Genomic DNA, 126768 nt, shown 5'->3' with positions numbered 1-126768 from the left:
TTCCAGATCCTAAACACTCACTGAACCTGCCTCCACCACACTCTCAGACAGTGCATTCCAGATCCTAAACGCTCACTGAACCTGCCTCCACCACTCTCTCAGACAGTGCATTCCAGATCCTAAACGCTCACTGAACCTGCCTCCACCACACTCTCAGACAGTGCATTCCAGATCCTAAACACCTACTGAACCTGCCTCCAGCAAACTCTCAGACAGTGCATTCCAGATCCTAAACACTCACTGAACCTGCCTCCACCACACTCTCAGACAGTGCATTCCAGATCCTAAACACTCACTGAACCTGCCTCCACCACACTCTCAGACAGTGCATTCCCGATCCTAAACACTCACTGAACCTCCCTCCACCACACTGTCAGACAGTGCATTCCAGATCCTAAACACTCACTGAACCTGCCTCCACCACATTCTCAGACAGTGCATTCCAGATCCTAAACACTCACTGAACCTGCCTCCACCACACTCTCAGGCAGTGCATTCCAGATCCTAAACACACACTGAACCTGCCTCCACCGCACTCTCAGACAGTGCATTCCAGATGCTAAACACTCACTGAACCTGCCTCCACCACACTCTCAGACAGTGCATTCCCGATCCTAAACACTCACTGAACCTCCCTCCACCACACTGTCAGACAGTGCATTCCAGATCCTAAACACTCACTGAACCTGCCTCCACCACATTCTCAGACAGTGCATTCCAGATCCTAAACACTCACTGAACCTGCCTCCACCACCCTCTCAGGCAGTGCATTCCAGATCCTAAACACTCACGGAACCTGCCTCCACCACACTCTCAGGCAGTGCATTCCAGATCTAATCACTCACTGAACCTGCCTCCACCACACACTCAGACAGTGCATTCCAGATCCTAAACGCTCACTGAACCTGCCTCCACCACACAGTCAGAAAGTGCATTCCAGATCCTAAACGCTCACTGAACCTGCCTCCACCACACAGTCAGACAGTGCATTCCAGATCCTAAACGCTCACTGAGCCTGCCTCCGCCACACTGTCAGACAGTGCATTCCAGATCCTAAACGCTCACTGAACCTGCCTCCACCACACACTCAGACAGTGCATTCCAGATCCTAAACGCTCACTGAACCTGCCTCCACCACACTCTCAGACAGTGCATTCCAGATCCTAAACACTCACTGAACCAGCCTCCACCACACACTCAGACAGTGCATTCCAGATCCTAAACACTCACTGAACCTGCCTCCACCACACTCTCAGACAGTGCATTCCAGATCCTAAACACTCACTGAACCTGCCTCCACCACACTCTCAGACAGTGCATTCCAGATCCTAAACGCTCACTGAACCTGCCTCCACCACACTCTCAGACAGTGCATTCCAGATCCTAAACACTCACTGAACCAGCCTCCACCACACACTCAGACGGTGCATTCCAGATCCTAAACACTCACTGAACCTGCCTCCACCACACTGTCAGACAGTGCATTCCAGATCCTAAACACTCACTGAACCTGCCTCCACCACACTCTCAGACAGTGCATTCCAGATCCTAAACGCTCACTGAACCTGCCTCCACCACTCTCTCAGACAGTGCATTCCAGATCCTAAACGCTCACTGAACCTGCCTCCACCACACTCTCAGACAGTGCATTCCAGATCCTAAACACCTACTGAACCTGCCTCCAGCAAACTCTCAGACAGTGCATTCCAGATCCTAAACACTCACTGAACCTGCCTCCACCACACTCTCAGACAGTGCATTCCAGATCCTAAACACTCACTGAACCTGCCTCCACCACACTCTCAGACAGTGCATTCCCGATCCTAAACACTCACTGAACCTCCCTCCACCACACTGTCAGACAGTGCATTCCAGATCCTAAACACTCACTGAACCTGCCTCCACCACATTCTCAGACAGTGCATTCCAGATCCTAAACACTCACTGAACCTGCCTCCACCACACTCTCAGGCAGTGCATTCCAGATCCTAAACACACACTGAACCTGCCTCCACCGCACTCTCAGACAGTGCATTCCAGATGCTAAACACTCACTGAACCTGCCTCCACCACACTCTCAGACAGTGCATTCTAGATCCTAAACACTCACTTAACCTGCCTCCACCACACTGTCAGACAGTGCATTCCAGATCCTAAACACTCACCGAACCTGCCTCCACCACACTGTCAGACAGTGCATTCCATTTCCTAAACACTCACTGAACCTGCCTCCATCACACTCTCAGACAGTGCATTCCTGATCCTAAACACTCACTGATCCTGCCTCCACCACACTCTCAGACAGTGCATTCCAGATCCTAAACACTCACTGAACCTGCCTCCACCACACTCTCAGACAGTGCATTCCAGATCCTAAACACCCACTGAACCTGCCTCCAGCAAACTCTCAGACAGTGCATTCCAGATCCTAAACACTCACTGAACCTGCCTCCACCACACTCTCAGACAGTGCATTCCAGATCCTAAACACTCACTGAACCTGCCTCCACCACACTCTCAGACAGTGCATTCCCGATCCTAAACACTCACTGAACCTCCCTCCACCACACTGTCAGACAGTGCATTCCAGATCCTAAACACTCACTGAACCTGCCTCCACCACATTCTCAGACAGTGCATTCCAGATCCTAAACACTCACTGAACCTGCCTCCACCACACTCTCAGGCAGTGCATTCCAGATCCTAAACACACACTGAACCTGCCTCCACCGCACTCTCAGACAGTGCATTCCAGATGCTAAACACTCACTGAACCTGCCTCCACCACACTCTCAGACAGTGCATTCTAGATCCTAAACACTCACTTAACCTGCCTCCACCACACTGTCAGACAGTGCATTCCAGATCCTAAACACTCACCGAACCTGCCTCCACCACACTGTCAGACAGTGCATTCCATTTCCTAAACACTCACTGAACCTGCCTCCATCACACTCTCAGACAGTGCATTCCTGATCCTAAACACTCACTGATCCTGCCTCCACCACACTCTCAGACAGTGCATTCCAGATCCTAAACACTCACTGAACCTGCCTCCACCACACTCTCAGACAGTGCATTCCAGATCCTAAACACCCACTGAACCTGCCTCCAGCAAACTCTCAGACAGTGCATTCCAGATCCTAAACACTCACTGAACCTGCCTCCACCACACTCTCAGACAGTGCATTCCAGATCCTAAACACTCACTGAACCTGCCTCCACCACACTCTCAGACAGTGCATTCCCGATCCTAAACACTCACTGAACCTCCCTCCACCACACTGTCAGACAGTGCATTCCAGATCCTAAACACTCACTGAACCTGCCTCCACCACACTGTCAGACAGTGCATTCCATTTCCTAAACACTCACTGAACCTGCCTCCACCACATTCTCAGACAGTGCATTCCAGATCCTAAACACTCACTGAACCTGCCTCCACCACACTCTCAGGCAGTGCATTCCAGATCCTAAACACACACTGAACCTGCCTCCATCACACTCTCAGACAGTGCATTCCAGATCCTAAACACTCACTGAACCTGCCTCCACCACACTCTCAGGCAGTGCATTCCAGATCCTAAACACACACTGAATCTGCCTCCACAACATTCTCAGACAGTGCATTCCAGATCCTAAACACTCACTGAACCTGCCTCCATCACACTCTCAGACAGTGCATTCCTGATCCTAAACACTCACTGATCCTGCCTCCACCACACTCTCAGACAGTGCATTCCAGATCCTAAACACTCACTGAACCTGCCTCCACCACACTCTCAGACAGTGCATTCCAGATCCTAAACACCCACTGAACCTGCCTCCAGCAAACTCTCAGACAGTGCATTCCAGATCCTAAACACTCACTGAACCTGCCTCCACCACACTCTCAGACAGTGCATTCCAGATCCTAAACACACACTGAACCTGCCTCCACCACACTCTCAGACAGTGCATTCCAGATCCTAAACACTCACTGAACCTGCCTCCACCACACTCTCAGACAGTGCATTCCAGATCCTAAACACTCACTGAACCTGCCTCCACCACACTCTCAGACAGTGCATTCCAGATCCTAAACACTCACTGAACCTGCCTCTACCACACTCTCAGACAGTGCATTCCAGATCCTAAACACTCACTGAACCTGCCTCCACCACACTCTCAGACAGTGCATTCCAGATCCTAAACACTCACTGAACCTGCCTCCACCACACTCTCAGACAGTGCATTCCCGATCCTAAACACTCACTGAACCTCCCTCCACCACACTGTCAGACAGTGCATTCCAGATCCTAAACACTCACTGAACCTGCCTCCACCACACTGTCAGACAGTGCATTCCATTTCCTAAACACTCACTGAACCTGCCTCCACCACATTCTCAGACAGTGCATTCCAGATCCTAAACACTCACTGAACCTGCCTCCACCACACTCTCAGGCAGTGCATTCCAGATCCTAAACACACACTGAACCTGCCTCCAGCAAACTCTCAGACAGTGCATTCCAGATCCTAAACACTCACTGAACCTGCCTCCACCACACTCTCAGACAGTGCATTCCAGATCCTAAACACTCACTGAACCTGCCTCCACCACACTCTCAGACAGTGCATTCCCGATCCTAAACACTCACTGAACCTCCCTCCACCACACTGTCAGACAGTGCATTCCAGATCCTAAACACTCACTGAACCTGCCTCCACCACATTCTCAGACAGTGCATTCCAGATCCTAAACACACACTGAACCTGCCTCCACCGCACTCTCAGACAGTGCATTCCAGATGCTAAACACTCACTGAACCTGCCTCCACCACACTCTCAGACAGTGCATTCTAGATCCTAAACACTCACTTAACCTGCCTCCACCACACTGTCAGACAGTGCATTCCAGATCCTAAACACTCACCGAACCTGCCTCCACCACACTGTCAGACAGTGCATTCCATTTCCTAAACACTCACTGAACCTGCCTCCATCACACTCTCAGACAGTGCATTCCTGATCCTAAACACTCACTGATCCTGCCTCCACCACACTCTCAGACAGTGCATTCCAGATCCTAAACACTCACTGAACCTGCCTCCACCACACTCTCAGACAGTGCATTCCAGATCCTAAACACCCACTGAACCTGCCTCCAGCAAACTCTCAGACAGTGCATTCCAGATCCTAAACACTCACTGAACCTGCCTCCACCACACTCTCAGACAGTGCATTCCAGATCCTAAACACTCACTGAACCTGCCTCCACCACACTCTCAGACAGTGCATTCCCGATCCTAAACACTCACTGAACCTCCCTCCACCACACTGTCAGACAGTGCATTCCAGATCCTAAACACTCACTGAACCTGCCTCCACCACATTCTCAGACAGTGCATTCCAGATCCTAAACACTCACTGAACCTGCCTCCACCACACTCTCAGGCAGTGCATTCCAGATCCTAAACACACACTGAACCTGCCTCCACCGCACTCTCAGACAGTGCATTCCAGATGCTAAACACTCACTGAACCTGCCTCCACCACACTCTCAGACAGTGCATTCTAGATCCTAAACACTCACTTAACCTGCCTCCACCACACTGTCAGACAGTGCATTCCAGATCCTAAACACTCACCGAACCTGCCTCCACCACACTGTCAGACAGTGCATTCCATTTCCTAAACACTCACTGAACCTGCCTCCATCACACTCTCAGACAGTGCATTCCTGATCCTAAACACTCACTGATCCTGCCTCCACCACACTCTCAGACAGTGCATTCCAGATCCTAAACACTCACTGAACCTGCCTCCACCACACTCTCAGACAGTGCATTCCAGATCCTAAACACCCACTGAACCTGCCTCCAGCAAACTCTCAGACAGTGCATTCCAGATCCTAAACACTCACTGAACCTGCCTCCACCACACTCTCAGACAGTGCATTCCAGATCCTAAACACTCACTGAACCTGCCTCCACCACACTCTCAGACAGTGCATTCCCGATCCTAAACACTCACTGAACCTCCCTCCACCACACTGTCAGACAGTGCATTCCAGATCCTAAACACTCACTGAACCTGCCTCCACCACACTGTCAGACAGTGCATTCCATTTCCTAAACACTCACTGAACCTGCCTCCACCACATTCTCAGACAGTGCATTCCAGATCCTAAACACTCACTGAACCTGCCTCCACCACACTCTCAGGCAGTGCATTCCAGATCCTAAACACACACTGAACCTGCCTCCATCACACTCTCAGACAGTGCATTCCAGATCCTAAACACTCACTGAACCTGCCTCCACCACACTCTCAGGCAGTGCATTCCAGATCCTAAACACACACTGAATCTGCCTCCACAACATTCTCAGACAGTGCATTCCAGATCCTAAACACTCACTGAACCTGCCTCCATCACACTCTCAGACAGTGCATTCCTGATCCTAAACACTCACTGATCCTGCCTCCACCACACTCTCAGACAGTGCATTCCAGATCCTAAACACTCACTGAACCTGCCTCCACCACACTCTCAGACAGTGCATTCCAGATCCTAAACACCCACTGAACCTGCCTCCAGCAAACTCTCAGACAGTGCATTCCAGATCCTAAACACTCACTGAACCTGCCTCCACCACACTCTCAGACAGTGCATTCCAGATCCTAAACACACACTGAACCTGCCTCCACCACACTCTCAGACAGTGCATTCCAGATCCTAAACACTCACTGAACCTGCCTCCACCACACTCTCAGACAGTGCATTCCAGATCCTAAACACTCACTGAACCTGCCTCCACCACACTCTCAGACAGTGCATTCCAGATCCTAAACACTCACTGAACCTGCCTCTACCACACTCTCAGACAGTGCATTCCAGATCCTAAACACTCACTGAACCTGCCTCCACCACACAGTCAGACAGTGCATTCCAGATCCTAAACACTCACTGAACCTGCCTCCACCACACTCTCAGACAGTGCATTCCCGATCCTAAACACTCACTGAACCTCCCTCCACCACACTGTCAGACAGTGCATTCCAGATCCTAAACACTCACTGAACCTGCCTCCACCACACTGTCAGACAGTGCATTCCATTTCCTAAACACTCACTGAACCTGCCTCCACCACATTCTCAGACAGTGCATTCCAGATCCTAAACACTCACTGAACCTGCCTCCACCACACTCTCAGGCAGTGCATTCCAGATCCTAAACACACACTGAACCTGCCTCCACCGCACTCTCAGACAGTGCATTCCAGATCCTAAACACTCACTGAACCTGCCTCCACCACACTCTCAGACAGTGCATTCTAGATCCTAAACACTCACTTAACCTGCCTCCACCACACTGTCAGACAGTGCATTCCAGATCCTAAACACTCACTGAAACTGCCTCCACCACCCTCTCAGGCAGTGCATTCCAGATCCTAAACACTCACTGAAACTGCCTCCACCACCCTCTCAGGCAGTGCATTCCAGATCCTAAACACTCACTGAACCTGCCTCCACCACACAGTCAGACAGTGCATTCCAGATCCTAAACACTCACTGAAACTGCCTCCACCACCCTCTCAGGCAGTGCATTCCAGATCCTAAACACTCACTGAACCTGCCTCCACCACACTCTCAGGCAGTGCATTCCAGATCTAATCACTCACTGAACCTGCCTCCACCACACACTCAGACAGTGCATTCCAGATCCTAAACGCTCACTGAACCTGCCTCCACCACACAGTCAGACAGTGCATTCCAGATCCTAAACGCTCACTGAACCTGCCTCCACCACACAGTCAGACAGTGCATTCCAGATCCTAAACGCTCACTGAGCCTGCCTCCGCCACACTGTCAGACAGTGCATTCCAGATCCTAAACGCTCACTGAACCTGCCTCCACCACACACTCAGACAGTGCATTCCAGATCCTAAACGCTCACTGAACCTGCCTCCACCACACTCTCAGACAGTGCATTCCAGATCCTAAACACTCACTGAACCAGCCTCCACCACACACTCAGACAGTGCATTCCAGATCCTAAACACTCACTGAACCTGCCTCCACCACACTCTCAGACAGTGCATTCCAGATCCTAAACACTCACTGAACCTGCCTCCACCACACTCTCAGACAGTGCATTCCAGATCCTAAACGCTCACTGAACCTGCGTCCACCACACTCTCAGACAGTGCTTTCCAGATCCTAAACACTCACTGAACCAGCCTCCACCACACACTCAGACAGTGCATTCCAGATCCTAAACACTCACTGAACCTGCCTCCACCACACTCTCAGACAGTGCATTCCAGATCCTAAACACTCACTGAACCTGCCTCCACCACACTGTCAGACAGTGCATTCCAGATCCTAAACACTCACCGAACTTGCCTCCACCACACTCTCAGACAGTGCATTCCAGATCCTAAACACTCACTGAACCTGCCTCCAGCACACTCTCAGGCAGTGCATTCCAGATTCTAAACACTCACTGAACCTGCCTCCACCACACTCTCAGACAGTGCATTCCAGATCCTAAACACTCACTGAACCTGCCTCCACCACACTCTCAGACAGTGCATTCCAGATCCTAAACGCTCACTGAACCTGCCTCCACCACTCTCTCAGACAGTGCATTCCAGATCCTAAACGCTCACTGAACCTGCCTCCACCACACTCTCAGACAGTGCATTCCAGATCCTAAACACCTACTGAACCTGCCTCCAGCAAACTCTCAGACAGTGCATTCCAGATCCTAAACACTCACTGAACCTGCCTCCACCACACTCTCAGACAGTGCATTCCAGATCCTAAACACTCACTGAACCTGCCTCCACCACACTCTCAGACAGTGCATTCCCGATCCTAAACACTCACTGAACCTCCCTCCACCACACTGTCAGACAGTGCATTCCAGATCCTAAACACTCACTGAACCTGCCTCCACCACACTGTCAGACAGTGCATTCCATTTCCTAAACACTCACTGAACCTGCCTCCACCACATTCTCAGACAGTGCATTCCAGATCCTAAACACTCACTGAACCTGCCTCCACCACACTCTCAGGCAGTGCATTCCAGATCCTAAACACACACTGAACCTGCCTCCACCGCACTCTCAGACAGTGCATTCCAGATCCTAAACACTCACTGAACCTGCCTCCACCACACTCTCAGACAGTGCATTCTAGATCCTAAACACTCACTTAACCTGCCTCCACCACACTGTCAGACAGTGCATTCCAGATCCTAAACACTCACTGAACCTGCCTCCACCACATTCTCAGACAGTGCATTCCAGATCCTAAACACTCACTGAACCTGCCTCCATCACACTCTCAGACAGTGCATTCCTGATCCTAAACACTCACTGATCCTGCCTCCACCACACTCTCAGACAGTGCATTCCAGATCCTAAACACTCACTGAACCTGCCTCCACCACACTCTCAGACAGTGCATTCCAGATCCTAAACACCCACTGAACCTGCCTCCAGCAAACTCTCAGACAGTGCATTCCAGATCCTAAACACTCACTGAACCTGCCTCCACCACACTCTCAGACAGTGCATTCCAGATCCTAAACACTCACTGAACCTGCCTCCACCACACTCTCAGACAGTGCATTCCCGATCCTAAACACTCACTGAACCTCCCTCCACCACACTGTCAGACAGTGCATTCCAGATCCTAAACACTCACTGAACCTGCCTCCACCACACTGTCAGACAGTGCATTCCATTTCCTAAACACTCACTGAACCTGCCTCCACCACATTCTCAGACAGTGCATTCCAGATCCTAAACACTCACTGAACCTGCCTCCACCACACTCTCAGGCAGTGCATTCCAGATCCTAAACACACACTGAACCTGCCTCCACCGCACTCTCAGACAGTGCATTCCAGATCCTAAACACTCACTGAACCTGCCTCCACCACACTCTCAGACAGTGCATTCTAGATCCTAAACACTCACTTAACCTGCCTCCACCACACTGTCAGACAGTGCATTCCAGATCCTAAACACTCACCGAACCTGCCTCCACCACACTGTCAGACAGTGCATTCCATTTCCTAAACACTCACTGAACCTGCCTCCACAACATTCTCAGACAGTGCATTCCAGATCCTAAACACTCACTGAACCTGCCTCCATCACACTCTCAGACAGTGCATTCCTGATCCTAAACACTCAATGATCCTGCCTCCACCACACTCTCAGACAGTGCATTCCAGATCCTAAACACTCACTGAACCTGCCTCCACCACACTCTCAGACAGTGCATTCCTGATCCTAAACACTCACTGATCCTGCCTCCACCACACTCTCAGACAGTGCATTCCTGATCCTAAACACTCACTGATCCTGCCTCCACCACACTCTCAGACAGTGCATTCCAGATCCTAAACACTCACTGAACCTGCCTCCACCACACTCTCAGACAGTGCATTCCAGATCCTAAACACTCACTGATCCTGCCTCCACCACACTCTCAGACAGTGCATTCCAGATCCTAAACACTCACTGAACCTGCCTCCACCAGAGTCTCCGACAGTGCATTCCTGATCCTAAACACTCACTGATCCTGCCTCCACCACACTCTCAGACAGTGCATTCCAGATCCTAAACACTCACTGAACCTGCCTCCACCACACTCTCAGGCAGTGCATTCCAGATCCTAAACACACACTGAACCTGCCTCCACCTCACTCTCAGACAGTGCATTCCAGACCCTAAACACTCACTGAACCTGCCTCCACCACACTCTCAGGCAGTGCATTCCAGATCCTAAACACTCACTGATCCTGCCTCCACCACACTCTCAGACAGTGCATTCCTGATCCTAGACACTCACTGATCCTGCCTCCACCACACTCTCAGGCAGTGCATTCCAGATCCTAAACACACACTGAACCTGCCTCCACCTCACTCTCAGACAGTGCATTCCAGATCCGAAACACACACTGAACCTGCCTCCACCGCACTCTCAGACAGTGCATTCCAGATCCTAAACACTCACTGAACCTGCCTCCACCACACTCTCAGACAGTGCATTCCAGATCCTAAACACTCACTTAACCTGCCTCCACCACACTCTCAGACAGTGCATTCCAGATCCTAAACACACACTGAACCTGCCTCCACCACACTCTCAAACAGTGCATTCCAGATCCTAAACACTCACTGAACCTGCCTCCACCACACTCTCAGACAGTGCATTCCAGATCCTAAACACTCACTGAACCTGCCTCCACCACACTCTCAGACAGTGCATTCCAGATCCTAAACACTCACTGAACCTGCCTCCACCACACTCTCAGACAGTGCATTCCAGATCCTAAACACTCACTGAACCTGCCTCCACCACACTCTCAGACAGTGCATTCCAGATCCTAAACACTCACTGAACCTGCCTCCACCACACTCTCAGACAGTGCATTCCAGATCCTAAACACTCACTGAACCTGCCTCGACCACACTCTCAGACAGTGCATTCCAGATCCTAAACACTCACTGAACCTGCCTCGACCACACTCTCAGACAGTGCATTCCAGATCCTAAACGCTCACTGAACCTGCCTCGACCACACTCTCAGACAGTGCATTCCAGATCGTAAACACTCACTGAACCTGCCTCCACCGCACTCTCAGACAGTGCATTCCAGATCCTAAATACTCACTTAACCTGCCTCCACCACCCTCTCAGGCAGTGCATTCCAGATCCTAAACACTCACTGAACCTGCCTCCACCACACTGTCAGACAGTGCATTCCATTTCCTAAACACTCACTGAATCTGCCTCCACCGCACTCTCAGACAGTGCATTCCATATCCTAAACACTCACTGAACCTGCCTCCACAACACTCTCAGACAGTGCATTCCAGATCCGAAACACACACTGAACCTGCCTCCACCGCACTCTCAGACAGTGCATTCCAGATCCTAAACACTCACTGAACCTGCCTCCACCACACTCTCAGACAGTGCATTCCAGATCCGAAACACTCACTTAACCTGCCTCCACCACACTCTCAGACAGTGCATTCCAGATCCTAAACACACACTGAACCTGCCTCCACCACACTCTCAGACAGTGTATTCCAGATCCTAAACACTCACTGAACCTGCCTCCACCACACTCTCAGACAGTGCATTCCAGATCCTAAACACACACTGAACCTGCCTCCACCACACTCTCAGACAGTGCATTCCAGATCCTAAAGGCTCACTGAAACTGCCTCCACCACCCTCTCAGGCAGTGCATTCCAGATCCTAAACACTCACTGAACCTCCCTCCATCACACTGTCAGACAGTGCATTCCAGATCCTAAACACTCACTGAACCTCCCTCCATCACACTCTCAGACAGTGCATTCCAGATCCTAAACTCTCACTGAACCTGCCTCCACCACACTCTCAGACAGTGCATTCCATTTCCTAAACACTCACTGAACCTGCCTCCACCACACTCTCAGACAGTGCATTCCAGATCCTAAACACTCACTGAACCTGCCTCCACCACACTGTCAGACAGTGCATTCCATTTCCTAAACACTCACTGAACCTGCCTCCACCACATTCTCCGACACTGCATTCCAGATCCTAAACACTCACTGAACCTGCCTCCACCACACTGTCAGACAGTGCATTCCAGATCCTAAACTCTCACTGAACCTGCCTCCACCACACTCTCCGACAGTGCATTCCAGATCCAAAACACTCACTGAACCTGCCTCCACCACACTCTCCGACAGTGCATTCCAGATCTAATCACTCACTGAATCTGCCTCCACCACACACTCAGACAGTGCATTCCAGATCCTAAGCACTCACTGAACCTGCCTCCACCACACTGTCAGACAGTGAATTCAAGATCCTAAACGCTCACTGAACCTGCCCCCACCACACAGTCAGACAGTGCATTCCAGATCCTAAACGCTCACTGAACCTGCCTCCACCACACTCTCAGACAGTGCATTCCAGATCCTAAACACTCACTGAACCAGCCTCCACCACACACTCAGACAGTGCATTCCAGATCCTAAACACTCACTGAACCTGCCTCCACCACACTGTCAGACAGTGCATTCCAGACCCTAAACACTCACTGAACTTGCCTCCACCACACTCTCAGGCAGTGCATTCCTGATTCGAAACACTCACTGAACCTGCCTCCACCACACTGTCAGACAGTGCATTCCAGACCCTAAACACTCACTGAACCTGCCTCCACCACATTCTCAGACAGTGCATTCCAGATCCTAAACACTCACTGAACCTGCCTCCACCACACTCTCAGGCAGTGCATTCCAGATCCTAAACACTCACTGAACCTGCCTCCACCACATTCTCAGACAGTACATTCCAGATCCGAAACACTCACTGAACCTGCCTCCACCACACTCTCAGACAGTGCATTCCAGATCCTAAACACTCACTGAACCTGCCTCCACCACACTCTCAGACAGTGCATTCCAGATCCTAAACACTCACTGAACCTGCCTCCACCACACTCTCAGACAGTGCATTCCAGATCCTAAACACTCACTGAACCTGCCTCCACCACACTCTCAGACAGTGCATTCCAGATCCTAAACACTCACTGAACCTGCCTCCACCACACTCTCAGACAGTGCATTCCAGATCCTAAACACTCACTGAACCTGCCTCCACCACACTCTCAGACAGTGCATTCCAGATCCTAAACACTCACTGAACCTGCCTCGACCACACTCTCAGACAGTGCATTCCAGATCCTAAACACTCACTGAACCTGCCTCGACCACACTCTCAGACAGTGCATTCCAGATCCTAAACGCTCACTGAACCTGCCTCGACCACACTCTCAGACAGTGCATTCCAGATCGTAAACACTCACTGAACCTGCCTCCACCGCACTCTCAGACAGTGCATTCCAGATCCTAAATACTCACTTAACCTGCCTCCACCACACTGTCAGACAGTGCATTCCAGATCCTAAACACTCACTGAACCTGCCTCCACCACACTGTCAGACAGTGCATTCCATTTCCTAAACACTCACTGAATCTGCCTCCACCGCACTCTCAGACAGTGCATTCCATATCCTAAACACTCACTGAACCTGCCTCCACAACACTCTCAGACAGTGCATTCCAGATCCGAAACACACACTGAACCTGCCTCCACCGCACTCTCAGACAGTGCATTCCAGATCCTAAACACTCACTGAACCTGCCTCCACCACACTCTCAGACAGTGCATTCCAGATCCGAAACACTCACTTAACCTGCCTCCACCACACTCTCAGACAGTGCATTCCAGATCCTAAACACACACTGAACCTGCCTCCACCACACTCTCAGACAGTGCATTCCAGATCCTAAACACTCACTGAACCTGCCTCCACCACACTCTCAGACAGTGCATTCCAGATCCTAAACACACACTGAACCTGCCTCCACCACACTCTCAGACAGTGCATTCCAGATCCTAAAGGCTCACTGAAACTGCCTCCACCACCCTCTCAGGCAGTGCATTCCAGATCCTAAACACTCACTGAACCTCCCTCCATCACACTGTCAGACAGTGCATTCCAGATCCTAAACACTCACTGAACCTCCCTCCATCACACTCTCAGACAGTGCATTCCATTTCCTAAACACTCACTGAACCTGCCTCCACCACACTCTCAGACAGTGCATTCCAGATCCTAAACACTCACTGAACCTGCCTCCACCACACTGTCAGACAGTGCATTCCATTTCCTAAACACTCACTGAACCTGCCTCCACCACATTCTCCGACAGTGCATTCCAGATCCTAAACACTCACTGAACCTGCCTCCACCACACTGTCAGACAGTGCATTCCAGATCCTAAACTCTCACTGAACCTGCCTCCACCACACTCTCCGACAGTGCATTCCAGATCCAAAACACTCACTGAACCTGCCTCCACCACACTCTCCGACAGTGCATTCCAGATCTAATCACTCACTGAATCTGCCTCCACCACACACTCAGACAGTGCATTCCAGATCCTAAGCACTCACTGAACCTGCCTCCACCACACTGTCAGACAGTGAATTCAAGATCCTAAACGCTCACTGAACCTGCCTCCACCACACAGTCAGACAGTGCATTCCAGATCCTAAACGCTCACTGAACCTGCCTCCACCACACTCTCAGACAGTGCATTCCAGATCCTAAACACTCACTGAACCAGCCTCCACCACACACTCAGACAGTGCATTCCAGATCCTAAACACTCACTGAACCTGCCTCCACCACACTGTCAGACAGTGCATTCCAGACCCTAAACACTCACTGAACTTGCCTCCACCACACTCTCAGGCAGTGCATTCCTGATTCGAAACACTCACTGAACCTGCCTCCACCACACTGTCAGACAGTGCATTCCAGACCCTAAACACTCACTGAACCTGCCTCCACCACATTCTCAGACAGTGCATTCCAGATCCTAAACACTCACTGAACCTGCCTCCACCACACTCTCAGGCAGTGCATTCCAGATCCTAAACACTCACTGAACCTGCCTCCACCACATTCTCAGACAGTACATTCCAGATCCGAAACACTCACTGAACCTGCCTCCACCACACTCTCAGACAGTGCATTCCAGATCCTAAACACTCACTGAACCTGCCTCCACCACACTCTCAGACAGTGCATTCCAGATCCTAAACACTCACTGAACCTGCCTCCACCACACTCTCAGACAGTGCATTCCAGATCCTAAACACTCACTGAACCTGCCTCCACCACACTCTCAGACAGTGCATTCCAGATCCTAAACACTCACTGAACCTGCCTCCACCACACTCTCAGACAGTGCATTCCAGATCCTAAACACTCATTGAACCTGCCTCGACCACACTCTCAGACAGTGCATTCCAGATCCTAAACTCTCACTGAACATGCCTCGACCACACTCTCAGACAGTGCATTCCAGATCGTAAACACTCACTGAACCTGCCTCCACCACACTCTCCGACAGTGCATTCCAGATCCAAAACACTCACTGAACCTGCCTCCACCACACTCTCCGACAGTGCATTCCAGATCTAATCACTCACTGAACCTGCCTCCACCACACACTCAGACAGTGCATTCCAGATCCTAAACTCTCACTGAACCTGCCTCCACCACACTGTCAGACAGTGCATTCAAGATCCTAAACGCTCACTGAACCTGCCTCCACCACACAGTCAGACAGTGCATTCCAGATCCTAAACGCTCACTGAACCTGCCTCCACCACACTCTCAGACAGTGCATTCCAGATCCTAAACACTCACTGAACCTGCCTCGACCACACTCTCAGACAGTGCATTCCAGATCCTAAACTCTCACTGAACATGCCTCGACCACACTCTCAGACAGTGCATTCCAGATCGTAAACACTCACTGAACCTGCCTCCACCACACTCTCCGACAGTGCATTCCAGATCCAAAACACTCACTGAACCTGCCTCCACCACACTCTCCGACAGTGCATTCCAGATCTAATCACTCACTGAACCTGCCTCCACCACACACTCAGACAGTGCATTCCAGATCCTAAACGCTCACTGAACCTGCCTCCACCACACTCTCAGACAGTGCATTCCAGATCCTAAACACTCACTGAACCAGCCTACACCACACACTCAGACAGTGCATTCCAGATCCTAAACACTCACTGAACCAGCCTACACCACACACTCAGACAGTGCATTCCAGATCCTAAACACTCACTGAACCTGCCTCCACCACACTCTCAGGCAGTGCATTCCAGATTCGAAACACTCACTGAACCTGCCTCCACCACACTCTCAGGCAGTGCATTCCAGATCCTAAACACTCACTGTACCTGCCTCCACCACATTCTCAGACAGTGCATTCCAGATCCGAAACACTCACTGAACCTGCCTCCACCACACTCTCAGACAGTGCATTCCAGATCCTAAACACTCACTTAACCTGCCTCCACCACACTGTCAGACAGTGCATTCCAGATCCTAAACACTCACTGAACCTGCCTCCACCACACTGTCAGACAGTGCATTCCATTTCCTAAACACTCACTGAACCTGCCTCCACAACATTCTCAGACAGTGCATTCCAGATCCTAAACACTCACTGAACCTGCCTCCACCACACTCTCAGGCAGTGCATTCCAGATCCGAAACACACACTGAACCTGCCACCACCGCACTCTCAGACAGTGCATTCCATATCCTAAACACTCACTGAACCTGCCTCCACCACACTCTCAGACAGTGCATTCCAGATCCGAAACACACACTGAACCTGCCTCCACCGCACTCTCAGACAGTGCATTCCAGATCCTAAACACTCACTGAACCTGCCTCCACCACACTCTCAGACAGTGCATTCCAGATCCTAAACACTCACTTAACCTGCCTCCACCACGCTCTCAGACAGTGCATTCCAGATCCTAAACACACACTGAACCTGCCTCCACCACACTCTCAGACAGTGCATTCCAGATCCTAAACACTCACTGAACCTGCCTCCACCACACTCTCAGACAGTGCATTCCAGATCCTAAACACTCACTGAACCTCCCTCCACCACACTCTCAGACAGTGCATTCCAGATCCTAAACACTCACTGAACCTGCCTCCACCACACTGTCAGACAGTGCATTCCATTTCCTAAACACTCACTGAACCTGCCTCCACCACACTGTCAGACAGTGCATTCCATTTCCTAAACACTCACTGAACCTGCCTCCACAACATTCTCAGACAGTGCATTCCATTTCCTAAACACTCACTGAACCTGCCTCCACAACATTCTCAGACAGTGCATTCCAGATCCTAAACACTCACTGAACCTGCCTCCACCACACTCTCAGACAGTGCATTCCAGATCCTAAACACTCACTGAACCTGCCTCCACCACACTCTCAGACAGTGCATTCCAGATCCTAAACACTGACTGAACCTGCCTCCACCACACTCTCAGGCAGTGCATTCCAGATCCGAAACACACACTGAACCTGCCACCACCGCACTCTCAGACAGTGCATTCCATATCCTAAACACTCACTGAACCTGCCTCCACCACACTCTCAGACAGTGCATTCCAGATCCGAAACACACACTGAACCTGCCTCCACCGCACTCTCAGACAGTGCATTCCAGATCCTAAACACTCACTGAACCTGCCTCCACCACACTCTCAGACAGTGCATTCCAGATCCTAAACACTCACTTAACCTGCCTCCACCACACTCTCAGACAGTGCATTCCAGATCCTAAACACACACTGAACCTGCCTCCACCACACTCTCAGACAGTGCATTCCAGATCCTAAACACTCACTGAACCTGCCTCCACCACACTCTCAGACAGTGCATTCCAGATCCTAAACACTCACTGAACCTCCCTCCACCACACTGTCAGACAGTGCATTCCAGATCCTAAACACTCACTGAACATGCCTCCACCACACTCTCAGACAGTGCATTCCAGATCCTAAACACTCACTGAACCTCCCTCCACCACACTGTCAGACAGTGCATTCCAGATCCTAAACACTCACTGAACCTGCCTCCACCACACTGTCAGACAGTGCATTCCAGATCCTAAACACTCACCGAACCTGCCTCCACCGCACTCTCAGACAGTGCATTCCAGATCCTAAACACTCACAGAACCTGCCTCCACCACACTCTCAGACAGTGCATTCCAGATCCTAAATACTCACTTAACCTGCCTCCACTACACTGTCAGACAGTGCATTCCAGATCCTAAACACTCACTGAACCTGCCTCCACCACACTGTCAGACAGTGCATTCCATTTCCTAAACACTCACTGAACCTGCCTCCACCACACTCTCAGACAGTGCATTCCAGATCCGAAACACTCACTTAACCTGCCTCCACCACACTCTCAGACAGTGCATTCCAGATCCTAAACACACACTGAACCTGCCTCCACCACACTCTCAGACAGTGCATTCCAGATCCTAAACACTCACTGAACCTGCCTCCACCACACTCTGAGACAGTGCATTTCAGATCCTAAACACTCACTGAACCTGCCTCCACCAGACTCTCCGACAGTGCATTCCAGATCCTAAACACTCACTGAACCTGCCTCCACCACACTCTCCGACAGTGCATTCCAGATCCTAAACACTCACTGAACCTGCCTCGACCACACTCTCAGACAGTGCATTCCAGATCCTTCACACTCACTGAACCTGCCTCGACCACACACTCAGATAGTGCATTCCAGATCCTAAACTCTCACTGAACCTGCCTCCACCACACTCTCAGACAGTGCATTCCAGATCCTAAACACTCACTGAACCTGCCTCCACCACACTCTCAGACAGTGCATTCCAGTTCCTAACACTCACTGAACCTGCCTCCACCACAGTCTCCGACAGTGTATTCCAGATCCTAAACACTCACTGAACGTGCCTCCACCACACTCTCAGACAGTGCATTTCAGATCCTAAACACTCACTGAACTTGCCTCCACCACACTCTCCGACAGTGCATTCCAGATCCTAAACACTCACTGAACCTGCCTCCACAACACTCTCCGACAGTGCATTCCAGATCCTAAACACTCACTGAACCTGCCTCCACCACACTCTCAGACAGTGCATTCCAGATCCTAAACATTCACTGAACCTGCCTCCACCACACTCTCAGACAGTGCATTCCAGATCCTAAACACTGACTGAACCTGCCTCCACCACACTCTCAGACAGTGCTTTCCAGATCCTAAACACACACTGAACCTGCCTCCACCACACTCTCAGACAGTGCATTCCAGATCCTAAACACACACTGAACCTGCCTCGACCACACTCTCAGACAGTGCATTCCAGATCCTGAACACTCACTGAACCTGCCTCCACCACATTCTCAGACAGTGCATTCCAGATCCTAAACACACTCTGAACCTGCCTCCACCACACTCTCAGACAGTGCATTCCAGATCCTAAACACTCACTGAACCTGCCTCCCCCACACTCTCAGACAGTGCATTCCAGATCCTAAACACTCACTGAACCTGCCTCCACCACATTCTCAGACAGTGCATTCCAGATCCTAAACACTCACTGAACCTGCCTCCACCACACTCTCAGACAGTGCATTCCAGATCCTAAACACTCACTGAACCTGCCTCCACCACACTCTCGGGCAGTGTATTCCAGATCCTAAACACTCACTGAACCTACCTCGACCACACTCTCAGGCAGTGCATTCCAGATCCTAAACACTCACTGAACGTGCCTCCACCACACTCTCAGACAGTGCATTCCAGATCCTAAACACTCACTGAACGTGCCTCCACCACACTCTCAGACAGTGCATTCCAGATCCTAAACACTCACTGAACGTGCCTCCACCACACTCTCAGGCAGTGCATTCCAGATCCTAAACACTCACTGAACCTGCCTCCACCACACTCTCAGGCAGTGCATTCCAGATCCTAAACACTCACTGAACCTGCCTCCACCACACTGTCAGACAGTGCATTCCAGATCCTAAACACTCACTGAACATGCCTCCACCACACTCGGACAGTGCATTCCAGATCCTAAACACTCACTGAACCTGCCTCCACCACACTCTCAGGCAGTGCATTCCAGATCCTAAACACTCACTGAACCTGCCTCCACCACACTCTCAGACAGTGCATTCCAGATCCTAAACACACACTGAACGTGCCTCCACCACACTCTCAGACAGTGCATTCCAGATCCTAAACACTCAATGAACCTGCCTCCACCACACTCTCGGGCAGTGCATTCCAGATCCTAAACACTCACTGAACCTGCCTCCACCACACTGTCAGACAGTGCATTCCAGATCCTAAACACTCACTGAACATGCCTCCACCACACTCGGACAGTGCATTCCAGATCCTAAACACTCACTGAACCTGCCTCCACCACACTCTCAGGCAGTGCATTCCAGATCCTAAACACTCACTGAACCTGCCTCCACCACACTCTCAGGCAGTGCATTCCAGATCCTAAACACTCACTGAACGTGCCTCCACCACACTCTCAGACAGTGCATTCCAGATCCTAAACACTCACTGAACCTGCCTCCACCACACTCTCGGGCAGTGCATTCCAGATCCTAAACACTCACTGAACCTGCCTCCACCACACTGTCAGACAGTGCATTCCAGATCCTAAACACTCACTGAACATGCCTCCACCACACTCGGACAGTGCATTCCAGATCCTAAACACTCACTGAACATGCCTCCACCACACTCGGACAGTGCATTCCAGATCCTAAACACTCACTGAACCTGCCTCCACCTCACTCTCAGACAGTGCATTCCAGATCCTAAACACTCACTGAACATGCCTCCACCACACTCGGACAGTGCATTCCAGATCCTAAACACTCACTGAACCTGCCTCCACCACACTCTCAGGCAGTGCATTCCAGATCCTAAACACTCACTGAACCTGCCTCCACCACACTCTCAGACAGTGCATTCCAGATCCTAAACACTCACTGAACCTGCCTCCACCACACTCTCAGGCAGTGCATTCCAGATCCTAACCACTCGCTGTGTAAAAACATTTTTCCTCATGTCGCTTTTGGTTCTTTTGCCAATCACCTTAAATAGTGTCGTTGACCCGTCCGCCAATGGGAACAGTTTCTCCCGATCTACTCTGTCTTGATCTCTGATGATTTTGAACACCTCTATCTAAATCTCTTCGCAACCTTCTTTTCTCTAAGGACAACAGCCCCAGCTTCTCCACTCTATCCTCGTAACTGAACTTCCTCATCCCTGGAACCATCCTTGTGAATCCTTTCTGCATTCTCTCTAAAGCTTCACATCCTTCTTCAAGTGTGGCACCCAGAACTCGCACAATACTCCAATTGAGGCTAAACCAGTGTTATATACAGGTTTATTATAACTTCCTTGCTTTTGTACTCCTATTTATAAAGTCCAGGATCCCTTATGCTTTATTAATCTGTCCTGCCTCCTTCAATGATTTATGCACTAACACCCCCAGGTTTCTCTGCTCCTGCACCCTCTTTAGAATTGTACCCTTTATTTTATTTTGCCTCTCCTCATTCTTCCTCCCAAAATGAATCACTTCACACTTCTCTGCATTAACCTGTATCTGCCACTTATCCGCCCATTCCACCAGCCTGTCTCTGTCCTCTTGAAGTTTATTACTAACCTCCTGACAGGTCACAATACTTCCAAGTTTTGTGTAATCCACAGGTTTTGAAATTCCCAAGCGTCGGTCATTAGGACATATCAAGAAAAGCAGGACCTAACAGCAACACTTGGGGAACCACATTACATACCTTCCTCCCGTCCGAAAAACAACCGTTCACAGCTACTCTCTGTTTCCTGTCACTCAGCCAACTGTGTATTCATGCTGCTACTGTCCCTTTTATTCCATGGGCTCTAACTTTGCCTGTTGTGTGACAAATTATCAAATGCCTTTTAAAAATGCAATTACACCACATGGACAGCAGCACACTCATCAACCCTCTCTGTTACCTCATCAAAAAACTCACGCAAGTTATTTAAACACAATTTTCCCTTAACAAATCCGTGCTGTCTTTCCTTAATTAATCCACATTTCTCCAAGTGACTATTAATTTTGTCTCAAATTATGGTTTCTAAAAGTTTCCCACCACTGAGGTTAAACTGACTGGCCTGTAGTTGCTGGGTTTATCCTTACACCCTTTTTTGAACAAGCATGTAACATTTGCAATACTCCAGTCCTTTGGCACTACGCTTGTATCTGAGGAGGATTGGAAGATTATGGCCAGTGCCTCTGCAGTTTCCACCCTTACTTCCTTCTTTATCCTTGGATGCAGCTCTTCCAGTCCTGGTGACTGATCAACATTAAGTGCAGCCTACCTATTTAATACCTCCTCTTCATCAATTTTTAACCCATCCAGTGTCTCAACTACATCCTCTTTCACTAAGACTTGGGCAGCATCTTCTTCCTTGGTAAAGACAGATGCAAAGTACTCATTTAGTACCGCAGCCATGTCACCTGCCTCCATGTGTCAATCCCCCTTTAGTTCCCTAATTGGCCCCACTCCTCCTTTTACCACCTTTTTATTCTTTATATGCCTATAGAAGACTTTTGGATTCCCTTTTATGTTAGATGCCAGTCTCTTCTCATATTTTCAATTTGCTTCTCTTATTTGTTTTTCCACTCCCCCTCTGAACCTTCTACATTCAGCCCGGTTCTCAACTGTCATTTGCACCCTTTTTCAGCTTCATCTTACTCTCTATCTCGTTCATCATCCCGGAAGCTCAGGGTTTTTTTTTTGCCCTAGGTCTCCCCATCATGGGAATGTACCTTGACTGTACCCAAACTATCTCCTCTTTAAAGGAAGCCCATGGTTCTATAACAGTTGGGCGGCACAGTGGCGCAGTGGTTAGCACCGCAGCCTCACAGCTCCAGCGACCCGGGTTCAGTTCTGGGTACTGCCTGTGTGGAGTTTGCAAGTTCTCTCTGTGTCTGCGTGGGTTTCCTCCGGGTGCTCCGGTTCCCTCCCACATGCCAAAGATTTGCAGGTTGATAGGTAAATTGGCCATTATAAATTGCCCCTAGTACAGGTAGGTGGTAGGGAAATATAGAGACAGGTGGGGATGTGGTAGGGATATAGAATTAGTGTAGGATTAGTATAAATGCGTGGTTGATGGTCGGCACAGACTCGGTGGGCCGAAGGGCCTGTTTCAGTGCTGTATCTCTAAAACTAAACCAAAGTTTTGCCTGCCAATTTTGATTCCAAGTTAAGCTGGGCTAGTTCCATTTTCACCCCATTGATGTTTGCTCTCCCCTATCAATTATTTCTACCCTGTGTTTCTCATTGTCCTTTTCCATAGCCAACCTAAACCTTATGATACTGTGATCACTGTCCCCTAAATGTTACTCTACTGACACTTGATCCGCTTGACCCACCTCATTCCCCAGCACCAGATCCAGCAATGCCTCCTTCCTCGTTGGACTAGAAACATACCGAAGTAGAAAATTCTCCTGAACACACTCGAGGAACTCTTTCCCTTCTCTGCCTTTGCATTATTACTATCCAGTCTATATTAGGATAATTAAAATCCCCCATTACAACTATTCGATAATTCTTGCATCTCTCTGTGATTTCCTTGCACATTTCTATACCTTTCCCACCAATTCATAGCCTATAGAATACACCCAGCAATGTAATGATATCTCTTTTGTTTGTTAGCTGAAACAAAATAGAGTCTGTCCTTCACCCTGCTAAGACATCCTCTCTCTCCAGCACGATGACGTTCTCCTTAATCAATACTGCCACCCCTCCTCCTTTCTTTCCTTCCCTATCTTTTCTGAACAACATATATCCAGCAATATTTAGTACCCAGTCCTGCCCTATTTTGAGCCAGGTCTCTGTTAACGTCTCAACATCATATTTGAAACCACTAACCTATTGAAAAAAATGCTCATTTCCCAACTTTTTAAACCCCTAACCGTATAAGATTATTGTGGATTGATTTGCTTACAATCAATCCTTTTACTCATTTAATCAGTATTTGTCTTCTTGTTTATGATAAGATGATGCCATACATGGATTTAGAAGTGCAACTAATTCGGAATAGGAATATGTCCAGACAAAATCTATTAAAAACCCACTGTTCAGAATGATTTTTTTTTTAGAGAAGTGCTGGTGATCCATGATTGATTTAAACTTTTGAACTGCATAAACTGCTCTATTGCCTATTATGAACTGTTAAGTTGAACTGATAACTGTTACCATAAGCAACTGTTAGACTAGATCGCTAAAACCGCGAGGTCAAAAGGGGCAGAAAAAACAGGATACCCAGGCAAGATGTGCACTAGGGACCACAAAGTGTGAAAAGTGTACGTGTTGAGAGACACAGCACAGCAGGAGAAAGAATGGTCGTGGCTATCAGTTCAGGTAGTCGTGAGACAGTAATGAAATAAGGAAGAGTGAATTTTTACGGAAAGGTGCGGAGATAGGAATCACGGATAGTCTGAACAAATGCTTAATGTTTCCCTTGCTGTTGAAACAAGGGTAGAAGAGCAACAAGCGTGAGAGAACAACGCGTGTGCTACTCCACCCTGTGCCCCTACGGGTAATATATATGATCTGTTTGGTCCTGTAAATAACTGCCTAAACACTGTAACTACTGTGTGACAGAGAATCGCTACAAATATTTGGTTGTCATGTCCGAATCCCTTGCAGGAAATTAATCTTACAACCGACTAAAAAGGTACATTTATCACATTTTTAAACCCTGAATCTATTTTAAAAAGTTCATTTAGCATATTTTTAAACCCCTAACCTATTGCAGTTCATCTAATCCATTGAAAAAAAAGTATTTTTTGTGAATGAAACATATCAAATGTCAAATCAGAATAAAATTTGCAATTGAGGCCTCCCCGCAGACAGGCAATCGAGGAAGCGAATTTGATTTTCCCACCATCCCATCAGTCGAGGAAGGGAGCTCCACAGAAAATGAATTGATTCCTTTTCTCACCTCCCAGCAAGCTCAGAAACCACATTGATGAATAGTAGTTTATCAACATGTTAAAGAACTCACACTTCCGTGGCGCCTCCCATGTCCCCAAAGACCATCCTCCCCACAATGCAGTGCGTCGAACACAACAGCCAATTCGCGAACAGCAAGATCCCACAAACAGAAAGTAGTGGGTCTCGCACGCTCTCCCATCTCTGAGTCGGAAGGCGGTACATTCAAGCCACCATTCCAGAGACCTGAGCCCATAATCCAGGCCGACACGCCCTCTGGCAGTACTGAGAGAGTGCTGCACTGTCAGAGGTGCCGTCTTTTGGATGAGGCGTTGAACAGAGATTGGGTAAAGGTTCCCGAGGCTACTGTTGGAAGACGATCAGGGGAGTTCTCCCCGATATCCTGGACTAATATTAGCATCTTAGAGTCATAGAGTTATACAGCACAGAAACAGGCCCTTCGGCCCATCGTGTCCGCGCCGGACATCAAGCACCTATCTACTCTAATCCCATTTTCCAGCACTTGGCCCGTAGCCTTGTATGCTATGGCGTTTTCAAGTGTTCATCTAAATACTTCTTAAATATTCATTCCAAAACAAACATCGCTAAAAAAATAACTGATCTGGTCATTATCGATTGCTGTTTGTGGGATCTTGCTGTGCGCAAATTGGCTGCCGCATTTCCTACATGACAACAGTGACTGCACTTCAAAAAGTTTTTCATTGGCTGTAAAATGCTTTGCGACGTCCTAAGGTCGTGAAAAGCGTTGCAGAAATGGAAATCTTTCTTTGTCCTCCCTCTTGCTATGAGCAAACATCTCCCTCGTTGGCAGTCAGGTAATGAGCGAGCCGGGTAACTGGTAACCACCCTCCCCACAGCCTTCTTCCACCAAATAGCCTATCCTCCTCTGATGCACCTCCTGAACCTCCGACTCGCTGTGCTATTGAGAATAATCCTGTTGACAGTCTGCTGCAGCCCTTTAAATGCTGCTGTCTGGCTGTATTTTCGCAAACCTTTACAAGTGTGCGTCAGGCACATTAGGTTCTCTGGGCAAGTGTTTCCTGCAACTATAACCTATACAAAATGGAGGGGGGGAGGGGCTGGCTTAGATAGCCCACTGCCTGGAAATGAGACCACCACAAGCTACTTCTTGCACGAATCATAAAATAGGGGCTAACGTAAAAGTTGTCTGTTTTTTCACTCTTTAGGGTACAAGAGATAGAGAATCAACTTACTGTTTCAAAAGAGTGCCGTGATGGAGATCGTCCCTTACTAGGTACCGCACAGAATTACTCGGACTGGCATCACCTCCCGGGACTCGTTTCAATTGCCTAAGTGTGGGAGCGGCAGAGGGCGATAGTTGGGGTCGGAGGTCAGGGGGCAGGTTGTGTGAATTGGATGGAGAAGTATCTCTCGGATTTTTGTCCCAGAATTTCCCTAGGATTTCTAATCAGTTTGTTTTTCAACCTCTTCCAGGAGATCATATGGTTTTGGGTGATACGGGGGTAGTTCATATATCGTGATACACTAGACATCACAATTCTGTGGGATCGGTTGCATAGACAGGAGGGTCTTCTCCTATTCGCCATTGTCCATTAGCTCGTAGACTGAAATAGTTTTATTGGCACTGAGACACAGTAATTTCACACATGCTTACAACCTTTTCCAAGAACCTCTCAGTTCTGGTATCATCTTGTAAATCATTTCTGCACCTTCCCCGGTTCCTCTCCCTCCCTTTTGTAATATGTAGAGCACAACTGTGCACAGTAACTCCAAGTGTGGTCCAACCAAGATCATAGAGTCATACAGCACAGAAACAGGCCCTTCGGCCCATCGTGTCTGTGCCGGCCATCAAGCACCGGCCTATTCTCATCCCATTTTCCAGCACTTGGCCTGTAGCCTGTATGCTATGGCTGAGGTATTTCATCGATAGCCATTCGGAGGGCTTTCCAGAGACACTGAGGGACCCTTGCATTCATGTCCAGGGGCTGAGATGTTTGGCCTCCGACAACCAATCTTCCTTGGTGCAAAAAAAAAGGCAGCAACCAGTGGGACCCTACGTTAGGAGGGGCTGAATGGCCTGCTCCTGCTGTGTGAGGGGCTGAATGGCCTTCCTCCTGATCTGGTGAGCTGCACTAGGATGCCCAAATGCAGTCCCCCCACCCAACAAAACCCACACCCTTGGCATGATTCCCTGGGTTTTGCAGTACAGGGAAGAAGGGCAGCGTTGGAACGCGGAGACACGGTTGCCTGGCGACCGGCCGGGTGATTGACAGACGCGCCGGGTGATTGACAGCCACGCCTTCCAGGGCTCAGCAATAGGAGACAGGGGGGTGGTGCAGCGCCCGGCTCTCTCTCTCTCTCTTAATCCACCCCGCCCACTGAGCAACTGGGTGGGGCTTCACACTCAAATGCACCGGCTGCAATCCAGCATTCCCCAGCCGGCGGGCTGCTCCGTTTTTCGGCGGGTCGTGCATTTTTCTTGCTCCCACCCCCGCCATGGATTTCATGCTGGCCGGCGCGGCTGCGTGCGGAGCCTGCCTCTTCACCAACCCCTTGGAGGTGGTGAAGACGAGGATGCAGCTGCAAGGGGAGCTGAAGCGCTGGGGCTCCTACCGGCTGCATTACCGCAATGTCTTCCATGCCACCTACACCATCTGGAAGGTGGACGGGCTGCTGGCACTGCAGAAGGGGCTCCTGCCCGCCCTCCTCTACCAGTTCTGCATGAATGGCATCCGCCTGGGCTCCTATGCACTGATGGAGACGTCCGGCTACACCTTGAGCGATGGCAAGATCAGTGGAGCCAAGAGCACAGTGGCAGGGGCGCTGGCTGGGGTGACGGGGGCACTTCTGGCCAGTCCCATCTACCTGGTGAGTGCTGTTGTCTGGGGGGGGGGGGTGCAGGGGGTGGGTGGCAGCTGCCCCCTTTCCTAATCCAGCCTACCCTGCGGGCACTGCCTCCTCACCCAGCTCCACGGGCACCTGCCGCCATGCGGTGGGGGTCAGCCCCTTCACCCCCACCCCACCCTCTGAGTCAGAAGGTTGGGGGGAGGGGGAGGGGGAGGGGGGGTGTTCGAACCCCCTGCTTCCAGAGACTTGAGCACAAAATCCCAGTGCAGTACTGAGGGAGTGCTGCACTGTCGGCAGTGCCGCCTTTGGGATGAAGCATTCAACTGAGGCCCCCTCGGAGAGATTTAGGGGGTCTATGTAAAAGGCGAGCGGAATGATGAAGTGGAAAACCGAAAGATTTTGTGCAAGATTTGGATTTTTAATTTAATTTAGTTAGCTGGATGGAAGTCGGGGGAGGGGAGGGGAGGTGGGGGGTGGGGAAACAAAATGGCCTCTGTTGCAGGGGCACAAATCAGCGTGGGATCCTCCTGCTGGGTTATCGAATGACCCGCCCCTTCCCCCCCCCCCACCCCAACTGAAGACGTGAGCCGGACAAGGCCAGGATAGGGTTGGCTGCGATGCACTTTGTGGCTGAATAGCCTGCCCTACCGCGCCAAAGTGTCCCAACACGCCCCCCACCCACCCCCGAATGAATCACCTGCGTGAGCATGGCAGGAAAATCTAATTGTGACATAGTTACTGGAAGGTGGCTGGCACCTATGACCCTGTACCTCGGTAAGCGTCAGCAGCTTATAGGGAAGGGCGGGGTAATAATTATTGACCCCCCCCCCCCCATGTTTCTAAAACATTGCATTGTTTTTAAAGGTGAAGACCCACCTTCAGGTACAGTCCACCTCTACCATAGCTGTGGGTCATCAGTACAAACATGAGGTAGGTGATAGATGTGCAAAGTGGAATATCTGTTTCTAACAACAATAGAGGGAGAAATTTAAGTTGTTGGGATGACAGGAACATGATCGGACTGCTCAACTCTTCAGACCTGTTCTGCCGTTCAGTAAGATCGTGCTGCTTTGCATCTTAACCCCCTCCACCAGCTAATTGAATTAAAGTCACAGCGGGCAGGGCCAAATTGAACCTGGGGAGGGAGAGAGTTCCAGATTCCCACTCCCCCTTTGTGTGACAAAGTGCTTCCTGACATCACCCCCTGAACGGCCTGGCTCGAATTTTAAGGTTCTGCCCCCTTGTTCTGGACTCCCCCCACCCCCTCCACAAACCAGCAGAACTAGTTTCTCTCTATCAACCTGCTCGAATCCTTTAATCCTTCAATTGCATACCCAGTTAATCTTCTGCTCCTCGTAATTTAACCCTTTTAGCCCCAGTATCATTGTAATCAATCTGCACTGCACCCTCTACAAGGCCAGTGTATCGTCCCTGAGGTCCAGGGCTCAGAACTGCACGCAGTTACTCCAGATGGGGACTAACCAGTGTTTTATATAACTGTACAATAACTCCCAGCCTCTTGTATTAGACAACATTCGATTAGCTTTGCTTTCTGTATTTGGACCCCGAAATCGCTCTGATCCTCCACAGTTCCCGGATTCTCACCATTCCGGAAAAACTCTGATTCCCGGTTCTCAGGTCCAGATTGGATGACGTGACCCTCCCCCACACACATCCAGCAGGGTTTGATCCACACGCTGAATTTATCAATGTCCCTTTGTAGCTTTCTGCTCCCACCTTACGCTGCTTAACTGTGCTTCCGAACTTTGTGTTGTCAGCAAACTTGGATATATGGCTTTCACTTCCTCTTAAATTGTTTCTAAATACAGTGGATAGCTGAGACCTCAGGAGGAACATCCTGCCAATTTGAGTGCGCAACCATATTCCAACCCGAATGTCCCACCCAGGTCAATCGGATACCTTTAATCCCCAATTAACTGAATAGTACTTTGTAAATCGCTGATACCCCCAATTACAAAGAAAGGTATTTTCTTTACTTATTAAAATACTCGTAAACCTCACACCACACTTATAAGTTGCACAGTCCTCTTAGATAGCGGAATCCTTTGCGGCTAAAAGTCCCAAACTCCCCCCAGTTGCAATGAGTTGTATCTCCCAGAACCTTTCAAAAATCAATATCCTCTTCACTCACTTCTCCGAGCACTTCCGACCTGGACGTCCCTGAATAAGCCTCTCCTGGTGATCCCGCTGGTCTTCGACCTCTCCGCACGTTTTGAATTTCAGACCAGGTTCAAATCTTTGCAGCCTTTTACAACTGTATCAGGCTTCTGAGAGCAGGTGGCTCTCTCTCTCTCTCTCTCTCTCTCTCTCGAGGCTGCAACCACTGGGTTCCTTTCTTAGAGCTTGTCTGCCTTCAGAAAGTCTGTTAAATTTATCTGGACCCAAATGTCAATAGCTTATTGTCCTGTTCCAATATGCAAAGTCCAGAGGTCTGGTTTCACAGAGCCACCTGGGGCCTCCGTTGTTCTCAGGTGTCAACAGCTACTTGGTGCTTTTGCATTTTCAGGATCACTGAGCCTCTTGTTTATGAACCAAAAGTCCAGAAGGGTGAAACCCATTGTTCGCCACGTGTTACCCCTGCTGTCTCGGTTTTTAAAAAAGTCTTTGGTCTGTGTTCTCTGTTGACCTGGTAACCAAGACTTCTGTCTTGTCCTTTCGCAGAGTGGATATGAGGTCACCTGACTTATGAACACATGAATTAGGAGCAGGAGTAGGCCACTCGGCCCCTCGAACCTGCTCTGCCGTTCAACGAGATGATGGCTGATCTGATTGTAACCTCAACTCCATATTCCCGCCTACCCCCAAATAACCTTTCACCCCCTTGCTTATCAAGAATCTATCTACCTCTGCCTTAAAAATATTCAAAGACTCTGCTTCCAACGCCTTTTAAGGAAGAGAATTCCAAAGACTCACGATCCTCAGAGAGAAAAAATTTCTCCTCATCTCTGTCTTAAATGGGCGACCCCTTATTTTTAAACAGTGACCCCTAGATCTAGATTCTCCCACAAGGGGAAACATCCTTTCCACATCCACCCTGTCAAGTCCCCTCAGGATCTTGTATGTTTCAATCAAGTCGCCTCTTACTCTTCTAAACTCCAGCGGATACAAGCCTAGCCTGTACAATCTTTCCTCATCAGACAGCCCACTCATTCCAGGAATTACTCTAGTAAACCTTCTCTAAACTGCTTCCAAAGCATTTACATCCTTTCTTAAATAAGGAGACCAGTACTGTACACAGTACTCCAGATGTGGTCTCACCAATGCCCTGTATAGCTGAAGCATAACCTCCCTACTTTTGTATTCAATTCCCCTCGCGACAAACAATAACATTTTATTAGCTTTCCTAATTAGGTGCTGTACCTGCATACTAACCTTTTGCGATTCATGCACTGGGACACCCAGATCCCTCTGCGTCTCAGAGCTCTGCAATCTCTCACCACTTAGATAATCTTTCTGGACTCCATCTTAAACTTAAAAAAAAAAAAATCACAGTTTTTCGAACAGAATCATGTTCCAAATTCCAGCGTTGGTATCAGTTACCTCAAAGGAAACCTGGGACCTCGCTGCCTTTGGGAAGGAGGAGATTGCAAAGCCAACCTGATTAGAACGTTCAAGGTTATCTAAAAGCTAACATTGATGCATTGCGTTTGCCCAGGACATCCCAAAAACACTTCCCAACCAATGAATTACTTTTGATAGGTGGTCGCTGTATGGCCCCAGTAGACTCAACATGTGCCCAGCAAAATCTTATGGTGAGATTAACAGCCATACTATCCATTTTAGTGACGTCGTTTGAGAGCTAACGATTGGCCCAGGACACCTGGGAACACTTCCCACTTCTTCACAGTCGTGCCATGGGATCTTTTTATCTCCATTTGAGAGGACAGACTGGGCCTCGGTTTAATGTCTCACCTGAAAGGTGGCGCCACCAACAGTGCAGCACTCCCTCAGTACTGCACTGAAGTGTCGGCCGGGATTGCCATGCTTTTGATCACCTGTCCTAATATCTCTTTGTGTGGTTCGACGTCAAATCCTGTCGGTTTACTCAACTGTGAAGCGTCTTTGGATGCAGCACAACATTAAAGGTGCACATTGTTGTTGGATGGCATGCTGAGGGCCAGCAGTGGGCTTTGAACCCATGATCTCCTGACTCCGGGGGGGGAGTTGGTGGGGGGGGGGAGATAGAGTAGGAGTGCCTGAGCTAAGATGAGAGAAATCAATGAAGGGGATCCACATGAGCTGTCCCTTCCATCAGCTTGACTTCAAATACCAGAGAACGCAGATTAAAAACGAGGAAGTTGGGAGTGCGAAGGGAAGTCTCGGGGAACTGGGTGAAGCCTTTCCTGTCCACAACGAAAGGTTCTAATGTGAAATGAGTTTACATTTCTTAACTGTGCTCCGAGTGTTAAAACTGGTTAGATCACTCAGGCAGGTCACAAGATACTCGGTGTGGGAAGTGGCCGGGATGGGTGGAATGGGTGAGGAATTTTGCCTTGCTGGTGGAGTAGAGGGTGCTTTTTTTGGAGCTGGGCAAGAGGCATATTGTAGATAGTGTGGAGGGAGCTTTACTCTGTATCTAACCCCCGTTTTTTTTTTTCTGGGAGTGCATCTAACCCTGTTTTTTCTTTTTTTTTTCCCGAACCCCGTTTTTTTTTTATGTCGAGGTGGCCTTTATACCCCAGGCCCCCTTTATATATTTTTTACATGTCGAGAGGGCCTTTATTCCTCAGGCCCCCTTTATATACACACTTATATTTTTAAAATAACTTTATTAAAACCAGATAAATAAACAAAAACTCAAATTAAAATGCCATTCTCGGCGTCGACAATGCTCTCCAGTCCCTGCGGTGCCCACCGGTCGCGGAAGGCCTCAAGTGTACCGGCGGACACCGCGTGCTCCCTTTCCAGGGACACCCGGGCGCGAACGTAACCGCGGAAGAGGGGCAGGCAATCGGGGAGGACGGACCCCCCGACGGCCCGCAACCTGGACCTGTGAATTGCCACCTTGGCCAGGCCCAGGAGCAGACCGACGAGGAGATCCTCCTCCCGGCCCAAGCCCCTCCGCACCGGGTGCCCAAAGATCAGGAGCGTGGGACTGAAGTGCAGCCAGAATTTGAGGAGCAGCCCCTTCAGATACTCAAATAGGGTCTGCAACCTCGCACACTCCGTATAAATGTGGAACACGGACTCGTCCAGGCCGCAGAAAGTACAGGTGGCCTGGGAGTCCGTGAACCTACTTAAAAGCCTATTGCACGGGACTGCTCTGTGCAGCACCCTCCACCCCAGGTCCCCGATGTAAAGGGGGAAGACTCCCGCGTAGAGAGACCTCCATCGGGGTTTCCCCTCGCCGCCAGATGGCAACGCGGACCGCCAGGGCGTGTCCGGCCGGCTGACAAGGGCGAGGAAGTGGAGAGTGTGCAGGAGCAGCCCGTACAGGAAACCCCTCCGCGCCGATTGGAATGGCACGGAGGGCATTTCCGAGAGGCGGCTCGGGTTGTGTGGGACCGGCTCCCGAGGAGGGTTTCGGGGCCTGGGTCCGATGAGCAGTTCCGGCCGAGCGGAGGTCAGCTCGGCCGGGATCGCTCCGCACTCCCGAGCCCCTTCGCCACCCGCAGTGAGGGGCGTCCCGGGGGTTTCGGCTACTCCTCCGCCCGCCGGACCGTCCCCGGAGTCGGCCGCCCGGACAGCCGAGGCGCACTCCTCCGCCGGCGGGGGAGCGCACTGACTGGAGGCGACCATGTTCCAGACTCGGAAAAGATCCCGGTAAAAGACAGGCAACTCCCTCAGAGAGGCGCGGCTAACGGACTCCACTGGGAGCTGCGTGTCGTCTTGAAGGCAGTGACACTGGCGGAAAAAATACGTCGCCAGCGCACACCATCTGGGAGGACGCTCGATGTACAGGTATCTCTGCAGGGTCCGAAGGCGGAGAGTCGCAGCCTGGGTGCGGACACACACCAGCGACTGACCGCCCTCCTCGATCGGGAGACTCAGGACCGCGGCAGAGACCCAGTGTTTCCTCTTGCCCCAGAAGAAATCGACGATTTTCTTCTGGATCTTGGTGGCAAATACAGGGGGCGGGGCCAAAGTGACCAACCGGTACCACAGCATGGAGGCCACCAGTTGGTTTATGACCAACGCTCGGCCCCTGTAGGAAAGCACTCGGAGATGTCCTGTCCAGCGCCCCAGCCGAGCGGTGACTTTCGCCTCCAACTCCTGCCAGTTTGCCGGCCAGGCTTCCTCAGCGGGGCTAAGGTGGACTCCCAGATAGAGGAGGTACGTGGTGCTCCACGCAAAAGGTGTCATCTCCTCCGGCAGGGAGTCCACCCGCCACTGACCAACCAGGAGTCTGGAACATTTCTCCCAAATGATCCTCGCGGAGGACGCGGCAGAAAAGGTCTGCTGGCAGTCGCGCATCCTCCGCAAGTCAACGGGATCTGTGATTGCGAGGAGCACGTCGTCGGCGTAAGCCGAGAGGACGACCCGCATGGCCGGCTCGCGCAGAGCCAATCCCGTCAACCTCCTGTGAAGCAGGCACAGGAAGGGCTCCACGCAGATGGTATACAATTGGCCGGACATGGGGCACCCCTGACGCACTCCTCTCCCAAATCGAAGGGGCGCCGTCAAGGACCCGTTAACTTTGACTAGACACTCTGCGGCGGCGTATAAAAGTCGGACCCGGGCCGCGAAATGCGGCCCGAGTCCGAAAGCGCGCAGAGTCCCGAAAAGGTAATCGTGATCCACCCTGTCGAATGCCTTCTCCTGATCGAGGGAGAGAAGGGCGACCGACTGACCAGTCCTCTGGGAAAGATGGATCAGGTCCCGGACCAGGTGGATGTTGTCCTGGATGGACCGGCCCGGGACCGTGTAGGACTGGTCGGGGTGGATCATGTGGGCCAGCACAGAGCCCAGGCGGGTGGACATAGCCCGGGAAAAGATCTTATAATCCGTGCTGAGGAGGGAGACCGGACGCCAGTTTTTAAGCAGGCGGAGATTGCCCCTCTTCGGCAGCAGGACGATGACCACCCTGCGCCACGAGAGGGGCATCTCCCCGGTCGCCAGGCTTTCCCCCAGGACCCGCGCGTAATCGTGATCCCAGGACGTCCCAGAACGCCCTGAGGAACTCCACGGTCAACCCATCCAGCCCTGGGGATTTGCCCCTCGAGAGCTGGTGGAGGGCGCCAGTCAGCTCCGCCAACGTGAGCGGAGCCTCCAATCCTTCGGCGCCCTCCGGGCTGACCTGCGGCAAGTCCTCCCACAAAACTCTGCGCGCATCCTCGCTGGACGGATCCGGAGAGAACAACGCACTGTAATACGTCCGGACCAGGAGGCCCATTCCCTCCGGATCCGTGATGGAGGATCCGTCGTCGGCCAGCAGCTCGACGAGCTGCTTACGGACCCCCCGCCATTTTTCCAGCGAGTAGAAGAAGGGTGAGGCGCGGTCCAAATCTTCCAGGATCTGGATCCGCGACCTCACGTAAGCGCCTCGGGACCCTATGAGCTGCAGGTTCCTCAGCGCGCCCTTCTTCTCTTTGTACGCCTGCCACAGGGCCGGGTCCGTGACGGCATGACCGAGGCGGGATTCCAAGTCGAGCACCTCCCTCTCAAGGCGCCCGATCTCGGCTTCCCGTCTCTTGGTCAACCCCTTCGCGTACTCCTGACAGAAGACGCGGATGTGAGTCTTGCCCACATCCCACCATAACCTCAAGGAGGGGAAGCCCCCCCTGCTTCCTTCTCCAGTCGGCCCAGAATCGACAGAACGAGTCCCGAAATCGCACGTCCTCCAGCAGCCGGTTGTTAAAGTGCCAGTACGCGGACCCCGCCCGCGTGCGGAGCGGAGTGAACTCCGCTCACACCAGGCGGTGGTCCGAGCACGGCACCAGCCGCATGGAGGCCGCCGAAACGCGGGAGACGTACGCCTGCGAAATGTAGAGGCGGTCGATTCGCGACCCCCCCTCCTCCAGACCTCCACGTGAAGGCGCCGGAGTCGGGATGGAGATTCCGCCAGACGTCCACCAAGTTAAGGGAGCTGATCAGTCCCCTCAACTTCTCCACCGACGCTTGACCGCGCTGGGGACCGGAGCGATCCCCCACCTCGAGGGTGCAGTTAAAATCCCCCCCGAGGATGATGCACTCGCCGCTATCGATGGAGCTCAAGAGAGCGGACACTTCTTCAAAGAAGCGCGCTTGCAACACGCCGGGCCTGGGCGCGTACACGTTCACAAAGTGGAGCGGCACGCTACCCAGGCGAACGGCGAGGTGGAGCAAGCGGCCCGGCACTAGCTCCTTGACCCCCAAGATCTCCGGCTGAAAAGTCGGGGCCAACAAGATAGCCACCCCACTAGAAATAGGGGTGAGGTGACTCATGTAGACCCCACCCTGCCACTCCAGGAGCCAGGTGGCTTCGTCTCCCGGAACGGTGTGGGTTTCCTGCAGAAAGCTCACCGCGTATCTCCCTTCCCTAAGGACTGAGAGATTGTGAAATCTGCGGTGAGCCCCTCTGCTGCCGTTGATGTTGAGGCTGGCTATGGTTATCTTCATGTCAAAGGTACTTAAAACCCGTCACCGACACCTCACTGTGAGGAGGGAGTGGAAGTGCACCTGGCCCTCCACTCCCCCAGCAACCTATTGGGGAACACATTAAAACGGCGCCTCTCAACCAGTTTCACGTCCGCGCGCTTGCCCGCTATCTTAAGGGCGGCACGGACGGACTGTATGATCAGCGCCAGATTCGACCAACAGTCGAGGGCCAGCTGAACTTTATTGCGGCAACCTCTGCAAGCCGCGAGGAAATCCCGGAGTTCCGCCGTGGGGATGAGAGGAGATTCGGTGGGAGGCATGAGGGACTCCACCACCTCACTGGCGATGGAATCAAGATCATCCTCCGTGCCCCGCACCGAATCCCCATCCTCCTCCGGGTCGTCACCGCCAGTGGCCGACACATCCACCACACACTGTGGGGCGGACGTCCCGGCCGCGCCAGCTGGTCCCGCCTCCGTCACGATCCCACCCCCAGGATCGATGGCGGAGGAGTCCTCTCTGGGTTCTATTGTGAAACTGGAGCCTGTAGGCACCAGCGGTTCAGGACCCCCCTCCACCTCCGTCCCCAGGCCAATGAGTGGTCCAGGGGAGACAGAAGCTCCGGACTGCGGGAAACCAGCCGGAGCCGAGACTGGAGGCGGCGAGAGGAGGCCATCTCCCGCTCCGCCAGCACCCACAGGCCCAGCAGTTGGGGCAGCATTCTCGGTTATAACTGGGTCGGGGGTCTCCTGGTTGGTGGTGGACTCCGGCTGGGAGGCCCGACCCTCTGGGGCCTCGCCCTCCCCTTCATTCAGGACACCCGACCCAGCAGCAGTGGCAGAATGGGCGGCTTCCCCAGGCTCCCCCACCACAAGCAGGGCCCCACTTACTCCTTCAGGAGGGGCCTCATGTACCGGGGCCATCCCCTCCCCTCCATCCTGAGGAATAGGGAGCACCTGCCCGGACTTTGCAGCCTTGGTGGTGGCGGTAGGGGAAACCTGGGGACCCGAAACAGGAGACAGCTCCCCTCCAACAGCTCCCCTGCGCCTCAGGGCCCCTTGTTACCTCTGTGGAGGGGTGCCTTCTCCTCTTTTTCCCAGTTGTGTGCGGAGGCTCAGAGACCTCCATATCATCAGAGGCCTCCACCTCCACACTCTCCTTTTTTTTATTCACCCTGGGCCTGAGCCCAGCCCTGGGGCAAGTTGACTTCCCGAGATCGGGCCTTGGGCTGAGCTCAGGCTCGGGTAGTGTCACGATATCCAGGGGACGCGCCTCTCGATGTTTATTTCTCCTCCGCACCCTCCTTCCACTTGGACGGTCACCCCCCTCCCTGCCGGAGGCCGTGAAAACCACAGCCTCCGGTACCGACTGAATGGTATCTGGTGGTGGTGTAGTGGGGGTGGGAGGAGGTGCAGCGTCGCCACCCTGGGCCGCTGAGTTGGAGTTGGCAGCCGGGAGGTTGGGGCAGTTCTTACGAACATGCCCCACCCCCTTACAGACATGGCACCGCACCCCGTCCAAGGTCCAGAAGACGCGGTAGGCCGTCCCCTGGAATTCTACATTGAAGTGGCCCTCTGTCACCTCCTCCCGCGCCAGCTGCATGAATAACTGGCGGCGGAAGGAGTACACGTGTCGGAGGCTGTTCTCCCGAAGACCGAGCGGGACTGGGGTGAGCCCCGTCTTTACCTCCCCCAGATGGTGCAGGTGGGGAAGGAGGAGCTCACCAGGGATGAAGGGCGGGACATTGGATAAAATGAGCCTTTGCGCAGTGGCCTCCAGGGGGTCCACTGGCAGAAAGGTCCCGCCCACGGTGAGCCCCTTGCTCAGAGCCAGGGACACCGCCCGCTCGGTCTTCAGGAAAAACACTGCCTTCCCGTACATTTTAGAGGCTGCAACAATGGCCGAAGGGCCGACAACCTTGGCCATTGCTTTCACGCATGCCTCGATAGTCATGTTCGGGTGGACGTAGCTCTTGACCCCATGCTTCGTTGTTAATAAAGCAAACGGTGACGGGGCAACAGGTGCAGCTGCAGCAGCCGCAGCAGCATATGAACGGGAAGGCCCCGCCACCGGCGAAGGAGGGCTTGCCATGGGCTCTAAGAGCTACGTCCACCCCCAAGAAACAAAACAAATTTACACAATTTAAAAAAAAAAGCAAACTTTAAACAAGGTGGAGTGGGAGTAGAGGAGGATGGCGTAGGATGGTAAAGGAAAAGGGGAGGATAGGTGACTGAGGCGACTGAGTGGAGGAAGGGAGAGAAAGGCTAAAAAGGATGTTTGTTCCAACTGCCAGTTGGAGCACCTTTATCACAATTAGTCCAAACTTGTTTGTTGTCTTCCAGTTGGGGGAGGCTTCTTCGCCCGGGACGGCTGGAGCCGCCCGGTACTCTCCTCTTCTGATTTTAACAAGACAGTCTTCACCCGGGCAACTCCAGCTGTCCCGAGCAGGCAGTTGGGGTGGGGAGGGAGCTCCCTGTGTGCAAACACCAATACAAACACAGGGGCCCCTACTGGATTTGGCTGCCCCACCCCTGAGTCTTCAGGCCTCTTCTCCCTCCCCCAAACAGTTTAAACTTAATAGTCTTTCAGGTGCCCTGACACCCACCTCTCCAGAAAAATTGCAGCCTTCCTTGATGGTTTCCCTCCACTCTGTATTCACCTTTCTCCAGTCCCTCTCCCCAGTTGCTGCAGTCTCCACTCTCCACTCTGCAATTGCTGCAACACAGGTGCAGCTGCTCCCCCTGATTGCTGGCAGGAAGTGCTCCAAATTGACCAGCCAATCCCAGTGCTGTCCCTGTCCTGGGAGTGTTTGATGGGGACAGTGTAGAGGGAGCTGGTTTGCACTGGGTGGCACAACATGGCACAGTAACAGAATCACAACTAATACTCGACATTGGAACAGGTCCCCCTCTAACCCCACATTCGAGCACCCCAAGTCAAAGTGCTTTCGATGAACTTTGTGCAGGGAGAAAGGACTGGGGGATCTCATGGTGAATTTTGACCTTTAGGTAGCTGATTGAAGCAGCACTCGGTCGGTCAGCCGGCTGTTTGTGATTCCGAGGCCCCAGCCTCAGTTACGCCGAAACAACCAGTGAGCAAAGTGAGGATCCCGGCCCAGCTCAGCAACATCCTGCTGTCACCACCGGCAACACATTAAGACGGGGGGTTACGACTGCAGTGGGGATCGGGGAGGTGCACAGGTTGGGGAGGGCCTGGTGGGATAGGCCCACGTATCCCTACGGGGCGCAGATATTGGTTGGGTCGAACGATGTTTCCCTGTTCGTAAAAGATCTCACTTTGCAGAGATGGTTTCACTTGCTAAGTTTCGCCCGATGTGGATTAGGTACATTTTTGTTCTATAACCGGACTCGTAGCATTATTACGGCACGGAAGGAGGCCATTCGGCCCATCGTCTCCATGCTGGCTCTCTGTAGAGCAATCCAGTCAGTCCCATTCCACGGCTCTGTATCCCTGCAAGTTTATTTCCCTCAACTGTCCATCCAATTTCCTTTTTGAAATCATTGATCGTCTCCACTTCCACCACCCTCGTGGGCAGTGAGTTCCAGCTCATTACCACACGCTGTGTAAAAAAAAAAAGTTCTTCCTCACATTCCCCCCCACCGTATCTCTTTCCGAAAACCTTCAATCTGTGTCCCCTAGTCCTTGTACCATCAGCTAATGGGAACAACCATTCTTTGTCTACTTTATCTAAACCTGTCATAATCTTGTACACCCTCTATCAAATCTCCCCTCAACCTCCTTTGCTCCAAGGGGAACAATCCCAGCTTCTCCAACCTAACCTTGTAGCTAAAAATCCCCCATCCCTGGAACCATCCTGGTAAATCTCCTCTGCACCCTCTCAAGGACCCTCACCTCCTTCCTAAAGTGTGGTGACCAGAACTGGAAGCAATCCTCCAGTTGGGGTCCAACCAGAGTTTGAGAAAGGTTCAGCATAACCTCCCTGCTTTTGTAGTCAATGTCTCTCATTACTGGCACTGGGAGTGTCAGCCTGGGTTACGGGTTCGAATCTCTGGAGTGGGACTCAAAACCCCTCGCCAACCTTCAGATTCAGGTGAGAGTGCGACGGACTGACCCACGACTCACCTGTGATAATTGGACTGCCTGCACGCAGGTAGAACTCGGCTGCATTTTAAAGTTACACTTCGAATTCAGTTTGGTAAATAAAGCTGACTATAATATGCGGGCACAGGCAAAAGTGGCCATGGGAAAAAAAAAAAGTCTATTTCACAAACGCCCTTTAGGGAAGGACATCTGCCTTCCTTACCCAGTCTGGGCCTACGTGACGCCATGTCCGAAGCCAATATTTATCCCATGATCAACCAAACACAAACAAAAAAAATTTGTGGGATCTTGCTGTGCACAGATTGTTTGTGGCGTTTCCTCAAACAGTGACGACATTTTTTAAAAAGCACTCCCTTGGCTGTGAAGCATTTTGGGGCGTTCTGAGGCGTGAAAGACGCTATACAAATGCAAGTCCTTTCTCTTTTAGGAACACACCTGAAAAGGTAGCCTGCAGTCAGACTGTGACGCCAGTGCATGTGATTAGAAAGTAACCGGAGTGCAAGCAGGAAAGTGAGAGGGGGGGATACACTTATCCCGGGCGAGGTTTATGTTGCTTGCAAATTCTACCCAACATCAGAAGTTATACCAGACGCTCAAATTACAAACAATCTGAACAGGAAGTAAATGATTCTGAGCATCAAGGGAGACTTTCTGAGCTTGCGAAACTGTGGCAATTGCAAAATTAAAGGCTGCTTAAAGCTCCTTGTTTGGTTTTCGAAATGAGTGTCCATTAAGGATGCCCATTCGCCCACAGAACAAATCACAGGCCTGCTGTACAGCTGCCTGCTATTCAGAGTGTGCAGTCTTTTTACTGTAAATACTGACTCACTCCCGGAGACCCTCCTGTAAATACTGACACCCCTCCCCACCCCCCGGGGACTCCTGAAAATACTGACACACTCCCGGGAACCCCTGTAAATACTGACACACTCCCCGGGGATCCTCCTGTAAATACTGACACACTCCCCGGGGATCCTCCTGTAAATACTGACACACTCCCCGGGGATCCTCCTGTAAATACTGACACACTCCCCGGGGATCCTCCTGTAAATACTGACACACTTCCGGGGACCCCCCCTGCAAATACTGACACACTCCCAGGAACCCCTGTAAATACTGACACACTCCCCGAGACCCCCTGTAAATACTGACACACTCCCCGGGGATCCTCCTGTAAATACCGACACACTCCCAGGAACCCCTGTAAATACTGACACACTTCCGGGGACCCCCCCTGTAAATACTGACACACTCCCGGGGACCCCCTGTAAATACTGAGACACTCCCGGGGCCCCCTGTAAATACTGAGACACTCCCGGGGCCCCCTGTAAATACTGACACACACCCGGGGAACCCCTGTAAATACTGACACACTCCCGGGAACCCCTGTAAATACTGACATACTCCCCGGGGATCCTCCTGTAAATACTGACACACTCCCAGGAACCCCTGTAAATACTGACACACTTCCGGGGACCCCCCCTGTAAATACTGACACACTCCCAGGAACCCCTGTAAATACTGACACACTCCCAGGAACCCCTGTAAATACTGACACACTCCCCGGGGATCCTCCTGTAAATACTGACACACTCCCAGGAACCCCTGTAAATACTGACACACTCCCGGGAACCCCTGTAAATACTGACACACTCCCGGGAACCCCTGTAAATACTGACACACTCCCCGGGGATCCTCCTGTAAATACTGAGACACTCCCGGGGCCCCCTGTAAATACTGACACACTTCCGGGGACCCCCCCTGTAAATACTGACACACTCCCAGGAACCCCTGTAAATACTGACACACTCCCAGGAACCCCTGTAAATACTGACACACTCCCCGGGGATCCTCCTGTAAATACTGAGACACTCCCGGGGCCCCCTGTAAATACTGACACACTTCCGGGGACCCCCCCTGTAAATACTGACACACTCCCAGGAACCCCTGTAAATACTGACACACTCCCAGGAACCCCTGTAAATACTGACACACTCCCAGGAACCCCTGTAAATACTGACACACTCCCGGGAACCCCTGTAAATACTGACATACTCCCCGGGGATCCTCCTGTAAATACTGAGACACTCCCGGGGCCCCCTGTAAATACTGACACACTTCCGGGGACCCCCCCTGTAAATACTGACACACTCCCAGGAACCCCTGTAAATACTGACACACTCCCCGGGGATCCTCCTGTAAATACTGACACACTCCCAGGAACCCCTGTAAATACTGACACACTTCCGGGGACCCCCCTGTTAATACTGACTCACTCGCCCAGGGACCCCCTGTAAATACTGACACACTCCCCGGGGATCCTCCTGTAAATACTGACACACTCCCCGGGGATCCTCCTGTAAATACTGACACACTCCCCGGGGATCCTCCTGTAAATACTGACACACTCCCCGGGGATCCTCCTGTAAATACTGACACACTCCCCGGGGATCCTCCTGTAAATACTGACACACTTCCGGGGACCCCCCTGTTAATACTGACTCACTCGCCCAGGGACCCCCTGTAAATACTGACACACTCCCCGGGGATCCTCCTGTAAATACTGACACACTCCCAGGAACCCCTATAAATACTGACACACTTCCGGGGACCCCCCCTGTAAATACTGACACACTCCCCAGGGGCTGCCCTGTAAATACTGACACACTCCCAGGGACCCCCCCCTGTAAATACTGAGACATTCCCAGGGCCCCCTGTAAATACTGACACACTTCCGGGGACCCCCCCTGTAAATACTGACACACACCCCAGGGGCTGCCCTGTAAATACTGACACACTCCCAGGGACCCCCTGTAAATACTGAGACATTCCCAGGGCCCCCTGTAAATACTGACACACTCCCGGGGACCCCCTGTAAATACTGAGACACTCCCGGGGCCCCATGTAAATACTGACACAATTCCGGGGACCCCCCCTGTAAATACTGACACACTCCCAGGAACCCCTGTAAATACTGACACACTTCCAGGAACCCCTGTAAATACTGACACACTTCCGGGGACCCCCCCCTGTAAATACTGACACACTCGCCCAGGGACCCCCTGTAAATACTGACACACTCCCAGGAACCCCTGTAAATACTGACACACTTCCGGGGACCCCCCTGTTAATACTGACTCACTCGCCCAGGGACCCCCTGTAAATACTGACACACTCCCAGGAACCCCTGTAAATACTGAGACACTCCCGGGGCCCCCCATGTAAATACTGACACACTCCCAGGGACCCCTGTAAATACTGACACACTCCCGGGGACCCCCATGTAAATACTGACACACTCCCGGGGACCCCCTGTAAATACTGACACACTCCCGGGGACCCCCTGTAAATACTGACACACTCCCCGGGGACTCCCGGTCCTCCAGGCAGAAATCACTTTCTATTGGTGCACAGAGGCCGAAGTGCGCAAATACCGAAATATGATAACCTTCCACTGATGTCCTCGCTGAGGGCTGGAGGACCAGGGAATCCAGTTTCCAACACCATGCTCTAGACTTAGGACTCACCTCCCGTGGAGAGGTGTCTGTCAATCTGTATGGGATAAGACAATATAAAGTGCTCAGTGCAAACAAACCATCGCTGACCCCCGGTTAAAACTTTATAGACGTGTTGATTCAGTCGAGCAATAAGTCACCAACATCACTAAAAGCAGATTACCCGGTTACTTATTTCATAATTGCTATACATCGAGGCATGGCAGTAAAACAGTCAGGGCCTTCTCATTGCTCACCTCAGAAGTGCCTCGCCAACTTATTGGCGCTAGTGGAACATGAATGGTGGTGCAGGCTCGAAGGGCTGAATGGCCTACTCCTGCTCCTATATTCTATGTAGAAACAGGAGTGAGCAGAGGCCGTTTACCATGTACGATTTAACAAAGTCTGTTCAGCACTGCATCCTACATGGAATGTACAGCACAGAAACAGGCCATTCGGCCCATCCGCTCCCTGCTGGCTTTTCTGCTCCACACGAGCCTCCTCCCACCCCCTACGTCCTCTCACCCGATCAGCATATCCTTCTATTCCTTTCTCCCTCACGTGTTTATCCAGCCTCCCCTTAAATGTATCGACACTATTCACCTCAACCACTCCCCGTGGGAGCGAGTCCCACATTCTCACCACTCCCTGGGGGAAAGAGGTTGCTCCTGTATTCCCGATTGGATTTATTGGTCTTATATTGATGGTCCTTAGTTCTGGTCTCTCCCACAAGTGGAAAATGCATGGCAACAAAAGCATTCCGTGTGATCTCTGCCTCATTTCACGTCTCTTACACTTAAGCCTGGGCCTGGGCCTGGGCCGAGCTCTGACGTCAATATAAATGCGAGTTTGTTCATTCAAGATGGTGGGAAAAGATGGAGGGGTAAATTTTCTCCTGTCTTTGTTCCCAGACCTGCCACATTTTGCCTCCCAGTTCTCCCCCGCCCCACTGCGAGCCTGTAGCCACCGCTTGGTGCTGGGGTACAGGATCGTACAGTGACCTCTGACCTCTCGCACCGCCTTCAAGTTCCTATTCAACTTGTGTCAACCTAACCATCGCGTCAAGGCATGAGAGAAAGACTGTGCATTTATGTAGCGCCTTTCATGATATCCCAAAGCATTTCACAACCAATTAAACACTTTTTGAAGAGCAGGGCAACAAATGCTGGCCTTCCCAGATTGTCCACGCCCCATGAAAGAATTAAAAAATAGTCGCTGTTGTAAGGTAGGAAAAGTGGCAGCCAATTTGCGCACAGCAAGCTCCCACAAACAATGTGATGATAACCAGATCGTCTTGTTTTTTTTGCGAGTGATATTAGTTGAGGGATAAATATTGGTCCCAGGACATCAGGGAGAACGTCTCTCCCTCGGTTGACATCTCATCCGAAAGACAGCACCTCCGACAGTGTGGCACTCCCTTAGTACTGGAGCTCGGAATGTTGGCCTAGATCATCTGCGCAGGACCTTGGAGTGTGACTTGAACCCACAACTTTCAGATTCTGAGCCGAGAGAGTGAGGCACGGTGCCATGGCTGACACTATCCATGGAGGCCGTTGCTGCCGAGTATGATCCTGTCTTTCCTGCGCACTCTCCCACACGAGGTGCTCTCTCCAGTCGAGTGGTGCTTGTCGACCTGACTCGGAACTTCATTGAGATCCCTGGACTTGGAGGTTCATCTTCATACAACACAGAGGGAGGCCATTCTGCCCATTGCGTCTGTGCTGGCTCTTTGAAAGCGCTATCTAATTAATCCCATCCCCCCCCCCCTTGCTCTTTCCCCCATCGCCCTCAAGTTTCTCCTCTTCAAGTATTTCTCCGACTCCCCTTTTGAAAGTTACTATTGAATCTGCTTCCATCTCCCTTTCAGGCAGCGCGTTCCAGATCACAACAACTCACTGCGTTAAAAAATTCTTTTCACCTCCCCCCTCTGTTCCTTTTGCGTTAAATCCTTTGGTTACTGACTTTCCTGCCATAAAATTTCTCCTTATTTACTCTCTCAAAACCCCTCATAATTTTTAACACCTCGATTAAATCTCCCCTTAACCTGCTCTGCTCAAAGGAGAACAATCCCAGCTTCTCTAGCGTCCCCATCGTGAGCTGATTCAGTGAATTCATTTCCCCTGACTCGCAGCCTGTCTGAATATTCAAGTCCCAGACAACGTCCCTTGTGCAGACAGTGACCCAGGGAGGGGAACGATAACACTTTAACTGAGTTTTGGTACATATAATCCACATGGCTCAGAATAGCTGTTATGAAAGTGCTTCGGTTTTTTGTTACGAATATTTTTTGAGGAATTCATAAACTGAAGAAATGGACCAGTTTTTTTTTTAAGAGGGTCATCAAGAGGACACTGAAAGAACTTGTTTGGCAACAATAGTTGCTGGTTGTCACGTGACTCAAGTTAAAACTAGAACAGGAACCCTGGTAACTGGGGGAAGATGTGTGCAGAGAAGTGACAATCGCGCGCCCCTTGACAGGACAAGCCTGCAGAAGGGGAGAAGAGCATTCCCAAGGAAGAAGACCACAACCCAGCTCAGCTTTCCAGCACCTCTCTCAAAGACCCTGAGAAGTCCGCTGCGTCAGCTCATCTCGTCTTCTGTCTTTGAAGAAAAGCCTGCTAAATTAATTCTCAACACCGCCTGAAAAGAACTGTTCTAAAAGATCCCAGTGACCCATCTACATGTACTCGGACGTTAGACTGTATGCCAGTTTTGGAACACAATATATCTCATTTGTTGTTTAAGAATGAGCGAGTATTCAGCCCGTGTTTTTTTTTTGTCTGTGACAAAGCTCTGAACAAAAATCCCTTTTATTTTTCCAGTTAACCGGGGTGTGTGTGAGTGTGAGGTGCTAAGGTAAAAAGGGAACTTCAAAATTTCAATCTGTGCCTTTATGCTTTGTTTCACTACTGGTTAAGACTTGTTTTATAATAAACTGATGATTTATTTTTCTTGTTCATTCAAGAAACCTGGTGAGTGTTTTTTATTCTGGGAAAAATATAGGATTAACGTAGTGGTAAGTGGGAAAATTTAAATATATGTTGTGACCTGTGGAACTAGAATAAACGGTGTACTCCTCCCACCTCGGTCATAACACAGGTTGCACAAGGGGTGGAACCTGTAGCCCCTTGAGCCTGACACACATACATAAAGAGTGTGTGACTTTTGATGCAGGATATTTGAAAGCTCACCTATATTCTCTTTGCCCATTAAGTGAGCATGGGAGAGTGGAATACTGCCCATTTGAGTCATGCGGTGACAGCATCAAACACTCCCAGGGCAGGTACAGCATGGGGTTAGATACAGAGTAAAGCTCCCTCGACACTGTCCCCCATCAAACACTCCCAGGACAGGTACAGCACGGGGGTTAGATACAGAGTAAAGCTCCCTCTACACTGTCCCCATCAAACACTCCCAGGGCAGGTACAGCACGGGGTTAGATACAGAGTAAAGCTCCCTCTACACTGTCCCCCATCAAACACTCCCAGGACAGGTACAGCACGGGGTTAGATACAGAGTAAAGCTCCCTCGACACTGTCCCCCATCAAACACTCTCCCAGCAAAGCCCATTCCTTTTGTACCCTATATGCAAGATGGTGACAGAGTTGAGAAAGACTTAAAAAAAAATGACTCCATGGTGCCACCTACTAGCGAGAGCCTGCAACTACATTGTGACAGGCTGGTGTTTACATACAGGATTCCGAATCCAAACGTTTGCATAAAGAGTGTCAAGGTTGGTGTCAAATTGGCAGGAAGTTGGACTGGGAGATCAACGAACATTTTGAACAATATATTGATATTGATACAACAACATGTCTCTCCTCAGGGGATGCTCCACGCACTGACTACCATTTACCGCCGGCACGGGTTCACTGGATTGTGGCGCGGGTCAAGTTCAGCGGTGCCCAGGGTGATAGTTGGCTCTGCTAGCCAGCTCTCCACATTCTCCAAAACAAAACAGATTACCAACGACCTGCAGGTCAGTAGAACCGAGTGATTCGACAAGACACGTACCCACAACAGCGGGTTAGAGAAAGGGACGGATTGAAGGGCGTGGGAGAATGAATGAGTCACCAATGCAAAACAACCTCGATGCCCAGGAACCCTGGCTGATTACTTTCCCCCTTTCTGGGGTTGAGGGGCCATTTGTCTCACCCCCAACTCTTTCTTCACCTGGGATAAGCTAACAGCACAGACTCCGTAACATCGCCCGTCTCTGCCCCCCCACCTCACCCCATCTGCTGCCAAAACCCTCAACGATGCCTTTCATTACCTCCAGACTCAACTATTCCAATGTTCTCCTGGCTGGTCTCCCACCTTGCACCTTCTGTAAACTTCAGTTCATGCAAAAAATACTCTGCTGTCCCGTTCATCCATCACCCCAGTGCTTGCTGACTTACATTGGCTCCCAGTCCAGCAACACCTCAATTTTAAAATTCTGAGCCTCGTGTTCAGATCCCTCTGTGGCCTCGCTCACACCCTATCTCTGTAACGTCCTCTAGCCCTCCGGGATCCCCGCATTCCTCCAATTCCGGCCTCTTGAGCATCCCCCGATTCCCATCGCTCCACCATTGGCGGCCGTGCCTTCAGCTGCCTGGGGGCTCCCGAGCTCTGGAATTCCCTCCCTAAACCTCCCCGCCTCTCTCTCCTCCTTTAAGTTGCACCTTAAAACCGACCTCTTCGACAAGTCCCTGTCCTGATATTTCCTTCTGAGGCGCTGCGTCAAATTTTTGTTTGATAACAAAAAAGGGGGCGTTTTCACGCGGCGCTATATAAATGCAGGCTGTTGTTGACGTCCGCGCGCTGCCCGGTCGATCCCAGCCCTGACGCCCCTCACCGCACCACCGGCAGCGAGCGCCGTTAACGGCTCCTTTGTTTCCTCGCAGGTCTTTAAGCCGGGCAGCTGGCTGGTGTCCCTGACGGCGGGGATGGTCAGCAGCGTCTTCGTTGTCCTCGCCATGACGCCCTTCGACGTAGTTAGCACTCGGCTCTACAACCAACCGGTGGATCGCCAGGGGAAGGTACTAGATCGCGGCCACCCCACCCTCTCCGACCGGGTCGGTCCACGGACAACAGGGGCCCGTTTCCCCATCTGCTCCACTAGCGAGCGAGTTCATTTTAATGGGCAGGAAATCAGTGATATCCTGATATGCGTGGTTGGCCAATAGGAAGGAGTATAGGCCATTCAGCCCTTACAGCCTTGAAACATTCTAGTCAGCCGTCATCAAACATGGTAATCAATCACCTGCAATGTTATCGTCAGTCACCTTTACTCTCGTCTTCTTGCAGGGTACATTCTACAGAGGTTATCTGGATTGCTTCTCGAAGACCATGAGGAAGGAAGGCCTATTCGGCCTCTACAAGGGCGCAGGAGCATCCTACTTCAGACTTGGCCCGCACACCATACTCAGCCTCCTCTTCTGGGAGGAGCTGCGCAAGTTTTACTGGCAGTGATGACACGCTGGGGCAAGGCTGTGGTTGGAATCTGCACTGGCGCACAGCTCAGGGAATCAATTCACCACCCTCCTGATGTGCTGTTCGCCTCCCCCTCTACCCCACCCTACCCTGATGCCCGTTCATTGCCGTGCGGCGTCACACACTCCAATAGCCAACTGGATCGTGAAACGCAGAAGCCTGAACCGGAATCCAGCAAACGCACCTCGGAATTGCACGGCGGGCCTGAAGAAATCGGCGGTACCCCGACTCAAAAAATGCGGGTGAAAAATCCTTTGTCGCAACAGACAGGAATAAACGGACACGGTTGGTTCGGATTGAGAAGGGGTGGTGTTGGCGGTTGGTGGGGACTAGGTCAGGTGGGGGGGGGGGGGGGTGGGTGTAAAACGGTGGAATTTGCCTTTGTGTTTTTATTTTATTTTTTTGCACTGTAAACCTATCTCAGGGCCCGGTAACCTTCAGTCTCTGTATCAAGGCAGATGTTAGATGCCGCACTGAATGTAATGACTTTGTACGAGCTGCACCGCTGACCAAATAGTGTGCACTGGGATTTTTGGGGACAGTTGCGATACTGTGCGATGGGCTTACATACGAACATGCAGGAGTAGGCCATTCGGCCCCTTGAGCCGGCTCCGTCATTTGATAAGGTCATGGCTGATCTGATTGTGGCCTCAACTCCACTTTCCCGTCAACCTGCTATAACCTTTGACTCCCTTGTCAATCACGAGTCTATCTAACTCAGCCTTAAAAATATTCAATGACCCTGCCTCCACTGCTGTCTGGGGAAGAGAATTCCACAGACTCACAACCCTCAGAGAAAAAAATTTCTCCTTATCTCCGTCTTCAATGGGAGACCCCTTATTTTTAAACTGTGGTCCCCTCGTTCTAGTCTCTCTCATAAGGGGAAACATCCTCTCAGCATCCACCCTGTCGGCTCCCCTCAGGATCTAATAAATTTCAAAAAGATCGCCTCTTATTCTTCTAAACTCCAATTCAGGCCCGACCTGTCCAACATTTCTTCACAAGATAACCCCTTCATCCCAGGAATCAGTTGAGTGAACTTTCTCTGAACTGCCTCCAATACAATCATATCCTTTCTTAAATAAGGAGACCAAAACTATACATAATACTCCAGATGTGGTGTCGCCAATGCCCTGTATAACTGTAGCAAAACTTCCCTACTTTTATATTCCATTCCCCTTGCAATAAATGATAACATTCCATTTGCCTTCCTAATCACTCGCTGTACCTGAATACTAACGTTTTGTGATTGATGTACCAAGATCGCAGAGTTCTGCAGTCTCTCTCCATTTAAATAATTCTTCCTGCCAAATTGGATAAGTTCACATTTTCCCACATTATACTTTATCTGCAAAGTTTTTGCCCACTCATGTGACCTATCTATATCCCCTTGCAGACGTTTGATGTCTTCATAATTTTACTCTCCTACCTATCTTTGTGTCATCAGCAAATTTAGCTACAATACATTCGGTCCCTTCATCCAAGTCATTGATATAGATTGTAAATAGTTGAGGTCCCAGCAATGATCTTTGTGGCACTCCACTAGTTACGTCTTGCCAAGCCGAAAATGCCCCATTGATCCCTACTCTCTGCTTCCAGTTAGTAACCAATCCCCCATCCATGCTAATATGTTACCCCTGTACCATGAGCTTTTATATCGTGTAATTCACTTGGTTCTGGGGGGGATAGCCTTCAGTGGCCCAAATGGCCATTTCCTGTCCTTAATATTAGTGATGACCCCCCGCTCCGTGCTTAACACCCTCTCAAAATATTCCCCGTTACATTGTCTATAAACAAAGACTCAGAGGTGGTCCGACACAGTTAAAATGACATGCGCCAATAGGCCCGGCCTACAAAGCATCTGCAAGCGCAGGGAACATATTCATTCCATTGTGTGCTATCTGAAAAAGGACTGTAAAAGAAGCCCACTGCTAGCCGACCTTTGAACCTGACCGTCCAGTTTTTGTAGGCGCTGTTTGGAATGCCATTAAATCTGGGTATTGTTTTTAAATAAAAGACAGTTTTTTCCCCACTTGCTTCTCGGCGTCACAGCGTGTAGGAATTAACCATTGAGCTCGTTGAATTTTTTCCTGATACAATTTAATCAGCAGACGAACGCACCCTAGGACACAGGAGTCCCGTCCAGTCAGTCTAGTGAACCTTTACTGTATATCCTTAGTTAAGGAGGCCAAAAGTGTACACACTGCACCAGGTACGGTCTCACCAAGGCCCTATCTAATTGCACTAAAACTTCTGTTGTATTCCAGTACCTTTGTAATAAAGGCTAACATACCATTTGCTTTCCTAATTGCATACTGTGCCTGCACGTTAACTCTCTGTGATTGGTGTACAATGACACCCAGGTCCCTCTGACTACCAACGTTTCCCAGTTTATTTTTTAACCATTGGAAGAATATTCTGCTTTTCTATTTTTTTTTTCGACCAAAGTGAACACCTGCACATTTCTCTACGTTATATTCCATCTGCCATGTACATACCCACTCACCGAACCTGTCTCTGCAGCCTCTTTGTGGTCTCCCCACAGCTCACTTACCCTCTTAACTTTGAATCATCAGCAAACTTGGACTTGTTATACACCCAGTCCCCTCATCTAAGTAATTGTAAATAGCTGAGGCCCAAGCATTGATCCTTGGGGTACCCCACTAGTTACAGCCCGCCAACGCGAAAATGCCCCATATATTCTGACTCTCTGTTTTCTGTCCATTAACCAATCTTGAATCCATGCCAATATATTTCGCCCAATCCTATGAGCTTGTAATAACCTGTGTGGCCGCTCGATGAATGCTTTTCGAAAATCCAAATACACTACATCCACTGGTTCCCCTTATCTACCCTGCTAGTTACAACCTCAAAAAAAACTCAGCTTTATCAAACAATTTCCTTTTCAAAATCCATGTTGACGCTGCATAATCATATGATAATTTTCTAAGTGCCCTGTTACCACATCCCTAATACCAGCTTCTGGCATTTTCCCTCCCTCTGATAATCAGGTTACCTGGGCTATAGTTCACCATTTTCTCTCTCTCCCCTTTCTTGAAGAGCGGGGTTATGTTTGCTACCTTCCAATCCAAGGGGCTGTTCCAAGGATGGGGAGTTCCTGGAGAGCAATCCTGTCTGATATTCACCACTCCCTAACCTGGGTACTGAGGCCAGTTAGGAACATGGGATTCAAGCCTGCTCCACCATTCCAACAGATCACGACTGACCCACATTTTAACTCCATCCACTAGCCTTGGTTCCAAATCCCTTAATACCTTTGATAAAGAAAATTATCAATCTCAGATTTAAAATTATTAACTGAACGAGCATCTATGACTTTTTGGGGAAAACAGAATTCCACAATTCCAACACCTGATGCGAGAAGTGTTTCCTAAATTCCCTACCCTCTACTGCTGCCCCAGGTGAGCACAGGTAACTCAGCACAGGTCAGGACTGGGTCCTGTTGTCTTCCCTGGCCTGGACAGTGTAAGAACCCTTAAACAGGGGGTCTCACTTCCCGGTAAGGTCCTGACCCCATACCGAGTATCAACAGCACGAAACAAACATTGTTTACAACTTCCACTTTATGCAGAACACCTTTATTAATCCACCAAATCTATACTTACAACACCACTTGACTCGTAGACCCACGTCCAGAAGCTCGTCCCCGGGTAGTCAGACCCGCTGAACAATGTCTCCTGCACGACTGACCAAGTCACACCTCCCAGCTGCAGCAACAATGCATTGTGGGTTGTGGCTTTATACCCCTTTCTGACCTGGGTCCCTCAACATATCAGGTAATGTCTTGAATTGGGTCATACAGTTGGGCTTCAGTGCCTTATCAATCCCACCCTGGCTATGCAGGACCACCTACATGTTACATCCTGCTGTTAGTGGGGGGAGAGGGGTGTCTTAGGTGCATACCAGCAATGGATGTGATATCTGTATCTTGATAAGGCAAGAAGACCATGCACACATATTCCAAGAGGCCACCGTCCATGAGAGTGGTTGTGGACAGTGTGCCTGACACTGTTATATCCCGGGGCGACCACATTAGTGGCACGTCCTGACTTGTCTGTGTGCGCGCGTTGGGGGGAAACGGATCCTAGTTCAGTTACACTTCTAAAAAGTCCAAGATGAGCCCCAGCGATGATCTCTTTGATCAGAACTCTTCCCCCTTCGTCCCGATATCCTTCGCCTCCTTGTTCTGACCAGCAGGTGGGGTCCGCACACTGGGTCCGCACCACAACTGGTTTCATTTTTACTTATGAACAGATATGAAAAATGCCTTACAGCATAACAAAAATACAAGATATATCCAAATGCACAACGGCTCAGGGACGGGGAAAGACACGGTGTCCGAGCCACTGCCAAGCTGCGATTTTTTTTTTTCGTCGTTGAAGTGATTCAACTGGCTTTCTGCACCGCAGTGATGGGAAACGTGAGGTACTGTGTGAAGACCGAAGGGACTCAGCACAAGATACATAGACATCCACGCTTCATTCCGACATTTTATTGAAAGAATACCTCTGATTTAACAAGTGATTCAGCGCTCTGTATATTTTACATGAGGAAGTCGAGCTTGTGCTTAAAGAGTGCTTTGCATATCCTCAGGGTGTCCTCAAGTCGGCACTGAATTACTTTTGAACTGCCACACAGCAAGATCCCACAAGCAGCAGTGGAATGAGCTGACCGGTTAATCTGTTTTAGACAGTGGTGGTGGTGAAGTGGGAAATGATGGGCTAAAGCCTTGCGCGTAGGCGGAGTGTATCCGAGCGCGCAGGCGGAGCCTCCGTTTAACATCTCATCCAGAAGACGCAACCTCCGACGGTGCATCGCCGCCTCGGCTCAGCACTGCAAGTCTCACTTTAGATTGTGGGCTCAAGCCTCAGGAGTGGAACTTGAAACCACAGCCTTGTGACTGAGAGGCGGGAGAGCAACCCACCGCGCCATTGGTTATAGCTGGTTCCCTAACACGGGGGTGGAGGGGGGGGGGGGCACAGGAACTAATCTCAGTGCTCTCTGCTGCGAGTTAAAATCAGCGAATGGTGCAGAGTGTGGAGGGGCCTTTCATTGGAAGAGGAGGAGGCCATTTATCCCCTCGAGCCTCTTCCACCAATCAACAAGATCGTAGCTGATCTGTGATTTAACTGCAATCCCCCCCCGTCAGTCGAGGCACAGATCGGCCAGACTCTAATTGAATGGCAGATCAGGCTCAAGGGGCTGAGTGTCCTCCTCCTGGTGCTTCAGCTCTTCACAATGTTTTAGTGCTCTTGGGTTTTTAACCAGAATCTGACAGGGTGCTGTAATGCTGGGTTTTTGCCACTGGAGGCCAGTGATGAGCCAGCCTAATCCAGGCGACTGCAGTCTGTCTGAGTGCAAAGTGAAGGCTTCGGGATCGCAGCTCAGGATTAAAATATTAAAGTCAACATCAGTCTGCAGCCAGTGAGTTGCAAAAGTAAGGCCCCCCCACCCGCACCCTGTCTGCTGCCTCAGGTGGATGTAAAATAAAGATGCAACGTCCTCTATCTCAAAGAGCCGGGGAGTTTTCCCCCAGGGTCTTGGGTCAATATTTGAACCTAAAACCAATAGATTACCTTACGTTGCTGTGTGTGGGAGCTTGCTGTGCTATTTGGCTGCCGTGTTTCCCACATTCCAACACTTCAAAAAGTAGGTCATTCGTGGCAATTTGCTTTAGGATGTACTGGGGCGGTGAAAGACGCTATACAAGTGCAAGCTCTTCCCATACAGACATCTCTCCGACTCCCAAGAAGTCTGCCTGTGATTGTGCTGAAGGCGATGCAGGTGTCACTATGATATTCCATTGCCAAGCCGAGCCAGTAGTTCGGTGGGCAGCTTGGGCTAGCATAGGGGAAGAGGTCCTCCCGGCTGACACACTCAGAGTCAGCCATGAACAAGCCACTGGATTTCTCACCCAGTGTGGTACTTAGTGGTACAGCCGGTGAAAGTCCCCTGGCTGCAAGTGAGTGAAGCAGACCCAGCGTAGGCCACAATCGGGATTCCACCAGCAGCCCCAGTGCTACAAAGGATGCCATTAAAAGGACGAATGTTAGGGCACCACCAAGCTACCCAGCCAATAACTGCCACTTGTGGGGGGGGGCTGCAAGGGTTACGAAGCCCTCCGCAGCGGAACAGGCGGCCGCCACTAAACGGTCTGGTCAGTAAGGGGAGGCCTCGGAAGCAGGTCCGACAACAGCGGCATTCAAAGCATGACCGAGAGACAGGCCGGGTTCCCGCTCCCAGCCTGGATGGCTGCGTGCGGCGGTGACGCCCTCCACGGTGGAATGGCCTGCCAACACTGCCCAACCTCGCGCGTGGCTGACGGACGGGGAAACGAGAGGACAGCCGCAGCATGATCAAGAGTCTACGGTGAATTGAAAAGCAGGGATGGAGTTAATACTGCAAAGCTGAGCACTGGGGCAACTGGGACGATGCGAGGGATGCTCCAGAGGGAGGGCGAGAGCTGAACTGAATCAGAACCGCTTCTTAGCTTTGAAAAGCTAAACTTGACAAGTGGAGCATTAACAAGGGACTAAAAGGAGCGAGATATTGTAACACAGGTAAAGACGCCAGTGTGTAAACATGGCTTGACGCGTCAGTGCCCCGGTTCTGTATTACAGGACTATTATGCACACTAGCATTCTATTCCCTGGAATTTAGGTTAAGGGGTGATTTGATCAAAGTTTGAGATATTAAAAGGAACAGATGGGGGGCGGGGATAGAGAGAAACTTTTTCTGCTGCTTGGAGAGTCTGGAACTTGGGGTACAGTGTAAGAATTAGAACCAGAACTTTAAGGAGTGAAATTAGGAAACGCTTCTACACACAAAGGCTGGTAGAAATTTGGAACTCTCTTCCACAAATGGCAATTGATGCTGGATCAATTGCCAATTTTAAATCGGTGATTGATATATTTTTCTTAACCAAAGGTATTAAGGGATATGGGGTAAAGGTGGGTATATGGAGTTAGGTTACAGATCAGCCATGATCTCACTGAATGGCAGTAGAGGCTTGATGGGGTGAATGCCTGTTCCTAGTTAAGTTTCAGGTGTCACAATAGGACGCAGCCTCCCCGAAATCCACCCAAACTAAAAAAAAAAAAGCCGCTCGCTTCTCCAAAATGGTGCCGCCGTTTCAACCATCGGGCTGTGCCGCAAGCGATCCGGGATCGGGATCTGCGTCTCCCAGGCGCGAGGTTCAACCGTGAACTCCGGGCGCGTTCAGGAGAAGATGGTCATGTCCAGGAGGCGGAAGGACTGCACGGTGTTTCGGAACTGCTCCAGGGTCCAGTGCGGAGTGTTATTGGCGGAGGTGGCGCCCGCCTGCGCAGTGCTTCCTCCCATGCTGCTGCTGCTGAAAGGGCTGGTAATGGAACAGAGAGAGAGAGAGAGAGAGACACGGAGAGCCATGGTTAGAGAAGATAAACCTTCGCGAGAATAGGCACCAAACCCAAGAGTTTTGAAGCATTAGAACAGCTTGAAAGTGGGCGGCAGAGACAATCACACCATTTTGCACACAGCAAGATCCCACAAGCACGCACAAGTTGAACGGCCAGTCAGTCTGCTTATTTTGGCCAAGGGAAGATTGTTGGACGAGAACACGGGGGGCGGGGAGAGCTCCCCTGCTCTCCTTCAAATAGAGCCTGGGGGTCTTGTACCTCCCCCCGGAAGGGCGGACTGGCGTCACAGCTTAACACCTTATTTGTTTAAATGCAAATTAGGTCAGATTTCTTTCAGAGAAATAACATTTTGGGATGCAAGGGTAATTTGAGACATGACATGTGGCGAGTGTAGCCTGTTTGGGTGGAATTATGTAAAGTAATGAAGGTAAAAGGCAAAAGAACCAGAGAGGGGGGGGGAGATGAGGAGAATTTATTTTAACGCTGTGAGTTGTGATCTGGAACGCGCTGCCTGAAAGGGCGGTGGAAGCAGATTCAATAGTAACTTTCAAAAAGGGGGAATCGGAGAAATACTTGAATGGGAAAAATGTGCAGGGCTGTGGGGGAAAGAGTGCATCTCATTCAAATAGCTCTTTCCAAGGGCCGGCACAGGCACCCAAGGGTGGTGCCCTAGACCCCAGCTCAGGTACGCTGGCGGCTGGCAAGGGTGGAAACTAGTGGTGCGTCCGGCCCACTCAGCAGCACGTTGACGATCGGGAGAAAAGGAGCGGCAACAAGCACAGGCAGCCGTTGAACTTTCTTTCTCCGGGGGGTGTGGACACCGCTGGCGAGGCCAGCACTTACTGCCCGTCCATGGTCACCCTTGAGAAGGTGGTGGTGAGCCAACTTCTTGAGCCGCTGCAGTCCGTGTGGGGTAGGTACTGCTCGGGAGGGAGTTCCAGGATTTGGATCCAGCGATGGTTCAGTAATGGCTGATTGTAGTTCCAGGTTGGGAATGGTGCATGTGACCTGGAGGGGAAATTGGAAGGAGGTGGCATTTCCACGCTTGCCCTTCCTGGTGGTGGAGGTCTCGGGTTTGGGAAGTGCTGCCGACGGTGCCTGGATGACGACCGGCTCCCTCCTCAGCCCCTCTCCTTGGAGAGAAGTTACAGTCCGAGCTCGCCAGTGATAAAAGTACCTGATTACTGTTGGATCATTAAAGGTGATGAGGATATCAGTGGAGTATTGAGGGAGCCTGAACAGTACCAGGTGTATGTTCACAGTATTTCTGGCCTGTGAAAGGGAGAGAAATAGAATAAGATAAAGCAAACTGGAAATAGGTTGCTCACAACACCAGCCTGATGGTCACTCTGGGCTGCAACTGCTCACTGTACTTACCCTAGACTTGACTATTCCAATGCTCTCCCTGTTGGCCTCCCACCCACTGTAAACTTCAGCTCATTCAAAACTCGGCTGTCCTGTATCCTAACTCACACCAAATCCCATTCACCCATCACTCTCTGTGCTCGCTGAGGTGGGTCAGCTCCCAGTCCAGCAATGCCTCCGGTTTATAATTCTCATCATTGGTTTCAAACGCCGCCATGCCCTCATTCTTCCCTGTCTCTGTACTCCACACCAGCCCCAAAAGAAGGGATAGGGAGAGGCAATATATACATAATGGCACAGTTCTTTACAGGGACAGAGCGCCTGGGGGCTCATGTGCATAGACCTTTGAAGGTGGCAGGACACATTGAGAGTGTGGCGGAGGCAGGTTCAGTGAGTGTTTAGGATCTGGAATGCACTGTCTGAGAGTGTGGTGGAGGCAGGTTCAGTGAGTGTTTAGGAAATGGAATGCACTGTCTGACAGTGTGGTGGAGGCAGGTTCAGTGAGTGTTTAGGATCTGGAATGCACTGTCTGAGAGTGCGGTGGAGGCAGGTTCAGTGAGTGTTTAGGATCTGGAATGCACTGTCTGAGAGTGTGGTGGAGGCAGGTTCAGTGAGTGTTTAGGAAATGGAATGCACTGTCTGACAGTGTGGTGGAGGCAGGTTCAGTGAGTGTTTAGGATCTGGAATGCACTGTCTGAGAGTGCGGTGGAGGCAGGTTCAGTGAGTGTTTAGGATCTGGAATGCACTGTCTGAGAGTGCGGTGGAGGCAGGTTCAGTGAGTGTTTAGGATCTGGAATGCACTGTCTGAGAGTGCGGTGGAGGCAGGTTCAGTGAGTGTTTAGGATCTGGAATGCACTGCCTGAGAGTGTGGTGGAGGCAGGTTCAGTGAGTGTTTAGGATCTGGAATGCACTGTCTGAGAGTGTGGTGGAGGCAGGTTCAGTGAGTGTTTAGGATCTGGAATGCACTGTCTGAGAGTGTGGTGGAGGCAGGTTCAGTGAGTGTTTAGGATCTGGAATGCACTGCCTGAGAGTGTGGTGGAGGCAGGTTCAGTGAGTGTTTAGGATCTGGAATGCACTGTCTGAGAGTGTGGTGGAGGCAGGTTAAGTGAGTGTTTAGGATCTGGAATGCACTGTCTGAGAGTGTGGTGGAGGCAGGTTCAGTGAGTGTTTAGGATCTGGAATGCACTGTCTGAGAGTGTGGTGGAGGCAGGTTCAGTGAGTGTTTAGGATCTGGAATGCACTGTCTGAGAGTGTGGTGGAGGCAGGTTCAGTGAGTGTTTAGGATCTGGAATGCACTGTCTGAGAGTGTGGTGGAGGCAGGTTCAGTGAGTGTTTAGGATCTGGAATGCACTGTCTGAGAGTGTGGTGGAGGCAGGTTCAGTGAGTGTTTAGGATCTGGAATGCACTGTCTGAGAGTGTGGTGGAGGCAGGTTCAATCCAGACTTTCAAAACAAAACTGGACAAGCACCTGAAGAGAACAATTCTGCAGATGGTCTCTGCTGACCTGTGTGCTCCACACGAGAGAGTCTATGGGAGCTGAGGCCCCAGCTGATTTTAGCTAACCTACTGCAGACCAGGAACTAAACCTGGGGCCTTTCTGCCAGGGGTGCCTGAGGAGCAAACACTGAGTGCCCATGGTCCTAATTAAGCAGTCAGCACAACGATACCACCCGACATTCCTTAACCACGCACTGCCGACTCCTACCCCAGTGGACCGACCACCTGCTACTGACCTGCTCTGCGAATTTGGCCACTCTCTGCCTCCCGGTGAGGAGCCAAGCGCTGCTCAGCTCCTGCAGTGCAATCTGGCCACTGCTGACAGGCTCCACGTTCAGGATCTCCGTGCCCTCCACTCCCGCGGCATCGTTACTGGTCGTGAGGTCAGCGAAGTGGTACCTGACAACACAGAGCACCGTTGAATCTGACACTTCTGCATCAACAACTTGCATTGATATAGCGCTTTTCACGTCCCAAGCCCCTTCGCAGGAGCAATATTGGACAAGCCCCATAAGGAGATAGCAGGACAGGTGATCAAAAGCTTGACCCAATGCCAGAGCAGCAAGGGAGAATTCCACCCAATGCCAGAGCAGCAAGGGAAAATTTCCACCCAATGCCAGAGCAGCAAGGGAGAACTCCACCCAATCACAGCCCAGCATAAACATACGGCAGCCATGACAGTTTGTCTCCCGTCCCATTACGAATAACATTCATTATATGAACAACAACAAAAAAATCACAAACTTGCCAATAAAGCTGGCAGATACCACCCCTCCTTTCCTGAACGGCCTGGACTCTGGGCATACACGCGCAAACTGCTTCTCCTTTCAATCTCGCTGCTGTGAGGCCCTACAGGCCTTCAGCCTTCACCTCGATTTCTGCACACACACGGCCTCCCACTCCTCCTTCCCCTCACGCCGCTTCCCCCCCCAACCCCCAGCTGGATCTGCTGACATCTTGCTGCTGTGCTCACTGACAGACGCCACTCTCTGACCTGGCTGCCTCCTGATCGGGCACCTGACTCTGGTGTTCGAGCAGCTCGATGATGATGCTCTGGTCCGTCCCACTGTGAATAAATACTTCCTGGTTATCCGGGATCTCACGGATATCACTGGAGAGGAAGAGGGAATCAAAGAATGACGATTTGCAATACACACTGTATTTTTGACACTAATTTCAGTACTTATGCTTTAAAAGTTATTTTCTTAAATAAATATTCATTCTGGGATGTGGGCGTCGCTGGCCAGGCCAGCATTTATTGCCCATCCCTCATTGCCCTTGAGTAGGTGGTGGTGAGCTGCCTTCTTGAACCACTGCAGTCCATGTGGTGCAGGTACACCCACAGTGCTGTTAGGGAGGGAGTTCCAGGATTTTGACCCAGCGACAGTGAAGGAACGGTGATATAGTTCCAAGTCAGGATGGTGCGTGGCTTGGAGGAGAACTTGCAGGTGGTGGTGTTCCCATGTGTCTGTTGCCCTTGTCCTTCTAGGTGGTAGAGGTCATAGGTTTAGAAGGTGCTGTCGAAGGAGCCTTGGTGCATTGCATCTTGTAGATGGTACACACTGCTGCCACTGTGCGTCGGTGGTGGAGGGAGTGAATGTTTGTGGATGGGGTGCCAATCAAGCGGGCTGCTTTGTCCTGGATGGTGTCGAGCTTCTTGAGTGTTGTTGGAGCTGCCCCCAGCCAGGCAAGTGGAGAGTATTCCATCACTGGATGACAGTTCATCACCACCAGGAGCAATTAAGAATGGGCAGTAAATGTCAGCCTTGCCAATGATGCCAACGGTGAATTCATAAATAATAAAAACAACACTTCTGTCTTATGCCTTGCAGGCGGTGGAGAGGGTTCGGGTAGTTAGGTGAGTCACTCACCGCAGAATACCCATCCTGCGACCTTCTCTTGCAGCCGAAGCATTTATGTGGTTGAATTTCTGATAGGTGGCAACCTGCTCCCCACCCCCGTCTGCCAGGATGTTAATGGTGGCAAATCGGGTGCTGAAACAAACGGTGGGCATTCCCCCTCCCAGTCTCTACCCAGGCGGGAGTGCCCAGGCACAGGCAGCGGTTAGGAAGTGAATTGGGTGGATCTGTGATGCCCTCCATGGTGGAGCAGCCAGCTGGCACACACCATCCAGGCTCCCACACGAAACGTGGGCTGGAAGGATGACTGGCGCATGAGTCAGAACTTCAAGTGGAATGGGAATGAGAATGCTGCAAGAAATGAACGGAAAAACAGGGAATTTAAGTCAATAGCGTGACTTAATGGACAGCAGACGACTTGATGGACACATGAGTGCGTTACGCCCCTGCGTCCTCAGCCTCACTGGGAGGAAACCACCGAGAGAGAGCAAGTTGTGCAGCAACAGGCTACGCTCCCATATTTAAAACATCAGCTTGCTTACCTGACATCTATCGAATGTGGGGGCAGAATCGCTGAGAATGAGCCGCCAAACAGCGGGTGAGAATGTGTTTCATTAGTCGCCATGTCCTGGAACAAGTTAAAGGTTCACATCTCACGTCAAACAGCCTCAGCACAAACACCGCACCTTAATCAGAACATTAACATTCTTATTGTGTCAGTAGTATCAATGAGAAGTTTACATTACACACATCAGGATCCCTTTGATGGGGAAAGTGCCATCGAGACCCCGATTTTTGTTTAAAAAGTAATTAATGACAACACAGCTGAAAGGTTCAGTTTGAATTGATGCAATACAGAGTAAAGCTCCCTGTACACTGTCACTCTCGCTGAGGTACAGAGTCCACTGGCTCTCACCGCGGCACGGGGGTCTACTGGCAGAGGCTCTCGCTGGGGTCGACTAGCAGCGACTCTCACCGGAGTACAGGGTCCACTGGCAGCGACTCTCACCGGAGTACGGGGTTCCACTGGCAGTGGCTCTCGCCAGGGTTCGGGGGTCCACTGGCAGTGGGTCTCCCAAGGGCACAGGGTCGACCGGCAGTACCTCTCACCGCGGCACGGGTATCCACTGGCAGCGACTCTCACCGGAGTACGGGGGTCCACTGGCAGTGCCCCTCGCCGGGGTACGGGTATCCACTGGCAGCGACTCTCACCGGAGTACGGGGGTCCACTGGCAGTGCCCCTCGCCGGGGTACAGGTATCCACTGGCAGCGACTCTCACCGGAGTACGGGGGTCCACTGGCAGTGCCCCTCGCCGGGGTACGGGGGTCCACTGGCAGTGGCTCTCGCCAGGGTACGGGGGTCCACTGGCAGTGGCTCTCGCCGGGGGTCCACTGGCAGTGGCTCTCGCCGGGGGACGGGGGTCCACTGGCAGTGTCTCTCACTGGGGGACAGGGGTCCACTGGCAGTGGCTCTCGCTGGGGGACAGGGGTCCACTGGCAGTGGCTCTCGCTGGGGGACAGGGGTCCACTGGCAGTGGCTCTCACCGGGGGACAGGGGTCCACTGGCAGTGGCTCTCGCCGGGGTTCGGGGGTCCACTGGCAGTGGCTCTCACTGGGGGACAGGGGTCCACTGGCAGTGGCTCTCACCGGGGGACAGGGGTCCACTGGCAGTGGCTCTCGCCAGGGTTCGGGGGTCCACTGGCAGTGGGTCTCCCAAGGGCACAGGGTCGACCGGCAGTACCTCTCACCGCGGCACGGGTATCCACTGGCAGCGACTCTCACCGGAGTACGGGGGTCCACTGGCAGTGCCCCTCGCCGGGGTACAGGGATCCACTGGCAGTGCCCCTCGCCGGGGTACGGGTATCCACTGGCAGCGACTCTCACCGGAGTACGGGGGTCCACTGGCAGTGCCCCTCGCCGGGGTACAGGTATCCACTGGCAGCGACTCTCACCGGAGTACGGGGGTCCACTGGCAGTGCCCCTCGCCGGGGTACGGGGGTCCACTGGCAGTGGCTCTCGCCGGGGTATGGGGGTCCACTGGCAGTGGCTCTCGCCCGGGGTCCACTGGCAGTGGCTCTCGTCGGGGGTCCACTGGCAGTGGCTCTCGCCGGGGGACGGGGGTCCACTGGCAGTGTCTCTCACTGGGGGACAGGGGTCCACTGGCAGTGGCTCTCGCCGGGGGACGGGGGTCCACTGGCAGTGTCTCTCACTGGGGGACAGGGGTCCACTAGCAGTGGCTCTCACCGGGGGACAGGGGTCCACTGGCAGTGGCTCTCGCCGGGGTTCGGGGGTCCACTGGCAGTGGCTCTCACTGGGGGACAGGGGTCCACTGGCAGTGGCTCTCACTGGGGGACAGGGGTCCACTGGCAGTGGCTCTCACCGGGGGACAGGGGTCCACTGGCAGTGGCTCTGTTTCCAGAGGTGGCAACAGGCGACAGACCCTAGGCCTGGGGCCTCGCTGTTTCCTGAAGGCAGGAGCCGCCTCAGAGAGCAGAACCGCGGGCAATGTCACCGCATTTCCCGCAGGATCGGTTTCGAGACGACATGTGAGGAGTGAACGGTTACCGCCACCGCCACCGCCACCGCCGCCGCCGCCGCTCCGGGATCTCAGCGGCTCCTGGTCGACCGATTCCGGAAAGAACCGAACCCTCGGCCCGAGCTCTGCCGGAAATAGCCGAACCTCTGCCGGAAATAGCCGAACCTCTGCCGGAGCGGATCCGGAAATAACCGAACCTGGCCGGAAATAGACGAACCTCAGCCCAGCCCCAGGCTCCTGTTCTTCTGATGGTCACATGATGGGGTCAACAACAACAACAACTTTGTGTTCATGGAGGAAAAATTCCAAAGCCATTCACACATGGACCTGGAGCCAAGAAGGGGGGAATGGGGTGAAATATTCCAGAGCTTAGGGCCCAGGCAGCTGAAGGGACGGCCGCCAATGGTGGAGCGATGGGAATCGGTGGGGGATGGTCAAGAGGCCTGAATTGGAGGAGCACCAGAGATCTCGGAGGGTTGTGAGGCTGGAGGAGGGTCACAGAGATAGGGAGGGGGCCGAGGAGGCCATTGAGGAATTTGTAAACAAGGATGAGAATTTTAAAAATCAAGACATTGCTTGTGCAATGGTGTAGGTCAGCGAACACAGCGGGCGATGGGTGCACGGGACGTGGTGTGAGTTAGGACACGGGGCAGCAGAGTTTTGGATGACCTCAAGTTAACGGAGGGTAGACTGTGGGAGACCAGCCAGGAGAACGTTGGAATAGTCAGGTCTGGAGGTTACGAATGCCAGATAACAGACATGCCAGCAACGTTAAAGACCGTGGAACAAAAGGGACAGGGCAGCAAGAAGTTGACTGAGTGACAGGAAACAGAAAATAATGGCGAAAGGTTGTTTATCGGACTGGAGGATGGTATAGCATTCCCCAAGAGTCCTTATTAGGGCCCCTGCATTTCCTGATATTAATGACCGAGACTTGGGTGTACAGGGGCACAATTTCAAAATTTGTCGATGACACAACATTTGGAAGGATCGTGAACTGTGGGAGGATAGTCAGAGACTTCAAGAGGACACAGACAGGATGGTGGAACGGGTGGTCACATGGCAGATGAAATTTAATGAAAAGTTTAATCATGGCTTTCAAAAGAGAATTGGATTCGTACCTGAAGAGAAAGAAAATTGCAAGGCCGTGGGGAAAACGTGGGGAATTGGGACAAGCTGAATTGCACTTGCAGAGAGCTGGCACAGACACGAGGGGCTGAATGGCCTCCTTCTGCGCTGTAGCCATTCCATGATTATATGAAATAGGCAGTCTGAGTGATGGCACAGATACGTGGTCATCTCACAGTCCACAAGGCAGTAACGTTATGACATTGAGTGAGTTACAGACTGGATTCTAATCAGGGAGTTCGGGGGGGTTTATATATAGAATAACAGATACCCGGGAGTGAGTTACAGACTGGAATCTAATCGAGGGGTTCGGGGGGGTTTATATATCGAATAACAGATACCCGGGAGTGAGTTACAGACTGGAATCTAATCGAGGGGTTCGGGGGGGTTTATATATAGAATAACAGATACCCGGGAGTGAGTTACAGACTGGAATCTAATCGAGGGGTTCGGGGGGGTTTATATATAGAATAACAGATACCCGGGAGTGAGTTACAGGCTGGATTCTAATCGAGGGGTTCGGGGGGGTTTATATATAGAATAACAGATACCCGGGAGTGAGTTACAGGCTGGATTCTAATCGAGGAGTTCGGGGGGGTTTATATATCGAATAACAGATACCCGGGAGTGAGTTACAGGCTGGAATCTAATCGAGGGGTTCGGGGGGGTTTATATATAGAATAACAGATACCTGGGAGTGAGTTACAGACTGGAATCTAATCGAGGGGTTCGGGGGGGTTTATATATAGAATAACAGATACCCGGGAGTGAGTTACAGACTGGAATCTAATCGAGGGGTTCGGGGGGGTTTATATATAGAATAACAGATACCCGGGAGTGAGTTACAGACTGGAATCTAATCGAGGGGTTCGGGGGGGTTTATATATAGAATAACAGATACCCGGGAGTGAGTTACAGGCTGGATTCTAATCGAGGGGTTCGGGGGGGTTTATATATAGAATAACAGATACCCGGGAGTGAGTTACAGGCTGGATTCTAATCGAGGGGTTCGGGGGGGTTTATATATCGAATAACAGATACCCGGGAGTGAGTTACAGGCTGGAATCTAATCGAGGGGTTCGGGGGGGGTTTATATATAGAATAACAGATACCCGGGAGTGAGTTACAGGCTGGATTCTAATCGAGGGGTTCGGGGGGGTTTATATATAGAATAACAGATACCCGGGAGTGAGTTACAGGCTGGATTCTAATCGAGGGGTTCGGGGGGGTTTATATATAGAATAACAGATACCCGGGAGTGAGTTACAGGCTGGATTCTAATCGAGGGGTTCGGGGGGGTTTATATATAGAATAACAGATACCCGGGAGTGAGTTACAGGCTGGATTCTAATCGAGGGGTTCGGGGGGGTTTATATATAGAATAACAGATACCCGGGAGTGAGTTACAGACTGGAATCTAATCGAGGGGTTCGGGGGGATTTATATATAGAATAACAGATACCCGGGAGTGAGTTACAGACTGGAATCTAATCGAGGGGTTCGGGGGGGTTTATATATAGAATAACAGATACCCGGGAGTGAGTTGCAGACTGGAATCTAATCGAGGGGTTCAGGGGGGTTTATATATAGAATAACAGATACCCGGAAGTGAGTTGCAGACTGGAATCTAATCGAGGGGTTCGGGGGGGTTTATATATAGAATAACAGATACCCGGGAGTGAGTTACAGACTGGAATCTAATCGAGGGGTTCGGGGGGGTTTATATATAGAATAACAGATACCCGGGAGTGAGTTACAGGCTGGATTCTAATCGAGGGGTTCGGGGGGGGTTTATATATAGAATAACAGATACCCGGAAGTGAGTTGCAGACTGGAATCTAATCGAGGGGTTCGGGGGGGTTTATATATAGAATAACAGACACCCGAGAGTGAGTTACAGACTGGAATCTAATCGAGGGGTTCGGGGTGGTTTATATATAGAATAACAGATACCCGGAAGTGAGTTGCAGACTGGAATCTAATCGAGGGGTTCGGGTGGTTTTATATACAGAATAACAGGTACCCGGGAGTGAGTTACACACTGGAATCTAATCGAGGGGTTTATATATAGAATAACAGATACCCGGAAGTGAATTACAGACTGGAATCTAATCAAGGGGTTTGGGGGTTTATATATAGAATAACAGATACCTGGGAGTGAGTTACAGACTGGAATCTAATTGAGGGGTTCAGGTGGTTTATATATAGAATAACAGATACCCGGGAGTGAGTTACAGGCTGGAATCTAATCAAGGGGTTCGGGGGGTTTATATATAGAATAACAGACACCCGAGTGTGAGTTACAGACTGGAATCTAATCATAGGTCTGCTGATGCTGAGTTTGATGGTACAAGTATCTCTCACAATTCAAGTGCGGCTGCCTTAAGGTAATTTAACACACTGGTAGCTCCTGTAGTTGTCTCCGCTGTTTGCCAGTCAGTGGACTTAGAACCAGAAGCTGAAAGCTGTGGTTTTCTGCCCGTGTAGAGACCTAGTACCCTCTTGGGTCAACACAATCCTGAATCGTTAATTGTCTTCATCCATCTCAGTGTCGGGGTAGTGGGGGCTTGACAAGACAGAAGCAGTTCTTCCTGAAATTGGGCCTTAGCTATTTACAGATTTCTGATCATTAAAATGAGGAACTAACTCGACTGGACTGTTGGGAATCATGTAAAGATAATTCCAACAAACCCAGGCGAAGAACTGTTTTTGGGAAGCGTGAGGCTATCACGTGGAATTTTGGTTGGAGCCAAGCCACATCCTGTCTACAACCAGCTCCTGATGGACATATTCGAAAGGAATTCTCAAAGTTTCCAGGCAGGCCAATTTTTTAACCTTTGCTTGGGATGGGTCGGAGTTATACTGCAGAAGGTGTGTTACAAATTCCTTTGTGCGAGGGGGCAGGGGTCTCACACATCACAGGTCAATAACGCGACCTCCCCTGCTCACCACAGCGGAGCTGACAGATTAATGTTGCCACCAGGTGGAGCTGAAGATAAATAGAAGATTACATTGGTTGAATAGAACGAGTCTTGTACTTCCACATCATCCAGGCACATCCCAAAGCGCTTACAGGATAGTGACCAGGAGCAGAAACCCTGGCTGAATATCCCCAGTTACAGTCCCCGCTTCTGCCCGCCCCCCCCCCCCCCCCCCACTGTCTGAGAGGCCCCAGTTCAGCACAGAACCATCTGTAAGGCCGAACTGGACCACCCGGGGGAGCTCTCTATTCACGGCAACCTGCTATCACGGGATCAGCGAAGGTTACAGCAAAGTTGGAGGCCAGTCAGCCCATCATACCGATGCTAGCTCTCTGAAAGTGCTTTCCCCTTCGTCACATTCTCCCGCCCTTTTTCACAGACCCTTTACGTTTTTCTCTGTTAAGTATTCATTCCCTTCTCGTTTTAAAGCTGTCGTGAATTTTTGGTCGTTTCACCCCCCCACCCCCGCTGTTTCTGGGCAGGCATTCCTAGTCCTGACAATCCGCTGGGTAAAATAATTCCGTAGCCTCTACCTTTCACTTGGTGCTGGCCTCATAGTGATGTCTACAAGTTAGCAACCAGTGGGAATGGCTCTGTCCACCTGACCTGCAATGAGCTTATTGTTTTTTACCTCTCTATCAGATTACCTCTCAGTTCTCAGGCAAAAGGCTCCAGTTTCTCCTGGATGTAATTGCACTGGAGAGGGTGCAGAGGAGATTCATCAGGATGTTGCCTGGGCTGGAACATTTCAGCTATGAGGAGAGACTGGATAGGCTGGGGTTGTTTTCCTTAGAGCAGAGAAGGCTGAGGAGGGACCTGATTGAGGTATACACAATTATGAGGGGCATAGGTGGGGTAGATAGGAAGAAACTTTTTCCCTTAGTGGAGGGGTCAATAACCAGGGGGCATAGATTTAAGGTAAGGGGCAGGAGGTTTAGAGGGGATTTGAGGAAAAGTTTTTTCACCCAGAGGGTGGTTGGAATCTGGAATGCACAGCCTGAAGGGGTGGGAGAGGCAGGAACCCTCACAACATTTAAGAAGTATTTAGATGAGCACTTGAAATGCCATAACATACAAGGCTACGGGCCAAGTGCTGGAAAATGGGATTAGAATAGATAGGTGCTTGATGGCTGACACAGACACGATGGGCCGAAGGGCCTGTTTCTGTGCTGAATAACTCTATGACTCCTCACAATTAAAGCTTCACACCCCTGGGATCACCTGAGTAGGTCTCTCCCACGTCCTCTCGAGAGCCTTGACAGCGTTCCTGAAGTAGCCACAGACCCATAATCCAGGCGAGTGGTCCCATCGACGAGGGAACACTGCACGTAAAAGATCCTACAGCCGCTATTGGAAGAGAGGGGCGGGCGGGGGAGGGGATGGCGGGGGGGCTGGGGGGTGGGGGGAGTTCTCCCCAGTGTCCTGGGGCCAATATTTATCTCTCAACCAGCATCACAAAAACAGATTATCTGGTCATTATCACATTGCCGTTTATGGGATCTTGCTGTGCGCCCGTTAGCTGCCCCCATTTGCCTACAGTACAACAGTGACCCCACGCTTCTAACGGTGCCTCGTTGGCTGCGAAGTGCTTTGGGACGGCCTGAGGTGGTGAAAGGTGCTATAGAAATGCAAGATCCAACCTCTGCAGGGCGATCTCCGCTAGTTGTTGAGAATCGGGCGGTCGATGCGCGAGAGCCGCTTGCGGGTCTGAGCATCTCACTAAAAATCGACCAACTGTGAAAATTTATTTTAATGACTCTGGCGGCTTGTGCGGCTGGCCGCATAGAACAATGGCCGTGAGTGGTGTCCAATTGTCGTTAAAATCTGAACTGGTTCACGAATATCCTTCAGGCTGTTATCGTACAGCCTGGGTCTGTTCGAGACGCAAAGTCCCAGGGCAACCTGGGTTGAATCTTAATGATCCTTCAAAGGGAGCAGGCTGCATTTTGAACTTACCCTGTCCAGCAGCCCTGCAACCAGACTTTCCAGGACGTGACGTTACAATAAGCCTCAACCCAATCACATTAAAGCAGCTGGCCGTTTAGGGAAATTCTCCACACAGCCGTCCAGCGTTTGACATTCTCCTGTTCAAAGTACACAAACATACTTGTTGACTTGGGCGAGGTTCAGGTAATCGATACAGAAACTTTACGCCCAAGCGGAGGTGTAACTGAAACACAGACGCAGTGATAGAATCAGGCAGCGTTTACGGCACAGAAAGAGGCCACTCGGCCCATCGTGCCTGCGCCGGCGGAGAAAGAAATGAGCCGCCCAGCCTAATCCCACTTTCCAGCATTTGGTCCGCAGACCTGCAGGTTACAGCACTTGAGGTGCACATCCAGGCACCTTTTGAATGAGGTGAGGGTTTCTGCCTCAACCACCCTTTCAGGCAGTGAGTTCCAGACCCCCACCACCCTCTGGGTGTAAAAGGTTTTCCTCATCACCCCTCTAATCCTTCGACCAATCACTTTAAATCTATGCCCCCTCGTCACTGACCTCTCTGCTAAGGTAAATAGACCCTTCACCTCCACTCTATCCAGGAACCTCACAATTTTGTACATTTCAATCAGATCTTCCCTCAGCCTTCTCTGTTCCAAGGAGAACAACCCCAGCCTATCCAATCTTTCCTCATAGCTGCATTTTTCCAGTCCTGGCAACATCCTCGTAAATCTCCTCTGTACCTTCTCTAGTGCTATTACATCCTTTCTGTAATGAGGTGACCGGTACTGCACACAGTACTCTAGTTGTGGCCTAACCAATGAGTTATACAGTTCCAGCATAACCTCCCTGCTCTGAAATTCTATATACAGGAAGGAGTGTTGTCATTAACGAGTCGGTGCTTGAATTGGTCATCAGTTCTTCATAGAATCATTGTCATACATCACAGAAGGAGGCCATTCGGCCCATCGTGCCTCAGACGGCTCTTTGAAAGAGCTGTCCAATCAGTCCCACTCCCCCCCACCCACCCCCCCACTCACCGCTCTTTCCCCCACAGCTCTGCAAATGTTTCCCCTTCACGTATTTATCCAATTTCCCCTTTTGAAAGTTACTATTGAATCTGCTTCCACCGCCGTTTCAGGCAGCGCGTTCCAGATCACAACAACTCACAGTGGTTAAAAAAACTTCTCCTCATCTGCACCCCCCCCCACCCCCCCCCCCCCCACCCCGCCCCGGTTCTTTTACCAATTATCTTAAATCCGTGTCCCTCTGCTTACCGACCCTCCTGCCACTGGAAACAGTTTCTCCTTGTTTGCTCTTATCAAAACCCCTCCTGATTTTGGACGCCTCGATCAAATCGTGTGCCTCCCTTATCATTACCGGATAAAGGTGGCAGTTTTCCAGGGAAGCTTTCCGTTATAATAGGGGCAGCACCGGCCTAGATTTTCTGCCCACTTGCCACTGCGTGGTCTCAAAACCTGCCCCCACCTGATCTCTCAACGTGCCTGCAACCCCAGCAGTAGTCGACAGAGTGCCAAGGAGTGGGAAATGTCCCAGCTGATGGTTCCTCCTCTTCCCGGGCCAGAAGGTGCTGAGGGGAATGATGGTGCTTGTTCTATGTCTAACCTGGCTGAGGGGTGCAGATTTGGGACCCTAGCCTACCCTCCAGCGACACATCGATTAGAAAATTCTCATCCTTGTTTTCAAATCCCTTCATTGCTTCACTCCCTCGCTATCTCTGTAACCCTCCTCCAGACCCTACAACCCTCCGAGATCTCTGCTGCTCCTCCAATTCCGGCCTCTTGAGCAACCCCCCCCCCCGATTCCCATCGCTCCACCATTGGTGGCCGTGCCTTCAGCTGCCTGGGGCCCCGAGCTCTGGAATTCCCTTCCCCAAACCTCTCCGCCTCTCTCTCATCCTTTAAGACGCTCCTTAAAACCGGCCTCTTTGACCGAGCTTTTGGTCACCTGTCCCGAATGTCTCCTTATGTGGCTCGGTGTCAAATATTATACTCCGGTGAAGCTTACAATGGCTCAGTGATGAGCATTTTCATCGCAGCATCAGAGATTGTGAGTTCAACCCCCACTCCAGACACTCTCGCCCATAATCCAAGCTGACACTTCCAGTGCAGTACTGAGGGAGTGCTGCACTGTCAGAAATGCCGTATTTTAGTTGAGACTGAGGCCTCATCTGCCCTCTCAGGTGGACGTACAAGATCCTACCGCCCCTATTGGTCGAAGAGTAGGGGGGGGGAGTTCTCCCCGGTGTCCTGGGGGCCAAAACTTTTCCTCAGCCAACGTCATTGAAACAGATGATCTGGTCATGATCACATTGCTGTCTGTGGGATCTTGCTGTGCACAAATTGGCTGCTGTGTTCCCTACATTACAACAGCGACTCTCCTGCAGAAGCATTTCGTTGGCGGGAAAGTGCTTTGGGACGCCCTGAGGTCACGAAAGGCGCTATAGAAATGTAAGACCTTTCTTATAAAGTAGGGTGCCCAAAATTGGACATGGGGATCGGTGGGGGAGGGGTGCATTTTCATCTTGGGTGGGGGCTGAGTTGGGGGGTTGAAGGCTCCTCGTTTGGGGGAGCAGCCCATTTTACCCCGGCCCCCGTTTTGCTTTCTGAACGTGGTGCGTAACGAGTCATTGATCTGTATGTTTTCGGCTGACACCCAAGTTTGAAAACGAGCCCCCGTCTCACCACACCCAAAGATTCTGATATATTTCATCAGCAGATTTCCAACTCAATATTGTGTAACAGGCTGTTTTTACTCCCATAGGATGTGTTTTTGTGGGAAGAAATTAAATTGTATTTGCTCTGACCTGCTCAGGAAGTTGTAAACGATGATTTTCGCAAGCCAGTCGGAACGGGGTGAAGACCTTGTCAAGTCCTGCTGGGAAATGATGCTCCTGGTTTCTCTGAACTGCAGCCAGCCTGTGCCAGCGAGACTGTGCGAAGGGGCTGGAGCACACTCAGGCGCCCAAACCTGCAGCAGGGAGGCTGCTCATACCCATTTGGTTGGAGTTATTGTAAGCAATCCAGAGCTGGTGGGTTTTGTCCATCCAGGGCAAAGCAGCCCGCTTGATCGGCACCCCATCCACAAACATTCACTCCCTCCACCACCGACGCACAGTGGCAGCAGTGTGTACCATCTACAAGATGCACTGCAACAACGCACCAAGGCTCCTCAGACAGCACCTTCCAAACCCACGACCTCTACCAGCTAGAAGGACACATGGGAACACCACCACCTGCAAGTTCCCCTCCAAGTCACACACCATCCTGACTTGGAACTATATCGCCGTTCCTTCACTGTCGCTGGGTCAAAATCCTGGAACTCCCTTCCTAACAGCACTGTGGGTGTACCTACCCCACATGCACAGCAGCGGTTCAAGAAGGCAGCTCACCACCACCTTGTCAAGGGCAATTAGGGATGGGCTATAAATGCTGGCCTGGCCAGCGACGCCCACATCCCATGAAAGAATTTTTTAAAACTCACGCACATAACCCCTCACACATATACTCACAACCCTTCCCACACGCACACACACACAAAACCCCTTACACACTCACGATCACACACACACACACACACACACAAAACCGCTTACACACTCACAACCCTTCCCTCACACACGCACGCACACACCCTTACACACTCACAGTCCCTCACAGATGTGCACATGTGCGTGTGCACATGCCCTCTTCCCCTTTAAGCGAATCTGTGGCAACTTCAGTGCAGACAATGGAGGACAGGCTGCAGGGAGGAGGCTGTTTGTTTTCCTCGTTGGAAGTAGGTAATTCCCAAGGAAGCAGTGACATGACATGACGGGATCTGACACCAAGTAGCGGATAACCCAGGAGCCAGATTAAACAAGCTGTTAATGACTGTCAGTCTATTAGCAGTGCGATGCAGCTCTTCCAGTAAAGAGGGAGGTGGGTGAGTCACAGAATGATGGAATGATATGACATATAAGGAGGCCATTGGGCCCATTGCATCTCTGCTAGCTCTCCAATTAGTCACGTTCCCAGGAGTCACTGGATAACAAACAGGAGCAGGAATACTGGCTGACTTTCCCCCCCACCCCCCCCCCCACCTGAACCTCCTCCCCTAAAATATCCCACTTGGGGGCGATTTGTTTTTTTTTATTCATTCATGGGATGTGGGCGTCGCTGGCCAGGCCAGCATTTATTGCCCATCCCTAATTGCCCTTGAGAAGGTGGTGGTGAGCTGCCTTCTTGAACCGCTGCAGTCCATGTGGGGTAGACGCACCCACAGTGCCGTTAGGGAGGGAGTTCGAACACCTCCCTGGTGAACGCCAGCTCGCCGAACCAATTTATGCTGGGGGATCGAACTCAGGCCTCCTAGCTGCAGGCCGGCCTCAAACTGTGGAGTGAAGCCTTTGCGTGGCCAACTCCATCCTCGGTGGTAAGGTGATTGTTGCAGTTCTGTTCCTTGACTCGTGATCCAACGAGCATGTGTGAATCCCGCCTGCCAACCTGAGTTCAGTTTTAAAAATCTGGGTTGGGAAAACCCGACCGGTTTCACTGACGCCCTTCAGTGATGGAGACTGCTGACTTTACCCAGCCTGGGCCTATATGTGACTCCAGTCCCCACACCGATAAAGTTGTCCGCTGAAGAGGCCCTAGTGCCTCGCTACTGGTTTAAGCAAAGGCCCATCACCACCTTCTCAGGGCAACTCGGGATGGGCAATACAAGCCAGCCTTACCAGTGATGCCATGGTGATGGACCTGCGATCTCTCTCGGTGATGGGATTGGCTGCTGGCTTGAGCTACCTAAAAGGTTAAATTATGTTGACGCGTTAAATAGGTCTACATTCCCTTGAGTGCAGAAGATTAAGGAGTGATCTAATCGAGGTGGTTAAGGGGTTGATAGGGTCGATAGAGAGAAACTATTTCAGCCCAGAACAAGGGGGCAGAATCTTAAAATTCGAGCCAGGCCCGTTCAGGGGTGACGTCAGGAAGCGCTTCTTCACACAAAGGGGAGTGGGAATCTGGAACCGTCCCCTCCCCGGGTTCAATTCGGTCCTGCCCGCTGTGAGGTGATTTCAATTAGTCCTCTGAAATTGGCCTCAGGGCCCCTCGGCTCACTGGCCCCCTCTCACCCTCCCCGGTAGGCCTCCTTGCTCTGAAGCGGACGTCCAGTCAACTGGCTGAACTGCTGGTAGTTGCAATGGCTCACGCACAAACGAACGGCTAGTTGGTGGGGGAGAAGTGTTTAGTTTCGTTTTAGTTTAGTTTTAGTTATACAGCACTGAAACAGGCCCTTCGGCCCACCGAGTCCGTGCCGACCATCAACCACCCATTTATACTAATCCTACACTAACTCCACATTCCTACCACATCCCCACCTGTCCCTATATTTCCCTACCACCTACCTATACTAGGGGCAATTTATAATGGCCAATTTACCGATCAACCTGCAAGTCTTTGGCATGTGGGAGGAAACCGCAGCACCCGGAGGAAACCCACGCAGACACAGGGAGAACTTGCAAACTCCACACAGGCAGTACCCAGAATTGAACCCAGGTCGCTGGAGCTGTGAGGCTGCGGTGCTAACCACTGCGCCACTGAGCCGCAGTGTGTGAAGTACGGGACTGTAAGCGGGAGTCTGCAAGTGTGGGGAGGGTTGAAGTCAGCACCCACGTACCCCAAGCCTCCCATAAGAGAAGTCCAGGCCTTGTAAACGGCAAGGTTGTTTTTTTGGGGGCCAAAGCACTATATTTTTCCAGAGGCAAGCATCCCTTTAATTGGGGAAAAAAAAACAGCACGGAGAAAGAATTGATGTAACTAAGTTTATTTATTCCCGTTTTACTGACAGCATTGGGGATGGGGGAGCCTGAGGGAGTTTCCCAGGCAGTCATTCTGTCTGTCATTCCACACAACACTTCCTGAACAAAAAATGCCCAAGGACGGGAAATCTGTCCGTTTTATTGCTCATATTCTGTTACCAGCCATGAGTTTCTTTGCCTTCTAAAAGTAGGAAAGAGCTTGCATTTCTTTAGCGACTGCCACGTCCTTAGAATGTCACAAAGCGCTTGAATGAATCACTTTTGAAGTCACTGCTGTAGCATGGGGTGGGGGGGGGGGGAGGGGGTGGGTGGAGCATGGCAGCCGTATATTCGCACAGCAAGATCCCGCAGACAGCAAATGAGATCGTTGACCCATTTATCTGTCTCCCGGGGTGCTGGTTGATGGAGGAATGTTGGCCCGGGACACCAGAGAGAACGCCCCTGCTCTTAAGAGTCCTTACGGCACAGAGGAGGCCATTTGGCCCATCGGGTCCTTGCCAGCTCTCTGTAGAGCAATCCAATCAGTGCCGTTTCCCCTCTCTATCCCTGCAAGCTAATTTCCCTCAAGTGCCCATCCAATTTCCTTTTGAAATCGTTGATCGTCTCCGCTTCCACCACCCTCGTAGGCAGCGAGTTCCAGGTCGTTACCACTCGCTGTGTAAAAAAGTCCTTCCTCCCACCCCCCTGTATCTCTTATCCAAAACCTTCAATCCGTGTCTCCTAGTCCTTGTACCATCGCCTAATGGGAACAGATTTTCCTTGTGTAACTTATTTAAGCTTGTCATAATCTTCTACACCCTCTATCAAATCTCCCCTCAATCTCCTTTGCTCCCAGGAGAACAACCTAACCTTGTGGCTAAAATCCCCCATCCCTGGGTCCATTCTGGTAAATCTCCTTTGCACCCTCTCAAGGACCCCTCACATCCTTCCTTCTTCCAATAGCAGCCATGGGATTTACATCCTCCTGACGTTTAGACGGAGCTTCAGTTTAATGTCTCTTCCGAAAGAAGGCACCTCTGGCAGTGCGGCACTCCCTCAGTACTGGCGCTGGGAGCATCAGCCTGAATTATGGGCTCGGGTCTCTGGAGCTCGATTGAGCCACGGTTTGTTTACCTACTTAGCAGTAATCAAGGTGCTTAAAAAGGTGATTCGCCACACGAGGTCCGAGCAGGTGAAGCCACAGCTGCCGATGGTGGAGTGGTAGAAATTGGGGAATAGGCCAAGAGGCCAGAATTGGAGGAGCGCAGAGTTCTTGGATTAAATTGGAGAGGGTTAAGTGCCATCCCACCAGTACACTAAAAGCATCAGAGACAAGTCTTGAACATGATGACCAGCCATGCAGCTTAGAGTTGGACAATCTTGGGGGGGGGGGGCGGGGGGTCAAAGATATCACTTATTGGCAATAAATTCTGGGGGTGAACTGGCGTTTGGGCAGTAGTGAATCGACTGCTAGTTTTACACCCAAACAGAATATTGTGCGGCCTGTAGACCAGGCTTTTGGTTCACTATTGTCCATTTGACGCTAAGACCAATATCGCCCCTTCTTTTACACACGCCCCCCCCCCCCCCGCCCCGGCCACTGTATATCCTGGCCCCTGGCCCGCTGTCAGGGGTCAACAACTCTGATTGGCCGTATTCCTGGAGGTTCCCCCCCCCCCCGCCATGCCCCGCCCCTCCCTTCCACCATTGGCTCTACGACACGTCCATCCCCACGGCGCCCCCGCCTACCCGCAGCCAATCAGAAAGCAAGCAGACTCTTCGTTGTCCCGATTGGACGATTCTTGACTCTCAGTCAAACAGCCTTTTTAATCCCCGCCGCCCCCACCCCCCCCCCCCCCACCCCCGGCTACCTTTGACAGGTTAACCGATAAATTGACGTCTTCAAAGAAAATTTGAAAAAAGGTAATTATGTTTAGTGCCCCGATGATCTTTTCTCCCGGGTGTTGCTGGCGATTTCTGGAGGGTTGGCAACCCCTACCCTGGCCTGGCTTTAAACTGGGGAAAGGTGGCTGTGCTAATGCTTGGACTTTTATTTAGGAGGGAGAACAAATAATCCTCCATGTGGGTGTGTTGTTGATGTTTTTGTACAATCTTTGGAGTCCTGTATTTCAGTGTCCTGATCGGAATAGACTGGGATAGCAGTTCAGGCTTGTGCAAACAGACTGTACTTTCCTGGAAGTCTGAAAAAAATTCCCTGCCCACCATGTCCTGGAGCTACAGCCAATGCAGCAATTGACTGACAAATGCTTCTTATTAGAAGGATATTAACTGTTCGAAACCAGACAGCCATTCAGGGACAATCAGACCCAACACTCCCCCAACTTACCCCCTGCTGCCGCCAATACCAGACAGATTGACATTGCTGCCAAGGCATCACTTATTGTCCATCCCTGCTGTGCTCTGAGACATTGGCATCTTGCTAGGCCTGACCAGAGGGCATTTAAGGTCAGCCACATAGGAAAGGCTGTAGTCAGCAGGGGGGTGAGGGGGCTGGGGAGGGGGGTGGGTGCCAACCTGCCAGGGCTGCCCTGGAGTCGCTAGGAATACAGGGGGTCCAAAGGCTGTTTGACCGACAGTCAAGAATCGTCCAATCAGGGGTCAGGAGGGGCCCGTTGGCTTTACAATTGGGCCGTGTGAAGGCCGGGTGCTGTCAGAACGGATGTGCCGGGGACCATTGGCGGGAGCAAAGCGTGGGGCGGGAGGTCGTGTGATCAAAACCTCCAGGAATACTGCCGACCAGACTTGGCAACCCTGGCCTGCATCCCCGGGGTAGCTTGGCATTGCTGGCCCAGGCCTCACCTACTGTCCATGCGCAAAGGCCTCTGGGAAGATGCTAGGCCACCTGGGAGGGCCTTACCAGGGTCAACCACATCAGGAGCAACCGAGTCACTTGTAGGGCAGACTCGGGTGGAGTCGGACTTGGAAAACCGCGTAGAGTTCCTGTCCACTGGCCTATTGCAGCTATTGAAAGGATACAGAAGAGGACATCCAGAATGATAGAGGGGTTGGTTTACCAGGGATGATGTCGCTAATTGGGCACTTCCACGCTGGAGAAGAAGTTGAGAGGTGACAAGAGTGCAGCTGTTTGGATTCTGGAGGGACTAGATAATGTCGACAAAGATATTTCACCTTGTGGAGAGCAGTAGAACCAGAGGGCAAGGCCTGGACTCGAAGGCAGGTAAATTCAAAGATAATCTGCAGAAGCGTCATTGCAGAGAGCGAGGGGGGTCAATCGACAGAACAGTCTCCCAAGGAAGACGGCGGAAGGAGTTCAGATGGATTCATTTAAATGTAAATTAGAAAGGTTTGGATGAGAAAATCGACACTTTGGAATGTGAGTAATTGGAGACGTGACGTGCGGTGAATGGGGCAGGCTTGATAGGAGCCAGTGACTTTCGTAGCCTCATTGACGGAGACTGATTGCTGTGATTGGTCAACAACCCACTCTGTCATGTGACTACCAGGATTGCAGAAGGTTAACAGATCGCCAGAGGTAGAAGAAAGGATAGATAGGAAGGAAAGTAATTTGTCAGGAGGAGTGCAGCAATGTTTAACCGTTACTCAGATCCGGACTCGAATAGAATAAATGACAGCGACAAAAGGTATAGTATTACAAAATTCTTGAAGTAACTTTATTGAACTACACTTCAAAACCACAAGGATAAGAATAGCACCTTGATACCCAATGAACAGGCGAATATCACTGCACAGGACTTAACCGACGATCTGTCTCACTCAGTCCGTGTCTTTATTTTTACCCCACGAAACTGACCTCTTTGTCCAGCCCTTGTCCTTACTGTAACTCAACCACAGAAAACGGGTGTCTCTCTCTCGCTTTCTCACCCAGCTCTGTATTAACTGATTCAAACCACAGAGACTGAAAGGTTTTCTCACGCAGTATGATTCCACAAGCTTTTCCCTCTTCCAGTCCAGGTCGGGCCCTTTAGCCTTTGTTCCGACTCCCTCTCTGGGCACTGATCAGGACGCTCGGGGGGAATTGTTGCTTGATGCACTGGCTAACGGTTCGGCTGCACAGCAATGTAACAAAGGAATGAGGCCCTTTTCATTCACTTCTGTTTTCCCTCGTGCTCAGACCTTGTGCCGATCAATGGTTGGTTTCCCCCCTGCATGATCAGCTCCGTGCATGGTCAGAGATGACATAACCCCGAAAGCCAAGGGTCCCTTCCTGGGCTAACAATTCCACTATAAGACAAGATCAACATCCTGGGGGGTTACCATTGACCAGAAACTGAACTGGACTAACCATATAAATACCATGGCTACAAGAACAGGTCTGAGGCTGGGACTTCTGCGGCGAGTAACCTACCTCCGGACTTCCCAAAGTATGTCCACCATCTACAATGCACAATTCATAGGGTCATACAATCATACAGCACAGAAACAGGCCCTTCGGCCCATTGTGTCCGTGCCGACCATCAAGCACCTAACTATTCTAATCCCATTTTCCAGCACTTGGCCCGTAGTCAGGAGTGTGATGGAATACTCTCCACTTGCCTGGATGAGTGCAGCCCCAAAAACACTCAAGAAGCTCGACACCATCCAGGACAAAGCAGTCCCCTTGATTGGCACACCATCCACAAACATTCACTCCCTCCACCACCGACGCACAGTGGCAGCAGTGTGTACCATCTACAAGATGCACTGCAGCAACTCACCAAGGATCCTTCGACAGCACCTTCCAAACCCACGACCTCTACCACCTAGAAGGACAAGGGCAGCAGATGCATGGGAACACCACCACCTGCAAGTTCCCCTCCAAGCCGCACACCATCCTGACTTGGAACTATATCACCATTCCTTCACTGTCGCTGGGTCAAAATCCTGGAACTCCCTAACCGCACTGTGGGTGTTCCTACACCACACGGACTGCAGTGGTTCAAGAAGGCAGCTCAGCACCACCTTCTCAAGGGCAATTAGGGATGGGCAATAAATGCTGGCCTGGCCTCCCCCCACTCCCTCCCCCGGCTGTCACAAGAACTCAAAATAGGGACCATCTTGTATGCGTTCTGATCCAGCATGCCTGTAATCAGGACAAATGCTTTAACAATTACCAGTGATCATTAGTGTGTGGGATGCTGGTGGAATTTGTTCATTCGTTGGTTTCATCTTCTTCCCAGAAGGTTGACTGCCATGGATCTCCACCTCTGTCTGTCCTGTGCTGCCCTTACACATTCCACATCGCTCAACATCCAGTCCCTTATACCCGTCATCCATTTTCTTCTCTGCTTCCCTCTTCGACGTTTTCTATCGATCTTTCCTTCCAATAATTGTCTCTGTCTACCTTCTACTCTAATGATGTGACCGACATATTGTATATTTCTCTCTTTGGTGTGATGCACTAATTTCCTGTTTATCCCAGCACTTCCTCATTAGTCTTTCTGTCTGTGGAATGCTTGGTGATAAAACTCATCTCTTGCCTCCAGATACCGAGAACAAGTATCCACCAAAAGGTTTCCTGTGACTGAGAGGGTTTGGCCAGACATGGGCGTCTTACCACCTTCTGGATATACACATTCCACAATATGGCGGGCAGTTTCGAAACAGAGCAACTGATTACTTTAAGACCGGTCAACATTTTCAGCGACTCAGCTAATCGATGCTCCAGGCTCGAATCAATTTGTATTAATCAGTTTATATTTGTAGAGACCAATACAGGAGATAAAGAGTCTACAAAGGGACATAGGTAGGTTAAGTGAGTGGGCAAAAAATTCGGCAGATGGGAGTGTAATGTGGGAAAATGTGAACTTGTCCATTTTGGGCGGAAGAATAGAAAAGCTGTATATTATTTAAATGGAGAGAGATTGCAGAACCCTGCAGCACAGAGGGATCTGGGTGTCCGAGTACATGAATCACAAAAAGTTAGTATGCAGGTACAGCAAGTGATTAGGAAGGCAAATGGAATGTTGGTGTTTATTGCAAGGGGACTAGAGTATAAAAGTAGGGAGAGAGAGGTTTTACTGCAGCTGTACAGAACCTTGGTGAGACCACATCTGGAGTACCGTGCACAGTTTTGATTAATTTGCTCACAGTTTAAGTATAAGAAGATAAGAGTTAGAGAATGTTCTGATGAAAGGTCAGTGACCTGAAGTGCTATCTTTGCTTCTCTCTCCACAGCTGCTGCCAGACCTGCTGAGTATTTCCAGCACTTTTTTGGTTTTATTTAAGAATAAGACGGAGATGAGGAGAATTTTTTTTTTCTCTCAGAGAGTCATTAGTCTGTGGAATTCTCTTCCCCAGAAAGCAGTGGAGGCGGGGTCATTGAATTTATTCAAGGCTGAGTTAGATTTTTGAACAACCAAGGGAGTCAAAGGTTATGGGACGCAGACAGGAAAGTGGAGCTGAGACCACAATCAGATCAGCCAAGATCTTGTCGAATGGCAGGACAGGGTCAAAGGGCTGAATGGCCGACTCCTGCTCCTAAGTCCTATGTTGCTAAGGCTCCCGATCGCTAAAGGGCTTGAGCAAATCAGGTGATATTATTCATGAAAATGCCACCGCTTTTGAGGTCTTTTACACCAGTCCCGTCCCACAAAATATTTATTCAACTGAATTTTGCAACCTGCTTTGCCGGGGTGGGGGGGGGGGGGGGGGGGGGGGGTGGGCGCGGGGATTGTTATCTCACTGCCCCTGCATTGCTAATCCAGAGCATACAAATATACAAATTAGAAGCAGGAGCAGGCCAAGCCTATACTTTAACCCACGTTTGCCATTTCACTGTAAATGCACAATAGTGGTCCTGTGCTGATGTCTCTAATCTGCCGGGACAGAGTTGAAACAAGGAGGGCTCCTGTTCCTGAGCAGCACTGAGACGGAAAGGGTTAAATTACAAGGACGGGCTGCACAGACTCGGCTTGTATTCCCTCGAGTGTCGAAGATTAAGGGGTGATCTAATCAAAGGGTTTAAGATGATTAAAGGATTCGATCGGGGTCGAATAGAATGGGGTGACAGGCTTGAGGGGCTGAATGGCCTCCTACCGTTATTAAATCTGCCAGAAAGTGTGTACATACGACAGGTTGAGTGTGGAATCAGGATCCACATAGATCATTGTTCAGTATTATAAGCTTCTCTGGTAGTATCTGTAGCGGAATCATAAACAGCCCTTCATGGTCGAATAGTCTGCCACATTTGCTGTCAAGGCATAAAGAAAGATTTATCGAGAGCCCTATCGCATTGTCACAACCTCGCCACCCCCCCCCCCCCTCCCTATCTGTCACCTCCTCCAGCCCTACAACCCTCCGGGATCTATGCACTCCTCCCTGCATTCCGGCCTCTTGAGCATCCCCCCCCCCCACCCCCCCGATTCCCATCGCTCCGCCATTGGCGGCCGTGCCTTCAGCTGCCTGGGGCCCCCGAGCTCTGGAATTCCCCTCCCTAAACCCTCTCCACCCCTCTCTCTCCTCCTTTAAGACGCTCCTTAAAACCGACCTCTTTGACCGAGCTTTTGGTCGCCTGTCCCTCATATCACCTTATGTGGCTCGGGGTCAAATTTTGTCCGCTTATCGCTGCTGTGAAGCACCTCGGCGACGTTTTACTGCATTCAAGGCGCTATATAAATGAAAGTTGTTGTTGTTCAGAACAATTCATTGGTGAAGCACTTCTGAAGGGTAGTCAATGTTGCAATGTGGGAAACGCATCAGCCAAGACCCCACAAATAGAAAGTGGCCAGACGCTTTCGCTGGTTTTGGTTGAGGGAGGAATGTTGGCCTGGATATTGGGAGAGCCCTCCACACGTCCCCACCACCCCCCTCCCCACCCCCCACCCCACCCCCACTTCCTCGAAATCATAGGGTGGAATCTTTCCGGTCCGCCTGAGAGGACAGACGGGGGCCTTGGATGAAGCGCTCCCTCAGGACCGGGGCCAGGAATGTCGGCCTGCATTATGTAGCCGAATCCCTGGAGTAGAGTTTGAAGCCGTGGAGTGAGAGAAGACCGTGAGCACTGAGGTGAGATAACTAACCCGTAGTCCAGGAAGAGTCAGTGCCTTTGGCGGAGGAGAGGGGGAAATGGCCTTGGGGTGGGTGGAGGGAGTCCCTTACTGGAGGGGGGGGGGGGAGTTGAGGGGGAGTTCTCTTGGGAGGGGAGGAAATTGCCATGGGAGAGGGGAGTTGCTTTGTGAAGAGGGGGTGGGAAGCTTACACATACTCCAAAAGTCCCTTGAAACTTCATTAGATGATCTAATCAGACTGTTTTGATAACAAATGACGTCGTGCACTCCGAATGTTGTCACTCGCTGACGCACCAAGTCTTGTTGTAAAGTGACACCTCAGTTCTATTCTTAATCGTCCTTAGTTCTGACCTTTATGAAAATCGAGTTAAAAATAATTAAGAGTCTTAAGTATGGGGACTGTAAACACTCTGTGCCACAAAAGCCACTCCCAAAACCTCAGCTCGCTACTCGCAGGAAATCTGGCAGCGATCCTGTTTATCCTGTTTCCATGGCGCTCGTAATCCAGCCCGAGGCCCAGTTGAGGCCTAGAGCTCGCCGTGGCCTCTGTCCCTCACCAGGCCTGAGTTCGGCCCTCCATCCATGCGCGTCTGACTGATTCGAATCCGCGATTCAGCTCAGCTCCCTCTCCTCCCCTCGCTCTCCAGCAGGAGACGGGAATGTTTGTTAAAGAAGGATTAAAAAAGGAACTCATATTTCTAGAGCGCCTTTCGCAGCCGCAGGACGTCCCAAAACGGATCACAGCCTAAGGAGGTCATTTCTTTGAAGTGTAGCCACTGTTGTAATACAGAAACTATGACAAATTACGCACAGCAAGATCCCGCAGACAGCAGTATGATAATGACCGGTTAATCTGGTGTAGTGATGTTGGTTGAGGGACAAATATTGGCCCCAGGTCACATAGTGGCCATGGGATCTTTTTACATCCACCTGCGAGGGCAGGCGTGGGCCTCAGTTTAAGGTCTCATCCAAAAGGCGGCACCTCCGACAGTGCTGCACTACCCCAGTACTCAGGTCATTTGTCTCATTGCTGTGCGTGGGATCTTTCTGTGTGTAAATCGGCTGCCGCGTTTCCTACATTACAGCAGTGACTACACTTCGAAAAGTACTTCATTGACTAAAACGCCTTGGGATGCCTTGAAGTCGTGAAAGGCGCTACATAAATGCAAGTTCTTTCTTATTTGTTAATCTCCTGGGAATGTTAAAAAAATGTTTTAAAAATCCCTGGGCTGATTGAGGGGCGGGCAAGATCTGGAAAATTCCTCCGCTAGCCCTACAGACCGATCAGGTTCCATTTCTGATTTGTGCCGAGTTGGCTGATTTCAGCCGAGGTGGGGGGGGAGGCGGGGGAGGGAGCAGCAGCGGGCAGTAGAGTTGCCCTCTGTAAAGATGGTGAAACCATTCAGCGCCCCTGCTCCTAATCACTGTCTAATGATCTCGTCCAAAAGGTGGGTGTGTGTGTGTTGGTTGCTTGTGAATCAGATTGGGTGACCGTGATGCCTCTCACAGTCAAATAGCTTGTCTAGGCTTTCAAGTGAATAATGGGTATTCACCATCTGGGTGAGGTTGCTCAAGGTGATGGACGTGCATGGAGCATGGAATCATAGAATGATACAGCACAGAAGGAGGCCATTCGACCCATTGTGCCTGTGCTGGCCCATTGAAAAAGCTATCCCGTTAGTCCCACACTCCCACGCACTGCTCATTCCCTACAGCCCCGCAAATTTTTAACCTTCAAAGTTTATCCAATTCCCTATCGGAAGGAGTCAAAAATCCATTGGAAAAGGGGGCGGGAGAGAATTGGCAAGAGAATGAAGGAGGCCCAAGGATTTCCTAGCTCAATGGGACTGGGCCCAAGCCTGGGCTTGGAGTAGGAGCATGGCCCAGAACAGCAAGGAGGTGAGGCGAGAAAAGGGGAGCATTTCCAGCTCTTCCGCCTCACATTCCTCTGACTGCGCTTGTTAAGGTGCCCACTCGAGTGGGAAAAAAATGCTAGGCCTCGAGGTGTGGCTCCCCACCCTCCACCGACCAAGGCGGGGTCCAGGAGCAGCCTGAAGGCGGCTTCAGGCGAGCAACATCGGCCCTTGGGCCTGCAGTTCCTTTCCTGTTTCTAGCCCAGTGCCAGCCCGGGCCCATGCCAGGGCCCAAAGGCAGCACTTGCCGATCAGGCCAAGAGTACAACTCACACGCCTCCCGTCACAGGAGCTGTACTGTTCGGAAGTTGCCAACTGGTTAGACGTATTCCAGGAGATTTCATCACAAGCCCTTCCGCCTCCCACGGCCCTGTCTGTTCAAACACAACTTTTTTTTTTTTAACCATTTCCAACATTTCTATCACAAAAGTATTCAAAGAAAATGAAAATAAAACACAGTTCCTTTTAATCCCTCGATGATTACCCCCGAGTGTTGCTCGCAGAAGAGTGCAGGGCATTGGTGCAACACAACGCAAGAAATAGGAGCAGGAGTAGACTCTACGGCCCCATCGAGCCTGCTCCGCCATTCAACACGATCATGGCTGATCTTAGGCTTCAACTCCACTTTGCTGCCCGCTCCCCATATCTCTTGATTCCCTGAGAGATCAAAAATCTATCTACCCCAGCCTTAAGTGTATTCAATGATGAAGCATCCACAACCCTCTGGGGTAGAGAATTCCAAAGATTCACAACCCTTTGACCAAAGTAATTTCTCCTCATCTCAGCCCTAAATGATCACCCCCTCATCCTCAGACTGTGGGCCCCCCCGTGATTTTAGATTCCTCGACCAGCGGAAACAATCTCTCAGTGTCTACCCTATCCAGCCCCTTCAGAGTCTTACAGGTTTCAATGAGATTGCCTCTCATTCTTCTAAACTCCAGAGAATATCGGCCCAATTTACTCAGCCTCTCATCATAGGACAACCCCCTCATCCCAGGGAACCTTCACTGTACCACCTCCAGCGCAAGTATATCCTTTCTTAAATACGGAGACCAAAACTGCACCCAATACTCCAGATGCGGTCTCACCAAAACCCTGTACAATTGTAGCAAGACTTCCTTCTTCCTGTACTCCAATCCCCTTGCAATAAAGGCCGACCATGCTGGTGCAGCCATACCTGGAGTACTGTGTACAGTTCTGGTCTCCTTACCGAAAGAAGAATATACTTGTCTTCGAACGAAGGCTGACTGGACTGATTCCTGGGATGAGGGGATTGTCCTGTGAGGATAGATTGAGTAGACTTGGCCTGCATTCCCGAGAGTTTAGAAAAATGAAAGGTGATCGAATTGAAACATAAGGGGCTTGACAGGGTAGATGCAGAGAAAATGTGTCCCCTGTTCGGAGAATCTGGAACAACAGTCTCGGAATAAAGAGTCGGCCATTTGGGACCGAGATGAGGAGGAATTTCTTTGCTCAGAGGGTAGTGAATCTTTGGAATTCTCTACCCCAGAGAGCTGTGGAAGCTCAATCATTGCGTGTATTCAAGACTGAGTTCGATAGATTGTTGGACTGTAAGGGTTTCTAAGGGAATCAAGGAATGTGGGGATAGTGTAGGAAGGTGGAATTGAGATAGTATATCCTGGAGTCCTAGAGTCATTGACGTAACAGAAGGTGGCCATTCGGCCCATCAAATCCCTGCTGGCTCTTTGTGGAACAATGCAGTCAGTCCCGCTCCCCAGCTCGATGCCCGTAGCCCTGCAAGTTTATGCCCTTCGAACGCCCATCCAATTTCCTTTTGAAACCATTGATTGATCCCCGCTTCCACCACCCTTGCGGGCAGTGCGTCGCAGAACCAACATGATCTTATTGGGTGGCAGAGCAGGCTCGAAGTGTCAGATGGTCCGCTCCTGCTCCTATTTCTGACGGTCTGTGTACCCCTTGCACTCTTTTTGAAATGACTTAAGATAAATGACGTCACCAACAGGTGTTTATTTTGGATCGATGACACAGCGGCAAGTTTTCAACTCGATTTTGAAATGAGGTCGAAGAAGGTTCATTGATACACAGAACGTGTTCCTCCTGGAACAGTTACTTCTTCACCACGCTAAAATGGGCCAAGGTGGTAAGCTCTTAAAACTGGCTGCACATGTATAAGTGTAACCGGGTATGTGTCAGGGTGCATGTTACAGTGAAAGACGTGAGGTATTTCAGAGTAAAGCTCCCTCTACACTGTCCCCATCGAACACTCCCAGGACAGGTACAGCACGGGGGTTAGATACAAAGTAAAGCTCCCTCTACACTGTCCCCATCAAACACTCCCAGGACAGGTACAGCACGGGGGTTAGATACAGAGTAAAGCTCCCTCTACACTGTCCCCATCAAACACTCCCAGGACAGGTACATCACGGGGGTTAGATACAGAGTAAAGCTCCCTCTACACTGTCCCCATCAAACACTCCCAGGACAGGGACAGCACGGGGGTTAGATACAGAGTAAAGCTCCCTCTACACTGTCCCCATCAAACACTCCCAGGACAGGTACAGCACGGGGGTTAGATTCAGAGTAAAGCTCCCTCTACACTGTCCCCATCAAACACTCCCAGGACAGGTACAGCACGGGGGTTAGATTCAGAGTAAAGCTCCCTCTACACTGTCCCCATCAAACACTCCCAGGACAGGTACAGCACGGGGGTTAGATTCAGAGTAAAGCTCCCTCTACACTGTCCCCCATCAAACACTCCCAGGACAGGTACAGCACGGGGGTTAGATTCAGAGTAAAGCTCCCTCTCCACTGTCCCCCATCAAACACTCCCCAGGACAGGAACAGCACGGGTTAGATACAGAGTAAAGCTCCCTCTACACTGTCCCCATCAAACACTCCCCAGGACAGGTACAGCACGGATTAGATACAGAGTAAAGACAAACAAAAGAGAAAAAAAGGGGGTTGGATACTGAGTAATGCTCCCTCTACACTGTCCCAATAATATGTTGTATAGTGTTTCCACTTTGGGGGTAATTTTAACATTGGATAATGGCAGTGTAGAATTATAACTAATCCACTCGATTATCGCTACCACTGACAGCAGTCAGTAAGATTTAGCAGGTATATAATGGATGATGTTTATTGCCCATTTTACACTGCCCAATGCCCGACTGGCGCTAAAACAGTCGTGGCCCGAGCACGAAAGCCGCGATGCAGGCCAAGACGAGGAGGGTGGCCAGCCGCCAGGAGGCCTTCCTCAGGCAGGTCATGGCCTGCTGCTTCTGGCTGTGGCGGAGGAGGGAAGGCTCCGGGAGGCCCCAGGCTCTGGCCGCCCGCTGTCCGTCCCCCTGCTCCACGCTCAGGCTGACGGTGGGCAGCATGATGACGGCGGTCTCGCCGGAGTCCAGGGTCAGGATGACCTGCTGGTTCAGCGTTGCCGAGGGCCCGCTGCACAGGTCCGGCTGTGCCGCCAGCTCGGAGAGGATCTGCTCCTGCCGGGGGAGGCCTAAGGCCCCGGAGGCCGTGAGCTCGGTGGAGCACCTGCACAGCGGGCAGGGGATGTGGCGGCACGAGTTGGGCAGCTGCCCCTCCAGTTTTGTGAGGCACTCGGTACAGAAGGCATGGAGGCATTCCAGCTCCCGAGGGCACTTATCAGTCCAGTTGTAGTCATGGCAGCAAATGGAACATTCCAGATCAACCATGTCCAATTCCCTGCAACCTGGCCCTGAAGGCCCAACTACCATCATCGCCTGATTTCACTTGCAGCCCTTATTCAACTGACTCGAATGAGGCCTACCTCAAGGCCGCTAAAGCCTGTAGGCCAACTGATCAATGCCACAAAACCTCCTCAGAAACTTAAAGCCATCCCTTGCCCAAGTGACCCTGTCTTCTCTCTCGTGCTCCCCTCAGTGGTGGACCCCTTCCCGCAAGACTGCGGCCTCAGGCCTCGCCTTCTCAAGTTAGATTCTTCAGTCCAGTGTCCTGCAGAGTTTGATTTGGGATCACTCCCTCACTCCTTTCTGTATTCGAAAGCGCGCAAAAATAATTAAAAAAACAACCTCTAATAACCTCAGCTAGGAAAAGGCGGAGTCTATTGCAGTCAACGTCCTAATGGGCTTCTTCTTGAGACTGGGCCTAAATTTGCACCTCCTTCCCCCCGACCCTCCAAACAAATTGCTTCTTTGACCCCCTAACGAGATACTCCCTTCCCTTTATTTGGGGCTGAGTTGAAAAACAGACATTGGGTGGAGGAACTGGGACAGGGCAAACCAGGAAAATATCCCTGGTCAAAATCTGGCCAGTTGTTACCACTCCCTTAATAGTCAACACAGGCCGATGGCTTTCAGCTAGGCCCTAAGCTCTAGAAAACCTTCCCCAAATCTCTCTGCCTCTCGCCTCGTATAAAACACTGCTGAAAACTCTTGGACCATGCGTTTGGTCACCTGTCCTAATATCTCCTTCTTTGACTTCAGTGTCAAATTTTGTCTGATTACGCTGCTGTGAAGCACCTTGGATGCTGTTTCATGCAAATTGCTGTTGATGGCGTCTTTTCCGCGGTATTTCGCCTGCCCTCCTCACTTTCTGATTGCTAATGGTGGTTACCGCGGGCGAATTAAAGCACGCCGAGGCTAGCAAAGTCCAGTCATGCAGCTGACTGCTAACCGCTCGGAGACTGGCATCCAATCCACGACCCGAGGGGTCAGAATAAGAAGGATCACAAACCCCTCAGCTCCTCGCCCTGTGCAGGGTCGATTGTTGCGTGCCCGCTCTTGCAGAGAGCCCTGATATTTGACAGCTGTGGCTGCGTGGGCGATGGACAGCCCCTGTATTCACCAGCCTGCCGTTCGAGAAGAAGGCGCCACTTTGGCCACTTCGAACTGGCCTGTGGCACAGCGCCCGTGCCGAAGTCAACTTGCAAGAGGTACGTGGCAGGCCTTTGGAAGGGCCGTTGCCCGAGGTCTCCAGGATCTTCTGGCTAAAGAATAGCACTTTCTCGCAGCCCAAGAGAGTCCAGTTACGTCCTGTGACGTGGGATGTTGATGTAAGAACCGATTTGCCTCGATATGAGCCCTTTCCCCAGTGAATTGATTCAAACAAGGAGCAGGTAAGACCGGCGGTTGCACGTGAATGGGGAAGTTAACCACTGTCCACACCAGAGTGGGCAATTCTCATTCGCCACAGGTTACCGTGACAATGACACTTCTTGTCTCTCCAAAGGCTGATATAGAGGCCCTCGGTGTGGTCACAAGTTGTCACTGGACGCTAAGGGGAGTAATATTTAAATAGCTGCATTTTCCTGGCCCCTGAGATTCAAGGCCTGAGGCCTTTGTGTCCAAGAGATTCCAGAATTCCCTTCCTCACTTCTGCTGAACACCACTGAAGTTGGCCAGAAACTCTCTCTCTCTCTCTCTCTCTGATCAATTCTGTTAAGTTTCTGTTGCACGCTTCTCCAAGTTTGTGTAAAGGGGTCAGCAAGCTCTGCTGTCTGATGTTTTGCCGTTTCTCGTTGACTCTGGAATTGCTTCGCACTCTCTCTGAATCTTTGGACGCTGAAGAAAATGGAAAGCGACACATCAGTCATTGAGAATCACAAACCTGCTGCAAACTCAAAACCCCATCAACAAACCATCAGCTCCGTATAGAGAGAGTTCTGAGAGCTTAGAATCCCAGTCAACCAGACTTTGTCTCATTGTATAAATTGCCAAGTGCACTAAACCCCTGTTGTATACAATCCAATGGACCAAGTCCATTCCCATTCATTCCCAACACACAGAAACCCTAAGGAATGATCCCCGCCCCATTCATTCCCATTTCATGGAGACCCCATGGATCCAACCCCATGCCATTCACACCGAATACATAGAATCCCCAAGGGCCAATTCCCTTCTTATTTATCCCCATGACAGCAAGCCTCCAGTAACAAATAGCATTTATATAGTGCCTTTAACAGAGCAGCAAGTCCCACGGCACCTAACAAGAGCAATAACAATCAAAATATTTTTGACACCGAGCCGCAGAAGGAGATGTCAGGACAGGTGTACAAAAAACCTTTGCCTAAGAGATAGGTTTTAAGGAGTGCCCGAAAGGAGAAGAGGACTGATGGAGAGGTTGAGGGAGAGAATTCCTGAGCTTTGGTGCCAAGGCAAGTGGAGGCACGGCCGCTAATAGTGAAGTGATTAGAACTGGGGGATCTGCAAGAGGCTGGAATTGAAGGAGCATAGTGATCTTGAAGGGTACAAAAAGATAGGGAGGGCGAGGAGGCCACAGAGGGATTCTAAGGCATTTTTTTAAAATTGCGGGATTGTCAGACCGGGAACCAATGTAGGTTAGTGTCATGTGCACGTGCTGTGCTGAATGATGATTTTTCTAATCCATCGGTTGGAAATCTGAATTAAACTTTAAAAAGAAAGAGGAGACGAAAAAAAACTGATAAGAGACCACTGACAGCAGCTAAAATGGCCTCCGCAATTTGCATTTAAATATCCGCCATTCCAATGTACCGAGGTGGAGAGGTAGGTGTGGTAAATCTCCAACCATGACAATGGCCTGAGAATTTTGAATGAGCTGTCTGCCTGCCCTTCATTAACAAGACATTAAAGGCAAGCTTGGAATATTAACACTGGTAGAGACAGACCACTCAAAGGGTAATAACTGAAACAGTGGGACCCTGAGAGAGATTGAAATTCTTAAACCTGATCTAATTAAGTTGCAAAAGAGAGAATACACTGGGCCATCATGTGACAGGCTCTCCATCTGTGTGAAACTTGCTGTTCCTTCCCTGTACAGATAGACAAGCACCTGAGATTGACCAGTGAAGGGCCCAAGTGAGGTCTCCCTCTCTCTCTCTCTCTCTCTTTCTTCAATCATCCAAGCCCATCGTTGCTGCAGACAGAGCCCCCGGGAAGAAAACCATCCGCATCACTGTCTCCAAGAAAACTCTGAACCAGTCTACCAGCCAGAAACTTCATCCGGAAAACAACTGAATTACCAGACTCCACAGACTGTATACCTTTCTTTTTCATTGTTCTAGACTCTAATACAACAAATCTATTCTTCTCCACTCAGTCACCTATTTGTGTGTGTGTGAGATTCTTGTGTCTGTGTGTGTGTGCAAGTTGGAGCTCAGTTTATTATTTTACTTAGATCAGCTTTTGGTTAAGTATAATAAACTAACCTCTTGCTTGTTTAAACTCAGGAAAACCTGTCCGATTGGTTCTTTTATGATCACAGCACATTAAGGGTTAAGCACTCAGTGAATTGGTGAGCATGTCCAGCGTTTGAAAGAAATAAACCCTGCAGTCGAACAAGGAGAGGGACAAGAGGGGAGCCTTTCGACCCCCTCCTCCCCTGATTGCAACAGTCAGCGAGCACAGGGAGGATGGGTGGATGGGACTTGGTGCGAGTCAGGATGCTAGGCGGAAGAGTTTTGGATGAACTCAAGTGTCAACAGCGTCAAAGGCTGCCAGCAGGTCGAGAAGGATGAGGAAGGATAGTTTCATCACAGACGCAGCCACGAACAATGTCATTGGTGACTTTGGCAAAGGCAGTTCCAGGAGTCTGGTGGGGGCCGGAAAGCTGATTGGAGGAATTCAAACATGGAATTGCGGGAAAGAGGAGCACAGATTTGGGAGGAGCAACACGTTCAAGGACTTTAGAGAGGGAAGGAAGGTTGGATCTGGGTCAGTATTTTGCAAGGAAATAGGAGTCAAGGGTCTTTTTTTTTTGAGGAGAGGCCTGATGACAGCAGACTTAAAGGGGGAGGGGCAATACCTGAGGAAAGGGAACTGTCAACAATAATATCTAACATGGGGCCCAGGGAGGGAAGTGAGTGTCTGCAGTATAGTGGGAATAGGCTGAAGGCATCTGATAGGATGATCTTTGTGTAACAAAGTCCAAGAGCTCCTCAAAGCTCCAAGGACCAAAAGCCCTTCCCATTCATTCCCATTACACGGAGATCCCATGGCTAGTTCCTATTAGGACAACAACAACTTATATTTATATATCACCTTTTAACATAACAAAATGTCACAGGAGCGACAATAAGACAAAATTTGACACCGAGTCACATTAAAGGGATATTAGGGTCAAAAGCTCGGTCAAAGAGGTCGGTTTTAAGGAGCGTCTTTAAGGAGGAGAGAGGGGCGGAGAGGGTTTAGGGAGGGAATTCCAGAGCTCAGGGCCTCAGGCAGCTGAAGGCCCGGCCGCCAATGGTGGAGCGATGGGAATCGGGGGATGGTCAAGAGGCCGGAATTAGAGGAGCAGCAGAGATCTCTCAGAGGGTTGTGAGGCTGGAGGAGGGTTACAGAGATTGGGAGGGGGAAAGGCCATGGAGAGATTTGAAAACAAGGATGATAATTTTAAAATCGAGGCGTTGCTTAACTGGGAGTCAGTGTTATTCAACGAGAACAGGGGGTTATGGGTGAACGGGATTTGATGCAAGTTAAGACACGGGCAGTAGAGTTTTGGATGACCTCAAGTTTACGGAGGGTAGAATGTGGGAGACCGGCCAGGAGTGTGTTGGAATAGTCAAGTCTAGAGGTAACAAAGGCATTGATGAGGGTTTTAACAGAAGATTTTTTTTTATTCATTCATGGGATGTGAGTGTCGCTGGCCAGCCCAGCATTTATTGCCCATCCCTAATTGCCCTTGAGTAGGTGGTGGTGAGCTGCCTTCTTGAACCGCTGCAGTCCATGTGGGGTAGGTACACCCACAGTGCTGTTAGGAAGGGAGTTCCAGGATTTTGACCCAGCGACAGTGAAGGAACGGCGATATAGTTCCAAGTCAGGAAGGTGTGTAACTTGGAGGGGAACTTGCAGGTGGTGGTGTTCCCATGCATCTGCTGCCCTTGTCCTTCTAGGTGGTAGAGGTCGCGGGTTTGGAAGGTTTCGAAGGATAAACTGAGACGAGCGGAGTCAGGTGATGTTACGGAAGTGGAAAAAGGCGGTCTTCGTGATGGCGCGGATACGTGGCTCAGAACTCATCTCGGGGTCAAATCTGAGAGCAAGGTTGCAAACTGTGTGGAAGAGACTGTGGAGGAGTTGCGAGAGGTGGTGGTGAGGTAGAGCTGGGTGTCGTGAGCATACAAGTGAAAACTAACGTTGTGCTTTCGAATGGGGAGACCTATAGATGAGATATAGGGGGGTGGGGGGGGCCAAGGATAGATCATTGGGGGATACCAGAGGTAACGGTGCGGTAGCAGGAAGAGAAGCCATTGAAAGTGATACTCTGACTACGATGAGATACATGAGAATGGAACCAGGTGAGAGCAGTCCCACCCAGCTGGACGACAGTGGAGAGGTATTGAAGGAGGATGGTGTGGTCAACCGTGTCCAAGGGTGCAGACAAGTGGAGACCACATGGAGTAATCCCCAATCCAATTACAGAGATCACCATGGAGCAACGTTCATTGCTGTTCATTGCGGCGCAGTGGTTAGCACCGCAGCCTCACAGCTCCAGGGACCCGGGTTCGATTCCGGGTACTGCCTGTGTGGAGTTTGCAAGTTCTCCCTGTGTCTGCGTGGGTTTTCTCCGGGTGCTCCGGTTTCCTCCCACAAGCCAAAAGACTTGCAGGTTGATAGGTAAATTGGCCATTATAAATTGTCACTTGTATAGGTAGGTGGTAGGGAAATATAGGGACAGGTGGGGATGTTTGGTAGGAATATGGGATTAGTGTAGGATTAGTATAAATGGGTGGTTGATGTTCGGCACAGACTCGGTGGGCCGAAGGGCCTGTTTCAGTGCTGTATCTCTAATATAGACCCCAGGGACCAATCCCCTTCCCGTTGCTTCCTATTACATAGAATTCCCAAGGACTAAATCCCTTCCCACTGATTCCCATTACAGAATCCCTTGGACCCAACATCCCATCCCCATTAATTCCCAAAGTCTAGTCCTTTACAAAGCACTTTGGATCTTTTCCCACTAATAACACAACAGGCACAAGTCACCACACGTTCTTGTGCTCTTACCGTCTACAGCTGCCGCCTGCTGAGCTGGGCGAGGGTGACGGGAGTCGATCTTGGCTGGCGGGGACAATTGGGTCAATTGCTATCAGTAACAAGTCCCAAGGGTCAGAGGGAGAGCTGAATGTCCGGCCCTTTCTGCCAAAAGTATCTCAGGTCCAGGAGTAGTCGTTTGCAATCTGGACTATAGCAGCTACTAATGTGTCCTCTTGCTTCAGACAGAGCTATCAGCCGTCTGCCCTCGCTCAAGGCACCTGCCCAATGGAAAGCTGTGATTTTCCACATCTCTTATTCTCTCGAGTCCCCTTGTTGTGTGCTGCTCATCAGCACAAACAGCGCACACAGGTCTTGTTTGCTGCACTGTAATTTGTTAGGTTCCTGTACAGTGCTAATTCAATAGACGCCAAAGAGACGGTTGAGTTGCTAACATGGAGAGACTGGAGAAGCTGCGGGGGTGGGTGGTGGTGGGGATCAGTTCTCCTCAGAGCAGAGAAGGTTAAGGGGAGATTTAATGGAGGCGTTCAACACCATGAAGGGTTTTGAATGAGTAAATAGGGAGAAACTGTTTCCACTGGCAGGAAACAGGGGCGGCACAGTTGGCGCAGTGGTTAGCACCGCAGCCTCACAGCTCCAGCGACCCGGGTTCTGTTCTGGGTGCTGTCTGTGTGGAGTTTGCAAGTTCTCCCTGTGACCGTGCGGGGTTGCTCTGGTTTCCTTCGACAGCCAAAGACTTGCAGGTTGATAGGTAAACTGGCCATTATAAATCGCCCCTAGCGTAGGTAGGTGGAAGGAGAATTGTGGGGATGTGGTAGGGAATATGGGATTAATGTAGGATTAGTATAAATGGGTGGTTGTTGGTTGGCACAGACTCGGTGGGCCGAAGGGCCTGTTTCAGTGCTGTATCTCTCTATGAGGGTGAGTAACCAGACGGATACAGATTTAATGTGGTTGGCAAAAGAACTAGACTGGAGATGAGGGGAATTTGTTTTTTAACACGGAGAGTTGTTGTGATCTGGAACGCGCTGCCTGAAAGGGCGGTGGAAGCAGGTTCAATAGTAACTTTCAAAAGGGGAGTCGGAGAAATACTCGAAGGGGGAAAAAATGTGCAGGGCTGTGGGGGAAAGAGCAGGAGTCGGACTCACTGGATAGATCTTTGAAAGGGCTGTCACCGACACAATGGGCCGAATGGCCTCCTTCTGTGCTTTACGATTTCATGGCACTTGATCAACCTCCTCTTTTTCGAGGCCCTTTCAGCTCTGAAATCTCTCTCCCTCAAAACTGAGGTTGCCAGTCAATTGAAAATGTCAAAACCTTTGCCATAGATCTTTGCTGGGTAAAGCTCCCAAGGTAACGTAATCAAGGTGGGTGGCTAGAGTTAGGAATACAGAACAACCGTGATCTAACCGAACGGCGCAGCAAGCTAGAGGGGCCGAATGGCCTCCTCATGATCCTCGGTCACTGAAAGGTGCAGAAAGAGGCAGAGTGCTTCAGGAAGCAAATTCCGGAGCTGGAACAAGAGGGAATCCAGCATTAGCGTTCAACGTTATACGAATTAGGAGCGGGAGTAAGGCCGTTCGGCCCCTCATTCCTGCTCCGCCATTTGATTAGATCATAGAGGGTTCCGATGAGGTAAATTGGGTGAAGATATTTCCACTGGTTGGCCAATCGGTAACGGAAGGGCCTCAGTTTAAGTCATCGCGATTGAGAGGTCGCTAGCTTGTCGTTTGGGCATGGAACAGAGGCAGAAGCAGATCTGGAAAGGCTGTTCAAAGGGAAATGGATAAATGTTTCATGGGAATGAGACTGAGCAGGCGGCCCTTTCTGAGAGCTGGCACAGGGTCAATGGGCTGAATGGCTATTTTGTAAAAATCACATAATTTTAGCGCCAGGACAGGCAAGTTGCCTGATCTTTCTTCCTAGCCCATGGGCGGCTGAGGTCCTTGGCAGCAACCCTACTTGGTGCTGTTCACGAGGTTAGCATTGCCCGAGGATCCCGGATCTGTGACGAGCAGGAGATTATTGTGAAGGAAGTGGTGCGGTCGGAGCGCCAGGCAGAAATCTTGAGTCAGTAGAATTTATAACCCGGTGGAGTCATCCTGCTCGCGGGACCCCGTCGAATTGCCACCTCCCCGCAGATTCCCGCTATATCTACCACGGGCTTCCCATGCTCGCCACACAGTGAGAGCTCTACATACAGGGATCGTGACCCAGCCGCTCTTAAAGGGGGATTCACTTAAGCCCCCGATAAATAGACACAGCTCAGCAGGCACCAAGACGGCTTCTGGCTGCTTGCCGGAGATTTGAAAGCTGGTGATAAAGTTTCAGAATCTAAAGAGACAGTGTTTCCCCATCCTGCCCCATTGGCCTCGATTATAATGCTGAATGGTTGTAATGCCAAGCCCCTTTAACAAGCTGTGTCCATGCCAAACTCGTCCTTGTCTGTATTTACCTATTCTGTAAAGACAAAAAAACATTAAAGCCCATATTCAGAAACAAAAAATAGACGCAGAGTACAATAACAACCGAGCCACATAAGGAGATATTTGGTCAGGTGACCGAAAGCTTGGTCAAAGAGGTCGGTTTTAAGGAGCGTCTTAATGGAGGAGAGAGAGAGGCGGAGAGGGTTTAGGGAGGGAATTCCCGGGCTCGGGGCCCCAGGCCGCTGAAGGCACGGCCGCCAATGATGGAGCGATGGATATCGGGGATGTGCAAGAGGTCAGATTTAAATGAGTGCAGAGATCTTGGAGGGTTGTGGGGCTGGAGGAGGGTTACAGAGGTAAAGAGGGGTGAGGCCAAGGAGGGATGTGAAAACCAGAATGAAAATTTTGAAATCAAGGTATTGCTTAACCGGGAGCCAGTGAAGGTCAGTGAGCACAGGGGGTGATGGGTGAACGGGAAGCGAGTTAGGACATGGTGACCTCAAGTTTACGGAGCGTGGGAGACCAGCCAGGAGAGCGAAGGAATAGTCAAACGTCTAGACATAACAAAGGCATGAATAAACAACAGATGAGCTGAGACAGAGTGGAGAGGATCGAGAAAGAGGGGGCCACAGGTCTAAAGTGTTCGGTACGAGAAGCAAAGGTGACATGCGGAAAAACTTTCTCACGCAGCGAGTGGTTAAGGTCTGGAATGCGCTGCCCGAGAACGTGGTGGAGGTAGGTTCATTTGATGCATTCAAAAGGGAATTAGACAGTTATATGGAAAGGAAGAATGTGCAGGGTTACGGGGAGAAGGCGGGGGGAATGGAACTGAGGGAGTTGCTCTCTCAGAGAGCCAGTAGGGACACGATGGGCCGAATGGCTTCCTTCCCTGCTGTAACGATTCCCCGGCAATATCGGGCCGGGCCCTGCCGGCGTCCAGGTCCGTGGCGGGCCTCATCCGGGGCAATCCTCATGCCCCCCCAGGCAGCCACGGATCCCGATGTCGAGGCCCCTGTGGAATGCAGTCTGAGGAGGGAAGGTTTACCTTTGTGACGTCATTTGTGACGTTAATAAGAGCAGTTTCGCCACTGTGGCAGGGGCAAAACCTGATTGGGAGGGATTCCAAGATGGAGGCCCGGGAAAGATGGGCACGGATTTTGGGAGGCGATAGCACGTCCAAGGACTTTGGAGATGAGAGGGAGGTCGGAGATGGGATGGCAGTTTGCAAGGACGGTTGGTTTCTTTGAGACGACGTGGGAGAGAGGGACAACACCTGAAGAGAGAGAACTGTTAACAATATCAGCGAAGAGGAGAAGTTGGTCAACGGTTTAGTGGGAACAGGGTCGAGGGAACAGGAGGTGAGTTTCAAGGACAAGATCAGCTTGCAGAGGTATGAGGGGAGACAGGAGAGAATCACGTTGCACAGGCTCGGCTTGTATTCCCTCGAGTGTCGAAGATTAAGGGGGTGATCTACAAGGGGTTTAAGATGATTAAAGGATTCGATTGGGTCAATAGAGAGAAACTATTTCCTCTGGTGGGGGGGAGGTCCAGAACAAGGGGGAAGAGCCTGAATATTCGAGCCAGGCCGTTCAGGGATGATGTCAGGAAGCACTTCTTCACACAAAGGGGAGTGGGAATCTGGAACTCTCTCCCCCCAATAAAAAGCTGTTGAGGCCGGGGGTCAATTGAAAATTTCAAAACTGAGATTGATAGATATTTGTTGGGTAAGGGGATTAAGGGTTACAGAACCAAGGCGGGGAGATGGAGTTAAGATACAGAGCCGTGATCTAACTGAATGGCGGAGTAGGCTCGAGGGGCTGAATGGCCTCCTCCCTGTAACCCCATGACAATTGACTGGGTCGGAGATAGAGTTCTACCATCCCCTCCCCCACCGACAGATATTTCAGGTCACCCGTTCCTCCAATGAGAAGATTGACTAGTGTACATAAAAAAAAACAGCTTCTGCGGGAACTGGGGTGGGAGGGTGGATTTGTAACCCCCACCACTGTGGAATCCTCAAAACAGGGGTCCGGAATAATTTTCAAGACTGGTAATGAAAGAGCTGCAAAGATAGCTACTTCACAATAGTTTTTAATTTTATTAAATAACAATTAAATACACAATAATTATCTCTTCCATTTTCATACAAAGTATATACCTATACCAATAAGGTACGATTTACGGTGCTGGTTAAGTCACAAAATAAATTTATTATAATATATAAGATAATACTGAGGAGCCAGGACTGGAAATCACAGGCTGTAACATCCCATACTGGTTCCTTCCTCTTCTCTTTGCAGAGCAGAAGCTGAGAGGAGACACAATGGGGGTGAAATTCGACCTGGGTGGCAGCACATATCGGATGCTAGTTATTCGATTTGACCATTTTTTGACCAGTGGATTTAGCAACAGACTAGGGTATGCACCTGAGGCCCTCTTAGTCTATACACTTCAATATTACACAGCATGGTGTAGTTAGGGGATACAGTATGGGAGTAATATAGGACATGACGTGTGGTAAGTGCAGCATACTTGGTCCTCTGTTTTCCAAAGTTCTCCAACCACTGGGGGTTTTTCCTCACCTCATTTCTGGGTCTGTTGCAGTCTAACCACATAAGTAACCACATAAGCAACATAAGCAATAGGAACAGAAATAGGCCATTCGGCCCTTCGACCGTGGCTGATTTTCTACCTCAACTCTACTTTCCCGCACTATCGCCTTATCCTCTAATTATAAGGAATTGCTCCTGGGAACTACTGCGAGGAACTCAGGAGAAAGAAATTAGGCAACCCTAATTACAGCATAAATCATTTTTGGAATCAGGGATTTTTATTCCACGTGCCTTTCATCACAGAATGCTTAGGTATATATCCATATGGGCCCAGTCCAATATCCAGACAGGGCCTACCTCAGGCTTTGAGGCCTAGGTCAAAGATGGTGTCTGTACTTTGGAGCAGTTAGTGATCCAGGCAACTAAAATGCTAATTTGACTTTGCCAAGCTTTCTCCCGCGTGTTGGAAGTTCTTAAGTCATGTTTGTGACTCACAAATTTGGAACTATTCCAGAACATGACAGGCAGCATGCCGTCGTCACGGCAACATAACAACACCTCCATAAAAACAAGGCTGGCAGCATTGCCAGTGAGGTGCCGCCAGGTAAAAGTCTCAGAGGTTTGAACCTTGGCGGCGTCACCAATGGCAACGATGGTGGTCGGGGGCGTGGGGGAGGGGTTACCCAAACCCACACCAACAAGGCTCGCTGTAAAACCTGGCCCAAACATCGCAGCTCAGGGATAAGTTGCACGCTCGCCTCTACCAAGCCCCAGAAATGAAAGCAGCTTTCAAAGAAAAAAAATCATAACTACAAATGAATAAGAAATACAAATTAATACCAGGCCCAGATTGACAGAAGCGAAGTAGGCCTTGGCATGAATTGGGACCTTCGCTTTGAGCAATGTGAAACACTGGATTCACGACTGCCAGTTTGAGGGCAGGGTTCTCCGGCGCCAACTCGTTGGCGGTCCTTGATAGCGACTGACCTCCCCCCCGCTCCCCCCCACCGCACGTGTCCGGCCACTTGATGTCAGGTTGTTCAGTTCCGGCCGACCTTGGCGCGGTCGTGGCTCGGCCTGCTGGGAAAGGAACCGTGAAGCACAAGGTGTCTCCTCTTCAAAGAGGGGGCATTTCTGTTGACGTGGCGATGTGGTGATGTGTCGGGTGGACGGATCATCTCACCCACAATCTAAGACAAGAAAATGCTTCCTCCGACCGCCCACTCGTGTTAGGATGCTGGATGTTCGGTCTCACATTAACTGAAAACTCGCCATCAGAACCATATCACGCATGTCCACACACACAGCTGAAAGAGGTTAAAATAGAGATCAGATTAAACGTCGCCCCTCCCAAAACCGGCAGTCACCGTAACGCAATCAGCCTCGCAGCACCCGAAACGCCACATGTTCATCATAAAATGAAACGTTCGGCCCATCGTGCCCCTGCCAGCCCTTTGCGAGAGCTATCCAATTAATCCCACTCCCCCCCACACCAACCCCCCTGCTCTTTCCCCATTGCTCTGCAAGTTTTGTTTTTCAGGCATTTCTCCAATTCCCCTTTTGAAAGTTACAATTGAATCTGCTTCCAGCGCATCCCAGATCACAACAACTCACTGCATTAAAAAAATGTTTTTCCTCATGTCGCCTCTATCTTAAATCTGTGACTCTCTGGTTACCGACCCTCCAGCCATTGGGAACAGCTTCTCCTTATTTAATCTATCTAAACCCCTCATGATTTTGAACGCCTCGATTAAATCTCCCCTTAACCTTCTCTGCTCTAAGGAGAACAATCCCAGTCTCTCCACATTAACAGAAGTCCCTCATCACTAGTCCCATTCCAGTAAATCTCCTCCGCACCCCTCTCCAAGGCCTCGACATCCTTCCTAAAGTGCGGAGCCCGGAATAGGACACAAAACTCCAGCTGAGGCCGAACAGTGTTTTCTAGCTTTTATATACGTTATGCCTCAATTAGCAACGCCAAGGATCCCTTAAGCATTTATAACTATCTTCTCAACTTTCCCTGCCTCCATCAAAGGCCTCCCTTCTCCTGCATTCCCTCTAAACTTGTACCAGTTACTGTGGATCATATTCCCTTTCCTCATCCTTAGCGAAATGCATCACTTCACACTTCTCTCTTAAACTGCAGCTGCCATTGGTCTGCCCATTTCACCAGTCTGTCTGCATCCTCCTGACGTTTGTTTACTATCTTCCTTGTTGTTTATACTGTACTCTGGGTGGAGTTGGCTCAACGGGTCTTTGATCCAAGGGTGGGGAAGGCTCTCCTAATGTTCTCATGTGTTTTCCTCGGAGGAGGCTGGTTAAGGCGGAGGGGGCGGGACGGGGGGTGGGGGAGGGGGTAGAGGGCGCATGTCGGGGACAGATCTGCCAAGAGCTGGGGGCATCAGAACTGCGTTCCCGCCCACCTGTCTGCTCGTTCTCCGAGCACCCAGTGGCAAATCACCGTGGCAATTCCTCTGCAAAAGCAGCACCATGATGTACAGCGAATCACTGAGACATGGAAAGGGGTGGGGGCAGGAGGGGTGGGGGGGGGGCATTGAATCACCCCCCCAACCTCAACTAGTTGCCGTTAGTGGCGCTACCTGGCCCAAACCGTGCAAGGAAACACCAAACAAACCTCAAAACTGGGAGAGGTGGAACAGGTTTGAGGGGCTGAATGGCCTTCCCTTGTTTAAATCCCGGTTCCAATGGTCTAACTCCCAGACCTCTTCTCCTCCCTCTTTAACGTAGTTTTCACTTTGAGAACATAAGGAATAGGAGCAGGAGTAGGCCATTCGGCCCCTCAAGCTTGTTCCACTATTCAAGAAGATCATGGCCAAACAGCTACATCAACTCAACTTTCCCGCCTGATCCCCATCTCCCCCGATCCACTTTGTGCCCAAAAACCAATACCTCAGCCATTCCCAGTCCTCATCGTTGACTCTTGCCCTTACCGTCAGCACTCGAGTGGCTCTGCCTCCGAAGACCCAAGCTCCTCTTCAGGCTCTTCACCCACCTCTTGGGCCCCCGCCTGAGAGCCGTGGTCACCTCCTCGGCCTCCTGCTGTGGCTCTTCCGCCAGCACGCGCTCCCAGATAGCGGGGTCCAGGGGGAAGGGCAGGTCCCTCCCGTCCCGCCAGGCCTGGGCGGACCGACGGCAGAGGGGGCACAGGATCTGGCGGAGGCCCGAGCTCTGGGGCTCCGCCCGGGAGAGGAGGGTAAGGAGGCACTCGCTGCAGAAGGTGTGCTGGCACGGCAGAACCCTGGGTTTCCGAGCCCCCTGGCTGAAGGGGCAGTAGCAGACGCTGCATTCTCTTTCCGCGTGCATCTCGATAGAGCTGCAGGAAGACTGTGCGGGATCCTGCACACTGCTCCTCCTTTTATACCAGCTCTCCAGGCTTCCCTCACAAACGACCTCATTCATTGCAGTGATCGAAACCTCGGAGGGGAATTCCTTTCACCGTGTTAACCATCCCCCATACAGGAAGCCGATGGAGGCTGGCCAAGTTTGCGAAATGCAGCAAGCCCAGTTAACCTTTTCCCCTCTTCTGTCGCTTTTCTTTTCCGCCCCCCCATTGCCAATGATTTACAGCAAAGACTCCAGCTCGGAGGCCGCTGATTCCGGCATGAGGGATCGGCAATGCCGTACGTGGGAGGGGAAATCCTCCCGCACCCCCTTAACGGGCACCGATCTGCAACCTAAACTGAAGAAAGAGCTTGCATTTTTATAGTGCCTTTCACCATCCTGGGGAGTCCCAACGCGCCTCACAGCCAATGAAGTACCTTTATTGAAGTGTAGTCGGCTGTCGTGACGTAGGGAGCTGATCTGCGCACAGCAAGATCCCATTGACACCAGATGAGCAAATAACGTTGTCTTTCAGAATTGACGTCGGCTGAGGGTTACGGACTGGCCCCGGGGAAGAACTCACCTCCCCACACCCACCCCTGCTCATCTTCCAAATAGCGGTCGCTGGGGTCTTTTCCGTCCACCTGAGAGGGCAGAAGGGGGCCCTCGGTTTAACGCCTCACCCGGAAGGACCCGGCGTTCCCTCGGCACTGGCAGGGGGAGCGTCGGCCAGGATTAAGTGGTCAAGTGAGCCGAACCCACAGCCTTCTGACTCAGAGATGAGCGTGCGGTCGCTGACCCTACCACCTTCAAACCGCCTTTGCTTCTTCGCTAATTTATTGGTGTCTATGGAGGCTCCCCTCACAGTCTGCCTAAGCTCCCAATGAATTAAAGCACTGCATGGATCCAGGGAGAAGGACGAGTGGGTAGGCTAGTGCACTTGGAGCGAGGATGAATGAGATAGGAGAGGTCCAGCTTGCTTCTTCCCTCTCAGTCCCAGCCTTGCCATCAAACTCCCCGCTCCCCCACCCTATAGGCTTTCTCTTCACTGGTAGCCATGGCCACACAGCTCCCCCTTTGTGTACTAATGCGCTCTGAACTCAAGCTCCCGGCTTCTCCCCAACACAGAATTTCAGCTGCAGCTTGTAACCTGTCTCAGTTCATCTTGAAGATATCTGTCAACTGCTCCTTTTTTTCTCTCATTACCCTGCGTACTAACCACAAGGCACACACGGGTCGCACGGTACCGGGCTGGAGAGAATCGTTCCCTCAGACCCACCATGTACTGTACACGTACAGGAGCTGACACGGGGGGCACAGTGCAGAGAGTGAATCGTTCCCTTTTACCCGCTGTGTTGTATAACTCTATGACTCTAATGCTATTCAGCTGTGCTGATCCGGCCCACTCAGACAGGCCCTCAGTAGATAATGGTCTTGAGTAGCACCCCCCCCCACTGCAGCCTCAGGGTACTGAGGCCAATTGTAGCATCACTACCAAGCCTGATCCTGATTTCCCCCTCCCCCACCGATTTCCACACCCAAGTCATCCCTGGAGGGAGACCAGCTGACCCACCACAGATGGGTGTTCAGATGGGCGGCCAACACTCGCGATCCGGGGCCCACACATGAAGGCTGAGCACTTGGCATCAGAGGACAGCTGATCGAACTCCAGCCCTGGCAGGAATCTTCGGGGGGGGGGGGGCAAGGGGGGCGGTCAATGGCTTCAATTGATCACCCACTCCCGTGCCAGGCTTCCAAAAGGACGTGCATTTATACATCATGCCTTGCACGGCCTCAGGACAACCTAAAGCCAATGCACCACATTTTTTTCAGAAGTGCAGTCACTGCTGTAATGTAGGGAAACGCAGCAAGCAATTCGTACACAGCAAGATCCCACCAACAGCCATGAGATAAATGACTAGGCACTGCTTCCGGTGATGTCGGCCGCAAGATAAACATTGGCCCAGGAAACCAAGGAGCTCCCCCCACCCCCCACCACCCCCCCCCCCAGCTCTTCTTCAAGGGGACAAAGGGGGCCTCAGTTTAATACCTCGTCTAAAATATGGAACCGCCATCGGTCCCGGCACTTGGAGCGTCAGCCTGGAGTGTGTGAGCTCAAGTCTCTGGAGGGGGATTTGAACTCACGCTCCCCGCCCCAACTCAGAGAGTGTTACCCACTGAGTCACAGCTTATAATTGGCTTCATTAGGTAACTACGCCGCCCGATATTGTGAGCTAGTGAGGTGAAGGAGACCAGGCCCAACTTCCCCAACAACCAGGTAGACTCCCACCATGAGGCCTATGGGGGAGGCTCGCCCCTGTCTGCCCCTTCCATGCCCACATGGTCTTTGGTGCCCGCCGGTACATTCGCGGCATTTCGTGACCTGCGTCAAAGCAAGTAGTATAGACTCAGAATGACACAGCACAGGAGGCCATTTGGCCCTTTGTGCCTGTGCTAGCTCTTTGAAAGCATAATCCAATTAGTCCCACTTCCACCGCCCCCCCGCCCAACCCCTGCTGTTTCCCGCACAGCCCTGCAAAATTTTCCCCTTCAAGTATTTATCCAATTCCCCTTTTGAAATGTTAAACTGAGGCCCTGTCTGCCCTCTCAGGTGGATGTAAAAGATTCCATGTTCAGTGTTGGTAGTAGAGTAGATGGGGGTGGTGGGGGGGGGGGGGGTGGAGTTTTCTCCAGTGTCCTGGGGCCAATATTTGTCCTTCAACCAACATCACAAAAATAGATGATCTTGTCATTATCACATTGCTGTTGTGGGATCTTACTGTGCGCAAATTGGTTGCCAGGTTTTCTACATTACAACAGTGACTACACGTCAAAAGTACTTTATTGGCTGTAAAGTGCTTTGGGACATCCTGCTGTTGCGGAAGGTGCTATATAAATGCAAATCCTTTTGTCTTCAAGTAGTGTTACAATTTAATGTCATTTTATCGGAAGTTTATTTGACAGTTAAGTTCCTTTTATTAGCTCTGCCCCCTAAAAAAAAAGTGGGGGCAAGTGTTAATTGACTTTCTGTTTGTTGACCCTTGTAATTCCTATGGATGTATTGGGAAAAGGCAATTTAGCTTATTGTATTAGTGGTGCTGACCTCTAACAGGTGATGCTAGGGGCCCTCAGGAGCCCCCCTATTGGTCCAATTGAAGTGGGCCCATTAATCGGGCCTACACGGCAGGCCTGTGAGGTTCCAGCTACCCAACACCAAATAGGGAAAGCCCATACTGGTTAATGGGAGCCAAATGGTTTAAATACCAGTGAACTAATGTAATGGGATTGTGCCTTTTTGTTGAGCTGATTAGTTTGTGTTGGGGGAGCCACCATGAAGTCTTATTTTTTAGGGTAAGTGGGGGTTTTTTTTCTCCCCCCCCCCCCCCCCCGGGTGGACCTCTGCTTGGGTTTGTTATAAAATAAATTAATTATTTTTTTCTTTTTCTCTAATTAGAGTATTTTTGCTCCTGGTGATATTTTCCACAGAAGTGAAACCAGACCCACCCCCTGGTAAGTTGCACCCTTTTCTTTCAAGATAGTTTAAAACTTGCCTTGCAATTTTGATATGGGGTTTCCTTTAGAGTGAGGAATGCTTGTCTTGAGTTTGGGTTCCTCTGTCTTTTTTTTAAAATTTTAAATGTAGGATTTTTGTCCTGCATTCAAACCTGTTGAATGTTGAATGTGTCTGCTCCACTTTAACTGTAGTGTAACCTGGGTTGACCTAGTGAGGGAGGAACATTCAGTTATCATTGACCCAATTTCACTTTAAAATGTATCTTTGTGACCACTTAAATGAAATTAGAACTGAGAAACAGTTGAGACTTGAACCCAATTTTTTTTTTTTACAAGTTTGTAATGCTGTCCTTGACCCCCCAACTACTTTTTTTTGCCCTGCTTTAGAAAACCTGTTGGTAAATCTAACTGTGCTCTTTCTGCACATCAAGCTTGGAAGGCCATTTGTTTAAAGCCTTTTATGGTATTAAATTTCTGAAGTGGTCCCCAGCAACACTGATTCCAATAGGCTAATAAACACACTCCAAACATTTTGCTTCCCCCTTCTGATGAGGAGCATCTTATCAATGTCCATGCATTTTGATCTTAACAATGTTCCTTTAAGGTTTGTAACTATCTGTGGTATCTGGCTTGACAATACCAATAGTGACCACCTTTTTTTTTCTAAAGGAGCTATTCAAAGAGAATGTCGTGATCGCTACTTTTATATTTGGATTGATCGAACCTTCCTTGCTGGAAGAAACTGGAGCATTGATGCTAGTGGTGAGCTTTTCCTGAAACCATTCAGGCCTTTAGTGTTGAGGCAATCCTGCCCAAATAAGCATTATTTAAAAACTCTCTCTCTCAATTCTCCCTAGTTGGACCATAGGGTGAAGAGAATTGGGGAGAGATCTATTTAGAGATCTCTAAAGCTACTGAACAGGTACCCCTGAAAAAAATTTAAAAGGGCCATTGGAATATTCCAATTTTTTTTTTTAAGGAGCTGGAGCACTAAAGCATAACAATTGTTTTGTCTAAGTTCCTTTTTTAGATGCATCTAACCAGATACTATGTTCAGTTCTGGGCCCTATACATCAGGAAGGATATATTGGCTTTGGAGAAAGTACTGTTTAAATTAATAGGCTTCTATTTCCTTGTGTATAGGAGATTAAGGGACCTTTTTTATTAATAAAAGTGGTAAGATTCATCGGAGTCCTGTTCAAAAGGTCTAAACCTTGAAATTACAACTAATGTTGGGGAGCACCTCAGGCAGAAGTGGAGATGAATTCTCTGTTTTTCAAAACTTGATGAATTTTTTTGTTAATGCTGAACAATGAGCAGAGGTGATAGTCCATGACTTGAAGGGCTGAATGGCCTCCTGCTTTGCTATGCCATTCATTGTGGTGTGACCTAGAAAATTGCATTTGAATATACTAAATGCAGTCTGATATGTTTGGGACATTAACTAGAAGTTTTTTCTTTTCCTTGATTTATCCTGTTAACTCAAACACTTTTTTTTTTCTCCCCCCAGATGATTCTCAAAACAAGTTTCCACTGACTCCTCGGTTTGCAGCCATGTGTGGCTTCACCATCACCTCTGATAAATGGAGGAATCCTGAGATTAGAGTTTCATTCCTTTCTTGTTTAGTTCAGAATGATGTGAGTAAGATGTGAGCCTGTTGCACTTTGACCTTTGTGCTTTTATTACAGGATAACCAAGCAGAAACAAATAGCATTTTCCCCATCTTCTTCCCCCCCATTAGGCAGATGGGAGTAAACACCTTAACAAATCATGGTGACTTATCTCCATCCAACCACTGTTCAAGGAACAGACCATGGCGTTCTGTAAGCAGTGTGAATAATTGTTCCTGGTAGTTGGACTCTTAACTGTTCCCCCTCATGAGAGGGGGAGGGAAATTAACAATCATTTTAAATGGTTGGGAAGAATAAACTAGTTTATTTGAAGCCTGTCTGCCAATCCTACCTCTATTGAAATAGATCCACTTTTGGGTATCTTAAATGATTATTCCTAATACAAGGTTTCACTCCCAGTTGACCTGTAAACTAAATTACATAGGGTGGTGGGAGGAGGAAAAGGGCTGTGACTCATGTGTTGACTCCTGACCATTCTATAATGGGCTAGCAAGCCACTCCCCATCTGCCAATAGAGATGGGCAATAGATGTCTGTATCTTGAATTGAAGATTAACAGCTAGATCTTGCTAGACTCTACCATGTCTCTCCTTAAACAGGTTGTGTTTAATTTGAGAATTTTGCACAGCTCTGAACTCTTCCTCTTATTCACTACTTTAGAATGATGACACATTTACACTGAACATCCACCTAAATGTTGAGAACCAACTCATTCATAGTCTATTCTCCAGTTATACTTTCTCCATGACTTGTGGACTGGGCTATCCATGGAGTTCCAGAGAAATAGTTTGTGAAGAGAACTACATGGAGGTAAGATTCTCAAATGAAGTTGTAGTTTTTTTTTTGTCTTTTTTTTGTGGTCATCTCTGTATAGTCCGGCCTCAATTTAATTGCTCATTTCAGATTTTTAAGCTAAGTAGCCATTAGTCCAGGTCAATTCTTCTGTTACATAGTTCCAACCTGCTGGGCTGAATGTAGTCTGTTCCATAAGTGCCTCCCACCCTACTTCTCTCCGACCTATTTTTTTTTCTAGATTTTTGTTTGAAATGTACCTCTTAACCTTTACCACTTCCTGCGGTAGCAAGTCCTACATTCTCAGTGGGTTTTTTTCCTGATTGGATTTAGTGGCTGTCTTGTCCTGTCTCTTCCCATTCCAAGTGGTAAACGTTCTCTACCCTTTTTTTGAAATGCCTTCATAATTTTGAAGGCTTTTATTAAGTCAGCCTTGCGAGATATCAACCTGCTCCAACTTGCCTGATGTCTGTCTCTGTTCAGTTCTAGTAGTCTTGCTTAAATATAAACTACTAGTTATGGGTGCACCCAGGCTTCTTGCAATGTGGGATAGATTGCTAATCACATGCAAATTTCTCCTCCACCCCAGCATCTATAAGCCCTCCATTTTTTGACACTTGGCCTGCACTTCAGGCTTTACAGCTCTAGGCAACACCAGTAGGGGCACAAATACCAAGAGGATGTCTTGACTTTGATAACCTGGCTTCTATTTCCAATAGGTTTCTGTTAAGAGACTCTTCCCTGGCATTGCTGAAGAACAAATGGAAGCTGAGGATTGGGAAGCAGTTATACCAGCAGTAAGTGACCCTTTGCACAAGTCTTTTTTTTTTTATCCAATGGCAATAGTAACCTCTTGGGTGCTTTTGAGGGCTTCAAACTTTTGCTTGTACTGCTTAAAATTAGTATTTCTGAATATTAACATTATCCAAACTTCCAGTGTTGAAGGAACTATTGTCACCAGCAGGAGGATCAGTAACACCTAACTAGTAAAGAACCAGAAGGGATGACAGTTGTGGAAGTGGATTCAGTAGTAACTTCATGGGATTTGGATAAATATTTGGAAGGGAAGCTTGGAACTCTATGGGGGAAAATACAGGGAGACTTCCATTTTCTACAGTGCTTATCACAACAAATGGATGTCTAAGAACTTATTTGCCTGCAAGTACTTTTTGAAGTGCATTTCCATTATAGGAAATACAGTAATAAGCAAAGCAAGCTCCCACAGCCATATGAAGAGTAGATCATCTGTTTTTCAGTGATGTCAATCAAGATAAATATTAGCTAGATGAGAACACCCCCTGAAGGCAGACAGGACCACAATTGTGCAAAAGACTGCACTTGACCATGCAGCACTCCCTCAGTACAACACTTAATTTTTTTTTTTTGTGCTCCAAGTCCTGGCATGGAGCCTTGATTTTAACTGGGCAGCTTTTACTGGCCATTCATTATGGTCTGGTTGCTTTTTGCGGTCAAAATACATAACCTACACCTGCAGATGGAGGGAACCAGCAAGGCTCCCTTTATTTTTATCTAGAATACTTGGTGAGTCAGTTGCTGGGATTGGTGGGGGGGGGGTCTGGGCTGGGGAAGAGAAATTTAGCATAAAATGCTTGGTGCTGATGGAATGGAGTTTCTATTACTCTGACTTGTTTGCTGTCTGGTATCCAGTGTTTTGATTTCTCTTCCAGGCTCAAGAGGCCATCACCTCTGTCTGGCAGATTGTGTTCCAAGTGACTGAAGGAGACCATACACAGCTCAAGACTATGACAACCACTAAAGCGCATGCCCTTGGTTATGGTGTGAACACTACTGCCTCACGGGTTGTTTTCAGAGCCCCTTACAATTCTAATGAATCTAGCATTGTCATGGTAAGTGGCATTAAAAGCCAATTTATAAATGTCTATTTAATATGTACACATTAACTGAGCACTGCAGATATAACACTATTCAATAACCACCTGGTTTATTAACAAGACTTTGACTTGAGGTTGTATGTTTTGAGCAGTGTTCTGGGGAAAGCTTCAGAAATCTCAGTTCCACTCTTGCTCAGCAGCTCCACCTGGAGGCTCAAGCAATCAAACCATGAACACTGACAATAGCACCAAATGCAGATCAGTCACGAGTGAATCAGATTAATATGTAGGTGAGCTGATGGGACATTTCCAGTCAGCTGTCTTGAGTAAACTAGCTTGCATCTATCTGTAGAACACTGCTGCAGAAATAACAAATTCCATATTATCTTTGGCCTAAAACCATTCCAATAGCCTCCCTGATGCACTATAAAGTGCTCAATAGCATGAATGCTTGTGAAAGTGTTATCAGTTGTAGGAACCACTGCACACTTTGTGCACAGCAAGCTCCCACAAACTATTTTGAATATTAGCCCAGGACACAGCTGTCTAAAATGTCATTGATCTTGCATTTACTGGCAAGATTGCTTTTTTTTTTTCCAACATCTTACAAAAGACAGCACCCCAGACACTGTAGCACTCTTTAAAAATAGAGTTGTCTCTCAGGATTGAGTAAGACTTGAACCTACAACTTTGATTTTGAGGCATATGCTTTCTCTTGGCAGGCACCTGATGCAGTTACTGCAAAAGGACCAGAAAAATGGGTTTGAAGAATCTTGCTACAGTAATGGGAGCCAAACTAATGGGCAGAATGAGAAGTAGTTACTGAACTACCCCCAATACCTGACTTTCAGAGAATGTATCCCAGCTGGCTAATCTGTTTTGTTTTTTTCTTTAAGATTGATGACATGCCAGTTGAAAGCATCAAGGCAACTGTGTTCTACAAGCAAAGATGGCTGATCTTATTGGTTGACAGCTCAACTGCTTGCCCAATTGGTAAGAAAAGCTCTTACACTTGATATTTGAATTTACTTCTGTGGAGAAGGGTTGAGACCCATGATAATTCAGTTAATTTGCCTTTAGTTGTACTAATACCCCACAATCCCTAAGACTTGTAAGTAACATTGTAATCCATAACTTCAACCACTTTCTCCTTTTTTTTTTTTTTTACTTTTAGGTCCTGCTATCCTGAAAAATGACAAGCTGGTTTGGCCCACACCAAGAATTTTGGAACCTTTGGTGTTCCCTGCCAATATAACTGCAGACATGTTGGCCATGGGTGTTGATGGAATCTTTCTGGACGACGAGACCCTAGAAAAGAGGGATTATGAGCTGTATGTCAATATTTCTGTAATAGCCATTTCCATCCCAGTTGGAGCTGAAGGTGGCTTGAGCAAGGTAGGTGGTCTCCAACTTGAAGTCCAGACTTGTGAAGAAAATGCTTTCTGCTGCCTGGTTGTCACGGCCCATTAGCCAGCAGAAAGCCTAGAGCTGATGTCCTATTTCCCTTGTATTAACAATACAGCTGTAATCTTTCCAGAGCAGATCTGTAACGATGCTTGTAATGTAACCTCAACTCAAACTATTGACTAATGTCAGTTTAAAATTTAAACTTCCAACATCTCCAAACTGACAAATATTTCAGCTGCAGCTAAATACTTAAATGTCCATGACTCAATTTTATTTTTTAACCTCCACCGTTGTGCTTGGGCAGCTGAAAATGTAACTTCTAAAATGTCAAACCTATAGAACCATGGAATGTAGTAGAGAAAGACTTGTACTTGTACAAATACAATTCATGGGCAGGAGGTAGGGATTAAGATCTAAATGGACCATGTTTTTTCAGTTTAGCATTCCATAGATTTTTAAAACCCTTGTATAGTGCAAAACTCAACCATGCAAATATGAACTTCAAGTAAATATTTTACAGCCCTTAAGCATGTTTAGTCACTTTTTTTAGGCTTAATTCTAATTGGATGTCCTTTAAGCCAAGTGAATGAATTCTTCATAGAGTGTACTAATTGAAAACTTGATCAAAGATTGCCATTAAGCACAAGGTGCTAATCCTATGGTTTTTCACCCTGCAGAGTCATGCAATCAACAACACCTATGGCATTGTTTACAGCATCCACTTGCTTCTGGAACACCAGTGGTTAGACCACCTGCAGGAACTGACTCAGCACCGTGTGTTTCACCTGGCATCTACTCCCTTCATCCCTAAAATTCCAACTGTTATTGGTGAGTGCCCTTGACAGTGAACCAGTGTTGGGCATTGTTTGGTCGAAGGATATACTTTTTCCTGGACCTTTTTGTCCCAAAGCAGTTGTAACCAGTTACTTTAGACATTCCACTGGTAACAGTCAGCTCCCATAATGTAAACTTATTTTTGATTTGAGATCACTCTTCCCGAGACATGGGAGAGCTCCACCACTTGGCAAAATTTAAAGCAGCAGTAACTTTCTCATCTACCTGAGGCAACAAACAAGGCCTCTGGCATCTTGGCCAAAAGATCAATGCAATGTACTGGGAGCCTGTCTGGATTTTGTGCTCCAATTAAGCAAAGTTCACTAGCTTCACTATTCTAGCTAATCCTGCCTAGAAACTAACAGGGTTAAAGCTGCTCTATCTTCCCAGTGAGACTCCATCCCTTCAAAGTACATCTGTTTAGGACTTTTTTGCACAGGCAAAAGCATATTGGACTGTTCAGTTAAAATTAAAGCTGTTTTTTTTTATTAACTACTTAGATACTGACACCACTCGTCCTAAAGAACACTTCAACATCACAGTGGGACCATTCCTTCCTGATGTGGAACTGGTGTCTATTACAGTGGCAAGCAGGAATTGGACTCTTGATGATCTGAAGACACATGGCTATGATATTTATCCAATTGTCTATCCTAATGACACCATTGCCTTCATCATAGTGGTTGATGTTGGAGCACCTTTCATAAAACAGCAGGTATTTAATCCAATACAAGGATGCCTTTTAAACAAATCCTCGTCTGTAGTGCCAGCTTCCATTTTCAGTTAGAAAACTATACATTCTTGTCTCCCAAATGTTGGGTAGATTGGACAAGACTCTATTTTGTCTGAGGGTAAAATTACACTTGAAATTCTGACACTTGCCCAAATGACTTGTATTTCCTTAAGAGGGAGAACTGCAATGTTAATTTCCCCCTACAACCTTTCCACAAGTGGTACTGACAGAATATGATAGGCTTCAGTCACCATAAACATGGTGCCTCAGATTTGAGGTTTATCTTTTAAGACAAGTTGGCAATCTAAATTGGTCTTGGCTAATTCTTCATTACAAACCTTTTAACTGTTTGTTCTGTAAACAATAAAATATCTGTTCAAACTTTCCTAGTATCTCTATGATGACATCAGAAGATACACCACCAACATCACATTGATCTTCAATGTGGTACCAGAGGATGAGGTCTTCACTGTCCCAGTGGTGGTAACAGTCGATGTGCATGATGTTGGTGAGTAAATTATCAATACCAGCAGTAGCCCTGATGCTTACCCCCCCCCCCACCCCCCCAATTGAGTACTGGGCTTTGTAAGCAGTAAGATTTCAAGCTACAAATGGCTGACTGCAAGATGGGGGCAAAGACTTGTGCAGTAAAGCCTTGTGGCCTTCCAGCACTAGGGCAGGATGGATGTGCAGGAAGGTGAGTCACTTTTTCCCACCCCCCCCCCCCCCCCCCGACAAGCCAGGGGAGACATCTATTCAGCACTCAGGAAAACTTGTGATCCGCACACGTTGAAACTCCACTGTCCTAATAAGGATCTAACTTGTAGTTGTCATCTCAGCTACAACAATAACATTCCAATGGGTCCCTAAATAGTCATTGGAATACAATCTAGACATGGGTACATTTCTATGTAGGTTTAATAGTATAGATTCTCACTATGGAGTAGAGATGTCCCTAATCCAATAGGGGATTCTAACTATAGTTAGAATATGGACCTGCTATTGCAGTTGAAGTGTTTTAGTGTCAATGCTAAGGGGAAAGCTAGATATCTTCAGAATGAAGATTCCAACTTGAACTAAGCCACTTAGGCTTAAGAATTTCTTCACTCGATGGGGAGTCTCATTTTTCTGCCCTGAGCTCTAGAGGCTGTTTGAGTGTGTTCAAGACAGATTTCTACATGTAACATCAAGGGTTACAGGGATAGTGCAGGGACTTAAAGTAGATCAGCATGCCCTAGCTACAGCAGGAAGGGCTGAATGGCCTACAGCTCCTGTATGAGGCTTGTGTGAAGCATAAACAGAAATTGAGCTGAATGGCCTATTTGTGCTGCAAATCCTAATTAAAAAAAAAAAAAGTCTTGGTGTTTCAGAGTCTCTGGCTGTCATCTTTGTTTTTTTTCTCTAGTGCTCCCAGTCATGACTGGATACTGTGCAGATGATGCACTCTACCTGCTATTGAAACATGGGAATCTGGATCACTACTGGCTTCCTTATGTTGCCGATGAGCTGCTCAGTGTTGGACTTGCCCACATGTATGGATACATGACCATGGACAATGGCACACACTTTACTTTGGCAGTACCCCTCTCTTCACCTGGAGTTGTTCATGAGGTACTTTTTTTTTTTTAAACACTATATATACAAATGACAACATTAACTTCACAACATTATAACTACTCCAAATTTCTTTCAGGAAATTTATCTGCACAAACTGCAATCTAGAATTGTCTTCCAACTGAAGGACAATCAGACACTCAAGGTGTACAGCAGCTTCACTGTACAATGTACCTTCTCCATCCCTAAAGAGGAAGTTTTGGGTAAGTTCAAGTGCAAGAACTGGATTCCAAGTCTCAGACTCTGTATTAAGTGAAGTACTTTTGAGGCCTCTTCCCTCCAGGCACAAGGTTTAAGTCCTGCCTGTAATATGGCAGTACTTTTAATCCACTAAAGATTAAATGTAGAAACAACTGGTTGACCCAATTGACTTTATTTCCTTCTCTGTATTCAATATAACTACAGCTACCTTGCAACAATTTTAAAATGTTAGCAATTTTTAGCAAACTATCTGTCTGAATTGCAGATGCAGCTATAATCTCAAACAAAATACTGACATTACTTTTCCTTCCAGTGTGCTTTGAAAATGGTACTGTGGCTGTCACTGTCATGTCAACAGCCACACATCCAGACATTGACGTTGGTAAGCTGGTGCTGAGAGACCCAACTTGTGGCCCCAAAGAACAAGATAGGCTGAAGGCCCTCTTTGTGTTTGATATCAACTCTTGTGGAACCATTGGAAGGGTAAATCTCTTTCTATTAGCAAGTTACTCTTTTTAGAGACCCTCAATTTGGTTATAGCCACATGTACACTAGTAAGACTTCTACCTTGGGGTAGCCAAAACTATTAAACATCCCTACTTTCCCAGAACACTTAGTCCATTCTAGTCTTGAACTAACTCATGTCCCTGGTGGAGCAGGGAATTTTTTTTTTGGCAATTCACTTCAGTGCTAGTCCACTAAAATACCAGATTGAAGTTCAACTTGGTATAGAATTCCACAATGTAACCTCCTCCTGGATTGCTAATCTCTTGCTCATTGCTAAGGCTATTAACCAAGTAGGAATACTGTAGGATGAAGTTGACCCCCTAAAACTAACCATTTCTAGCTTTCATATAAACATAGTTGTAGCTACTGCACTCAATTGAGTGGCTGTATGAATCTGACAAATTGGCTCATTACCCAAGAGCGTAAGGGAATGCATCAATAGAGTTGACAACACAAGTTGGTATTTTGGTCCAGCTAGACTATACCAGAATTTTGTATTTTTCTCTATCTTTAATTATGAACTTTTACTTCCAGTTCATGAAAGACTTCATCATTTATGAGAATGAGATCTCGTACCCAATAGAGAAAATACCACTTGACCATCCCATAATAACAAGAGATCCTGAGTACAGGTAGGATTGTGTTTGGTGTGGGCTTGGGCATGGTATCTTGAGACTAATGTCAGCTTTTGTGGCAGGACCACAAGGCTCCACTAATTGTCATGGCTTTGAATGTTAGCAACTCTTAATGTTAATGCACTTCAATTGACTTCATTGGTAATCAACAAAATAGTATGAGAAACATTACACCAAATGGCTTTATCCAGGAACTAAATGGATCTTTTGGTCACTAGGCTGACTATCTTGTGCCGTTACCCAGTCAATGACACTCTGAGCATTCGGGCCCGTTTTGGCCACCTCCCAGCAGGATTCAAAGTTCCTGAAAGCTTATCTATGGTTAGACAAACTCTGAAAAGTAAGTGGAAACAAAATCCATTAAGTCTAAGGGCACTTAGTTTTTTAACTGCAACCTCTGATGTAGAAGAATCGGAATAACATCTTTGTTTTCTCTAGGTAAGGAGATGCCAGTTCTGAATCTGCATGCAAGGCTGGCAAGAGGTATTGTAGTGGAAAATCTGGTTTTAATTAGTTTGTCATACCTTAGCTTAGCACTTGCTTTAATATACTCTTTTTTTTTTTTCTGTGGAACCCACCCCATCCCCAGAGATGCCAACAGACTAGATTTAGCCATTGAGTCCATGCAATAGTGGTCTTTAACATTGCCAGATTAGATTCCAAACCATGTGCAATTTTGACTCTACCTGGCCCTACAACAATCAGTGCTAACTTAGCACAGTAAGTGAGCAGAGACCACTTTCATAGACTCAAGTGGCACATTACCTATCTGGTAATTGGAAGTAGAAAGTTGAACAGTATTTGGAGACTTGCTGCCAATTGGGGAGGTTGTCTTGATCCTCTTTTAATCTATCTTGCCAGATCTCTCCTACACTGTCTTCTACAAGGATGAAGACTACCCAGTACCTGTTCACTTGACACAGCCACTCTATTTTGAGATTGAGCTTCTCCACAATGACAACCCAAATGCTGAGTTGGTCTTGGAAAACTGCTGGGCAACTGGATCAGTGGGGCTGTCTGGACAGCCACAGTGGGACCTCATTGTAGATGGGTAAGTGTCAGATGGAATCATAGCCTTCCTTTGCTTGCATGGATTCTTTAACTAAAGCAGTCAATAAAGTTAACTACTGGCAAATCTACCTCCCAGAGCATCAAACAGCTGGATGGGTTTAGAAGTTGACTATTCAGTATAGGAAACTGCTGTAATAGTTTTGACCAGCCTTGGTGTAGACTTTCTGGATTGACTTCCTAGTCTCAATGTAAAGTTGGTTATGCTAGTTGCTTAACTCACATCACATGGTCATAAGGCTAAGCTCTCTTCCTCTAGACTCCACCTTGTGCCTAGCAATTGGCTCCTACTTCAGAGGCCAAAATTTGAAGTTAAAAGCAAGACTCTCTCATTTCTCTTTCCCTATATATGCTACTAAGTTGAGATGTTTTTGTTTAGCTGTGAAAACCACATGGATACCTACATGACTACCTTCCATCCAGTCCTCAGCAAGAATGTGAAGAATCCCTTCTCATTGAAGAGATTTGAAGTCAAGACCCTTGACTCAAACAATTCTGGATTGCAGGGCCTAGTAAGCCTTTTTGACACTAAATTATTTCAACTTTCAGTGTTCTTTGTAACTGGGGCATGTCTTCAAGAATTGATTTTATAATGGCTTTCTCTCCTAGATTTATTTCCATTGTAATGTTGCAGTTTGTGCCTTAAACAATCTAAGTGATCCTTGTGGAAGGAGATGCTCTCCTAGCAAGATGAGAGGTAAAGCTTTTAAACTATTGTACTGGCATTCTTCACCACTTAGTCCTGTCTCCTTCTCTTTCTCTCCACCTCCCCCACCCCCTAGTCCCATTTTCCCATGACTGATATCTAGCTGCAAAGTTAGTTTTCATGCATGGAACCTGACTTAACATTTTATTTTTAACAAAAAATGTATAATGCAGTACCCATTATGCATAGCATCTCTGCAGGACTCTTCTAGAAAGGGGGTTTCCTAGACCAGCTGACAACACCAATGTATATATTAAATACACTCCTACGCCCCACCCAAGCTACACTTTCATCAGATCTAAAAGTAAATGGAAAATTTTAGTTGCGCAATCTGGTGCTCAAGTAGTGAGGATACAAATTGACATGATTGAATGGCATCCTCTTCCTGACAAATATTCCTCAACTGAATTGAGTACTCTGTACAATGAATATCAACCTGACCACTTTTTTTTTTCTCCCCCTTCAGGCCACACAATTAACCACTCTGTCCAGGAGATTCACAGTACTGTATCATCTGGACCTATAAACATTCTGACAATGGAACAGTGGCCAGATCACAAGACTAGTGATGGTAAGGAATGTGGTTCAGATTTTACAATGTAAGATGTGTAAACTCCAATTGAAGTCAACCCATTTCTTAAATCCCCCTAACTAGCAGGTGAGTACTTGGTTATACTGCTATTAACCCTTGTGGGGTTTAATGTTCAGATACAGTATCACTACATCTGAAATTTTAATTTCTTTATCTGTTTCAATTGAGATTTGAGTGCCTGAATTTGGTTGTATTAAATCAGGATAATTGATAACTGACATATCTGGATATCATGACTTCAATATTTCATTAACTTGAAATACCAAAGGGATTTAAGTAATGTGGGCCATTTCCACATCACTGGTCAGATCACCACTATTTTGCTATCATTTCACTAAGTCTTGTAGAAAGTTCAAATCACTTTTTTTTTTCTTAAGCACATTAGCTGCAGCTAAAGTTATTCAACCAGTGCAACATCCATTGCATATCAGTCTGCTGCTGTCTTAGACTTTTGACTGACATTTGATCTCTAACTTTTTTAGGAACCCATTGGAAGTTGTCCTGGGTAGTGTTGCTAGCTGTTGGTGCTGCTGTGGTGAGCAGTGTTCTACTCCTTGCTGTAGTATATGCTGTTAAATCCAGACAATACTGAACATGTAAATGCTGTGGAATGTAATAAACTCAATGCTATAATCTTGGCTGAAATTTGTCTAATATACCAGTTCAACACTTTTATCTCTACCAATGTCACTAACAGGTGATCTCATTGCTGTTTATCAGCTCTCTGAGCACCAGTTGGCTGCCATGATCCTAGATTTAATGACCAATATAATCAAGATGTCCTGAAATGGTAAACCTAATACAAACTGCATTTGGAACTTCCAGGCCAGTCAATAGCTGGGGCAAATTAACTCATTCATTGGCATTGCTAAGATCAATGATTTCTTCAAATTAACCTCTCTGGCTTGTGTTGGTAATTAGGTTGGGGGTTTACAAGTTAAATGTGTTGCTGGTCCAGATCTAACTGGGAAATGATCAGTTGACTAAAGGGAATTGATCTCTGATTCTGCAACTATTGAGCAGAGTGGGATTAATTGGCTGTGCTTCAAAAACTGACACCATAAGCCAAATGCCCTTGCCAGTAACATTGAGACAATTTGCATTTAAAATAAGTGACTTGAACAATGGACACATCCAGCTTCATAGCTCAATTTGCTAATCCAGTAAAGTAGATTGACACTAGGATTTAGATGACGTGACTTGCTTGGATGTTTGCTTGATTTCAACACCACTCGTGTATTGATCCTGATTTCAAGGACTCGCTGCATAATGGTCTTGTGCATGTTCTGTAACCTGAATCTTCAAAGATTCTGCATCAGAACACAATTAGCCCCTGAAATTTTTCACCCTTGCATTGTGACCACTGATTTGAAATACATGTAGGTATTGATAAAGCTGCAATTAATCAGTGATTAGACATGACCCTATCCAATTTTTATTCAAGTTTTAATCTAATAGCCAGGGTCAAGATTCTAAAAGTAGGTGGGCATTTAACTTTCTGTAGTTAAGAAATTGATTCTAAATGCTAGATGACAGAATAGTTGTACTGCTGGCATTAAATGAGCTCAAGTCATGAGCTGGTCTGCCTTGCTCTGATTTAAGGAACAGTTATCAAACTTTGTCAACCAATGGTGACTTCCCTTCCACACATGGGTGTGGGCTGGGTCATGCTTTTCCAAGAAGGAGTTATTGCTGAGTACCAAGATGCTCAGATGGTATGTGATGTCACTGAGCCATAAGATGTGAACAATGGAGTTGAATTCTTTACCTGGCTTGCTTCCCCAACTCAACAGTTGATCAATGCAGTCAGGATTCTTGGAATTTCAATTAACTCTTTGGAGTGTTTAGTTTAATTTTTGTATTTGACAAACATTAATGCTTCTCCAGTCTCCAATCATGTCTCCCAGCCATGTTACCATTCTAATTACTGAACCTGCAAGCCCTGTTAACTTTTCTCATTCATAGAATTGAATACAACTCCAATGATTTTACTGTAGCTTCCTTGCTTTTATCTTCCTCTAAAGCTAAGGATCCCATATGCTTTAACAGTAATTTTGTCCTGCTCCTGAGTTGTGCCTATCTGTACTCCTAGTAAATTTTTTTACTATTGCTGTTTTTCATACTACCAAAATACTTTTCTCAGCATTAAATTATCTGCTAAACTTCTCATTTTTACCAGTCAGTCCCCACCATTTGCTATAAGTTTTTAGTGTCAAACACATTCTGAATACCTGACTAGATCACTAATTGTTGAACTCACTATAGCACAAGAGGCATTTGGTCCATGTCTGCAAGAGCAGTTTACCTTGTCCCACTTGCCCACTATTTTTGTGCTCTCATTAATATTCCAATAACAATCCAATTTCTTCAGTTGAACCTGCCATGCTCTATATTCCAGATTCTAACCACTCACAGCATGTAGTTTTTTGCACAGCACTGCTTTTGCTAATGATAAATCTGTGCCACTTTATTCTCAAACACTCCAGCAATGGGATGTTTTCCTAATCTAATCACCAGACCCTCAGGTGTTCAAAATCATATCAAATTGCCTCCTTTTTTCAAGAAACAGTCCCAACTTCTCCAGTCTATCCACATAACTCCCTTCCAGGGTAAGAAACTTCATTCTTGTGAATCTCTTCTGCACTCTCTCCACTGCCTTTAATGTCTTTAAAGTGTTGTAACCTGAACTAGACACAATATTGTAATTGAGGTGGAACCTGTGTCCTATACAAGTTTACATCACTAGCTTGCTTTTTGTACTCCATGCCCCTATTAATAAAGCTTAGAATGCTGTATGCTCTATTAACATTGCTCTCAACTTGCCCTACCACCTTTCAATAACTTGTGCACTTATACACAGATCCCTCTGTTCTTACACCTCCTGTAGAATTGTAGCCTTTTTTCTATTCTCTATGTTCTTCCTACCAAAATGAACCATTCACACTTCTCATTGGATTTCATCTCATTCCTCCAACCTGTGCCCACTAAAGTTCTACACTATCCTCCCAGTTTCCAACTTGTGTTTCATCAGCAAATTTTGAAATGGTGCCCTGTATGCTGAGGTCTAGGTCATTAAGGGTCTGAACACATCCCTGGGGAACTCTTGGACAAACCTTTCACTGGTCTGAAATGTATAGTAACCACTACTGTTTCCAGCCAATTGTCTTCTGTTGCTACTGTCCCTTTTTTTGTTCCCATGTCTTCTGTGGCACTCTATCAAATGCTTTTTAGAAGTCTATGTACACCACATCAACATTACCCTGATCAACCTTCTCAACTCCATTTACTAAATGATATTTCTTTTCTGTTGGCTTTTCATAATACACTTGGGCAAATTCAAGTTAATTAAAATGTCCTGAATTATTGTTACTAGAAGCATCTCCAAATTTAATCCCTCATATCTGAATTAACATTCAGTATAACCTGCATAGCATTTTTTCTTTCAAGACAGATGTAAAGTATTCATTTAATACTTCAGCCCTGCCCCCACTTGTAAATCCCTTTTTTGGTCCTTAATCATCCCCACTCCTTTTACCACCTTTTTATATACATGTAGAAGATGTTTGGATTCAATTTTATGTTTGCCAGTCTTTTTATACTCTTGTGTTTTCAGTTGTATTTATGCTGGATGTCGGGTGAACTTTCTTTTTACTAATCCCTTTCATCATCCTGGGAGCTCTGGATTGTTTACCTTTTATCCTTTCCCATGCATGAATATACCTTGATTCTGCCTGAACTATCACCTTAGGGCAGCAGTTACTGTCTTGCCTCCTGACCTTTGGATTTGCCCCAGATAAATTGAATCATTCTTGCCCCATTTGAAGTTGGCTTCCCCCAGTTAATTATTAATCAGAATTGTTCCTTGACATTTTTTCTATAGTCAACCTGAACTTTGATACAATGACCACTGTCCCCTACTTGGCCACCTCATACTCCAGAACTAGGGCTCTGTGCCTCCTTTCTCACTTTAGACTGGAAACCTACTGCTGTAGAAAATTTCCCTGAACACACTAGGAACTCCTTCCCCTCTCCACCTTTACCCTACTATCCTAGTCTCTATTCCAATGATTACTGTTGCCCATTAAAACTACTAATCCTTGCACCTTTCTGTAATTTCCTTGCAAATTTGGTCCTCTACATCTCCTCTACTAGTTGTGGCCTAGAAACTACACCCAGCAATGTAATTGTACCTTTTTTTTTTAGTTCCTCTGTACTAGCCAAATCAATTGCCCTTCACCCCTCTGGGATGTCCCCTCTCCAACAACAATTTTCTCAATACTGTCACTTCCCCCTTTTTCCTAGCTTTCCTGAACATCTTGCATCCAGGAATATTTAATACCCATTCCTGCCCTCCTTTGAGCCAGGTCTGTTACCACAATCCTATTTCCAAATGGCTGTCAACCTTATTTACCACACTGTAAATGCACAGTAACCTTGATTTAGACCTGATATACAACACAGCAGTGGTTCTAATCTTGACCCCACCAAGGGGACACTCATTTTATTTTAAAAAAACCAGCTGTTTACTGCTACTTGAGGATTGCAGTTGTATTTATTGTATTGCTCCTGTTACAATTCTCATGTCCACTGGATGCTTGCACTAATGCACTGGTAGATGATATTCTGACCAATGCCATTGGCTTTGTATATGTGCAGATGTACTCAACTCTACATTTAGAATGCTTCTGTAGTTTATCTTCAACCCTTCTGCAACTGAGCATATCTCCTTTTTTGATCTGCTTGATTTATGTCCTTTGCTTCATCAGCCATGCAGTGAATTGTTTTCGGAGAGTATCCTCTTGAATTTTCTACTGCCTGCCTCGTCTCCTGTTTCCCTCATCCTTCCACTAGGTGAGCTTAAGCCTGACCTCCTGCAGTAGATAAAATTAGGGCTTGGCTGTAAGCAAAGGTCTGTCACCCAGACTGATTGTCTTAAGCCCTTGAGGTGGGGGGGAAGTTACTTGAGGGGCATGTGGGGTGGCTTTCACTGCTGTTCTGATTTCTGAAACCAAAGCTAAATACTGCAGTTAATCAAATTTTAAAAGCAGAAAGTGCTGGCAATACTGAGCAGGTCTGGCTGCAGTGGTGGAGAAAGGGTTAATATTTCACCTCTAACCTTTTTCGTCAGTGGGAAAGCAAACAGATGCAACTGTTTAAGCAAATGGGAAGTGGGGGGGGGGGGGGGTGGGGAATAAAAAGGAAGGTCTGAGGTGGAAGGTAGGGATTAATGAACACAACGGGTGATGGTGCACTGAAAAGGGGATGGCAGTGGGACGAGCGAGTAGTGTAGGGCCAGCATGTTTAGTTGGTTTGGATTTGATTTGGTGACACTGATTAGTTTCCTGGGAGCAATGCCAAGTAGAGGACAAATGTCTTCGCTCCTTCAATCAGCAGGCAGAATGCTGATGCTGTAAGCCTCTTGATGCTAATCACATTTGAAGGTGATAAATGGCCCCAAGACCAACATTGTCCAGTAACTCCGATTATATCCCTGGGCCAGAGATGCAGATGTTAATGAAAGTCCTGGTTGTCTTCCCCATCTCTGGAACACAGTACTTCGTAACTGGGGTCCGGGAGTGTCGGGATGCTGACTCAACTAATCTGCCATCTTTGCCCACTCTGTCCCAATGTAGGCCCAGTCCAATGTGGTTGACTCTTAACACAGTTGAAGCAAGCAACTAGCTTTCCAAGAGGAAGTCCCACCACCACCTCAGGGTCACGAAGGATTACGTGGAGGCGTGAATGTTAGCCATTCAACTTCACGGAATTGGTCAAGTTTTAGTTTTGGATATACAGCACTGAAACAGGCCCTTTGGCCCCCCCCAGTCTGTGCCGACCATCAACCACCCATTTATACTAATCCCATATTCCTACCACATCCCCACCTGTCCCTATATTTCACTCCCACTTACCTATACTAGGGGCAATTTATAATGGCCAATTTACCCATCAACCTGCAAGTCTTTGGCTGTGGGAGGAAACCCACACGGTCATGGGGAGAACTTGCAAACTCCGCACAGGCAGTACCCAGAATTGAACCCGGGTCGCTGGAGCTGTGAG

General features: G+C 49.4%; 4 protein-coding genes and 1 long non-coding RNA gene across 16 annotated transcripts; 3 read left to right on the top strand and 2 right to left on the bottom strand.

The window, feature by feature from the left end:
• The first annotated feature begins 27902 nt into the window (after nucleotides 1–27902).
• Nucleotides 27903–52239, top strand: slc25a35 (solute carrier family 25 member 35). Of its 3 annotated transcripts, XM_068023662.1 has the most exons (5): nucleotides 27907–28375; nucleotides 29219–29284; nucleotides 48296–48448; nucleotides 49356–49490; nucleotides 49759–52239. In XM_068023662.1, the coding sequence occupies exons 1-5, from the start codon at nucleotides 28004–28006 to the stop codon at nucleotides 49921–49923; spliced, it is 891 nt and encodes a 296-aa protein (XP_067879763.1). In that variant the 5' UTR covers nucleotides 27907–28003; the 3' UTR covers nucleotides 49924–52239. The 3 variants fall into 3 exon arrangements, with proteins under 3 accessions (XP_067879762.1, XP_067879761.1, XP_067879763.1); XM_068023661.1 differs by lacking the exon at nucleotides 48296–48448 and having other exon boundaries at nucleotides 27903–28375; XM_068023660.1 differs by lacking the exon at nucleotides 29219–29284 and having other exon boundaries at nucleotides 27905–28375.
• Nucleotides 52151–64747, bottom strand: rangrf (RAN guanine nucleotide release factor). Of its 6 annotated transcripts, none has more exons than XM_068023665.1 (6): nucleotides 64661–64747; nucleotides 62626–62769; nucleotides 61219–61335; nucleotides 60461–60623; nucleotides 58540–58634; nucleotides 52151–57325 (listed from the first exon to the last, which is right to left on the bottom strand). In XM_068023665.1, the coding sequence occupies exons 2-6, from the start codon at nucleotides 62706–62708 to the stop codon at nucleotides 57184–57186; spliced, it is 600 nt and encodes a 199-aa protein (XP_067879766.1). In that variant the 5' UTR covers nucleotides 62709–62769; nucleotides 64661–64747; the 3' UTR covers nucleotides 52151–57183. The 6 variants fall into 6 exon arrangements, with proteins under 6 accessions (XP_067879766.1, XP_067879764.1, XP_067879765.1 ...); XM_068023663.1 differs by having other exon boundaries at nucleotides 62626–62711; nucleotides 64649–64737; XM_068023664.1 differs by having other exon boundaries at nucleotides 62626–62711; nucleotides 64661–64737.
• Nucleotides 64748–79951: 15204 nt separating this feature from the next.
• On the top strand, nucleotides 79952–93396 carry LOC137357509 (uncharacterized). Its single transcript, XR_010971180.1, has 3 exons — nucleotides 79952–80086; nucleotides 81929–82188; nucleotides 93133–93396. It is a non-coding gene; the product is annotated as an uncharacterized lncRNA (long non-coding RNA).
• Nucleotides 93397–98977: 5581 nt separating this feature from the next.
• On the top strand, nucleotides 98978–121310 carry LOC137357284 (uncharacterized). 5 transcript variants are annotated; one of them, XM_068023507.1, is made up of 23 exons: nucleotides 98978–99023; nucleotides 108077–108132; nucleotides 108805–108897; nucleotides 109646–109773; nucleotides 110427–110576; nucleotides 111278–111355; nucleotides 112247–112426; nucleotides 113308–113404; nucleotides 113586–113806; nucleotides 114496–114646; nucleotides 115153–115367; nucleotides 115776–115893; nucleotides 116791–116996; nucleotides 117079–117202; nucleotides 117514–117683; nucleotides 118242–118339; nucleotides 118561–118682; nucleotides 118781–118825; nucleotides 119204–119393; nucleotides 119790–119922; nucleotides 120020–120107; nucleotides 120583–120687; nucleotides 121191–121310. In XM_068023507.1, exons 1-23 carry the CDS (start codon nucleotides 98989–98991, stop codon nucleotides 121298–121300), a joined length of 2913 nt encoding a protein of 970 aa, XP_067879608.1. In that variant the 5' UTR covers nucleotides 98978–98988; the 3' UTR covers nucleotides 121301–121310. The 5 variants fall into 5 exon arrangements, with proteins under 5 accessions (XP_067879608.1, XP_067879612.1, XP_067879609.1 ...); XM_068023508.1 differs by lacking the exon at nucleotides 98978–99023 and adding an exon at nucleotides 99251–99463; XM_068023510.1 differs by lacking the exon at nucleotides 98978–99023 and adding an exon at nucleotides 104857–104921.
• Nucleotides 100811–105001, bottom strand: LOC137357285 (RING finger protein 227-like). The gene is made up of 2 exons (XM_068023512.1): nucleotides 104232–105001; nucleotides 100811–102587 (listed from the first exon to the last, which is right to left on the bottom strand). Exons 1-2 carry the CDS (start codon nucleotides 104698–104700, stop codon nucleotides 102532–102534), a joined length of 525 nt encoding a protein of 174 aa, XP_067879613.1. The 5' UTR covers nucleotides 104701–105001; the 3' UTR covers nucleotides 100811–102531.
• Nucleotides 121311–126768: the final 5458 nt, after the last annotated feature.

Source organism: Heterodontus francisci, chromosome 48 (genome assembly GCF_036365525.1).
Source record: "Heterodontus francisci isolate sHetFra1 chromosome 48, sHetFra1.hap1, whole genome shotgun sequence".
Lineage (NCBI taxonomy): Eukaryota > Metazoa > Chordata > Chondrichthyes > Heterodontiformes > Heterodontidae > Heterodontus > Heterodontus francisci.
This window is presented reverse-complemented; position numbering and strand designations above follow the sequence as displayed.

Coding starts and splice junctions, on each gene's coding strand:
- slc25a35 (XM_068023662.1), top strand. CDS start 28,004: ATGGATTTCATGCTGGCCGGCGCGGCTGCGTGCGGAGCCTGCCTCTTC. Junction 28,376..29,218: donor TGGCCAGTCCCATCTACCTG/GTGAGTGCTGTT, acceptor TTGTTTTTAAAG/GTGAAGACCCACCTTCAGGT. Junction 49,491..49,758: donor CGGTGGATCGCCAGGGGAAG/GTACTAGATCGC, acceptor GTCTTCTTGCAG/GGTACATTCTACAGAGGTTA.
- rangrf (XM_068023665.1), bottom strand. CDS start 62,708: ATGGCGACTAATGAAACACATTCTCACCCGCTGTTTGGCGGCTCATTC. Junction 61,336..62,625: donor CCACATTCGATAGATGTCAG/GTAAGCAAGCTG, acceptor CTTCCTCTCCAG/TGATATCCGTGAGATCCCGG. Junction 58,635..60,460: donor TGGCCAAATTCGCAGAGCAG/GTCAGTAGCAGG, acceptor TCCCTTTCACAG/GCCAGAAATACTGTGAACAT.
- LOC137357284 (XM_068023507.1), top strand. CDS start 98,989: ATGATGGAGCGATGGATATCGGGGATGTGCAAGAG. Junction 118,340..118,560: donor ACAAGAGATCCTGAGTACAG/GTAGGATTGTGT, acceptor TTTGGTCACTAG/GCTGACTATCTTGTGCCGTT. Junction 118,826..119,203: donor GCATGCAAGGCTGGCAAGAG/GTATTGTAGTGG, acceptor CTATCTTGCCAG/ATCTCTCCTACACTGTCTTC.
- LOC137357285 (XM_068023512.1), bottom strand. CDS start 104,700: ATGAATGAGGTCGTTTGTGAGGGAAGCCTGGAGAGCTGGTATAAAAGG. Junction 102,588..104,231: donor GAGCCACTCGAGTGCTGACG/GTAAGGGCAAGA, acceptor AACCTCTTTCAG/CTGTGTGTGTGGACATGCGT.